Source organism: Hakea prostrata, chromosome 5 (assembly GCF_041222555.1).
Source record: "Hakea prostrata isolate BN-2017 chromosome 5, UWA_Hpros_2, whole genome shotgun sequence".
NCBI lineage: Eukaryota > Viridiplantae > Streptophyta > Magnoliopsida > Proteales > Proteaceae > Hakea > Hakea prostrata.
In genome coordinates, this window is record NC_142604.1 from 23,145,770 (window position 1) to 23,289,948 (window position 144,179).

The 144,179-nt window shown below is 38.2% G+C and overlaps 1 protein-coding gene and 1 pseudogene across 1 annotated transcript; both read left to right on the top strand.

The window, feature by feature from the left end:
- Positions 1 to 22,102: 22,102 nt before the first annotated feature.
- GALAK (galacturonic acid kinase) lies at positions 22,103 to 100,955 on the top strand. Its single transcript, XM_089155066.1, has 14 exons — positions 22,103 to 22,507; positions 22,816 to 22,929; positions 24,889 to 24,960; positions 27,140 to 27,183; positions 48,190 to 48,343; positions 60,887 to 60,952; positions 75,529 to 75,608; positions 86,761 to 86,860; positions 87,973 to 88,148; positions 88,736 to 88,776; positions 88,863 to 88,891; positions 97,133 to 97,202; positions 97,328 to 97,417; positions 99,902 to 100,955. The coding sequence occupies exons 1-14, from the start codon at positions 22,475 to 22,477 to the stop codon at positions 100,144 to 100,146; spliced, it is 1,314 nt and encodes a 437-aa protein (XP_089011192.1). The 5' UTR covers positions 22,103 to 22,474; the 3' UTR covers positions 100,147 to 100,955.
- Positions 100,956 to 138,580: 37,625 nt separating this feature from the next.
- LOC149015724 (non-specific lipid-transfer protein pseudogene) lies at positions 138,581 to 139,077 on the top strand (annotated as a pseudogene).
- The last annotated feature ends 5,102 nt before the right edge of the window (positions 139,078 to 144,179 follow it).

Genomic DNA, 144,179 nt, shown 5'->3' on the forward strand with positions numbered 1-144,179 from the left:
TTGGACATCGGAGGGAATAGTATGGGATGTTCTCCGAAGATGCCCATCGACGCTCTCCTGGATCATTGGATGACATACATAGGACTTGTCTAGATGTATGGCTAGGATATCCCTGTCGTATCAGACCCGAATTGGAAGGGCATTGAGACCGAACGACCCGTGGTAGTGTATGGTTTGATGGGCGCTCTAGGCCGGTAACCAATCCGGTAGGGGACATAAACCATGCTACGGATACCTGAAAGGGGCCATTTATTGGTAGGGTTGCAAATGGCTAGACTTGGGCTCACGGGCGCTCAAGACCGGTAACCAATCCGTGAGAGAACGTGAGAGCTTCCCGTTTACTATTTGTGGATGACCAATAGGGTTGATGAGTCCGTAATCCGGGATTACGCTGACTCTAGTGTGAAGGATACCAGAAAGGATCGCCGGGGGCGAGGAATGGACGTATCTGGAACTGAGTTGATACGACTGAGTAGATGACTTGCATTGGGCTAGGCTTTTCTGTGACATGCGCCAGTACTTATACCAAACGGTGATGTGAGAGAGCGGTGACCGATTCCCCTACCATGGTTCTTTTTTGAGATGACTTTACCGAACTTCCCCGGGCAGACCCAAGATATCTTGTATGATTGAGGGGGAGTGACTGACAACCCAAAGAAGTATGGTGCTATGACTTAAAGCATGTCTACCCTAGATGACCAGCATACTTAGATTCAGATTCATATTTGCATCATCTGTCTCATATCATATTGCATCATGCTATGTTGCGCATCATATGATTTATGTTATTATGGAATAACTTTCCTTGTTGAGTTCTTTCGAACTCACTCCTTTTTGCAACATACTTTGTTAGACTTTCCTGCAGGTACTACCACTGTTGACTGTGGCAGTCAACCCTCTGGAGGCCGAGTTGAAGACTTGTATCATACTGGTGGCGATGAGCCAGTTGATAAAGACGAGTAGACCGAGATCGGGACTTTTTGTAGTAGTTCAATTTTATATTGTGTGTTAGGGATGGGATGTCGCCTCATTCCCTTTTCAACCTTTTATTTGAATTGTCGGGACTATAGTTTAGTTGTTTCACTTGTTATTTGGTGAACCGGTTGTAATCTTTAAATTTTAGTCGAACCATTTTCCGCTATTTTTATAGGATGGGTTTCCTCCCTCCTTTTCACACTTGATTGTTTATACTAATGAAATCCTTTCCGCACTCTGATGTTATTTGTGAATCCTTCTGAGGTACTTTCTCGACTTTTATTATTGAATTATTTGGAAATAAGGAATTGTTCTTGCTTTTGATTATATTATTGTGCTAAGTGATTATGATCGTTCCTAAACTTGATCGGCGGGACAGTAATTCACTCCCCGGGTAATCCAGATAGGGTATCCCCTTGGTGGATTTAGGGCGGGATGTGACAGTTGTAACCTTGGAGTTGATGCTGCAACCTTGCAACCATCACTCCAAGTGTTCATTCCTCACTAATCCATGATCTCTTTCCATTCCAACTTATGATATACTCTTATTTTGATTCTCGCATATGCATTTCTATAAACTTCTTATTAACATCTTGCATTCTTGACCTAAACTGAGATATGTAATGTGTTAAACCTATGTTCTATGCTAGCATATGATTCAAATTTATTCCCCATCAGTTTCCCTAGCTAATCCCTCCATTTTCATTGCTTTCCATTTGATTTCACTTCATGCTATGTTCTTGTATTTAGAACATACGGTTTCAATTTAAGGGTTTTCAGTTGGGCCATTAGATTGTGTTGATTCTTGTTGTATAGTGTCCTTATACTATTACAATGAATCCCTCCAAGTTTCGGGTCAATCCGAGCCCCGGAAGATCGATTTTAGACAAAAAATCCCAAAATCCACTATTCTGCCCGCACTGAATTTTGTTTGGTCGATCCTGCTTGGTCGATCCCATCAATCAAGGAGCATCAACCAAGCATGTTGCTGAACTTTGTTTTTCACTATTTTGACCCGTTCGACCTCCAATTTTCCCGATTTCTTCTCTAATCTTTCATTTATGTTTGTCTAGGGTCTTAATACCATCATTAAATCATTCTTTTGTGACCTTTGGATCATCATCATCACGGCTTAAGGTAAGGATGGTTATCGCCATATAACATAGACTGTATGACTTTTACACTGTTGTTGGCAATTTAGTAGACTTAGCTTATTAGTTGATTCTAGACATCATATGACTACTGTAGTTACCTTATGACAGTAGAACCATGCTTAATTACTTTGTTTATCATGTCTATTTATTCTTGTCATGTACTTATACACTTGATCATGAAATGTTATAACATATCTTTTCTTATGATGATGTATCGTTGATATGTGATATGATGAAAATAAACATGTGATTGCTTAGCTATAATTTGAGATTGGGAGTGTCCTACTGACACTTTTGTCCTTGGACATCGGAGGGAATAGTATGGGATGTTCTCTGAAGATGCCCATCGATGCTTTCCCAGATTATTGGATGACATACATAGGACTTGTCTAATGGTGTTTGGCTAGGATGTCCCTGTCGTGTTAGACCCGAATCAGAAGGGCATTGAGACCGAACGATCCGTGGTAGCAATGGGGATTTGTGGGCGCTTAAAACCGGTAACAAACCCGTAAGAGGACATAAATCACATTGTGGGGGCCATTTATTGGTAGGATTGCAAATGGATAAACTTGGGCTCATGGGTGCTCAAGACCGGTAACAAACCCGTAAGAGGACATAAATCACATTGTGGGGGCCATTTATTGGTAGGGTTGCAAATGGATAAACTTGGGCTCATGGGTGCTCAAGACCGGTAACCAACCCGTGAGAGGACGTGAGAGCTTCCCATCTACTATTTGTGGTTGACCAATAGGGTTGATGAGTCCATGGTCCGAGTTGGTTGGAGCCATAGGATACGTGACTCTAGTGTGAAGGATACCGGAAAGGATCCCAAGATATCTTAAATGGTTGAGGAGGAATGGAAGTATCCGGATCTGAGTTGACATGACTGGGTAGATGACTTGCATTGGGCTAGGCTTTACCGTGACATGCGCCAATACTTATACCAATGGTGATGTGAGAGAGTGGTGATCAAATCCCCAGCCATGGTTTTTGACGAGGACTTTACCCAACTACCCCGGCAGACCCAAGATACCTTAAATGGTTGAGGGGGAGTGACAGACGACCCAAAGAAGTATGGTGCTATGACCTAAAGCATGTTTACCATAGAGACCAGTATTCATAGAGTTAGAATCATACTTGCATCATGTGTTTCATATCATATTGCATCATGTTATGACTTGTATCATATGGCTTATGTATTATGGAATAACTACCTTGCTGAGTTCTTTTGAACTCACTCCTTTTTGCAACATCTTTTGTTAGACTTTCCTGCAGGTACTACTACTGTTGACTATAATGGTCAACACTTTGAAGACCAAGTTGGTGACTCATACAATACTAGTTACGGCGACTACGTCGGTGAAGACTATCAGTTCGAGACTGATATTTGTCAAGAGCAGATTCTGCCTTGTCTAGTTTCTTATGATTATCTTATTGAGGAAACATTGTATAAGTTAGAAGAAACTGTAACTTAGTTGCTTACCTTTTTCTTTCCCTTCTTTTGAGAACTGGTTGTAACCTTTACTTTTATTCGATCTACCTTCCACTGTTATTGTAGAATGGGTTTCCCCTTTTATTTCGTACTTTGACTATTTATTCTATTGGTATCATTTTCCGCACTCTAATGTTCTTTGTGATCCTTCTGAGATCCTTTCTTAACTTTTATTATTAAATTACTTGAATACAAAGATTTGTTCTTGCTTTTTTATTATATTATTGTGCTAAGTGGTTATGATCGTTCCTAAACTAGATCGTCGGGACTGTGGATCACTCCCTTGAGTAATCCAGATAGGGTATACCCTAGGTGGATTTTAGGGTAGATGTGACACCATTGCTATAGAGAACAATAGCACTCAATGCTCCCCTATCCTCCCAAGCAGAGCAATCCGTGTTTGTGAAACCCGGCCCTAACCTTAACCCGGAAACTCTATTGTTTGTAGGTTTGAAGACCCGAAGTAGAAGTGAAAGCCAACTATGGGCCATATCAGTGGAAGACATGGTGTTCGACTTCGAGCCTATGGAGATTGACGATGATGCCCATATTTGGAGACCTTGACGGAATTGGAAAAGAGACTACACCTTGATGAAGAGAAGCTTGGTTGATGACCCTAGAGCTTCGTTGGACATGATTTGAAGGCATTCCTCCATGCTAGGTGAGTTGTAGGTTGTGTTGTTAGAAGCCCATTTGGTTTTCATAAAAGTTAGGCCCTCAATTTCCTGTTTCAGGCTTTGCTGACAGCATGGGTCAACTGGGCCAATCGACCCACAGAGACAGAATCTGTGCAAGATCCTTTGTTTATGTTTATGATGCTCTATATAATAGAACTTTGTATTTCTTAGCCTCCTTTGTTTCTAAAACCCCTAGAGAACGTGGATAACTCCTCTCAAAGCCTCTCTTTGGTGTTGGTGAAGAACTCTTGCAAATTCTCAAGTTTCCTCTCTTGTTCTTCAACAAAGGTTAGTAATCTCTCTTGTATGATATTGATCTACTCTTACTGTGATCTATTCTCTGTACTGAGATTATGAAGAAGATGCTCCATCCTTGCAATCATCTCTTCTACAATCTCCATTCATTCTTTCATGCTATGATCTTCATACTTAATCTTGACCATGATTCTTATGATTTCTTCATGAAACTATGATCATAATCTTGATATGATTTCTCTAGCATTATAGATGCATCTTCTTGATTATTCATATCCATGATTTACTGTGTTAATCTATTAGAATGAGATCTCATCATCTCTAGTTCTTCTCTTGGATTCATAGCTTGTTTTTCATTGAAAACTATGATTTTATCAAATTAGAGAGTATGATTCTAAATTAGTAAGTATTGGTTTTGATCGTTGTTTAATGTCTAATCAATGCTAGTTAGTCTTAGATTACTGTGTTAGAGATTCCCTCCAAGTTTCGTAGCGTTCCGAATCTTGAAGAATAGGTTTCGGACCAAAAATCAGTTTTTGGATGTGTACTGTTCATTGGGTCGACTGAGTGGGTCGACTGGACCAATCAACCCAGCCAGTCTTCCCAGCATGATAGCAAGGAATTTCTTTTTCCATTTCAATCCGTTTGATGTCTATTCTTTTAGGATTGCTTCCTAATGATTCTTTAATGCTTGTTTAGGGTTTGTTTACTAACTTTGGATTCATTCTCTTGTCCGTCCGGAATATCTTCGAATCTATTTAAGGTAAGGACAGTTGTTTCCATATTAACATAGATTGCGAGAATCATGGTTTCTAAATTGGGAAACACCTAGATTTTCTACTAAGATTGTAGTTTCTAATTATAATATGACTGTTGTAAGTACAATAGGATCTTACTTGTATATTTCCTTCATGTACTTGATCATGTATGGATTCTTACTCATATATGTTGCATATTCAATTGATCTTGTCTTCATGTATTCTTTCATATGATGAGATATTAGTTGTGTATGTTATGACTGAATTGGGAATGTGATTGATTAGGTATGATTTGGGATTGGGGAATGTCCTTTTGACATTTCTGTCCTTGGACATCAGTGGGAATAGTATGGGATATTTTCGATGGTGCCCTTTGACGCTTTCCCGAATTATTGGTTGTCATACCTAGGGCTTTTCTAGAGGTGTTTGGCTAGGATATCTGTCACACCCCACCCGCCAATCTCGATTACCCGCCTGACAACCCGTGGGAGCAATCCGTCACAAGATCCACGGTTCTAGTCTATCAGTAATAATAAATGCAAGTAAAGACAATCATGAGCAAGAATAGTTCAATAATGAACAAAAGGATTACAGGAGTCCAAATACCCCAATAAAATGATCAAGGAAAGAATAAATAATCAAAATGTCAATGAGTTCAGCGGAAGCAATTCAAAAAAAGTTATATGATTTTCTTTCCAGTTTCCTTTTCTAAAGCTAAAAACTTAGACTCAAGTTTATCAAGATGAGGGGTTCTCCAATTCTCCTCCATACGGTGAGCAAACTGTCTGGCAACTTGTCTCCCCCATCAATGGGTGCTATAAGTGCATTCCATGCACTCGCAGGAGCTCCCGCACAGGCTATCTCCATTTCCCATTGTCGGTGCCACATCTTCTTCATATGGGAAGGTTCCTTCATAGGAAACCAATCCATCTTCTTGCGCATTTCCTCCATCTGTACAAGCTAATCAAACATAGACAAATAAAGGAATGAGTTCTGGAGAACTCAGTAAGAACAACAATAATTCCCATCCATATGTCAAACCAATCAGAAATGCATAAATGATATGTATGAATGCAAAATATGAATACCGCTAAGATCTAACCATGCAAGTCTCTAACAGTTGACATGCTTTAAGATATACACCAGCCCTCCTTTGGGTAGGTCTAGTCACTCTGATCCGGCAAGGACTGGTTACCTCTGTAGGGATCCTGGGTAAAATGGAAAGTCCACACCTGGCTCTCAAACCATGGCTGGGGTTAAGTCGACACTCTCTCACCACGACCATTGGCAATGAGTACTGGCGCATGTCGGGGTTTCTAATCCAATGCAGGTCATAATGGTAACATACTACATGAAGTCCAGATACATCCCCTATGGCACCAACCAACTCGGTTCAGTATCCTTCGCAACCTAAGAATGAGAACCCTCACGGACTGGCTACCGCTATTGGACTCCATTCCATAACCCTATGGTCATCCACATATTGTTGCGGCGGAATGCTCTCATGATTCCTCACGACACCCTGTCAGTTCCTTAGACGTCCATGAGCCCAACCCTAACATATGCAACTTTACCATTTATATAACCAACAGTGGACCATCATCACATCACTGTCATCACGGGTCATCCGGCTTCAATTCCCCTACCGAAAGGGTAGTAGCATGTGGGGTACCTAGCCATGCAATTCTAGACTCTACCTAGGTATGTCATCCAGTAGTTATGATAGAGCTAGAGACATCAGCGAGCATGTGTCCCATACCACAGCCCTTTGATATCCCAAGCTAGGATATCCAAATGGAATACCCCTTCCATCAGAACCACAAACCAATCAACATCAACATATCACATTCATGATCAACAAAGTATAAGTAAAGACAATACAAACAGCAAGCATATCACAAGATCAGCATGCTAAACAAGGTTACAGCAGTCTATGAAAAGAAAGAACAGTAATAACAGACACTGGACTAGCATGTTCAAGTCATTACATAAGAATAGGATTGTATGTCCTTACATGTAATTATGCAGAAGTCCTCTAACTTGCAATCCAAAAACTATTATAAGACTTTTATTCAAAACAGAGAACACCTATATACAGGTTTACAATAAGGTATAAGTCGAATGAATCAAATCGGATCAAAACCAAAAGTCATTTGGTCACTGGAAACCAGCCGGTCGCTCGGGCCTGTCGCTTAGGTTGAGCGACCGCCACTAGTGACCGCCCCAAAAATAGAGAGTTTCAATCCAAAATTCAAGCTTCTGATCATCCGTTTTCAATCCGAATTTTGAATGATCATAGTCTGAATCTCAAATGTATTACTCCCATAACCACAGGTGATACTAAACCTAAACAAAGACATCAAATTGGTTATTCAGAAACCTCCCTCTTGATTAGATCAGCCCTTTTCACGAACGCAGGGTTTCGTTTTCGGATCTGATCTCACCAAGATTAACAAAAAGGTAGGCAGTGCAATAGAAGGATTAAGAACAACCAAAGAGAAACACTAATCTACTTTTATTATAGCAAGTGGTGAAGCATGAGTGAACAGGGAATCACTTACCTCAACCAGGTCAACTATGAAAGACAGTAAAACCTTCTGGGACTCTAAAAGCACTTCAGATCTGATTCCAGCATGTCTCCACAGCCGTCTAACCTCCAAAAACGGTAATCCCGAATAAAATATTCATAAAATAGGCGAGAGTTACTATTTATAGGAGTTAGGGGGGAAAATAGGGCAAAATCCCGCAACCAGGACCAGGCGGTCGCTCAAGGCGGTCGCTTGGTTTAATCAACCGCCACTAGCAATCGCCCCCAAGTATAATGCTATACAAGGGTGCTTTGCTCAGGGGGTTGATGCCCAAGGACAACCTAAACCTAATGAAGACATGGGCGAGGTCTTACCTTCAATCCGGACATCTCCAGACATCACTTGCCTTCCAGAAGTCCAACTACCAAGCAATGTAGGTTCTTCATCAAAAGGATCCAGATCCATGGGTTCAGGGTATGGATCATGGACTTCTATGCGAACACTCCACAAATTTACCCGGCTAGACCTTCAGGTTCTCGGACCTGCAATATGGATCCCGGGTTAAAAATACGGAGGGTTGTTACAATATCCCTGTTATATCAAACCCGATTCGGAAGGGTATTGAAACAGAGTAACCCGTGGTAGGAATGGGGATTTATGGGCGCTCAAGACTAGTAACCAACCCGTAAGAGGACATGAATTACATTGTGGGGGCCATTCATTGTGAATGTGGGAGGTTGATTTCCTCGATACTGATCTTTGGGGCTGTGGATCACACACTCGGGTATGCCAGATAGTGTACCGGCTGGGTGGATGTGGCAGTGTTGATTAGACACCAACTATCAAGGGGGGGGGGGTAAGAGGACATGATATCCCATCTCTCGAAAAAGGAATGTTTGGTAGCCAAGTCATCCACCTATATGTTGTTTGAAATCAGTATTGTACTAAACGAGTCACCCACAAACAACCTGATCTAGAGTTTGAGTGTGATCTATGGAGTTTCTAGCCTCTCATGCCAAGTACAGTAGATCATAACATTGAAGCCTAGGCATTGAACCTAAGTAATCACCAACTCCTCTTGAAATGTTGGACAGCCCAATTTGTTTTCTTTTCTCATGAATTAAGGAGAGATCTATTATAACCATTCCTAAAAAGAATGGTTTTCCAAATTTCACAAGCAAAAGAACACTTATATAAAAAAAGAGGTGATCATGATCATCAATCTCATCTCCACAAAGAAGACAAAGTGGATCAACTTGAATTCCCCACTCGATCAACGATTATGCATAGGTAACTGATCTAGGAATGCCAACCAAGAGATGACTGAGTATCTAGGATATATGAGATTTTTTCACCCAGACAACTAGACTCCAAGGGACAACTGGGCGGGATTGACTTACCAAATGTAAGGCAGAGCTAATGGAGAAAGTTTCGTTTTTGGTTCCAATCCAAATCACCTTGTCTTTTTAAGAAGCCTTTGATAAATCCAAGTTTCCAAAATTTTACCAAATCTATTTATAATAGCAGAATTTGAATTAGGCACCTTCCACCCATCAAGATCAATAATAAAATCGTTCACTTTAAGGAAGGATCTCTACCAACACCTTGCACTACAAGATCACCTTCCCTTTCGAGCACCCCCTTATCTAGCCAAGGATCATGCCACGCGAAAATGTCCTCTCCGTTGTGGGTAAGATACCAAATACCTTTAATAATCAAATCGCTGAGATTGAAAATTGCCTTGAGAGAAGTTGAGCAATTAGTTGGGATCAGGATGGACAAAATTGAGTGTTGACTCTTCCAACGGTACTCAATAAACCTGTACCAATAAGAATTGTGATTAGATGCAAGGGATCGGATCTGACGCATCAGACTGGCCTTATTCCAATTTGAGAGACGCCGAAGCGCCACTCCACCTTGTTCTTTCAGAGTGCAAACCATCTTCCAAGCAACTTTGTATGATCCATGATCTGCGCTCCCCCCCCCCCCCCCCCCACCAAAAAATCTAGCCATTCAGTTCTCAAGAGTTTTAATTACCTTCTTTGAAGCTGGAAAAAATTAATCCGATATCCAAAAATTCCTTCCAAAAGAAAGTGAATGAGAGTCAATCTTCCACCATAGGAAAGAGTACGAGCACTCGAAGCATTCACATAGGTTTACACTTAACAACTACATCTACATAGTCCGCACAAGAAGGTCTCGTAGAGGTTAGGGGAATCCTCAAGTACTTGATGGGGAGAGAGCCAATAGAAAACCCCGAAGTGTTATGAAAATGATCTTGAACATCAAAGAGAAATTTTTGCAAACATCAAGGTTGACTTTCGATGATTCATCACAAGCCTTGATTGATTACAGAAATCCTGAAACATTTCCTTAAGAGCAATGGCATTAGCTTGAGAAGCAATTCCAAAAATGAAGATATTTGTTGCAACACAAACAGAAGTAATTTGCAGTTCCTTACTGTGATGATTAGGACCTACCAGACGTGAGGACCTTGCTGGTCAAGGTGCAAAGAGAGAAGAGAATAGAGGTGACTCAATGAGAGTCCATACCTCTTCTTATTACACTTGTCCTTATATAGTTACATACGCTAATAGAGTTTCCCAAATAGGTAAGATCCCCTACTTTCTAATCAAATTACATCCCAACTATTAATCAAAAATAATAAACGAAATTCACCTAAAGAAAAAAAACAAAAAAAAAAAAAAACGAAAAAAAAAAAAAAAAAAAAAGAAACAAACGAACAAATCTGAACGACTGCAGGTTATGCTTAACTCATTAACTTGGGCACCACTCTACACCAAAAAGACCATCCTAGACTTTCCTTTCCTGTAGAAATCACAATTTGTTAACACCCCTCCCCCCTTATGCTAAAGACTATTAAGCGTCAATCCCTAGCTTGAGACAACCTCATAGAAACATAGGATTAGGAAAGGACTTAGTAAATATATCTCCAACTTGTTCTGTAGAACTCACATGTGGTGTAGATATTACTCCGTTCATGACTACATCATACACAAAGTGCAAGTCTAGCTCAATGTGTTTTGGTGCACTCATGAGACAAAAATACTTTCAATATAGATTGTTGCTTGCTTGTCACAAAAATCTTCACTAGTTCTTCTATATTAACTCATACTTCTTTCAAAAATGACTTGACCTAGAAGATCTCAAAGACCATGTGTGCCATGACTCGTTACTCTGCTTCAACACCTGACCGTGCCATAGTCACTTGTTTTTTTTACTTTTTCATCTTATTAGATTTCCTCCCAGGAAGGTGCAATAACCTAAAGTAGACTTCTAGTCATCCTAATATACTCCCCAATCAACGTCAGAATAGGCACACAATGTCATATGTGAATTCTTCTCATACACCATGCCTTTTCTAGGGGCCTTCTTGAGATACTGAAGTATTCTAGTGACTACATCCTTGTCAGCCTTTGTAGGAGTACACATGAATTGATTCACCACCACCAACTGCATAGGACAAGTCAGAACGAGTTACTATGAGATAAATAAGCTTTCACACTAACCTTATGTATCTCTGTGGATTTGGAAAATCTTCTCCTTCATCTTTAGATATCTTGATGTGAGGATCCATGGATGTATCAGATTTACACCCTAACTTACCACTTTCTGTTAGTACGTCTATCACATATTTACCTTGAGAGAGGCTAATTCCTTGATTCCTCCTCAAAATTTCAATGCCAAGAAAATAGTGTAAAGGATCCAAGTCCATCACTTGAAAATGGCTGCTCAGGAGTGATTTTACTTCATCAATTCTTGCATTATCAATTCCAAAAACAATTATATCATCAACATAAACAATGAGTATGACAATTTCAGACTCCTTTCTGCTTAAAAAAATAGTTGATCTGAATAACACAGAGTAAACCCAACTTTTGAGAGTACTGAACTAAATTCTTCAAACCATGCCCTAAGGGATTGTTTTAGGCCATAATTAACTTGTGAAGCCTACAAACCTTGCGTGAATCCCCCCCCCCACCTGAGCAACAAACCCAAGGGGTTGCTCCATATATACCTCTTCAAGTAAATCACTATAAAGAAAAGGCATTTTTAATAGGCCTATAAATTAGTAGCTATGGATAATAAAATATGCATAAAATTATAGTGGGCAACAGGGGAAAGTTTAAAAAAAAAATCCACACTATAAGTTTGGGTGTAGCCCTTTGCCACAAGTCTAGCTTTCAACCTCTCTGCATATCCATCTAATTTATATTTAATAATAATAACCCAATTACATTAACCAATTCCCTAACTGGAAGCAAGTCTACGAGCTTCCACGTATGCCTAGAATGCAGAGCCTCAACCTCAAACTCCATAGCTGTTTTCCAACCCAGATCAGAAAGAGCCTTAGATGGAATAGTGACAGAAGACGTGGTAGTGACAACACAACAATAATTAGTGGGAAGATGCACAATAGTAACATATGCAAAAATAGGTTACAATGACTACTTAGAGTTTAGGCATATGCCTTTTTGAAAAGCTATTGGTAAGTCATCAGGATTATCAAACACACCACAAGGATCACCCGAAGGGTTGGAGTGAAGTTCCGTACCATCTGACTATTTTTGTCTCTTCCTTTTGTGACAAACCAATATAGGAGGAAATTGAACTGGGACTTCATCTGGTCCTGGAAAAATTTCAATGTTTTCTTCTTTAGTATGTTGAACTTGTTTAGATGTAGTATCTTGGACATTTTCATCATGACTTTGATCAAACTCAAATGGTTGTAACACAAGAAGAGGAGGATCAAACTTGTTGTGAAATCCCTCACAACCCAAGCGGGATAGGTTGGCAGCCTGCCTTGGTCACCCCAAGTGACCAAGCCTAGCAACCAACCAGTATCGGGGCAATTTTGTCAATTTTTGGGAATTACGTTTCCAAAGCCCTATTTAATTAATTTTCGTTCTAATTCATGTCATTGTGTCATAAGGTTGTCAGAGAACACCTAAGGCACTCTAGAGCTCTCTCTCCAAGGCCAAGGAAGAATTCCAAGAATTCGTGAAGTTTTTCGCTCGACGAATCTTCTTCTTCAAGGTTAGCGATCACTCTCTTTCGTCTAGACCTATATTCTCTTATTGATTCTACCTAATGTAGAGACTTTGAGGAAGGTCTTATACTGCTGTAATGACCTAATCTTCCTTCCTCTCAGTTTTAAAGTGAATCACCATTCACTCTAGTTCTTCCATGAACTTCACAGTGTGATTTCAGTAAAAGTCTAGCATGAATCTATATGATTATATTCTCTTTGATTAGTTTGATTTCCAATCCAAACTATATCTAAGTTGTTTTTAGATCTTATTCTACTTTTATCGTGGTCCTAAATTGAATCCACATTCACTCTAGTCTTTCTGTGAATCTGCGATTTGATTTCGGATGAAACCTAAGTTGGGACTCGTTAGGTTTTCACACCTTTGACCATGATTGATGCCTAAATTATATTAGATAGTGTCCTAATATTATTTTAGAGTTTTCCTATGAATTTGAAAGTATTTGGAACCCAAACGATGAGTTTCCGACCGATTTTGGATTTTACTGTCCGTACACAACAACCTTGGTTGATTGGCTTGGCAGCCCTAGGCAACCATGCCGGGCGACCAAAGGGTATCGAGACAACATAATATAATATTTTGACCTCTTTTCATCTTCGAACCATTAGGGTTTATTCCTAACATTAAATCATCATATTATTAGGGTTTCTTTGGCAAGTTTGAACCTACATTTTGGTCTACTTTTCAAAGGGTACAAGTCGACAACAGGGTGATGATGTTCTTTTACAAATAACATAAGTGACTTTCTATTTTTGAATGCATGATCTACATTGCTATTTTAGGACTTGTTTATGATAGATATGCCTCATTAATTTAAGAATGTTATATTGATGATGATATGCATATTTGTTAATAATATGAATGATTGGAATGTGAATGGATTATGATGATGTTATGTTTGAAATCATATTGTAATGTGATTGCGGAATGGGGATGCCAATTGGGTGTTTCTATCTCGGGACATCAGTGGAGGTGGTATGGGACGCTTTCCTATGATGCCCCTTGGCACTTCCTATGATTACCGGATGTCATACCTAGGACTTGCCTAGAAGTGTTTGGTTAGATACCCCGTCATATCTCACCCTATTGGCGTGGGTATCGAAGCCTAGTGACCTGCGGCAACAATGGGGATTGTGGGTGCTCAAGACCGGTATCCAACCCATTAGAGGACACAATCACATTGTGAGGGCCATTCATTGGTAGGGTCGTGTTATAATAAGCTTGGGCTCATGGGCGCTCAAGACCGGTAGACAACCCATAAGAGGACATGAGAGCTTCCCATCTATTATATGTAGATGACCAATAGGGTTAAGAGTCCGTAGTCCGAATTGGTTGGAGCCATAGGATATGATAACTCTAGGGGGAAAAGTATTGGAACGGATTACCAGGGGCAAGGAAGGGAAGTATCCGACTCTGAGATTGATATGATTCAATAGATGACATGCATTGGGCTAGGTATAACCCTGACACGTGCCAGTACTCATACCAATGGTGGAGTGAGAAAGTGGTGACCTAAATCTTAGCCATGGTGATTGTTTGAGATGGATGCCTTGACCCAACTACCGCAGAGAACTCAAAAGACATGCTTAAGAGCCATAAGGGAGAGTGACTGAGATTGCCCAGAGGAGTATGATGTTATATCTTAATGCGTTTCTACCACTAGAGACTAGCATATGTTAGAGTTAGATGCATACTTGCACATTGTCTCATATCATATTGCATCATGCTTTATTCTTGAATATTGATTGTAATGGTTGTTTGTACTTGAATTACTTGCTGAGTTCTTTTGAGCTCACCCTTCAGGGATAATGTTTGCTTTAGACTTTGTTGCAAGTGTCGATGACGTTGAGATCCAGGAGTAGGAGACCATGTCGAGTGATCCATATAGTATACAGAGTTTTGGTGATCACGAACATCACTGTGAAGAATATGCGTGTGATGACTGTGCGTACCAGGATTAGTCCTATTCTGGAGCTGGAGTACCCTGTATTGGGTACAGAAGTCTTTGAGTTTAAACATTACTTTTTTGATAAGAAAATCTACTGTGAGTAGTACTTAGGATAGCTTTGAAACTTCTTTAATTCTTCCAGTTGTAATACATTAGTTGACTATTCTTCCGTATTTGACTATAAAGTTTATTTCCACATACTATTTTACTCCTATTATATTGGTATCATTTTTCCGCACTCCAATTATGCTTTTAGATCTTTCTGAGATCCATTCATTGGTTAATCTTTTAATTACATTAATGCAATGATTATTTCTTGCTCTGGATTATACTATTATGCAATGTGGGAGGATGATTGTTGAGACTTGATCTTCGGGGTTATGGATCACACATTTAGGTATTGTAGTTAGGGTACTGACTGAGAGGATGTGACACTTGTCATCATTAGAAATTTTTTCTAGAGAATAATAGGGGTGTTGAGGAAATGCAATGTCAGCATTGCCACATCAATGCCGCATCAATGCCACATCAACCTCTATTTGTTTTAATGATAACAAACACAAGGTACTAATGTAGACTTTGAGTTGTGTGTGTTTTAGAGCAAGTCAAAGTGCAATGAACCCAACTCAAAAAGATATTTTCAAGTCCAGATGAAGAATGGAGTCAAGATGGACATGAAGACCAAGTCAAACTAAGCATGGAGTACAAGAGGACTCAAGAGTCAGAATGAAGATCAAATCAAGTTCAAGATGAAGACTTAGTACATTTAGCCCCTAGGACACACTCATGCACATTCATACTTGAATTACATCTAAATTGTCACATCCACTCAGCTAGTATCCATCCACCTGAATACCCAAGGGAGTGATTCACAATCACAAGATTAGGTCTCAGACAATCATAAACCATTCCACATAATAGACCAATCATGAGCAAGAATAAATCAAGTCATATATAATAATAAAGAGGTATATCAAATAACAAGGATGTCAGAAGGATCTCAAAACCAAATCAAAGTGTGATGCCAAAACTAAAATAGTCAAACTGGAAAGAGAATCAAATCAAAACTCCTAAGGTTTACATCAAGTAAGTTTCCTTAATTAGATGGTAACTACGAATCTCAAAAAGTTTCTGTATCACAAAGAGTATTGATCAACTCATGAGTCGCGCTAATTCTAGTACATACAATCGTGACTCGTATATTTGTCACTATGTATGTCGTAATCCCCGTAATCTGGTACAACATACAGATCAGTCGCCGACACTTTGTAATCTTAATAACGCAGCATCAGAATCTACAATAAAATCTAAATCAACAAATCCCCAAGGGGTAAGCTCAAAAGAACTCAGCAAGTAGTCCATAAGCATATAACTATAAATCATAGCATAAATCAAGATATCATTTAATGTGACATGATATGAAATGCAATGCATTAATGCTACTATACTCTAACTGATGCAAGTCTCTATATGGTAAACACACATTAAGATATGATACCAACCTCCTCTAGGTAGGTCTCGTCACTTTTTGATCTCTCACGGGTTGGTTATCGGTTTTGAGATCCCGGGTAAGGGGTAAAGTCATCCTTCTTGGATCAACATTATGGCTGGGGTTTAGGTCACGATTCTCTCGCCACACCATTGGCATGAGTATTGGCGCATGTCAGGGATATACCTAGCCCAATGCAGGTCAACTACTTAGTCATGTCATCTTAGGTTTAGATACCTCCCCTCATGCCTTTCATACTCTTGGTTCAGTATCCTCCCTTATCTAGAGTCAAAGTATTCTATGTCTCCAACCAACTCGGACTACACTTCCTCTTAACCCTATTGGTCATCCACATATAATGGGTGGGAAACTCTCATGTCCTCTCATAGGTTGGTTACCAATCATAAGTGCCCATGAACCCAAGCCTATTATATGCAACCCTACCAATGAATGGCCCGTCACACTGTAGTTACGTCATCTCACGGGTTGGTTACCGGTCTTAAGCGCACACCACCCCATACTATTGCCATGGGTCACTTAGCATCAATACCCCCGTCGATAGGGTGTGACATGATGGGGTGCATAACCATGTTCTTTTAGACCTCCTAGTCATAAAAGACAACAGCCGTGAAATTTTTTTGGGGCATCAGAGGACAGTGTCCCATACCACAACCCCTCATATCCCAAGCCAAGAGTACCAAGCTAAGTATTCCCCAATTCACAGTCACACCAAACAACAACCTCCCACAAAAGAACTAAAAGGCACTAAACATTATTCACAAGTCACAATCCTAGTTCAAGTCCAAATTCACATAAGACTATCCAACTCACAAGTATCATATTCAAACAATTACATTATGTAATTTTAGAGCATTAATATCGTACCAAAGTCTTAGAACAACAACATGTATATCAATATGCAATATTCATATCATTTAAGAATACAACAATGATTATATACAAGTGAACGTCCTCACCTTGCAATCGATTTGCAACTCCACAAGGATAATCAAACAGTATGTTCATGCTTCCCAAAAAGTCCTAATTACATGCTGGTTCAAGGTTGGAAACAATACCAGAAGTCTTACGTTGACAAGAGAATCAAAAACCAAAACTATTGAAAGTGGTTGATCGAATGGGTTGCTTGGGGAGACTAGGGCAGCTGACCAAGGGGTATGGGTTGCTTGAGCTGGTCTCCTAGGCAACCAGGCCAATCAGCCCATGTCCGAGTACGGACAAAATTGACTCAAGTCACCAACTTGCTTTCGAATTAGGTTCCAAACTACGTCTAAAGTACATAGAAAATTCTGAAATACTACTAGAACATGAACTAACATTATTTAGGCATCTAACAACACAAAAGAATTGAAATCCTAGCGAATTAGAAGTTAGGTCTTTTCTGAAATCATTCAAGAATAACACGGATGAACCAGAGTGAATGTGGATTCGCTCTAAGGTAAAGATAATAGAAGAACTATGCTATTATAGTATTTAGAAGCTTTCTACAAGGTCTTGGCATTAGAGAAAACAATCGTGGAAAACGATTTGAATGAATAGAGATGAGTACTAACCTTTGAAAAAGTCAATTGCTGCACAGAAAGCCTTTCAGAAGATCTCCACACTGTCCTCCACCTTCGTGAAGCACTCTCTGACATGTCCTAACGTCACTGATGACTATGGATCATAATGACACGCTTTACAATGAAAACACATTAAATAGGGCATCGAAAACCAAATTGCCAAATTTGCCATTTTTCTCCTGAAACCAGGTGGGTCGCCTGGGGTGACAAGGCCAATTGACCCACCTTTGGAACTTAGTTCCAGGAGTAGATTTCAAGGCTCTACCTTAGCTCCTATTCCACACTCAAGAAGGGTCTTACATGATTTTTAGGACCTTCCACATGTGTTATCAAGGAACACTTGATCCATCTACCAAACACTTTAATGTCCGAGTTATATCTCCTTCCAAACTCTGACAGAACTCCCAACTCAGCATCATCACCATCCACTTCCATGGGTTCAGACTCCAATTCAATGGTCTTTACCAGGTTAGCCTACAATTGTCTCATGTTTGCATTCCGGGTTCTCGGACCTACAATACGGGTTTCTAGGATAGAATTATGGGGGATTTCACACTTCCAGATATATAGAAAGAAAATTTGGCTCTTAAGTTGGATATACGGAAGGTGTACGACAGGTTGGATTGGACATTTGTGGAAGCTATGATATTAAAGTTGGGTTTTCTACGAAATGGGTATCTTGGGTCATGCAAATTATCTCTACTATGTCTTACAAGCTTTTGGTGAATGGATCTATTACCCATGCGATTCATCCCACTCAGGGTATTTGACAGGGGGACCCATTGTTGTTGGCTATTTTCATCCTACGTTCTCAGGATCTTGTCAAAGGCATCAGAGTGAAAGGTAGAGCCTAATGTACAGATGATAGCTTGTTGTTCTCTGAGTTACAATTGGAGAGGTGTGTAATCTCAAGTGATGCTTGGATTCATATGGTAAGGCTACTGGTCAGGCGGTCAATTTGAAGAAGTATAGACTCACATTTAGCACTAAAACTCCCACCAAATTGCAGAGGTGGTTTTCTAGGGTCTTAAAAATCTCTTATGCAAAAGCTCATATCAAGTAATTGAGTCTTCCTCAAGAGATTGGTGTCTCAAAAAAGGATACCTTTCAATTCTTATCAGATAAGTCGACTCAAAGGTTTAAGGGATGGAAGCTTCACCTACTCTCTCATGTAGGCAAAGGGATAATGTTGAAATTTGTGGCCTTTGTGTTACCTCAATATGCTTATAGTCACTTTAAACTTCCTAAAACTCCATAACCATTCTGAAAAACAAGCTGCAATTTTTTATTGGAAAGTGGAGGGAAGGGCTAAAACACATTGGATAGCATGGGAAAGGTTATGCCTACCCAATTCTACAGGTGGGTTGGGTTTCAAGAACTCCTATACCCAGAATTTGGCTCTCTTGGCTAACATGGCAGCTAGGCTTTAGTAGCAACCTAACTCTCTTTGGGCTCGCTTTACAAAGGCCATTTGCTTTTCTCATTCATCTTTTTGGATGTTGTCGTAGGTCATCAAGCTTTCTGGGCATGACATAGTTTGGTGGCTGGAAAGGAAGCTCTAAGACCTATGTTAATGATATGGCATGTATTATTAGAGTATGGGATGATCAAGGGGTGCAAGGCTTGGCATTAACTTGGATTGAGGAACAATCTCCCCTAGGTATGGAGAACTTGTTGGTATCGGATTTGATGGACTGTCAATCTAGAGTGCAGAAAGTGGAGAGGATAGAGGATAGAGCATATCTTCTCACAAAGGGTAGCTTTGGCTATTTGTAAAATGTCATTATCGATTTTCCCCAACACTGATCAATTAGTGTCAACAGGATCCAGAAATGGCATGATAATAGTAGTGTACAATGCTCTAAGATTCTCTCTTGCAAGATAATGGTGGTGCTTCGCCTTCCAATTGCTAGTTGGGCTACTATATCACCAGATGTTTGGAAGTTCATATGGAAAGTTGCTGTGCTACCAAAGACATGCAGGCACTTAATATGTGTGGTTGTGCAACTGTGCTAGCTATGGGGGAAGTATGCTCAGACAACATTTTTAGGTTGATCCATCTTGTATTCATTGTGGAGAAGAAATAGAAAGTTCTGACCATATCATTTTGGTTGTGCTTATGCACAGGCAGTGTGGTTTGCAAGTTTGTTGTCTTATGTCCCTCCGACAGCTAATTCCCATGTGCATGAATGGATTCAAGAACTGAGGTCCCTCCTATCAATAGTGAAGTTGATAGAGAAGCATTAGTGACTCATTGTCTATTTATATGTTGGTAGCAATGGACTTCGAGGAACAACGTTGTATTTAAATGGAGGTCCTAGACTCCTAGATAGGTTGCATGACGTGCTTCGAAGTGCCTACTTGGTATTGCTATTCATCAAAGGAGCAGTCGGTAAGATCGAGAAGGTGATAGCAAAAAACGAGAGGCACCTCTGACGGGGTGGATGAAGATCAATTTAGATGCATCTTGTGCTGATGACAGGGCTTGATTTGGTTTGGGGTTAGTAGCTTGATATCATTTAGGTGAGATCCTTTGGGTTGTTGAATCTATCTCGTTTGGATCGGTGTTGGTGAGTGAAGCTTTGGGACTGGGGACAGGGCGGACCTGTAGAGGGGCCGGGGGCCGTACTGGATTTTTTAAAATTCGTACTCATTTTTTTATTTATTATTATTTATAGTTTTTTCTCTTCTCACATGTGAAATGTCACTATTTGGCTCCCCCAATAGTGAGAACAATTTTTGAAGGTAAAATAATGGGTATAAATGTCATTCCTAATTAAAAACTAACTCTTCAATCCTTATTTATTCTCTCATCTTTTCTCTCTCCTTTTTTTCTTTTTATTTATTCTCTTCTCTTTCTATAAAATGGGTTAAAGGAAATTTTTTGAAAAAAAAACATATTAGATATTCAAAATATTATTCCTATTAGAAACTAACTCCTCAATCCCTATTTATTCTCTCATATCTTCTATTTCCTCTATCCTCTATCTTCTTTTCTTCCTATTTATTCTCTTTCTTTTTTATAAAGGTGGGTTAAGAAGATTTGAAAAAAAATTCTACTCCATAATTAGGTACTCTTTCTATTTCTCAATTTATTTATCGTTTCTTTTTTATCCTTTTTTATTCTTTTTTTTCTTCTTTTTATTTGATTTTATATTCTATGTTTCTTTATTTATTTTTTTGCAATTTTTTGTTGATTTTGTATTGTGAATAAAATATCCATAGTTAGTAAGGTAATTAACTACCATTGGTTTGCATCTCTTACCTAAAAGAAAAATAACTCGATTTACATCTCTTACCAATGAAAATTTTGGTTTGCATCTAACTTTTTAAGGTTGAAGTCATGTGTATTTTTTTTTTTTTGTATTGTTGTTTTAATTTACCTATATTTTGTTGACAAAAAAAAATATCATTATCAATAATTTACCTTTTTTTTTAAAATATGTGTGGGCCCCACAAAATATGTGGGGCCTATTCCTTAATATAATAAAATAATTCAGAGGTGAGACACCCAATGGGTCTTATAAATGTCCACAACAGGAAGGTTATTTGGCTTTCATTCTTTGCCCCCCGCCAATATTGAATCCTAGGTTCACCCTCGACTGGAAACTACTATGTTGTATACCATCTAAGATGATTGGTGTCATGTTGCCTTTGAATCTGATAATCTTGAACGGGAGTATTGCTACCTTGGGAAGACTAGCACCCTACGAGAGTACATGGCTTCCATCATTCGAGATACTTGTCAGTTTGTTTTTTATTTTGTGGAATGTCGTTTTTCCTTTATTACTATAACCTGCAATTCATTAGCGGATGTTTTAGCTAGGAAGGCCCAGTTGGTTGATAAGACAATGGTTTGATCGCTTTTCACTCCCTAGTCTTGATTTGTTTTTAATAAATAATTTCTTTATTAAAAAAGAAAAATATTACCTCCTACTTTCACTTTCGGATAAGGTCTCAAATTGACAGCTGGATAAGGGTCCCACCTGATGTATGGTGAAGGTTCAGAACCTCAGTGGTGATTCCAACTTGAGATTGCCACCGACATGATATTGTTAAGGACATATCTGCATCATCTAGAGGGTATGGACCCCACTCTTGGCCAGGAGAAGACATGTGGACCCACATCAGAAGGGAAAGGTGCCACATTCTAAAAATGGATTTCATATAGACATATACCGTGAATGGTGGAGACGCCTGACAACTGTAAGAATTCCCGTGAAAATCCTTCCAAAATCGGGCGTAATCATCCGCAACACGAGTTGTATGGCAGTGGGTGTAATCCTCGCTACACTTAGGCGATTATTGATAATGCTAAGTAACTGAAGCAAATTAGCCCAAAAATTTGACATTTCAACTTATTTTCCTGGTGCACCATTAATCCAAGGTCCTATAATTCTTCAGCTCCACTCCTCACCTCTCAATCTTTCTATAATATTGTACAGAACGACAAACATTTAATCTCTCGGCTAATCCCAGAGAGAAGTATACCAGATTTTGGAAGATCTGTCTAATTCTTTTCTAGCTTCAAAGAGTGACAAAGAAGATGGGAGCTGCATCCTGGCCTTCTGAAACAGAGGTTCTCTACATTCCATTATGTTCTCTTTGCTTCTCTTTCTCCCTGAAATGGTGCATTTTCATGATTTCATGATACCCTTGTGGTAGATTTGGTTCTGTGGTTGCTTCTGCATTGACGGTTTTTGCAATATTTTTTAGGGATTGAGGCCATGTTATCTGTTTTCTTCCCGTTCTTTTTAATTTCATTGAATGTGGAAGGTAGATTGGTTTCTGTGTGTTCTAGTTTGAATGGCTTCTGCTCTATGCTTACTTGATGTTTTTGTGATGATTACTTCGTTTACATTGATGGGTTTATGTTTCTGATTGAAGTTGGATGAAGTGAGAAACAAGGTAGCGAAATTGAGCGGAAGAACTGCTGGAGAAGTCAGGGTTGTTGTTTCTCCATATAGAATTTGTCCTTTGGGAGCCCACATTGATCATCAGGTTGGTCCATTTATCTTTTAATCATTTATTCTCAAATGGAATATGGAAAATCTAGGAAATAATTAATTGTTGTTTTGTACTTGATTGATGAACTAAGGCATTGTTATTAGTTGGATGTGTTTTCTTACGAGTTTAGCTTTTCTTTTCTTCTTCTTCTTCTTCTTTTTTTATTTTTATTTTTATTATTTTTTATTATTATTTCTTTTTTGTTTTATTTATTATTATTATTTTTTGTTTTGTTTTGTTTTTTCTTTGGGAGTTTAGATCTTTGCATCCCATGCCCCTTTTTTCTGAAGAGAGCAAGAAAGAAGCACATCATTTGTAGGGTTACCTTTTGGAAAGAGCAAATTACATATACACCCCCTTGAATTTATTTTCTATTACGTTTATACCCTCATGTTTCAACTTATATATGAGCCGTATCTCTACAATAGGACAATGGGGTTAAGAATGACCTAACATGTATTGTATTTTCAAAAATTTCCTATTACTCTTCTTCACTTCATAAGAAGTATGGAATATCTATTATTTTCAATTGAATGGAGAAATTAGGGAATTTTGTATGTGGCATTGTGCATTCTTGTTATTTTTGGGAGCAATTTCAATTTTTTTCTTCAATTCTAAGAAGATTCAGTAAGGGCAAATACGCCCTTTTAATTTAAATTAATAGCGTTAGGCACATGGTACATTCATATTAACAAAAATTTTAGAGGCTGTAAATGTAATTGTTTGCTGATTCACGGGGTTCATATGTAATTTTCTCATTTGAAGAGAACTGGCCTCTTAACTAGTTATTTAGCACAAAGTTGCATGACCACTACCAAGAAAACATCCAACTTTCTCTGCCTCTATTGATTTAGAACTTTAGTAATTTTCCTTTTCGTAAAACCTTTATCTTTCACCAAGGTAGCTTTTCCTTCAGGATCTCTGTTTGTTCTGATGTAAAATGTTGGGAAAAATGCGAAGTATTGAAACAAGAGTTGGTTTCATGAGTAGTAGAGGAAAGTCAGAGCATAAAAATTTTCAGCATGACTGCTATTTTACATAAAATTTCTGCAAAACAATTTAAAAGTAAAATATAACCTTTATTTCAATTTAGTGCAATTTATGTGAAAACAAACAGCGCCTAAAAGAAAATTTATTAGCAAATATCATGCTGCAGATTACCTTTCCAAAGTCTGGTTACTAAAGGGTTTTCATTACATTTACAACTATGTGGTGGATTACAAGTTCACTTATGCAAGTGATTTTTTGTCGGAGGGCACTGTCACAATGCATTTAAAACTTTAGATGAGACCATGCATAAAAATAGAGCAATACTGAGAAGGGCTAAAACTAACAAAAAGATGATATTGAAATGTTACTGCCAATATTTAACCAGTCATGCTATTGTTAAGATAGAGCAGAGATACATTTGTTTGATGATACAATAGTTGTCATGGCGACTAGGCCATCCAAGTATTGGTGGGTCCCTAGCTGCTAGAGCTTCCTAGGCATTACCTAGGAATTCTAGGTGTACAGTATATGATATTGTGACTAAATGTAATGTAACAATGATAACTTCATATTATTATGTTTAGATGCAACATAGAAGCCACTCGCCAATGCCATTGATATAATTATGATAACAGCAACCTAGAATGAAAACCCGGCAAATAATAAAGGATAGAATATAATATAAGCATATCCAAGAAATAAATAAAAATGAAATTTAAAATGAAATAAAAAATCAAGTATCAACAAGGTGCAGTGTAGATGGCATATGAATTGTAGATTATAGCTTTCACTTTCTTTTCATTCATGGCTACGTTTTCTGAATCACATGCATGGATTTATTTAGTCTACATTTTCAATGTTTTTAGCTTTGGATGTTGATACCAATATTGTCGTATATCTACTTTCAGAATTTGGAAACAAAAACTGAAAGTTTCTATGATTCATCATTGAAATGCCATACAGGGTGGAACTGTTTCAGCCATGACCATTAATAAGGGTATTCTACTGGGTTTCATTCCTTCTGGTAACTCTGAGGTAAGAATAGTTGTCTTCTTTTAAATAATTGGTAATGGTTTTTTCACGGACAATTGTGATGATATCTGTGATTTTCATCTAACCTCAAGGAAGGCGGGTTGCATTCTACATGTATACCTGTTGTATATATTTCTTTACTTCTTCTGAAGATCATACCTAAGAGAAAAGCAAAACTTCTTGGAGGAGTAATCTCAACTATTAAATTATTAATCTTGATTAAGGGTCTTAGATACCCCAAAACACTTACTTGGTTAAGCATGAAAAATTAAGGTGATCAAATTAATATGGACAAATAGGATGACCTTTTTCTACTTATGTATTGTACCACATGCAAGGCATGGGTTCAACTTCCAACAAACGTGTCCACATAAGCCTGTCAACCATTTACAAGATGTATATGAGATATATTCCATTAAGCAATGGGAGAGCATCCAACCATCTAGATTAGGTACATTGTCAGAACACATTGTGGACCTGATTTATATAATGTTTCAACCATGCAGGAGGTCGATTATTCATGCATTGGAAACATCCCTTTGTTAACACCCCCCAACCCCCCCCCCCCCCCAAAAAAAAAAAAAAAAAAATCTGCCCTCTAGGATCCTCAACTAATAACAAGAGGAAATAGTTTCAGTGACAACTCCTTGTGAGGTCAAGGTAATTGGGAAAAGAAGGGGTGGGGGGAAGACAACAGTATTGCTGTTTTGCAGATATTTCTGCCAATTTTCTCTCATGGCTTTTTCTCCTACAAAGAGAGCATGAGCAAGCTTTTCACCTACATCCACTGAAGAAATAGCGTTGGAATTCTACTATCAAGACTGGTCTTTCTGTGGTATTAATCAAACAGTTAAAGAGTCATTTCCAAGGGCTTAAACCAAGCCTAGTACTTTTCCCTGGCCACACAATTCACATCCAATCCCTTTATTAGTCGATCAAGCGTCTACGACTCTCACAAGTCATAATGATGGTTGAGTTTCAAGAACAACCAGAACCCCTCAAAACAGGGGCATATATATGATTTAGCAAGATAATGGCGTAAATTTGATGGTGCAAAGTATAATGAGCAACCCCAATATGTTTCTCAACTCTTAACATAAAAGAACTAGGCTTTATTGGAGCGCTCAGGCTGACCTGGAGCTTATTCTAGACAACCCTGGAAGGCCATGTTAACACAGTCGGATCTTTCTTTTTTTTGCATCTGTTGGCTTCGAGTAGAAGTGGTCAGTCTTGGTAGTTGACCTCGAGATTTGGATGTTAATTCAGGACCTTTGAAGCCCTAAATCCTAACCATTCAGTCCATTTTCGGCAGGCTAGAAGTCAGCCTCTGGCCAACCTCAGATGCTTCCTTTATGCCTGTATAATGCCCTAACTAAGTTTTCAGCATTCGTTCATGCAAGTGACTTGCTACTTTGCCTTATGTTGTTCTCAGGACTTTTGGCATAGTGGTTTATCCAAATTTTATAATTGACCATTCAACGTCCTAGGGGCAGGTCAGGTCAAGTACCATCTTTGGAGGCTTTTACTTGTCCTTTGACATTCTCAAATTTGAGTACCTTGGATCTGCCAACCTTTGGGTGCCTAACATTCTTGGATTATGAGAATTATGTCATAAATAAAAGACTACAAAATTCCAAGATCTAGAAGCATAAGGTACTTACCATTCAAAGCCTTGATTTCTATTTGATGCTTGGCAGAGTGCTTGCAACTTTTGCTTCTATGCTACTTCAGCTTGTTAGATGATTTCCAAATTTTTCACCTATGATAGTGGTGATGTGCCAATTGAGCCCTAGCTTGGGACATGTTTGGCCTGCTTCAGATGTAGATGCTTAATGCCTTGACATTTGGGAAGAATCAACCGGGATGATGCTTACTCCTAACCTAGATCGGGAAAATTGTATATGGTTAAGCATATGTTTTTTCATCCATATGTTGGAAGTCACCAAAGCATTTTAGAACACATTTTGTCGATGCTCTCTTGTGATTTTATTTGTGCATTCATTCATTTTCCATATAGAGCAATTTGTAATTTTTAGAATTGCATAAAATAACAATAAACATATAGTGTTGATCTGTGGTGCTGTGAAAGTTCTTGTGCTATCAGATCTGTAACTTTTTCTATTTTTAAAATAATTTTGGTTTCTTTCTTCTGTTTGATAACGAAGTGAAATTCTGAGTGTAGGTTTTGCTAGAGTCAGGTCAATTCAGCGGAGAAGTGAAATTTAGGTATGAATATACTCCTCTAGCTTTTTTGTTTATTCTAATTATCTGAGCACTCGAGGTCTAAAAAGTGGGATCAGAATTGGCTTGGAATTGGCCAATCAAATCATAATCAACCAATCCAGAATCTCAAATACTGATTCATTGATCCTTTTGGAATCGGTCATAAACATATACACACCTTAAATTGGCCATTTCCTATCTTGTTAATCCCAGACTATGAGAACCTTCTTTGAAATAGCCATGAAAACAAACAGCTTTGCTTTTGTCACCATTTTCTCTCTCTTAGTCCTAAAAGTTGTAGAAAGTCTATGAAGGCTCTCTTTGATATGGTTTTCATTTCTATTTTACCTATTTTTCAAAAATAAGTACTAAAACTCATTCCTGGTCAAAATGCAAAAATTGTTTCTTAACCAATAGGTAATATAGAATTTTAGATATTGTACTAAAAATATGTTTGGCAAAACTTTCTGCAAAATAAATTTATAATAGTTTTTCATAAACTTAATACCAAATAACACATAAAACACTGAACTTACAAGTCCACCAATCATATGCCATACCGAGTAATAATAAGAAAGCAATTAATACATTACCCAAAACATCTCAACCGTATCATTAATCTTCATAGACTTCCTTGATCTGGTTTGTAGTTTGTCTTCAATATGCTTTCCCATTGTCGTTGCCTGCATACATCCTACCACATTTGCAATGTTCACGATCTTGTCATCATTAATATTAGTATCATTATCTTCATCATCAAACTCTCTCCTCTTCACTTTTTTCAAGAAGTTGATCCAATGCTGCCTGCTTCCTGAGAAAGTTGTGTGTTATTACGCGTGCAATCACAATCAACATTGGGACGGACAATGGGAGAGGCTGAGGCTGAAGGTAGAGACACCAGAAACAGGAGGGATGCTTAACATAATGGATTTTATATTTCATTTATTCATATGCCATTTCAAGCAAAATGCTTGCCATCTAACAGAAAGTATCTAAGTGTAGATTAGTTTAATCGAAATTTGAAGGAAAGCAGAATACCAATCAGCTGAATGACTTGTTGGAGAATTTCCAGGGTTATCACATGGTTAATTAGGAAAATTTCTGCCTTCTTCAGTTCAGTTAATTGTTCATTTTTTATTGCAGTCCCAAAGTTATGTTTCTTTGCAGTATTAATAACCCTTCTCCAGTGAACAAAAAGTAAAAAATCTAGCAACAAGAGAGCCTCAAATATCTCATGGAAAAACATAGAAAATATATTAAGTATTTCAAAGTGGTCCTTTGTGTTTCAACATACTATAACCAGCAATAAAGAACCACCGATTAAATAAAAAGCTGCACTTACAGCAAAAATAACATCTAATTGTCCAAGGCTGGCAATAAAACAGAGCAGTAAAATTTAGTGTTGCAGATAGCAAGAGCCAGGCATTGCGATCTGAACCTATATAGGCTTGAAAAAGGACCCCGGGCAACTCCAATGGACCAGATTCCAGCTGCAACAAGTTTCAGCTGAAGTAGAAACAAATAAAGGTTTCCAAACCTGGTAATAGTACTGTACAGCCTGAGATCTCCATTGATTTGTGTTAATTGCAAAAGTTTGCCAGCAGCAACTTCTATTGAATGCCTCAAGGGTCATCCTGTGATTTTCGCTTAGTATTCCTTGCTTTGGGATCCTTTATTGTTGCTCAGTTTGCCCTCAAATAAACGTGCTGTAATACCAAGTTCAGTAATTGAGATAATAGACGTAAAGAAGAGAAGAGACAAAGTGGGAGAAAGGAAGGAAGAAGCTGAGGTAGTAATACATCACACTCCTATTTCACTTGTCATAAGTTAGAAAAAAGAGAGAAATTAGATGACTGCTCTTCTACTAACATAACATATTCGTTTGCACATGTGGTTATTTCCATAGTAACTACTATTCTGAGGTAAGAGTATGGACTTTTAAGTTTTAACAGTCAGTCCACCCTTAAACCAAGGAAATGTTCCTGGAGAGAAGGGAGTTAGCCATATAAACTTAAAATGACCAAAACCTAGAATATAGTGACTCTAGGAAAGAGGAGAAAGGGTATGTACTTTGCAGTTTTGGAGGGGCAATAATTGCTTCTTATTTTTGAGTACAATCATAATGATTATGTTATTCAGTCAAGATATGGTATCCTTAACCGAACATTCTTCAAGATTTGTCGCTGAACCCAAACTTTCACCTCTATTCTAAGATAAATGTTAATTTCTTGGAATACTTATTATTTTTTACTCATGTTCTTTACTAATCATTTCCTAGGTGATGACTACAAGTATCAAATCTAGTTTCATGAGACATAGTGAGAGCTTTATTCCAGAAACTAATGAATTCTGTCCTTGGTTTAGTCAGCTGTATTGAATATATGGATCTTTGGGCAATTTTCTTTATTAACCTAGCCCCTGACACACATCTGATATATTAGAAGCACTGTAAATCTTCTCTATAAAACCATGTTCAAACGCAGTTGTCTGCATACCCTTCAAGCATGTTATTCCAGGTTACATATCTAATTCAATGCTCAAGTCAAACAGCATGTGGGCATCGCTAACTGAAACAGATATAGCATAGAGATGGATGAGCTTGTTACAGATGAGGGTACCATACTCAACCCCTAGCTTGACAATCTGAGTGAAACTTTCCCAACTGTAGGATTGGGCCATTGGATACAAGCTTTGAGGAGAAAAGTAAAGGTGAAGCCATCAGGTTCAACATATTTGCTTAGCATCCAGTCATAAGGGGGATAGTTCTAAGGGGTTTATGCTTGATGAGGTCCATCTGATGCCAGTGTTCCTTATGAAGGTATCTGCATCATAATCAAGAACCTTCTCGGCATTTTGAGGTTCCCATAGTCGGAAAAGTAGATGAGAATTGGCAAGTCTGCTGGCAGAGTAGGTGTCAGTGATTTGAGAGGAAATGTTAATAAGGACATGAAACCGGGTGGCTTCTTGGTGGTGGTTTCAGGGGAGCAAGATAGAGAGGTTAGTGCTTGGTTTTGTTTTCTTTGTGAATTTTGTGAACAGAACAGTGTGAGTAGCCAGGATTTTTAAAGACATGGGAATTTGTTGGAACTTGGAATCAAGAGATAGAGGGAAAGTTGTGGTGACCATTCATGCAAGCAGGTCTTGCTCGGAGACGAAGAAGATGAAGCAGCAATTCACTCGTGGAGCTCATGAATGAGGCCAGACAGGTTTACCATGATAGTATTTCCTTCCCAACTTTGAAAAGGACGGCCACCGCCACTTCAGTTAGTCTTGGAGAGTTACCAGTTTAAACCTCACTTATACATGTTTAGAAGCACACGCGTTTTCAAAATCACCGCAAAACAACTGAAAAGATTTTCATAGAAAAATTAAGAACAGCTCTCAACTTGTTTTTGGTTTTAATATTTTTTTTCAACCATTTATAAATAGAAATAGGCTGTATAAACTGTAACAAACACTACCAGAAGTATTTATTTGGGTACAAATATAAGATGAAAACTATACCAAAGACTGCTGAAATCTACAGGACATTTGGATAAAGAACACAAAAACGAAGACCTTAGGAAATCTATGCTACTTCTAAATTCCATATTCAAGGGTTTCAGTTGCTTCCAACCTAATTTGTCTAATTTGTGAGGGATTTGGTCAGCACGAGAATCAGCCCTGTACTTGATTCCGACTTTCTTAGTGTTGAAAGAAACGATTGTGGTGAATGGATTATTGATCCATGATCTCAAGCCCTCTATTTATAATTAAGTGGAAAGTAGACTATTACAAGGAATATAAGTTTACATGAATGCAAACTCTAATTTAACTCCTATTCAAACTCTTATTAGACTCCTAATAGAATCCAACATTCCCCCTCAAGTTGAGGCATATATATTAGTCATGCCCAACTTGCCTACAATAGGAAGGAAATCTCTTTCTTTCAAACCCTTAGTGAAAACATCTGCTACTTGGTCTCCAGATCTTACAAAAGGCATGCAGATAAACCCTTGTTCCAACTTTCCTTTGACAAAAAACCTGTCAATTTCAATGTGCTTAGTTCGATCATGTTGCACTGGATTATTAGTAATACTAATAGCAGACTTGTTGTCACAATATAACATCATATGGTTTGGAACTTGGACTCCAATATCTTGCAGCAAGCCTTTCAACCATAGTAGCTCACAAACTCCACGAACCATAGCTCTATATTCAGCTTCGGTACTAGATAAAGCTACCACATTCTGTTTCTTACTTCTCCAAGTAACTAGATTACCTCCAACAAAGGTACAGTAACCTGAAATTGACTTCCCGTCTGGAGATCTAGCCCAGTCTGCATCAGTGTATGCTTCTACTTTTAGATTATCGGTGGGTGATAGAAGTATTCCTTTTCCAGGAGTTCCCTTCAAATACTGTAGTATTCTGGTAACAGCCTTCATATGAGCTAAATATGGATCATGCATGAATTGGCTCAGTATCCCTACAACATAAGCGATGTCTGGCCTGGTGTGGGACAAGTAAATAAGCTTCCCTACCAGCCTTTGGTATCTTCCTTTGTCCACTGGTTCTCCCTCTTTTTCTTTAAGTTTAGCTCCAGCTTCAATAGGGGTATCAACTGGTTTACACCCCAACATTCCCACTTCTGATAATAGATCTAGGACATACTTTCTTTGGGATAGGAATATGCCTTTATTTGATCGAGCCACCTCAATCCCTAAGAAATACTGTAACTTCCCTAGATCTTTAATTTCAAACTCTTTGCCAAGAAAATCTTTCAACTTTTGAATTTCTTCACCATCATTCCCTGTGATGACAATATCGTCTACATAAACAATGAGAAGTGTGATGTTAGTACCTGACTTTTTGACAAATAGTGTATGATCAGCATTGCTTTGCTTGTACCCAATATAAGTCATTGCCTTCGAAGGCGTCCAAACCCAGCATCTAGGAGACTGTTTTAACCCATATATTGACCTCTTCAATCGACGGACTTTCCCCTGCGCAGTATTGTCATCGGAAAAACCATGTGGGATTTCCATATAGACCTCTTCTGCTAACTCCCCATGTAAGAAGGCATTCTTTACGTCTAGTTGGTGCAAGTTCCAGTGTTTGTTCATAGCTATAGACAACAGAACTCTGACAGTATTTAGTTTCGCAACAGGGGTAAAGGTCTCCTGATAATCAATCCCATAGGTTTGGGTAAACCCCTTTGCAACTAGTCTAGCTTTCAACTTGTTGACTGATCCATCCATATTTTGTTTAACCACAAATACCCATTTGCAGCCCACTGGTTTTTTTTCCTGGAGGAAGTGTAATCAGCTCCCAAGTGTCATTTTTCTTCATTGCCTGCATTTCCTTTACCATAGCTTCCTTCCATTTCTTATCAGCATAGGCTTCCTGCCAACTTTTAGGAACAGATACAGATGACAGAGAGGATATAAAAGCATGGTAGGAGTCAGACAAAGATTTATAAGAAACATATTTAGCTATGGGATGTTGAGTACAAGATTTGACCCCTTTTCTAACAGCAATAGGAATATTGGAAGAAGATACCTCAGTAGAATCTGATTCTGGAGCAGGAGACTGAAGTGGTAACGTATCACCTTTCTCCCACCGCTTTAGCCGGTTGTATTTCTTCCTCTGATAAGTCTTCACCTCCTTATTCTGGTCAATCTGGTTTTGAAAGACCCCAATAGTGTGTCTCACAGGAGTGGTCTCCCCCTGGCTAGGTTCTTCACATGGTTCATAAAATGAAGGGGGTGGATTAGAGTCCTCAGTTATATTGGCCGAAGTCTCCCCCTGGTCAGGAAACTCTTCTGGGACTCTAAAGTTGTGTTGGTCTATGATAGGAAGATCTAGAGTCGGAAAGAACACCTCTCCTCTAGGACTCTCCCCCTGGAGAGGTGTATAGTAAGGGCAAAACTCATGAAAAATTACATCCATGGATACAATGGTTTTCCTGGAGGGAGGATGACAACATTTGTACCCTTTTTGAGTAGCAGAATACCCCAAAAATATGCAATGTAGGCCGCGGGGTGCCATCTTACTCTGGTGGGCTGTGATTCTGGCATAGCACACGCATCCAAAAACCTTTGGGGGAACAACAAAAGAAGAGGCTCCCTGAAGAATCTCATTAGGACATTTAAAACCAAGTATCTTACTGGGCATCCTATTCAGAAGGTAAGAAGTAGTGAGTATAGCATCACTCCAGTACTGGTCAGGTACATTCATAGCAATCATAATGGAACGGTCTATCTCTAAGAGATGTCGATTCTTCCTTTCAGCCACCCCATTTTAGGCAGCCGTATCAACGCAACTGGTCTGATGTATTATGCCGAGTCCAGAGAGATATCTTTGAAATTCACCATCAATATACTTGGTGCCATTGTCACTGCGAAGGATCTTTACAGTGGCATTGAACTGAGTTTTAATCATATTATGAAAATTACGAAAACATCGGAAAACCTCATTTTTTTTGTTTTAAAAGATAAATCCATGTAGAACGAGAGTGACAATCAATAAAAGTAACAAAGTACCTATGGCCAGTAATAGATACACGTCGGCAGGGACCCCACACATCAGTATGAATTTGCATAAAAGGAATAGGTCTTCTATTATGAAGAGAAGGTAAATAAGTAGAACGAGTCTGCTTTGCAAAAATGCAGGCTTCGCAAAAAAAATTATCCTCATTATAAGAAGAAACCAAATCAGGAAATATTTTCTTAAGAGTTCCTAGAGGGGGGTGACCTAGCCTACGGTGCCACTGATGAAGGTCTGATTTTACCGAATGGACCGGATTAGAAGATGTAGTCAAAGCAGACGCAGATTCTCCAATCGGCTCAAGCAAATAAAGTCCATTGTCTAGTTTACCACGTCCAATCTCCTTCCCCGTGACCAGATCCTGGAGGACACAGTAAGATGGGAAAAAAGTCACTTTACAATTCAAGTCATGTGTAAGATTACTGATAGAGAGCAAGTTACTAGAGAAAGAGGGAACATGTAAAACTTTAGACAAAGAAAGTGATGGAGAATGCTGAATGGTTCCTTTTCCAGCAATATAAGAATATGAGCCATCAGCAATTCGAACTTTATCCTTTCCAGAAGTTGGAGAATATTGTAAGAAAGAAGAGGATAAACCTGTCATATGATTTGTGGCTCCTGTATCAATGATCCAAGGAGTAGAAACTAAGAAGCTTGAAAGCTTGTAAAAGTTTTACCTGATATAGTAAGGTAGGAGTTGGTATGGGGAGTAGAAGAAGCAGTGGTCGAGGCTGTACTGTCAATAGTTGTCATGTTGACAAAATTATCTGCAGTTCTTCAGTCTTCAACCTTTCGAAGTAACTGAAATGTCGCGGAATACAATAGCCAAACCACCCAAACAAGTGATAGAATTCAAAAAATACTTATAAAGAATACCATTTTTTTCTTTTCTGATTCTGATTCTGATATGGAAAATCACAAACAGGTCCCTGAAAGTTTGTAAATTTACAAACCTAACCCTCAAACTTAGTATTTACGTTTTCTGTTTTTCTTTTTATTTTGGCTGGGCTGATCGAAACAGAAAACATAAATACAGCAGTAGTCTTCACTCTTCAGGAGTCTCTTTCAGCGGAAGTTGCAGAAGCTCCGGCAGTAGAAGCAGCAATAGCAAGAGCAGCGGCAGCGGCAACGGCAGCGGAAGTTGCAGAAGAAGCAGCGGTAACCGATTCTAATTTATGATTCTTATCGCAAAAAGCAGCAGCAGCAGGAATTCAAGAATCGCAGCAACAGGAATTCTTGTCACGAGAAGCAGCAGGAAGCGTGGTTCTTCTTCTCTTCTTCTTTCCTTTTTTTTTTCCTCTGATCTTCAAGGTGGAACTGAAACGATAGTGCAGCGGTGCAATGAGTTTGAAAAGGGAAAAAAATTCTGCCAAACGATGGTTGCAGAATTATGGGTTGAAGAATTGATTTCTGCGATGGTTGCAGAATTAGGTTGTAGAAGAACAGAAAAAACTGCAAAGGGTTTTGGTGAAAAAAGATAATTTGCTATGGGTTTATGGGTTTGAAGAAAGAAAAAAAATAGAAGAAGATCCTAATCGAACTTAGGCTTTGATACCATGTTGAAAGAAACGATTGTGGTGAATGGCTTATTGATCCATGATCTCAAGCCCTCTATTTATAATTAAGTGGAAAGTAGACTATTACAAGGAATAAAAGTTTACATGAATGCAAACTCTAATTTAACTCCTATTCAAACTCTTATTAGACTCCTAATAGAATCCAACACTTAGCCCTGTGTTAGTTATCATTTTGTCCTTATGGCCGTTAACACAGTTTCTATTGCGGGTCTCACTTGCTGAAATGAAGATGAACAAAGTGAAATCTGCTTGCCTTGCTTTCTCACTCACTAAAGCTAGAAGGCCAGCTATGCTATGCTCATTCAGTCCTGTGCTTGGTATCATGGAACGCTACTACACTTTCACCGAAAGATTTATGCTACAATACAAACTCTACCTTCATTCCTAATATACCTCAGGGAAATCATAATAGGAGCTAAAATAATCCATAAAAGGATGAACCCCCTAAGATCTGGGACAGATTATAATTGGCCAAGGGATGAACCAGCATTGGAGGCCAGCTTGAACCAGCCAGCTAATCCTAATAGAAGGCCCATTGCCCCCACAAATTTGACCAGTCAGCATGGACCACTGCAATAAGACAAAACATGAAGATAAAAGGCCAAACAATGTTCATGATATGTTCGCACGGACAGTGTCACAGCCCCATGTTTGGCTTAGTGGGATATTCCTAAAAGATTTGTGGTACCCAAAATCAGTGAGAAGAATTTATTTTTGGGAGGTTTAGAAGACGAGGTTGGTTTCTATTTTTGTAGTTTCAATTTTAGTTATTCATGCATTTGGCTGAATAATTAACTTGGTAGTTTCTATTTCCGTAAAATTCTACTGTTACTAGTTACATGGTAGGAGCAAGATCTCACCACCTCAAAATACCTAGATCTCGGTTGAGATATACCATTTTTCTGGCGTAAACTCAATGGCTTATATCGGTGGGTTTTAGGGCCTTGGACCTCGGTTGGGCTGAAACTTGGTATTTTGCCTATTTAAGGCCGTTTGAACACATTGGTGGCTCTGGATTTGTTAGAAAATAACCCTAAGTATGTCTTCTAAGTCGCCCTATGTGCAAAATTGAAATGCTATGAAATGCAAGGTTAGACAACATGCAATATAGAGATATCAAGTGATTCAAGCTGTTAACTATCAAGTATCAAATACATTATACATCAAATTATCAAAGAACTTAAATGTCTTCGAAATTTTACAACCATAAGAAGTTTTAGTTAGTCATAAATCATAATCCATAAGGTCACAAGACTGCAAGAGTATCACTCAGCATTCTGCATCAACTGATTTTGAATAGTGGCCACATATGACTCCAAAGTCAACTCATCACTGCAGTATGTCACATATGGGTTTATTTGGGACTGATATGTCTCCATTTTAGAATACTAGAGGAATAACACTCTGGGGTAACCGTCAATCGTGGGTGGGTGAAAGAGCCATTGCTGCTCTTGTTGTTTGTGCTGCTATTGAATATATGGGTAGGGGTTTCTAAACTAGTCAGTCAATAGCCCATATTCACTCCCATATGTGTACTCTCTAGGTGCAGGGTCTTGAGGAATAGCATGATCTCCATAAGAAGAATACCCAGTGTAATCTGACCTGGTGCTGTGATCCCCGTATAAGTACTCCAATGATTGCCAACTGGCCAAACTCTGCTATTGTGAACCACTGTGACCATGATCTAGGCTCATGCTTCCCATGTTCAATTCAAGATCTTGCAATGCTCGCATCATCATTCGTTTGTCCCTGGTTTGATCTGCTCTTCCTACTCCTAGTATAAGTCCAAGCAACAGGGGAACCGTGGCTCACATGTGTCGGATGACTCGGACTTGGTGGAGGTGACTCCCTTTGTTGACCTTACTTCCACGAGCAACACCACCAGCCTGACTGCCTCTATGACTTGATGGCTGACTTGGAGGGATGGTATCATTGGCATTATCTGCACTCCCACTACTATACGTCACCTCAGTAGTTTCAAGTCGACTAGGTGCTCCACAAATGGTTCACTTGGTCTTGCTGATGCTGCTACAGCAGCCTAACCTTCATCAGAAGACATGTGGTCAGCCACAACATTTGGGCCCATGCCAATAGCAATAGTATGATTTGGCTTCCTTCCTGGCCCATCCAACACTGGGCCACCTCGATCCCTAACCCATTGATATATAACATCATCTTCCTCATCCTCTGCAGGGGGCTCGTGGAATATATCAGTTAACTCAATTGGTTCCTAATTTTCATCATCCATATCATATTGTATGTGCTTTACTCTTAACCTCATGTTGTATTGCACATACACTAAGTCCTCGAGCCTTTTACTCCCCAATCTGTTCTGTACCTTACCATGGATGAGCAAGCAAGTGCTCTAGTTCCTCTCGCAACCAGAGGATGAGTAAGTTTGTGAGAGTACTTAAATTGCTATGTCCTAGAGATTTGGCGGACTAGTTCCATATAACACCCACTAGTCAGCTGGATACCCAAATATAACAATGCATTAGGCAAGTAAATTTGAATACTTATATAATTTATAGGTTATAATCTTATGGACTTATCAGTTATCACTTATAAAGCTATAGTAATGGACTATTTACCAAGATCATTTTTTACCTAATTGCAACCGCAAAAAGCTTTCCAAAACTCCTAGAGGCATCCCTAAACTCCCTGATCTGTACACCAATTGTTCAATTATTGTACTTTTACTACTGTATATGCACTAATACAAGAAGTTGAAGAAACAATTGAATAAGTTCTAACCTCTCCATTAATTGACCCTTGCATGACGGGATTTGGCACAAGCTTCTCCACCATGTCTTGCACCACATTCATCAATCTTACACTACGCCTCAGATCATTCTTGTAATGGTACTTTGGGTTGAGGTAGTAAGCTTGTATTATGGAAATAAAAAATTTTGGTTAGTAATTTGGTTCTTACTTGTTTATAAATTATAAGTTATAACAAATTAACAATGTAAGTTATAACAAATTAACAATGTAAATTAAAGTATATAACAAAAACTTAAAGACTTAATAGTGACTCACAAGCCAAATGTGAAGGATGCGTCAAGTGTGTCTTCCATCTATCATCGATGATCCTCTCGTAGGATTTGTAGGAGCCAGGGGCAATAGCTCTAACCAACTCTTTCATTTGTTAGAGGGCAACATATATGTGGGGCACATGCTTCTTCTCCGAATCCACCATCCTTAAAACAAACACAATAGGCTCTAAAATAACCATTGTCCTATTTAGCTACCTCCAAAAGCAATCATCAACACTGATTTGTTGGATTACTACTGCATAAGGATGGCTAGATCCACGCCAATTAAACCACTCCTCACTTGCAAACATATGCCGTAGACCCACCACTTTCTTCTGGAAGCTTTTCAGAGCTATATGGTGGTGAATCTAGTCAATCCAGGTTTGACTAGATCACCCTTACAGTGGTTCTTCATCATTTTCAGCACATAACCATGGTTATAAATAAAATTACTGACCCTTCTAGCCCTCTTAACTACAACATTAATTAATTTTCTCTTCCCTAAGTCCTTTAACATAAGATCAATCGAGTGTGCTGCACATGGTGTCCAAAAGAGGTGGATCCTGTTGCTCTTCTTCTTCATCAACATTTCATCAACTTTCTTGAAGTCAGCACCATTATCTGTGACAATTTGGACAACATTGCTTGGCCCTACCTTGAGGACCACTTGCCTAAGAAGTTTGTAAAGGTAGTCAACATCTTTGATTTTGTGTGAGGCATCCACTAACTTAAGGAAGGATGTCTTTCCATTGCAGCTCAACATGAAATTAATGGATTGTACAGTAGGACTAGTCCATCCATTAGCCATCACAATAACACCATATGTTGTCCATCTTTCCTTCAATGAACCAATGTATTCCTCCACCTCCTGCTTCACCTTTGGTAAATATTTATTCATTACTTCCCAAGCTGTTGGGCCTTTAATCCCTACACCTGCCTTAGCAACTGCATTGATCATCCCCTGATAATATGGTGTTTTGGCTATATTGGTTGTAATGTTGTTGTAGAGCATGAATTTGCTAATCACCAACCTAGCTTCCTCCTCCTTACTACCTTCTTTACCTCGAGCAAACATATGGAATGCTTCTTTGATAGGTGTCTTGATGCCTAAAGAGGGAGGGGTCTTGGTCAAATGTGGCATCATAATGTTGTAGTCTTCCTCCTCCTTTCAGTCCTTTCACTTCCCCCACTTCCATGAAAACTATGTCTAGGTGGCATAGATGCCCCTGACCCCAAACCACCTGCTCCTCTTTTTTGTTTATATTACTTCACATTCTCAAAATGTAAGGACTATCTGCTAGCTTCCATTGTAGCCCATCTGTCTCCACTCGGCCTGTGACTCAAAATACCCATACACCTCCTCCGCTCCTTATTGTCGTCTGACTCCTCATCAACATCAACAAAAGTTCTCTGTAGCACTGTATCCTCAAATTCCCTTTGCTTTTGTGCCATTTCATCTTTCTTTGTCTCCCTCCCTTTAAAGTTGCTGGAATTGCTTTTTTCCCTTCATAAAGAACCTTGTGACACTTGGCAACATCTTTGTAGCCACTATCCAAGTGTTGCTTTAATCTGGTTGAACCACCATAATTCAAGGTCTTAGGCAATACTTGTAGCGGGATTTTTTCTTGTCAATAGTTAGTGGATCCTTATGTTGCCAAGCAATGTCCTGAGTCCCACTGCCAGTGCTACCACCACTCCCATTAGTTGCCATTTAAGCTACAAGTCTACAACACTCAAATACATACATGAATGTTTCCAAATAATCATTAGAATAATTTTTAGATAATTAAAAACATGTAAAAACAATTTATAAAACAACAAAACACACACTTTGTTCTAAGATAACATATATACAATGCTCAAATAAACATGTTTGTATTTTAAAATAAACTAAATAATATGAGCATCTTTTAAAAAGAAAAAAGAGATAACTTTTTAATAAAATATTATTTTTCATAATTATTTTATTTAATTATTTAAATTAAAAAAATACAGCAAGCATGATAATCAAAATATGACTACATGGGGTTGTAGCCCTCTCAATGTAGTTTAACATAAGTATTTTATATTTTTTAATTTTAATTTTTTTAGACATTATATTTTTTAAATATGAAAATTCAAAAAATAAATTAATAACAGAAAATTAAATTTGTTTCCATGAAAATGTAGATCGAAGCTACCAGATCAACATATATTTATACTAGACCGCACACCCATTGTAGAACATTCTATTTGAAAAAAATTCAAATTTGGAGAAAAATCTTACCTTTGTTGAAGATCTAGTTGAAATATGCTTGGATGATGATAATCTAATGTTATAGAAAGCATGTTTGGAAGTTGAAATATAGTTGAATCCCCAAAAATTCTGGCCAAAAATTGATTTTTCAGCAAGATTGGAGAGTTGTAGCAAGAGAGAGCCGAGATCTGCCTCTCTCGCACGAGATAGGGGGTTTTAAAACCCCCTAAAGCATGTGATTGGGCCCATACTGACGAGATCTCACCATCTCGAGGCGAGATCTCCCATCTCTCCCATCTCGCCCCCTCTCTTGTCTCGCTAAACCAAATTAGTGAGATCTCGTAAGATCTCCCACCATGCTAGTTACTACTTACTAGGTCAGTAGTTTTTATTTTTAGTTCGAAAGTTTCTATTCCTTGTAAGTAGGGGTGTAAATGGACCGGATTCGGATCGGATAGTGGTATATCCATATCCGCATTCTATTATATTCGGACGGATTCGGATAATATCCTATCGGTTTTCGGACGGATTTTGTCAGATTCGGATGATAATCGGATAGTTATTTTCTTAAGTAGATTATTCTAAATGGGCATGAATATAGATTGAATACAAGTTTTTGACTACCTATTTACATCTTTACCTTTTTATTTGTGAGGGCTAGGTTTGAAATTTAAGAATTTAACAACTTTGGTAGTTATTTTAGTAGAAAATCTAGAAAAATAGTCACATATCATAGGTAAAATTTATAAAAATAAGAATAATAAATCTAAATAAGTAACTTAATCAGATAATTTTATCGGACGGATAATAATCAGTAAGAAAGGGGTACACCATATCTGCATCCTATTAATAATCGGACGGATTCGGATACCCCTAAACGAATGCGGATGCGAATTCGGAAGTGGATTTCGGTTATCCATTTACACCCCTACTTGTAAGTATTAGTGAAGCTATAAATAGGTACTTTCTTTGCAACTGAAGATTAGTCCTTTAGAGAAGTTGAAATTGCAGGCCATGCTGCCATTGCTTATTGAGTAACCTGCTGAAACAGCTGTGGGTAAGAGACCCATGGCTGAGATAATCCATTTTTCTAGTCCTCTTCTTTTCTATTTTCTCTTCCCATTTCTTTTCCCTAGCCTGCTTGATATTCCTTACTATTGCTACTATTTGTGTCTGCAAGAATTCATTTGGAATTCAAACTGAAGATTAGAGTCCCTCATCAGTTGATTCTGAAGGCTGATATTACTGCTACCCATGAATTGAAGGCTGTTTCTGTTCCTGCGAGTTATTCTGCTGCAACTTGTGATGATCATAATCAGAATCAATTGAAATTTGGAGGTTTTTCTATTGTTTGAACCTTCATTAGATCCCAGTTTCAGCCTTACTATTGACTGGGTTGCTCTAGTAGTACTTCCTAATTTGAATCTTATATTCTATTACATATGTTTCGCTGTCTGGAGTCTGGACCAGAATTTAGGATTTTATTTTAGTGGAGTTATCTAGAGCTTCACATCATACTTGGGACTGTTACCCTTGGGTTTACAGTGTTGCGTTAATCCCTCTTTCTTACCCTCTTTTTATTTGCTCCTCTTGATGATGGTTAAAGGTTTGCCGAAATTTTCTCTGTTGGATTTTTATTTTTTTAATTGGTGCTTAACAACACTATATCAATTTTAGGGCTCTGGTTCTCTCTTATACTTCTCGCCTAAATGCAGTCGCCTGAGATGCATTCATCTAGCTAACACCGAGAATGGCCTTTTCTATCTGTTTTGGCTTTCGTCTTTGATGGGGTGGATCAGTTTTATGCTTTGTGAGTCTAGGGTGGTATAGAGAATAAGTGGGGTAATACTTGTATTGAATCATTGTCTCTGCTTGGAATCCCGATGGCTGCATTTAAGGTGAACAGTGAGACTTTGAAGGTTAGTGGGCTGTGGGTGTATGGTTGGGTTTTGTGCAAGGTAATGACTGTAAATCCTGCCCCTTAGTTAAGGGATTGGGATCTGGTTGATGCTTTCAAGGTGGAGTGTGGTCATTGACTGTGCTTGTTTTGATGTTTTATGTTGTGGGAGAGAGAAAAGGTGCTGGAAGTAGGGATGATTAGCAGGGTGTGAAGGGTGTGTTCTTTAGTTGGGTGGCTGGGATTCTTGGTGTACTTCAGCAGGGGAGGAGAACCACCCAAAGGCAGTGCAGAAGAAAAACCAAAGATGTCAAACGGGATGGGCGAGATATGTAAAATGTTGTGGTTGATGGCTTAATTGTAGTTCTCTACAGGGAAAAGTAAAGGTTGTGTGGAAATAACTGAATCCTTAGGTTATCAATGTGACCCCTAAGTTTCTTATTTATAATAATGTAAAATATACAAAGTTACATAATTACCCTCACTAAAAAACTGAATAATAAAAGCTTGAACCACAACTTATAATTGGACTAACCCACAAATAAACCAAACCAACCAACATTCCCCTCAAGTTGAGGCATACATGTTAATCATGCCCAACTTGCTCAAAATAGGGTAGAAATCTCCTTCCTTCAGTCCTTTAGTAAAGATGTCAGCTACTTGATCTCCAGATCTCACAAAAGGCATGCATATCAGCCCTTGTTCCAATTTTCCTTTGACAAAAATCTATCTATCTCAATATGTTTTGTACGATCATGTTGCACTAAATTATTGGCTATACTGATGGCAGCCTTGTTGTCACAATATAACATCATGGGACTTGTAACAGGAAACCAATATCTTCTAATAGACCCTTCAGCCGTAAAGTTCACGTATTCCTTGAACCATGGATCTATACTTGGCCTCTATACTAGACAATGACACCACATTTTGCTTCTTACTTCTCCAGGTTACTAGATTGCCCCTAACAAATGTACAGTATCTTGATATTGATTTTATGTCAAGTGAACTAGCCCAATCAGCATTTGTATAAGCTTCCACTTTCAAATTATCTGAGGGTGACAAAAGTATTCCCTTTCTTGGTGTGGATTTCAAATACTGAAGTATTCTAGTAACAACATTCATGATTCATATGAGTAGAGTATGGGTCATGCATAAACTAGCTCACTAGGCTTACTGAAAAAGCAATGTCAGGTGTAGTGTGAGACAATAAATCAGTTTTCAACCAACCTTTGATATCTCCCTTTATCTACTGGAACTCCTTCTTTCTCTTTAAGCTTAATACTTGCTTCAATTGGGGTATCCATGGCTTTACATCTTAACATTCCCACTTCCAAAAGTAAGTCTAGGATATACTTGCGTTGGGACAAATAGATGCCTTTTTCTGACCTAGCAACCTCAATTCCCAGGAAATACTTGAGTTTCCCTAGGTCTTTAACCTCAAATTCCTTGCCGAGGAAGCTCTTCAGCTTTTGTATTTTTGCCCCATCATTCCCAGTGATAACAATATCATCTACATAGACTATAAGAAGCGTGATGTGAGTTCCTGATCTTTTCACAAAGAGAGTATGGTCAGCATTACTTTGCTTGAAAGCTATCGATGTCAAGGCTTTTTGGAGACGTTCAAACCAACATTGGGGAGATTGCTTCAACCCATAAATTGACCGCTTCAACCGACAAACCTTCCCTTTTGTTTTGCTATTAGAGAATCCATGTGGGGTTTCCATGTAGACCTCGTTTTTAATTCTTCATGCAAAAATGCATTCTTTACATCTAATTGATGTAATTCCTAATCTTGGTTCACAGCTACTGATAACAAGACCCTGACTGTATTCAATTTTGCAACAGGAGCGAAGGTCTCTTGATAATCAATTTCATAAGTCTGAGTGAACCCTTTTGCAACCAATCTAGCCTTCAATTTGCCTGAACCATTTATGTTTTGTTTTACCACGAACACCCAATTACAACCTACCGGTTGTTTCCCTAGAGGAAGAGTAACAAACTCCCAAGTACCGTTCTTCTTTATAGCTTGCGTTTCATCTACCATTGTTGCCTTTCAATTTTTATTAGCATAGGCTTCTTGCCAAGTCTTTAGAACAGATGCAATAAATGAAGAAGATATGAAGGCTTGGTAGGAGTTAGACAGAGAATCATAGGAAACATATTTAGTAATAGGATGCTGAGTACATGATCTGATTCCTTTTCAGACATCAATAGGGAGGTCAGAAGAAGATACCTCAGGGATACTTACACGACCTGAATCTGGATTAGATGATTGGAGTGGTAACATGTCAACCTTCTCTACTTGCTATTGCTGATTGGTTTTCTTCCTCTTATAGGTTTGCACATTTTTGCTTTGGTCCATTTGCCTTTGAAAGACCTCAATAGTGTGCCTTGCAGGAGTTGTCTCCCCCTGGATAGGTTTTGTGGCAGTGCTCACACTTAAACACATCTTTAACTGAGTCAGGTTTGGACACCAAACTGTTATTCTCAAGAGCAGATTTTTCCACTAGCGGGCTATGTAACATAGCTAGACGACGACTCTCCTCACATTGAACAAGTGCATAAGATTGTTCCACTGTAGGAAAAAGGTCGAAATTTCGACTGATCCTTGGACACTTTTTATCGACTCTTGAAAACTCAATTTTGAGCGTCAAATGCACTCAAATTGATTTGGATTTTTGCATACTACCTATTTCAAGCATAATAAACACTATAGAGCTACTAGTCTACTAAAAGAATTACTGAAAATGTAACATCCAACATTCCAAGTATATAGTACATGAATCAGAGAAGAAGCGGGAATGTTATTACTTACAAGTCTATTCTATTCAAGCCTCAAGGTCTCCTCTTCCGTCTGCACCCCATACAAATGACAATACAACTCCCATGATGTTCGCCCCATATAGTTTTGGACATAGTCACCAATTGCATCTCTGTACGTGGCCTCATCCACATGCATAAGATTTCCTGATGGTGGGAAGTTGTGAATCTCCAAAGAAACTGGTGGTGGTGGGCCTTGTGGCTATGGAATAGTGTGGAAGATCTGCTCAACAAATGAAAGAGCACCCTGGCTCTCAGGAGAAGGATAAGGTCCATACTGATAAGGTCTCAGTGGCCGACTCCGATAAGTGACAGTAGGAGGGACACCATAAGCTCCATAGGTTGCTCCATAACCATAAGGCTCCACTAGTGGCTGACTGGCCTGACCTTGAATCTGATAGCCAGGAGGGTCAGTGACATCATATGGTCCATAACCATAAGTCGACTCGGTAGAACCAATACTCTCCATAGCAGTATCATATGAGGACTCTGCAGGCCTATGCCATCCGGATCCTCTGGAGGTGGAGGAGTCTCTAGCATCATCAATGCTCATCAATCTCATAGATGCTTCCACTAATACTCTGCTATTTTTAAATTTTAAACAGAAATTAATTAGTTTTTTTTAATATTTAATTTTTTAATTATTTAAATATATATTAAATACAGTAAAATTACATAATTAACAGAAAAGAAAATTAATTCAACACCATCACAGCAATATGGTGTCTCAACTCTCACATACATTCATTTGAAGCTTATACAAGTACTATACAAATACATTTTTAGCAATATACATAATTTAGTAAATAATTTTTAATAGCAGAAAAATAAAAAAATAGTAGGAAGAATAAAAAAATAATTTTGACACTACAAATTCATAGATCAACATTCTAAAGTAAACATACATAAATTTGGAAGCAATCTAAGATGATTTAAAGCACAAATGAAACAAAAACAAAAAAATGAGAAAGTTGGTTACTCACCTTGCAAGATTTGAGAAAATGTACAAACGGAGGAGCAAATCTAGTGTTTGAAGGAAATGGAGTTGTAGAAATAAGGTGTAAAAAGGGATGAAAGCAGAGAAATAAAAAAAAAATTCAAAAAGAGGTCGAAATCTCTAGGGCGATATCGCTCGAAATAGGTAAAAAGGTTCAGTAGGTCAAAAAATGGGTCGATTTGGACATTTTAAAGCCTACGCAGGTATCGTTTTAGCCCGATATTTCGACTCGTATATCGGTCGATACGAAATGATATCTGACACTTTTTGTATCTGTACATGCATTTCGTTTCGGTTTCAAATTTTGCAGACATTTCGAGCGATATTTCGACCATATCGCTCGAATTTTGTTCCATGGTTACAGTTGTCGATTACCTTGACAACCATAGGCATAAAATGTCATGGGATGTCTATGTTCGTTGGTTGGAGGAGTGGATGTTACATGCATAGTACTACTCAACTCACAGGATGAATCCACTCTTGGCACTCCTTTTAGCACTAAGTTGTATTTTCCTTTTATTTTCAACTATTTTGAAGTTAGAAATTAAATATTGAATGTTATGTGCTTAAGTAGTTAAGTTAATAATGTACTTTTTGAAAAACTCTACATTGATGTTATATACATTGAATGACATATCTACATTGATTTTTTTAGCAAAATACAACCAATGTGTTCTTTATACTCTAATTAGCTTAAATACAGAATCCTACCCCAAAATACTCTCTAAAACTTGTCGAAACTTGATATTGAAACTTGTACGGAAAAGTCCTCAGTATCCTCGAAATTTTCCAAGTTTCCACCTAAGTTTCCCATTTTCAGCCGGTCAAAACTTGAGTTTCCCTCGAATTTTTTTACCATGCTTATACCTAGAATAACAACACATAGTTGTTATAACTTAAACTGCATAAGAACTTCAAGAAGTTACTCTTACATATTCCAGAAAATTGAGGTAGGATTAGAATGCAACATGTTGCAAATGGGTTTTAAGTTAAATTCTTCTTTGGAATTGAATATTATTAATTTTTAAATAGGAAATAGATCAATGGTCACAGATGGAAGATTCCAATGTAATGACCAATGGCAGGTCAGTATCGAATGTGCACCCCATAAAAGCCTAAGCAGCCTTCTTTTGCCCTTCATTAATCTAGTTTCTATCTTCAGTTTTAGAAAGTGTATTCTACTGCAACAGAAACTTAGGTAGCTTCTAATTTCAGATGTTAGTATCAAATACTGACCCCTGAAAGACTAAGCTACCTTCTTACCTATAGAGGGACTTCCTATTTTGGTCTCAACCCTCGAGTCTATATAATGTAATGCTCTTAGAGCCTCCACAGGAATTAACAAATGAAATTTTGTTGCTCTTTTTCAATGCCTTGTCCTTAGAGAGTCTGAGGAGGTGAGGTGCCTAAGCTGAGGAATAGCCAAGATCATTTTTTCAACAGCTGAGATGGATATTTGGTCAAGGCTGAGATAACCTACTATTCCTAGCCTCATTTTTTCAATAGTCTATCTTCCTCTACTGTTTATCTTTTATTTTCCTACCAATTTGTTGTTTGGTGTTCTACTCGAACCTATCATCGATCCTACTGTAGCATGAACTTCTTCATTAGATCCTTGTCTCATGGTACCTCACAGAATGCTGCACAATATTTTCACCAGAAAGAAATCACTACGAGATTTTCCACTTTCTGTAAGGTTCTCAGGACTTGGATCTACTATCATAGTTTAAATGACTCCACACAAATGCAAACTAGCAAATAATTTCATATCTTTTTCCATGGCTTTATGACTTTAAAATCTTTAGGTATGCCACTATCCCAAACTGCAACTGTTTACATTTTGAACTCCTCAATTTAAAAATGTGAACTCAACCAAGACCTGAAATGAAATTGACTTTACTGTTTGTAATGTGTTGTAGAGTTGATGAAGTTCAGTATCCAAGACATGCCATTTCGAAGAATGACAACGGCCATCCAATTGATCTGTACCAGGTCCACGAAGAGTGCAGTTGGGGGAGCTATGCTAGGGGAGCGTTGTATGCACTGCAGACAAGACGTAACCATGTCACACAGGTGGTGTAGTTTCTTTTTCTTTTTCCCCACTCCATGTGCAGATATATTTCTTTTCCCTGTTGCTCATATCCTATGTTATGAGTATGGTCTCCTTTGCAGATTCTTCTATGAAGTATCTAAGTAACCCAAAAGCGCTCTACTTAGGCTGGCCTGATATCTTAGTGTCTGCGAGGGGATTCTCAGTGTTGAGAATTTTAAATCTTTGAAAGGATAGATGTGTATTATTTTATTTATTCCTGGTACGAAAAGTGACGAGTTATTAAAAAAGATGACGAATGGAATTTGTCCTGCATAAATACAAAAAGTTGAATAGGATATGGAAGATGCCAAAGAGTAAACATGAAACATCCATATAAGTAGGGAGGTATCTTATGCTCTTGGTCTGGTTAGATTGATTCCCCTTCCCCTTTTAATCTGGGTAAAAACTTTATACTGCCTCTTAGTTATATTTGTTGATGTGGGCAACCCACAGCTTAAGGTATTAGCTGGAGAGACCCAAGCCCAATTTATATGAAGGCATCCCAGTCCAAGAGTTTTCCAATGTGGGATTGTTCCAGAAACTTCCTCTCATGTATTGGTCCTGTCTTTAACAACATTCATGACTAAAACTATTGTTGAGACTTGAGCATGATTAACATCAGTGAAAAAACTACTACATATTTTTAGGGCCCTCCCAGGAACAAACCCCTTATTATTAGCTACCTTCAGAATTCATTGTCACATTTATGCCGACTCTCTATCACCTCGATGCTCTTTGCTTACCGATGTGAATGAAAATAAAATCTTTGGCATTGGCCATCAACCAAGGATCGAAATCTCGGTATCGAAGCTGGTTTCGACCAGCCTCAAAACCAAGTTGAGGTCAAAGTTTTGACCATCTCGATCGAAATTTGAGAATTTTCCCAAGATAACTCGATCATTGGGTTTGTCCCTGTTTTCATGGTATGGAGTTTTGCATACAACCTATTGAAAGCATAAAGAACACAATAACACACGTATTTTGGTAAAAAAATCAATGAAGAGTTATCATTCGAGTGTTAGTATACTTGAGAGGTTCAGAGTTCAGACAAATACAAAGACTTATAAAATTAAACAAATTGTATTGCATACTTTAAATGTTTCATACGAAATTACAAGTACTATAGCCATAAAGGGAATAACCAAAAAGAAAAGTACTGTAGCCATAAAGTGAATAACCAAAAAGAAAAGTACTGTAGCCATAAAGTGAATAACCAAAAAGAAACTCTGAGCTGACATCTTCACTCAATTCCAAGTTGAGTTCCGTGGGATCCATCTCACGACATGTAGTATTGGTAAGATTTGATCCACTACTTTGAATTCTGGACAAGAGTGTCCCATGTCATGTTCTTAGAATATATGTTCAGGTAGTCCAACATTGTCCTTCTATAGGTGGCATCATTAGCATAAGCTAGAAATCCCAACCTAGGGAATGTGTCATCAGGGAATGGACTGTAAGAGGATGATGGCTGATTTGGCCCAACTGGGTGTGATGGATATCCAGAGATGGAGTCTACAAAATAGTTTGGAAAGTATTTTTTTTAAATCAGTAATAAATAGTAGGATTCATCAAAGACTAAATCTAACAACACATAATCATAGATAAACCTCCTTGACTAAACATATATTAATCTCAAAGTAATCCAACGTCATTTAAGCCATCATCGAAGAAAAAATCTAAAATTTGGGAGTTTTGAACAAGCCTTGTTTTGAATCTCAATAAATCCCCAAACAAGCAGCAAGCAAGGTGAAAGAGACAAAGGAGTTGTGATTTTTGAATGAAAAAGAGCTTGAAAGAGGTAAATTTTCCCAAAAAATAGAATGGAGGTCGAAATTTTGATCGGCGGTAGGGCTCAAGTTCTAGGGAATTTCACAGAATTTGGGCGAGATTTGGGAATTTAAACCTGGTTGGGCTCATCTGGTGAAAACCTTGGTTTCGACCTATCCTAGAAATTTCAACTGAGATGGGTTTTTTTGAACCACATGTTTTGTCTTGGTCCAGCCCAACACTGAACTGTCGGTCGAAATTTTGCATGTTTCAACCAGAATTTGGACTATGCCACCAACAACCAGTCCAACACAATCTGGGTCAACAGAGTCAGATGATGGGTTGGCAGATTAGCCTTTACTGCATGCTGTACTTTGTGAGAGTTGGAGGGGGGGGGGGAGGGTAGACTGAGTTTCTTTCTTACTCAAGTATTTGTATATTATGACTTTATTGGTTTATCTATCTGCTTTTTTATCTGAAAAGTTATTGTATTTGAATTAAAGCTACCTGATCATTGTGGCCAACCTCAACTAGTTGAGATGATGCCTTGGGTTAGCTGCTTGTTGGGGTTTTTATATTTTCAAGGCCGGTGTAGGTAAAGCCCTGTGGGGGTTGCTTTAGAGGTTTAGAGGTTACCTGGAGTTTCTACTAGGGATTTAGAGTAATAGATCTTTTTCCCTCCTATGTGGGTTCTTTTATTTCCTTTTATTGTCTGTGTCTTCTTCCAACAATAACAACAATAAAGACTTCTCCCAACTAAATGGGGTTGGCTTCCGAGCTCCTTTCAAAACAAAGTTAGGAAAATTGTATTACATATGATCCACACAGAGAAAAAGGGGGAAAAAAAATGAGACAAGAAAAGTAGGAAACTGAAAATTGAAATTATGGAATGAAAAGTAGTCTGTCTTCTTCTCTTATTTCTTTAGTCTCTTCTTCTTTCTGTTGTTTCCAATTGGGAAACTCTGAAAAGAAGGCAGATTGGTCTGAATTTTGTCAAGCATTCTACATCTGAGTTTCCTAAATTAGAAGAGTTGCATGTGATTTGTAAGATTAAGGATCTTAATGTAAGTGTGTTTCGTCAAAAAAAAAAAAAAAAGAGTTGAGTAAGACAACTGTAAGAATCAACCTAATTTCTGGGCATGTCAGTATTTACATGCTACAAAGTGGGATCTTTGTTTTACAATTCAATATGAGGACAGAATTAAAGTGCTTGAGCAGGGTCTTTGGTATATTCGGCAGAGCCCATTCATTGTTAGACCCTGGAGTCCAGAGGCTGTGTTGGAAAAGATAGAGTTGTCTTCAGTGCCTAAGTAGATTTCCTTGATTCCTTCCCAAATCTGCCTTTTCATTATTATTGGTTGGCTCCTAGAGTTAGTGCAGTTGATAGTGTTGTTGGAAAACCATTAGTCATTGATAAAATGACCAATATCTGCAGATCAGCTATCTTATGCTAGAATTTGTGTGGAGGTGGAACCATCCGAGGCTCTTCCAGATTCATTTCCTGTTTGTGATGATAGCAGGGCAGTGCTTTTTCACCAAAGCATGTTGTATGATTGGCGACCTCCAAGATGCTTGGACTGTAATGTTTTCTGTCATTTAGCAAGGAAGTGTTCTGCTAGAGCTGCAGTACTGACCGGAGGCATTGCTGGACACAAAGGGGCTGCTCTGAGAGTACAGAAGCAAGATGGAGGCTGAAGGAAGGATGAAGGAAGGAAGAAGGAATCCTCCATTGATAGAGGACTCCAGCCAGGAGGTGGTTGAGGGAGATGATGTGGATGATTCCAGACGCGTGGCAAATCTCATTGGAGGTACATGGTAGAAGAAAAAGGGAAGGCTCCTCTCACATGTAATTCTTTTGCGGTGCTCACTGGTGATTTTAGTAGAGAGGGAGGATAACTTAAGGGGGAAACAATTCGGGTTGCAACTTCAAATTTGAATTTTGAAGTTCCCATCAGAATAGGGAGTCCTAGGAGAGGAGAGAAGTCGCTAGATGGGGAAAATATTGGAGCCATGAGAAGGAGGACTCTAGGGGGATAGCAATTGGAGGAGATATTAATTCAAATAATTTTGAAGTTCCCATCAGAATAGGGAGTCCTAGAAGGGGAGATAAGTCGCTAGATGGGGATATATTGGTGTAGTTGGGAGGGTGAAGGACTTTAGGCAGATTATGATTAGATTTATTAATCAAAATTCAGATTTTGAAGTTCACATCAGCATAATAGGTCCTACAAGGGGAGAGAAGTCGCAAATATAGTATCTTTAAGTGTTTTGGAGCCTATATGTGAAGCATAATGGACCAGCAAATATCTAGTAGGAGTTTATTTTTCTTTTTGTCATCTCCATTTTGTTGTAGAGCATAAGAACAAGTTTGACAAATCATGCCTTTGAACAAACAAAACTTAGTGTCGTCCCTTAGAATAGATTCAGGATCGTTATTGTAGATTAGAGAGAAACAAAAGGGAAAACCGGAATCGCGAGAAGAAGAAGATGAAAACCAGAGAAGAAGCTAGGAGGCCTTACGCATCATGTGTAAGCCTCCTAGAGCCAATACCTTTATTTATAGGAAAGTCTAATGATTACATCTTGTATAGGAAATCAACCAAAAAGGAAATCAAACAAAAGAGGAAACTTGGATCCTTGAATCAGTTTAGCAACAACTTGCGATCTGCCTTGCTGCATTCTTCCAATAATACCCTCTGAACGCTCCCCCTCAAGCTGGAGCATAGAGATTAAACATGCCCAGCAACATGCCCAGCTTGCTAGTCAACCTGGCAGCCCCTAAGGACTTTGTGAGTAAGTCTGCCAACTGTTCTCCTGTATGAACATACTTTAGAGAAATCAATCCTTGTTGCAGCTTTTCATGTACGAAGTGGAAGTCAACTTCGATATGTTTTGTATGTTCAAGAAACTCCAGATTAGTAGCAATGTGAATAGCAGCCTAATTATCACACCGCTGTCATAAAGGAATCATCAACAAAAGCCTAGCTCTTTCAACATGTGTTTGGTCCATATCAACTCACAAGTGACCTATGCCATAGCTCTATACTCAGGACGTTGCGCTTGACCCAGCCACAACAGTCTGTTTCTTACTCTTCCGAGATACAAGATTGTCACCAATCAATGCACAATAGCCTGTGGTTGACCTCCTATCAACCGGTGATCCAGCCCATTCTGCATAAAAAAACCCTTCGTCTCTTCTATCACTATTGTCTCTGTATAGTAGTCCACGACCAAGAGCCATATGAAGGTACTTTATTATTTGGAGAACTGCATCCTAATGAGATGTCCTAGAGGCATAAATTGACTCACACTGATTGGAAAAGCAATATTAGGTAGAGTCACAACAAGATAATTCGACTTTCCAACCAGCCTTTAAGTATCTTTTTGGATCACTGAGAACATCTCCATCTTCTGGCATAAGCTTCACATTAGGATCCCTAGGATTATCTAGAGGCTTGAGCCAAGCAGCCCTTCTTTGCCAACAAATCAAGCACATACTTTCATTGTGACAAGAAAATCCCTTTTATCCCAAAAAATATTTCAATCATCCCAGGTCCTTAGGACAAACATACATTTTGGCCCAAGGCTATAGTCAATAGCTAATCTGTCAATTATGGCTAAAACCACATTTGGATACTAGTAAAAACACTATTTCTAAATCATAACAAAGCACAAATAAATGCATCCATACATCAAAATGTCCATAAGAAAAATAATTCCTATATCATATATAGAATTTATCATCAACACCAATTTATTATTAGCTTCCATTGAGCACTCCCACTAAACAAGCATTACCACAAATATATCAACTATAAGAAGTGAATAAGTCATTTTAATCACTAAAAGCATACGCTTTCCTTGAAATATTTTGTTTGTTATTATATACTTCATCAATAGATTTTTGAATTCTTATAAAATTAAGTACACCACTTTTGTAAGTCCCAGTTGATGTTCTCATGAAATCTATGTAAAATACGTAACAAGTCATGTGTAAAAGCTCTTATTGAATAAAACAATCAATTATGTTTAACAACAATGTCCCCATCAAACATAAAGTATAAAAGACATACCATATTAAGCATGCTAATGACATCAAGCATTAGCTAGCATGAGCTGGCCAAATAACATTCCAACGTTTGGGTCAAAATGCACTAAGTCTCACATGTAATCTTGTAAATACTGCAAGATAGCAACAATTTTCGAAAATTCCTTCCTCCTTTAGGTGATAAGAAACCTCTAAATTATGCTTCAAAAAATGTCTTGATGTGTTACCCGTCTTTTAAAATGAATGCTACAATAATTTTTCAAAATCTCATTACCTTTGTGTAAATGAAATTTCTTAAAATGTTGTCACTTCCACTTGTATGCATATACAATCATAACTTGTATGGCGTCACCTTTGGGAAAATGTCACCAAACTTTGACTATTATGGCAACAACAAGAGAATGAGATAATGCCACTTTGGCAGATTACACCCCTCTTATTATCCCCATTCAAAATTTAGTATAATATACAACCAATAAGATGGTATTACACAATTATAAAAATTATAAAATAATTGTTTAAATTATCAAGTCATTGCATTTGTTTTATTTTCTCGTACTCCCACCCCCCTGAAGCATGTTTCATTATTATATTTAGAGTCATATGAAACCTTAAGTATAAAAGGACCTCTTTATTCTTTAAGTGAGATGGAAGACAAAATGCATTTCTTTAGAATCAAGAATTCCATAACCATCAATATATAAATCTTAATAAATCTTTGATATGATCATAAGTCAAAGATTTGGGCCAGTAGATTGAATCAATGGTCATCAACTTGGGTCAATAGATTAGATGTGTGGTCTAACTCAATTTTGCTTAACCCAAAACAATTTATTTCAATCTCAATTGGTAGTTCAATCTTAACCAATCTCTAATTTGAATATAAGAAACATTTTTACCAAAAGAAAATAAAAAAACATGACTTATGACTGACCCAATCTAAATAGATTTGGTTTGGCCTAGCCTATTTCCTTGAGATTGGTTTTTTACCCAATCGAACCAAATCAGTTCCAATAAAGGACAAATTCTAATTAGGGTTAACCACTTTTCTCAATAAAATCTCAAAAACAAACCATGTAATACACAAATAACAGTATTTCTAAACCAAAAACCCAAAGAGGAAATGACCTAGAAACCATGGTCTACGTCTCAAAAATGTCAATCTTGATAATATGAATAGATCTTTTACTGAAAAAAGATAATCCACATAGACAAAGTTTATATAATTTTATATGGATTCAGCTTCTAAATGTTTGGAATTATTATTATTATTTTTTCTTAGATATATAGGGAAAATCCCTTCCAGTACAATCATACCAATAAAACCAAAGCCAAAACCATGTAGAGAATGAACAACCTTGCAATGGATGTCAACGACACGAAAAATAGTGCTTTGTTCAAGATAGATGATCAATCTATCAAAGGAGTTGTCAAGGTGTTGGTATACATCGGGGATAGGGTCAACAAAATTCACATATTTGAAATAATGTTTTAATAGTGGTTCAAAAAGTTTAGTAAAAGTCGGTTATGGAGCTATTATACAATTAATTAGCATAGGATAGAAGTATCTTTAAGGTGATCGTTACACACTAGCACAGCCTCTCCTTTACAACCATCCACAAATGAACAAACAAAGTCCATCATATCTTCCTTTGTTTTCTTTTTTCTTTTTCCTTTTTTCCTTTTTAATGGAGATTGAAGGAAAAAAAATAAAGAAACCAATTAATTACCCTAAAAACGTACAGCCTTATGATCCAAAGAAAGAACTTTGCAAATTCTAAGATAAAGGAGAAAGGAAATAAGACAGAGGTAGTTCTCCTTTTCTCTCATTTTCTAGCCTACTGATTTTCTATTTTTTTCATTCTTAAAGGTCAAACTGTAGCTAGATCTGAGTCATCCTATACATTGATTAGGAGAAGGGAATCCTTAAGTTAATTGTTGTTGTTCCAGGTGTTTGCATGTAGCACTATGTGATAACCAAATAAATAAACTCCCAAGTAATTGAGAATTACTAATCCGAAAGATATGAGATTCGAAAATTGAAATAAAGGTCATCTTTTTAATTTTTGCAAATTAATTGTAACCAAACAAAACATTGATCTAAGTTTGTGTGGTCAGGCTCTAATACCAATTGTTCAAAAATTTATGGGAATTTTTTAAAATCCTTATCAGAACCCATACAAAAACAAATATAAAATATAATATTATAGAAAGAATTAGACAACCTTATGCCAACGTATGGTGGAGAAGATCAATTTAAAACCTCGAAACAGAGTGATAGAGCCTTCTCCAATCTCCTTTATCTTCCCTACCATAACTCTTTCTTGCGGAGAGAAAATATAACAAAAGACTTGAATGATTGGAGGGATCCCATCACAACTATTTATAGCAGCAATCCAATACTCTAATCCACTCCCACTATAGACCGGTTTGGCCCATTTCAAACTGAATGACAATGCATTGGCCTAATGTGTTGAGACTTGAGATCCCCATCAATTGTTAACCCCAGTAATTAATCCAAGCCCACATATTGTCTTGGATAATCCTAATAATGGATACCATTTGTAGGATCAAGCTCTTGCCTTTTCTCCAAAAGTCTAGACCTGTGGAGAGGGTTCCACTATATTTCCTTAAACCTTAGCCAACGCGCATCACGATTCAAGCTAGGATATGGGGTGGATCTAGGGCCACCTCAGTACCTTCGATGAGGTCCCTAACACCCCCTAGATTTGGGGCAAGATCTTTGGCCACATCAGTACCCTCGACGAAGTCCAAAAATCCCCCTTCCCCAAATAGCGGCACTGGGGAGACTCAAACCTGCGACCTCTTGGCTCTGATACCATTCGTAAAATCAAGTGCTTGTCATTACCCCAAAAGTTTAGACCTTTGGAGAAGGTGCCACTATATTTTAGAGATTTAGGCTAGATCTAGGGCTACCTTAGCACCCTTGACGAGGTCCCAACACCTTCATCTCAAACAACAAAGGAGAACGTGCCACTTTTATAAGATGATGATTCTTCCTCCTCTTTGCAGCATCATTTTGTTATGGGGTATAGGCAATAAAGAACTGATGAAAGATGCCATTAGAAGTCATAAATGAGGTGAAAGGGTTCAAAAAGTACTCCTTCACATTATCATTACAAAGAATCTTAACCATAATGCGAAACTACGTATAAACTTCTATAAAATGTATGAAATAATTGGGAATGCTTTTTCATTAAATGAAGCCAGATAACTCTTGAAAAGTCATCCATAAAAGCAACAAAATATTTAAAACTCAAAGTAGAAATTGTAGGACATGGGCCCTAGACATCAGAATGAACTAAAGCAAAAGGGTGGGAAGATCGATTAATAGCCCGAGGTGGATAGTTCACACAATGAAGCTTCATAACTGACACCACTCACGCTAAAACTCAGAAATATGCTGAAAATGACTATCTAGTAATTTTAAGCTTTGCAAAGAGGGATGCCTTGGTTAGTAATGAATCTGATGTTGTAGTGAGATGCTTGAATAGGCAACAAACGTGTCAGACAGATACGGCTATACCAAGCGTCTTCTTTGTTGTAAGATCCTGAACGAGACAAAAGCCAGGATAGAAGGTAAAGAAAAATTATATTCAGTGGTAAGCTCATGAATAGACAATAAATTAAATAAAAATTCTGGTAAATAAAGGACATAAGATAAGCAGGGGGGGGGAAGTTGAATAGTTCTAGTGCCTTTAACTGTGGCATGGGAACCATTCGCAAGGATGATCATAGAAGTGGTTGAACAGAAAGAAGTAAAAATACCTGGGGTGCTAGTCTTGTGATTAGTGGCACCAGAATTGATGATTCAAGGCCTAGAAGTAGATGAGAGGCAGGTTGTTGCATTACCTTTGTATACAAATGTAGTTGTAGATAGTTAATATTGGACTACGTGAAACTGAGTAAAGTGAATAAAGTCTTCTACAGACATCTTCACAACTTTTATCTTCAGACTGTGGGGGTATAGATGTGTTCTCTTTAGCAGTAGTAGTGTTGGCAACCTAAGGAGGTTTGTTGTGCAATTTCCAACAAAATCTCTAAATGTGACTTGGCTGACCACAATGGTGACAAGTCTTAATTAGTGTATTTGTAGACTCCTCAGAGGTGGTAGGGGTTTTCTCCAATAACAGCCCCACTACCACGAGTATTTCCAGAACTGGATCCACAATTATTAATTATTGTGGTAATTGTAGATGCATCACTACATATAGTGTCATGTGAGTCCCCTTTGGAGACTCGGAGAACCTTAAAGAAGGTGTTAGATATTGTGGGCACTTTGTCACCACCAAAGACTTGATATCTTATTGAGTCAAACTCCTTCTCAAGTCCCCCTAGAAAACTCTCTTGCTGACACTGGTTCTACATTTCAATGACATGAGAAGTGATGGGAAGTATAGAATTCAACTCTTCGTACATCCTTTTAAAATCTTCAAAATATTGTGTCAAAGGCCTACCCTTCCTATCAACTTGGTAGAACTCTTAAGATAGCTTGTATATACAGAAAAGGTTGTTCTTACTAGAGTAGAACACATTCAGATATTCCCGTAGTTCCTTGACAGTATCAATATAGGTAACAATGTCCACAATAGGTTTCTCGATTGAATTCAACATTTGTTCTAAAATATGGGCATCCACCATCACCCAAGTAGGGTCTGTAGTATCAAGTTTTCTGGGCAAGTCATTTTTTTGGCCTCTCCCAAGAATCACTACTCTAACAATTGTCCTCCACTGATGGAATTTACCAGCTCCTTCAAGTTTATGTTCAGTAAGCCGATAGGAGGAAGAGGATAACACCTCGGCCATGGTAATTTTATTTTCAGTGTTAGCCTGAGCCATCACTGAATTTTAAACTAACAAATAGGTCAAAACCAACACAATATAATCTGTCCTTGCAAGTTGGAACCAGAAATTGAACCTAAATTTGAACCAGAAATTAAACCACTAAAATAGTAGAACCAAACCAGAAATTAGAACCAGGAATGCAATTAGACTAGAACCAGAAGTTCAAACCAGCATGCAGCTTTAAACTAACAGATCAACCAAGACTAAACCGGAATAGGGCAAGCAAAAATCGAACTACTCAAAACATGAGTTGATACTACAACAAAAGTCACACAGCAGAAATAGAAGAGCTGAAATCTTCTTCTGAAATCTTCATTCTTAAGTTCTCAACATTCGTTGTGCACAGCTTCCAGGTCAAGGGTTTAGCAGATTAATCTAACCACTCAGGGCATTCAGTCGTTACTTCGACAAAATTCAATGGGTCAGTTGATGCTTCCAACAAAAATCATTCAAATCCTCCAAGAGGGCTTTCTTAACCAGCACAAATAATCTCAAAAACAAGACCCGATGTTGTGCAGCTATTCCTCCATAAAAAAACAAAGCTTTGGGTGCTTCTTATTGCATTGAATCTTCAAAGAGTAGGAAGTTGCAGCTTCAAGTGCTGCGGCCCCTGTAAACGAGACCTAAGAGCCCCTCAACTTGCAGTGATGATTCTTCTAAGGATTGCGAATATGTTTGAACTTTAATGACTCCAAAACAAATGTAATCTAGAGCACCGGGTGCTCTGATACCATGTAGATTAGAGAGAAACAAAGGGGAAAACAGAATGGTGAGAGGAAGAAGATGTAAGCCTCCTATTGCCAATACCTTTATTTATAGGAAAGTTGAATGATTACATCTAGCATTGAAAATCAATGAAAATCAAAAGAAAGAGGGAACTCCAATTCTCGAATCAGTTTAGAACCTACTCGAGATCCTCCTTGCCTCATTCAAACAATTATTAATACGTAAAACTTTCATAGAAGCATCAGACTCGGTCTTATTTCATTATAAAGATTTTGAAACAAAGAAAGAAATTGTAACAGATACTTTAACACATAGACCCTAGTCAACCGAGAATTATAATCAACAAAACCAACAAAATAAGAACATACTAACCTATTTCCAACATGACAAGGAAGACTAGTGTCAGAATGGACATAATGAATCGAAAAACCATATTCACGCAGGTATTCATGGTTTTGTCTCTAGAAAATGATGCAGGAAATTCTACTTCCAACTTGGTATTGTTTTATTACTTTTCAAAAGAATAACGGAACATACCTATGTGTCATAGTGGCCACATATCAATGTACCACAGTGTCTAAATTATTCCTAACATCTTAGAAATGTACAAATTTTAGACTTTGATAATTTTTTGGTAACGTGAAGCCCAATAGTTAAAGCTGAATGACTTTGTAATTGAGATCTTCTGTTTAACTTGATCTTGATAATAATCTGGAATCCGATTATGAGACTTTAGACCTTCAAATCATTACAACCTTGTCACAATGGTAAGCTTGATCTATTTCAAATTGGTGGTTATGGGTTTGAGTTGGGAAACATCCTTCCTGGGCTGCAGTAGGGTTGTGTACGTTACGACCCTCACCAGACCCCGCAGTAGGTTGAGGTACACTGGTTACATGATCTTAATGCATGTGAAGTTTATGATATTGTACATGAAAAATGGCATTGTATCTTTCAGTTTTTTGTACTTTATCCTTCAGGAAACCTCTGGAATATATATATATATATATATATATATATATGGGATGTTATATGTCCAATATCTGTATGAAGTCTTTGAAAGTTACTTTTCTCAAGGTAATATAAATATTTGTTCTCATTGTTTGAATTGATGCAGGGCATCATTGGATTCATCTGTGGTTCCAATGGACTTGATAGTTCAGGGCTTAGCTCTTCAGCTGCTGTAAGTTTTTCTTCTCTGTGTTTCTACTATTATATTTTCATATAAAAATTTTTATATGCACCCCCTCGGAAAACAACCATGTTACATGCATTCCCCTCCAAAGATCGCGGTTTACTTGCACCCCTTGGTAAAGGCTTCTAATAAGTACTAACCCTTCAATTTTGTTTTCAGTTATTCTTGCCTAACTTTCCATTTATCTGAAAACAACTGAGAAGGTGATTATGTCCTGAAAATCTGAAAACATGACCATTTCTCTTATAAATTTACTGTAAATCCAAGCTAACATGCATAGGGACCACAAATTAGAAATCATGATGAATAGAAATCAAGATCAATTCCACGGCATTTGGTAATCGCCGCCTTTGACCCTCTGAAGGCTTCATTTGGTATGTAGTGGGTGATTGGGTCTCACCCTGGCCTTGACCCATGTAGGGTGAGGAGAAGATGAAAGGAGGAGAGTAGTAAAATGTTCTGTGCAGTTCAAGAAATTAAAATTGTCTAGCCATTGCAAGGGAAGAAACTTTGAGAGAGAGGCCATAATGGGTTTGGTTTCTTGGCTTCGGTGACTTAGATTTCAAGTTGTTGGATTCTACTAGGAGTTCAATTAGAGTTTGTATAGGAGTTAAATTAGAGTTTGTGTTCATGTAAAATTCTATTCCTTGTAGTAGTGTACTTTCCACTTAATTATAAATAGAGCGCTTGAGATCATTGATCCATAAGCCATTCTACCACTATTAGTTTTTTCAACATGATATCAAAGCCTAAGCTCGATTAGGATCTTCCTTTTTTTTTCTCTTGCAAAACCCATTGCAGATTTTCTCCAATCGTTGCAGAATTTTCTGCAACCATCACAGAAATTCTTAATTTTCTGTAACCTATTGTTCGATTAGGGAAGCGACCTACCTTCTTCTTCTTCTGATTTTTTTTCAAACCCATCACCAATCTTCAGTTTTAGCTGCCGACAGTTTTTCAGTACCGTCTTGGTCGTCAACTAAAATAGAAAAAAGAAGAAAGAAGAAGAGAAGAAGACCAACGATTCAGTTCCGTCTCGATTTGACGAATAAGAACAGAATACAGAGGAAACAAGAAGAGAAGAAGAAATCAGCAACTTCCGATGCTTCTGCAACTGTAAAAGCTTCAGTTTCAGCTCCTACAACTGCAACAGCTTCAGCTTCAGCTCCTGTAACTATTGCTGCTTCTACAACATCAATTAGTTTGAATGTAGAGTACGATCAGATCAGAGTGCAAGTCTTAAGTCGTTCTCCCTTTCCTACACTAGAACAATCTTATGCTCTTGTTCAGTGTGAGGAAAGTTGTCGACTAGCCATGCTTCATACTCCTATTATGGAGAAATCAGCCTTACAGTCTATTCGCACTAAATCTGACCGGCTAAGGAGATTGTCAAGTGTGAGCACTGTCACAAACCATATCATACCAAGGCAAATTGTTGGAAATTGCATGGTAAGCTTGCTGATTTTGAGCAAAAATGAGCACAAAGAAAGGAAAAACCAAAGGCTAATCTTTCTGAGACAGTATCCACCACACCCTCTGCAGACATTGGTTTTTCACAGGAGGAGTTTGCTACTCTACGATGTATTCTGCAGTCTTCTACTGTCGGTACAGCCTCGACCACTGCTTCCTCTATTACCCATACCAACTCCTACCTTGTTACTTCAGGTAAAACTTTTACAGGCTTTCAAGTTTCTTCAGTTTTTACTCCTTGGATCATTGATACAGGAGCCACTAATCATATGACAGATTTATCCTTTTTCTTACAATATTTCGAACTTCTGGAAAAGATAAAGTTTGAATTGCTGATGGCTCCTATTCTTCCATTGCTGGAAAAGGGACCACTCAACATTCTCCATCACTCTCTTTGTCTAAAGTTTTACATGTTCCCTCTTTCTCTACTAACTTATTCTCTATCAGTAGTCTTACACATGACTTGAATTGTATAGTGACATTTTCCCCATCTTATTGTGTCTTTCAAGATCTGGTCACGGGGAAGGAGATTGGACGTGGTAACTAGACAATAGACTTTATTTGCTCGAGCTGATTGAAGGATCTACTTCAGCTCTGACTACATCTTCTAATCAGATCCATTCGATAATATCAGACCTTCATCAGTGGCACCGTAGACTAGGTCACCCCCCTCTAGGAACTCTTAAGAAAATATTTTCTGATTTAGTTTCTTATTGTAATAAGGATGATTTTTTTGTGAAGCTTGCATTTTGCGAAAGAGACTCGTTCTACTTATTTGCCTTCTCTTCATAATAGAAAACTATTCCTTTTATGCTAATTCATACTGATGTGTGGGGTCCCTGCCGACGTGTGTCTTTTACTGGTCATAGGTATTTTGTTACTTTTATCGATTGTCACTCTCGTTCTACATGGATTTATCTTTTAAAACAAAAAAAAAAAATGAGGTTTTCTGATGTTTTTGTGATTTTCATAATATGATTAAAACTTAGTTCAATGCCACTGTGAAGATCTTTCGCATTGACAATGGCATAGAGTATATTGATGGTGAATTTCAGAGATATCTCTCTGACTCTGGCATAATACACCAGACTAGTTGCGTTGATAAGGCTGCCCAAAATGGGGTTGCCGAAAGGAAGAATCGGCATCTCTTAGAGATAGCCCGTTCCATTATGATTGCTATGAATGTACCTGACCAATACTGGAGTGATGCTATACTCGCTGCTTCTTACCTTATGAATAGTATGCCCAGTAGGATACTTGGTTTTAAATGTCCTAATGAGATTCTTCAGGGAGCCTCTTCTTTTGTTATTCCCCCAAAGGTTTTTGGATGCGTGTGTTATGCCCGAATCACAGCCCACCAAAGTAAGGTGGCTTCTCGCGGCCTACGCTGCATATTTTTGGGGTATTCGCTACTCCAAAAAGGGTACAAATGTTATCATCTTCTTTCCAGGAAAACCATTGTATCCATGGATGTAATTTTTCATGAGTCTTGCCCTTACTATACACCTCTCCAGGGGGAGAGTCCTAGAGGAGAGGTGTTCTTTCCGACTCCAGATCTTCCTATCGCACACCAACATAACTTAAGAGTCCTAGAAGAGTTTCTTGACCAGGGGGAGACTTCAGTCAGTATATCTGAGGACTCTAATCCTCCCCCTTCATTTTTTGAACCATGTGAAGAACCTAGCTAGGGGGAGACCACTGCTGTGAGACACACTGTTGGGGTTTTCAAAACCAGATTGACCAGAATAAGGAGGCGCATACTTATCAGAGGAAGAATTACAACCGGCTAAAACAGGTGGAGAAAGGTGATACGTTACCAATTCAGTCTCCCGCTCCAGAATCAGATTCTACTATTCCCCTTAAGGTATATTCTTCTGATCTTCCTATTGCTGTTAGAAAAGGGGTCAGATCTTGTACTCAACATCCCATAGCTAAATATGTTTCTTATAACCCTTTATCTAACTTTTACCGTGCTTTTTATATCCTCTCTATCATCTGTATCTGTTCCTAAAAGTTGGCAGGAAGCCTATGTTGATAAGAGATAGAAGGCAGCTATGGTAGAGGAAATGCAGACAATGAAGAAAAATGACACTTGGGAGTTGGTTACATTTCCTCTAGGAAAAAAACTAGTGGGTTACAAATAGGTATTTGTGGTTAAACAAAATATGGATGGATCAGTCAATAAGTTGAAAGCCAGACTAGTTGCAAAGGGGTTTTCCCAGACCTATGGGATTGATTATCAGGAGACCTTTGCCCTTGTTGCGAAACTAAACATTGTTAGAGTTCTGTTGTCTGTAGCTGTGAACAAAGACTAGAACTTGCACCAACTAGACGTAAAGAATGCTTTCTTACATGGGGAGTTAGCAGAAAAAGTCTATATGGAAATCCCACATGGTTTCTCCGATGACAATATTGTAGGGAAAGTTTGTTGGTTGAAGAGGTTAATTTATGGGTTAAAACAGTCTCCTAGATGCTGATTTGGATGCCTCCTGAAGGCAATGACTTCTATTGGATACAAGCAAAGCAATGCTGATCATACACTATTTGTCAGGAAGTCAGGTACTAACATCACACTTCTCATTGACTATGTAGACGATATTGTCATCTTAGGGAATGATGGTGAACAAATTCAAAAGTTGAAGGACTTTCTTGGCAAAGAGTTTGAAATTAGAAATCTAGAGAAGTTACAATATTTCTTAGGGATTGAGGTGGCTCGATCAAAGAAAGGTATATTCCTATCCCAAAGAAAGTATGTCCTAGATCTATTATCAGAAGTGGGAATGTTGGGGTGTAAAGCAGTTGATACCCTTATTGAAGATGGGGCTAAACTTAAAGAAAAAGAGGGAGAACCAGTGGACAAAGGAAGATACCAAAGGCTGGTAGTTAAGCTTATTCACTTGTCCCACATCAGGCCAGACATCCCTTATGCTATAGGGATAGTGAGCCAATCCATGCATGATCCATATTTAGCTCATATGAAGGTTGTTACTAGAATACTACAATATTTGAAGGGAACTCCTGGAAAAGGAATACTTCTTTCATCCACTGATAATCTAAAAGTAGAAGCATACACTGATGCAGACTGGGCTGGATCTCCAGACGGGAAGTCAATTTCAGGTTACTGTACCTTTGTTGGAGGTAATCTAGTTACTTGGAGAAGTAAGAAACAGAATGTGGTAGCTTTATCTAGTACCGAAGCTGAATATAGAGCTATGATTCGTGGAGTTTGTGAGCTACTATGGTTGAAAGGTTTGCTACAAGATATTGGAGTCCATGTTCCAAACCCTATGATGTTGTTATTTTGTGACAACAAGGCTGCTATTAGTATTGCTACTAATCCGGTGCAACATGATCGAACTAAGCGCATTGAAATTGATAGGTTTTTTGTCAAAGGAAAGTTGGAACAAGGGCTTATTTGCATGCCTTTTGTAAGATCTGGAGACCAAGTAGCAAATGTTTTCACTAAGGGTTTGAAAGAAAGAGACTTCCTTCCTATTGTAGGGAAGTTGGACATGACTAATATCTATGCATCAACTTGAGGGGGAGTGTTGGATTCTACTAGGAGTTCAATTAGAGTTTGTATAAGAGTTAAATTAGAGTTTGTGTTCATGTAAAATTTTATTGAGTTAAAATTTGAAGATCCTCAACATCCTTAGTATGAAGAGTTATACAATAAATTGGGCACAAAGGAAGGGGAAAAATCTATTTATAAGATAGCTAAGATGAGGGATAGAAAGAGTAGATATCTTGAACATGTTAGATGTATTAAAATGGAGATGGTAAAGTATTAGTTTGTGAGGAGGATATTAAGAAAAGATGGGAAACCTATTTCTCTAGTTTACTAAACGAGCATTCGACAAGCACTTATGTTTCGGACGATTACACTTTTCACCAAGGCACCAATGTCCGAACTTATATACGTAGAATTTCGATGTCCGAAGTAAAAGAAGCTTTAAGGAGGATGAAACTTGGCAAGACACAAGGTCTTGATGAAATCCCAATTTAAGTATGGAAGAGCTTAGGAACCCATGGACTAGTTTGGTTGACTAAGTTGTTTAATAAGATTTTGAGCACAGGGAAAATGCCAGATGATTGGAGGAGAAGTGTTGTGGTTCCAATTTACAAAAATGAAGGAGATATTCAAAGTTGTAATAACTATAGGGGCATTAAATTGATGAGCCATACGATAAAATTATGGGAGAGAATAATTGAAACCCGTTTGAGACACTTAACTACAGTTACGGAGAACCAATTTGGGTTTATGCCGGGAAGATCTACAACGGAGGCTATTTACTTAATTAGGAGACTTATGGAAAGATATAGAGAATGTAGGAAAGATCTTCATATGGTATTTATTGACCTAGAAAAAGCTTATGATAGAGTCCCGAGAGCGTTAATTTGGCAAGTACTAGAGAAAAGAAGTGTTGCAAGTAAATATATAGATATAGTTAAGGATATGTATGATGGTTCGGTGACTAGTGTTAGAATAGTGGGGGGACAAAGTAATGAATTCCCAGTAACAGTTGGGCTACATCAAGGGTCAACTTTAAGCCCATATCTATTTGCACTGGTAATGGATGAATTAACCAAAGACATTCAAGGTGAGGTCCCCTAGTGTATGCTTTTTGCGGATGATATTGTGTTGATTGATGAGACCCAAGTGGGGATTAATACCAAATTAGAATCATGGAGATTAGCTTTGGAATCAAAAGGCTTTAAACTTAGTAGATCGAAGACAGAATATTTAGTTTGTAACTTTAGTTATGATCGGGCAGATGATAAGGTGGTGATACTTGACGATAAAGAGATTCCTCAGAGTGATTGTTTTAGGTACCTAGGTTCAATCATAAGTAAAAGAGGTGATTTAGAAGATGAGGTTTCCCAAAGAATTAAAATAGGGTGGATGAAGTGGAGAGGTGCGTCCGGAGTCTTATGTGATCGGCGTATTCCATTAAAGCTTAAAGGAAAATTTTATAGGACCGTTGTTTGACCAGCTATGATGTACGGTGCAGAGTGTTGGGCTATTAAAAAGAATCATATAGATAAACTCAGTGTAGCAGAAATGAGGATGCTAAGATGGATGAGTGGCAAAACTAGGATGGATAAGATAACAAACGATCATATTAGAGTTGGTCTGGGAGTTGCTCCCATAAGTGATAAGCTTAGAGAAAGTCGTTTGAGTTGGCACGGCCACTTTCAACGGAGACCTATAAATGCTCCTATACGGAGATGTGATATAATCCATATTGAAGGAACTAGAAGAGCTAGGGGTAGACCTAAGATAACCTTAGAAGAAGTGGTGAGAAAGTATATGTATAGCTTAGGCCTTGTATCTAGCATGGCCTCGAACAGAACTGATTGGAGGGCAAGAATCCATGTAGCCGACCCCATTTAGTTGGGACAAGGCTTATTGTTGTTGTTGTATTCATGTAAAATTTTATTCCTTGTAATAGTGTACTTTCCACTTAATTATGAATAGAGGGCTTGAGATCATTGATCCATAAACCATTCTACCACTATTAGTTTTTTCAACAAAAGTCAAGCAATTTGAAATGGTTAGTAAATTTGGAATGTTCCCTGCTCTCCTGTTGATTTGATCTCCCTACTACTAAACTCTTCCCTACGATAGTTCCCACAAGATTTAGATTTTTGAGCAAGTTCCTGGTACTTAATTCAGTTTTTTTTTTTTTTTTTTTTTTTTTTTTGCAACAACACATCAAGCAACAGATATTTCAATTTGTATTCAGGAATAACTACTAAAGGGGAAATTTTGTAGAAATTAGTCTGAATCTTTAGGAAAATCAAATCCTTCATTTGAAGTTTGTATGTGTACAAATGGCTTTTTCTTCCTCCCGATTCTTCTGTAAACTGTGGCAATTCCAGAATTGAGCATATTCCCACAGCATTGTTATCAGATGGCATCAGGTCTCTGCCATTCCCACCATGTAGCAAATCTCTTGCCATTTGCATTCTTATGTCAAAGACTTGTTTTAGTATGTATTTAATATAATATCAATCTATTGAAACAATCAAATACCTATATCATGTTAATCCATAACCCTAGTAGTTAGATTCGTAAGTCAAAATATATTTTGTAATTTTGATTATAACTTGATATAAGCATTACATTGCATTTGAAACCATTTTCAATTTTGACATATAACACATACATTGAAAATAATTCTTCAACGAAGATAAGTATTTTCCTCACTATATATATATAGAAGTGATATTTATTTTAAAGGGGGAAAAACAATACAAAGAAGGCATCCTACTAGAAACTCTTTAGAAAGAGGGGTCAAAGGATCCAGACAAGGAGGGCATTCCCTCACAACCGGTATCGCGAATAGGAAATAAGCCCAATTACATTCTGTAATAAACATGTGTTGCTGCATTTGAATCAAATCAACTAGCTCTTTAGAGTATTGTATAGGATCCCACCTCACTTGTTACTGCCTAAGCTGAACCCCATCATGTAATCTATTGGCCGGTCCTATTTTCTCGAGATATGACTGAATTCCACCTCTGTTAGCATAGCTGCCTCTTGCAAAGTTCACCTTTTATAGGTTGACACTTCCAATTCCCTTGGATATTCCTATTAAGAATATTTGCTGAGGCCTTCAAATCAGATCTGATAGAAACCTTAAAGTACCCTTCTTGAGTGCTAATTTGAACCCAAAGATGGCTTGCAATTCCATTGCCAATACCGAGAGCTCTTTCCTCCACCAGCATATGCCACAATAGGACCACCTGAGCTTAGCACCCCACCAATTGAATTCATTAATGCTCCATGACAGTCCAATGAGATCATATTTGTAGAAGACCTAAACCCATAACAAGTTTTTTGAACCCTATGTTTTCATACAACTCGAGTATTCCACTTCTCAGCTATATAAACAGCTTGGGCAGTCTGCTCACTAATAATACATAGAGAAGCACATTCTACCTTCACATCATCCACAATGGCTGCGATTATCTGCTCTGCTGTCCTGGGTGACCCTGAATATCTTTTAATGGTTCTTGTCAGTCCAAAGGTATTGAATAGTCAAACAAAGTGCTAACTTCGCTAGTATTCTGATCATTTCCTTGCCTCCATGATTCTTCACCCAACAACAGTATCATAAAACTGCCTTGCATTCATTCAGTAATATACCTCACCCATCAAGGGGCTAAGGTGAGAACAAAAGAAGATGTGGCCTCTATTTTGAACCCCTGCCTAACAAAAACAGCAATTTGGCTACACCAAGATCTTCCTTTTCAGCAAATTATCTGTTAAAACGAACACCATGAAATAGCGAATCTATAAAGAAACAAAATGAAAACACAGGGATTTAACATGGTTCACCCATCAATGCAGTGTGCTACGTCCATGGATGAAGAGGAAGAGCTTTTCATTATGTAGAAGAAGTATAGAAGGAGATCTCACAACCAATCGTCAAGAACAGCGTCATGAGGATTCTCTCCAAAAATCCTAACCGAATGCCAAATCTCTCAATAATGTGGTAGGCAAACATAAGATACATATATATAGACTCCAATCAGGTAAAGGGGTCCCTCCACTTCCACCACAAATTTTAAAAAACATGCCATTTGGGTCGCCGACCAAAATAGTCGGTGCAGGTCCATCTTTGAAATTTGGTCACAACATAACATTATCTGTAGTCGTCAATGCATCTCCAGCATCTCCGAACTATGAATGAATGTCGAGAAACATTATTTACAAATCAAACTAACTTCCACCAACTCACCTTTTGTGCTTTTTGACTAGTAACCTCCCATGCTGATTTGGTGGTGAACAATCATATTGTAGTCCCGTCCCAAACTACCATATTTGCCTTAGTATGATTAATTCTTTCTACTGGTGGTAAGTATCCCCATAGAACCATCAGATATGTTGGATGTTCTATGCAACTTTTCCATCTTCCATGAATGAGAAGCTTGTCCACCATCTCCATGCATTGAGATCTCAACATTTATCTTTAGTGTGTTCTCATACCTTTTGCTCAACACCTGTTTAGGGTGCCAATTGTCTAGCCACATACAAGTCCCCTTCCCATCACCAATGACATGTCGTATAAGGGGTTCTGCCTTATCCTTGTACTTCAGAATTTTTCTCCAAACCCAAAACAATTAGCCATGGGTTTAACTATGCATATGAAGTCTTGTTTAAGATATCTACCATACACCAAATGGACCCATATGTTGTCTTTCTTAGAAGCAATCCACCAAGCTTGTCTTAGCCATATTAAAATATTTTATGCGACAAATCCTTTCTTCGGTTTGCAAACTGCATCCTATGGGGGACAATGCATCTTTTTTTCTAGAGAGGGCCTTGACGATAGGAAGTTGGAGATTATGGACTTCAGTTACTTTATCGCATTCTAGGCATGGTTCAAAATTTCATCTCGTTTCAGTGTCAAAACTTTCCCAAAATTTTTGTACCATGTTTCGATGCCCTATTTCAGAGGGTTTTAGCCCTCTAAGTGTTTTTTGGCCTGGTCAGTGTTCAACCAAATTTGAGTCCAATAAACAAAATGGAAGTGTTATTTTTTCCTAAAACCTAACCTAAAGTGGTGTTCTTGATCTGCAAATGCCTAGTTGTATGCTGGCAAAATTGAAAATCTGGAACATGCATTTTTGCAAATGTAAATATGGATTTTATGCAAGAGAACACTAATACTTTCATTAAATGCAATAACAAATACAACAACAAGTATAAGGACAAGTAGAGGTCAATATACAAGTAGAAGTGTAGAACTCAGTACTTGGTAAAAAATTACAATAAATGAAGAAATCAGAAGTCCAAATGACAATAGACAATGAATTAGACCTACTCTAATCTTGTAGAAGCTACCGTGTCAAGCTGGATCCATCCCCTGGATCCCGGAGTACTCTGAATACTGTACATAAACAGGCCTTGACATAGTATGCATAAAGTTATACGTGTAGTCCATCACTGCCATTCTATAGGTAGCATCATCAACATAAAGTAATCCTATAATAGGGAATGTGTCATAAGGCCATGGACTATAACTTGATTATGTAAGTGGCATAACTCGCTGTGATGGTCTTGATGGATATCCAAAGATGGAGTCTGCAAATGATGCAGTTGATCCATCCCCATTACCCATATGCAAACATACTACTAGAATCAGTAGATGAACCACCATATGTTCCTCCATATCCATATCCATATCCATAAGCTCTGTATGGTGCAAATCCTACACTATCCAAGAAATCAAGAGACTTGAGCAAAAGTTGAGCAAAATCAAGCCAAGGTCGAAATTTCGTTGGATAGGAACTCTTGGTCAAAATTTTGACGCAATTTGATCTATAAAACCAAATTTATGCCACCTGTCTTAGAAATTCAATTTATCGTGATGTTTTAATCCCCAGCAAGATCTCGTTAAAATTTTGTTCATCCCGGTTTTGTTTCGCCAAGGTCGAAATTTCACGAAATTTTATTCCATGATTCCAGGCAGCCCAAAAGTTCTAAACTAATAGATATACCACCCTTGGAACAATGAGGAGAATAGCTGCCATCTTCCTGCATATGAGAGAGAACAATGTGATATAAAACAGCGCTAGGAACTAAGGTATTCTATAACAGGTTAGGGTCACTATCTAAGTATGACACTAGGATGGGTATGGGGGATGGGAATTGCACAACACACACTCTACTAGCAAGATATCTTCAACAAAATAGCAACCAATAATATTAGAAACAAGGTGAGAGATCTTATGAGATATTTTACTTTTTTGATTAAGCGAGACGAGATGGGAGTCGAGTTCTGCGAAATTGGATATCTCGCTCGAGATCTCACCATATCTTGCCCCAGATCTCATCATATCTCGCTGGAACTCTCAATTTTAGAATTTTTTTTTTTTTTTCACTTGCAAATACTCTTAGCACATCAACAACACCAAAGGAAGATCAATCATTCTCTGCTTGTTTTATGAACTTATGAGTTAATGACTTATATAAAACTTCTGATGGTTGTATAATTTTATTATTCTATTCTTAGGAGTCGAGATTGTGATACTCATATAGTCATATGGATGGAATTTTGATGACATTTAAGTTATTTAATGTATTTGATATACTTGCTTTTCATTTATATACCTTAAAGTTTTTATATTACATGTTGTATAATCTTGCATTCCCCAATCCTACAACATTTCAGCTGTGTACTACAGGTAGACTTAGAAATCATACTTAAGGTTGCTTTTCTCACAAATCCAAGGCCACCAGTGTGTTCAAAAGACCTTAAAATAACAAAGTAGCAAAGGTAGAACACAGAAGAATAAAAAAAAAATACCAGGTAGAAAACAGTACTGCCATGAAGATAAATGTTGAGGAGAGAATAAGAACAGAAGGTGAACAAAAGTTAATTGGCATAAAAGGGTTGCTGCAGTAACGGTGTGGGGGGAACAAAGAAGAAGAGAACAAAGAAAAAGGGGGACAAAACAGAGGAGAGCGCAGAAAATATTTCTGCAGTAGGACTATTGCCAGAGAGAAAAGATGAAGAGGAATAAAAAAAAAAGAAGCTGATTGCAGAAACTGAGGGCAGAAAAATTGTCTGCTGTAGGTGAGAAGTGGAAATAAGAGAGAAGAAGGAAAAAGATTAATGACAGAAACTTGGACTGCCATGAGCTGTTGGAGAGGATAAAAATTATTAGAGAAAAAGAACATGATTTTTTTGGAGAAAAAAAGAGTAGTAGTAATAAGGATTAAAAAATTTCCAATTGAGAATAAACAGCAAAGGAGATTGAGAGGACGAAGAGTGAAACTTACCAGTGTGAGAGAGAGAGCTGCAGTTGAGTTTCTTCTTCTTTTTTTTTCTTCTGATTTTTCCAATGTCAATACTCGACTGCTGGTTAGTAAAATAAAGAAAAAACTTTCCTAAAATGTATGCTAACAAATAAAAGGAAAAAAAATATCCAACTGACTAAAATCCAATGACCTCCAAGATATTAAAAAAAAAAAAGAAGGGAAACTCCCTAGATTTCCCTCACATAAATTAATCCAAGATATATTAATATAACAAAAGACAAAAAAATGTGTGATATGGACCATAGTCCTAAGAGTCCAGATGACCCTTTCCTTGTAGATCTCTCCATGTGCCTTACCGAACCAGGCCAAAAGGTTCTGTCATCTTTGTCTCTGGTAGTTACAAGTGATGGGTGGACATGTAATGCCCCCCATCACAATGATTTTTAAAATTATTTTCATGAATTTTTTATATTTTAGTAATTCTGAAAATATAATAATATAACTGATTGGCAAGACACAAGTGGCTCGGCAAGGCTGTGGAGCATCTAAGTGTCCAATATCCATAAAATCCCAGCTCCAAAATAATCACTTCTAATCTTATTTTTTCAGTTCTATTTCGCGAGGCATTCACTTTTTCTTTTCAGAAAATTAGAAAAATGAATAAAAAATTGGACATCATCCTCTCATAGATCAGGCTAAGTTGTTGTAACATATGAAGAATTCTTGCCCAAATAAAAATATGTTTCGAATAAATATTTTGAAAAGAGTACATTTTGGGGGAAGGTTTACCCTGGCTTGTATTTATTCAAATCTAACTTTTATCTGTTGTAGATTTATACAAAGAATTAATGATCAATAATCTTCAACTGCTTTGGCAAATTGTCCTTCAATGTGATTTTGCAGCATTCAAGTAGTCCACAGCATCAAGAGGGTAGAGTTGTAGGAGTTTTGTTGAGGTCTCAAGACTCTCAACCATAGTTTGAAATTTTGTTTCTTCGTTTCAAGACGCTGAGATACCAAAATTTCAGCAAAACATGCTACACCTTTGTACTATGTTTCAACTTTCAAATCCATGTTTTGGTGGGTTTTAGGTGGTTTTCTTGGTCCGAATTTTTGTATACAACCTAATTTGAGGCTAATAAATACAATATCAATGTTTTATTATTATTATTATTTTATATATATATATATATATATATATATATATATATATATATATATATATATATATATATATATATATATATATATATAACAAAATGGTCTTCTTGATTTCTAGATGCCCGACTACATGCGAACGAAACTAGATCATGTGTTTTCACAAATCTAGACACGAATATATAAGAAAACATTGAAACTTTCATTAAAATGCATGAACAAATATTGAGAAGTCAAATTCCAATTACAAATTACAAATCACAATTACAACACCTTGAAAATTCCTGAAATTTCACCAAATTATTCGTCGAAATTCTTTCAGAACTTGATTGAGAAATGAGTTGTTTATGACTTTATGTGTGAGGCAGAGTTGACATTTTGGGGATCTCAACCGATATATGGTAATTTTGTATCTCATAGGACATCTTGCCTTAGTTTACAAAAATACTGAGAAAACTTCAAGAACTAGGCAATATCTCAGCAAATTCTGATACTACAAGCTCAGGACAAAAGTATGTGTGGATGAGAATATCTTATTAGCTTAGAATATTTGTTTCTTAAAATGGATCTTGTTTGCAATGGCAAAGAATGGTAAAAAGTGGGAGAACTCTTTGTTCTTTGTGCAAATCATGATGCTTCTGCATTTGGTATGAACCCACTGTCCACCATCATCTCTAGAAGGCCTTGCCAACTATGCTGCTGATTATTCTACACAAAGGTGTCTTGGTCAGGCATCTCTCTGTTTAAATTATCAACCAGATCTTTCAACTATGAGGGGTTAACATATATAGGATTTACCATGGCAGTGAAATTTTGATTGTTTTTGCAGCTTTTTAGATGAAACGTATGGTTTGTTTTTCTTATCAGTGTTTATGGAATCAACCAACTTTGATCCTTTGATCAATTGAAATCCTAGAGGATTTCACGAAATTTTTGTCACTTTTCAACTTTTTGGAATATATTGGTAGATGAGGTAGTGGTTATGGCCATTGTTTCTTTACTCTTTGGTATCTTCAGTGGTTCTTATATCTGTTGTACTCCTGTGATAATTTACTAGTGGTATTCAACCTCATATATTTGCGACTTCATGTAACCTTTTTTTGTCAATGTAAACTATCTTTTCTCATCTTTAGTATTTATTCTATATGATTTCCTGCTACAGGTTGGGGTGGCTTATCTTTTGGCCCTTGAAGCTGCAAATAATTTGAATGTAACACCAACTGAAAATATTGAATTGGATCGGTGAGTTTGTTCACCTTTACCCGTTGTTTTCCAGTCGTCTGTTCAATTATTATAGCAGGTGGATGGACATGAGGCTGGAAAGCAGGATTAGGATTTTTTTCTTTTTTTCTTTTTCCGTGTGTCTCTCTGTTGTCTGGCTCAATTCTTTCTGATAGTTAGTCTTGCTTTTGTTTGACGAGATTTTAAGCAAGTTGTCATGGTGTCAAGGAATGCAAGATGTTGGTGAGGGTTTTATTTTAAGTTGAAAGTCTGCCTACATTGGTGGTAATGTTGAGTTAACCCTTAAAAACTTCCGGAATTTCTTCTTTGAGAATAATAAAACATATTGAAACAATTACCTAGAAAAAAACACTGGCTTTGAACCTTGATTGCTATTGTATGTGGTAGCCTACTGTGTCTCTCCTATATGAACAATTGGTACTGGAAAATCCAACATCCAATTGAGTCAATTAAAATATCTATTAAGAATTAAGAGTATCCCTCATTCCCTTGAATACTACACCAATTTCAAAAAAGTGATACATCTTTCCCCTCTTGATCTATCACGCATGCTGTCTGAATCAATACCAATGCCAAGAATAGGTATCCTAGTAAGTATACCTTCATCTGAATCATCACTGATGAAACTGATTGGAAAGAATGGTGACTTGTGTCCCCGTGGTCTTGGGGATCACAACCATAGATCAATTTTAATAGAGGAGGAAAGAACAAAATTAGAAGTATTCCCATAGATAAGAACTTACACAGGAGAAAATCTAAATTACAACATTACCCCTCAAGTTGGTGAATATATATCATGCATGCCCAACTTGCACAAAATAGAATGGGGCACCTTATTCCTAAGGCCTTTGAATGCATCAGTCATCTGATTCCCTGATACAACAAATGAGGTAGAGATCGTTCGTCTGTGAGTTCAGCATTATTGGTCCTATCAATGGGACCCTCTCTACTTGAATGCTTGGACCAAGAGGAAAGATCACCTTACTTTTTCTCATAGTTGCATTGAGACTTATGAAAATGAACCATTGCCTCTTATTTTGATCATGATGAGATCATTTTTCCTTTCAGTAAGAAGTCGCACACCTCTACAGTGCCTGGTCTGCGAAGTCTTTCGCCGCAATCCAACTATGTGCTCTACCACTCTTAATTGGTAGAACCCCCTATCAGTGTTGTCACAGTGTTTGCCAAGGCGGTAAGCATGGTAGAAGATCTCGCTCTCGAGAGAGGTCTCGCCACCTTGAAAAAGAGAGATCTCGACCATCTCGGTGAGATCTCGGTCGAGATATACAATTTTTTGGTGTCAACTCGGTGGCCCATCTCGGTGGGTTTTAGGGTCCCAATTGGGTTGAAACTTGGTATTTAGCTTATTTAAGGCCTTTTGAACACGTTGGTGGCCTTGGATTTGTCAGAAACAGCCCTATGTATGATTTCTAAGTCTACCCATAGTGTGAAACCGAAATGTAGTAGGATTAGGGAATTTAATGTTATACAACATGTAATATAGAACCTTTAAAGCATATAAATGAAAACAAAGTATATCAAATGCATCAACTAACTTAAATGTTATCAAAATTCCATCCATATGAGTATCACAATCTCAATTTTCAAGAATAAAATAATTATACAACCATTAGAAGTTTTATATAAGTCATTAAATCATAAATTCATAAGACAAGTAGAGAATGATTGATCTTCCTTGTTGTAGATGTGCTAAGAGTAGTTGCAAGTGAAAATTCAGCCAAAATCCACAAAAAAAGGCAAAAATTAAGAGTTCCAGGGAGATCCAGGGTGAGATATGGCGAGATATAGCGAGATATAGCGAGATATGGCGAGATATGGCGAGATCTCGAGCGAGATATCCCAACTCGCAGATCTCGACCTCCATCTCATCTCGCCAATGTGAAAAAACAAGATATCTCGCAAGATCTCCCACCATGGCGGTAAGGTCAACTGCCTTGTTTTGAAACATCTTCACAGACATGTCTATTTCACCGAGCCTCTCGCTGAGACAGTGCCCAGATCGTTACGCCTTTCTTGCGGGTCGAAACTTACCCGACAAGGAATTTTGCTACCTTAGGACCATTATAGTTACGGCCGTCGTTCACCGGGGCTTTGCTATTTTTCAATATCTTTCTTTGACTTTGATATCAATTCCAGAAAAAGATAAGTTTAGATATTATCTATATAATATATGATTGATATATATCATCCCCAGCTTGGCTTCATGTACCAAACTATTTCCATATTGGTGCTTCCAATATTTTTGTTGTTTTTTCACCTAAGTGCTACCGTTTTGTTGCCTTGTGCGCCTTATTTCCGCCTAGACAGTAAAGGCAGCCGCTTTTTTGACATTTTGTGCATAATAGTTTTTTCTTAACTTTTTATTTTTAATCAAAATTTATTCTACAAAACCGTATATAAATTTAATAGCTTAGTCATTTCGGAATGGAGGCCCAAATTGCAAAGGAACTCTGATGCCCAAAGTGTCATAGAACCTCTACAAGCTCCGGGGGCGCTACCCCCACACTCACGTCAGGACCCCGTGCCTATCAGCAACAGAATGTGAAGCATGAGCCATACTCAACATCGAGAATCAATGAATCATTAAATAGACAATGACTTGGAAATCGGAATAATGAGATCTATTAATTTATCGTGTTGGCCTATTAGTACATAGTCATTGTTATGATGCTTGATGAGATGAACTTATGTCTTGTGTTTTTTTTTTGGATAATTTTTCATAATTATGATTCTTGAATGCTTTCTTTTTTGGATGAATGTGACTATTGAATGTTTGTTTAGCTTATTATCGAAAGTAGATGTATTAAACAAGTAGTTTAAAAGTAGTTGTATTGAAAATTTTTGACCCAACCGCTTTGGTCGCCTTATTGCTGCCTATACACTGCTTTGCCGCCTTATTGCGTAGCCCCAATCACTTTGGTCGCCTTGACAACCTTAAGATCATTGACAGTCAAGAAGGTGGACCGGTTTGAATTGTTGGCTTTAGGAGGTAGTTGACTGACTTAACTCTCAAAATAGCAGCAAATAGCTGCAGGAACTTGTTGGTTAGCAGGATCACCAGCAGCAGGCACTCAACAGTGGAATGGTTGGAGATGCGTAACAGCCTTGAAGTTCTCTTAACATTAGCAGAAGCAGATGCTGGTCTTCAGTTTTCGTTAAATTCAAATGGGAGAACAGCAGGAGTAGGAAATAGAAAGCAAAGGAATAAAAGTGGTTCAGCTCTTTCAGCTAGGTTCCTCAACCTTAGGTAACAAAACACATAGTCCTCATCCTTCTTATCACTCAAGCAACACACAAGAGAATCACCCAAAGCACTTCTTAATCAATCACTAAAATCTGTAGGCTGAGAACAGCCAATTACATACATATAGAGCAAAGCTGTGCTCACCCAAAAATTGAAACTTGACATTTTGGAGTTATTTAGTCAATATTCTCAGTCATTATAATAGAACCTTGCTAGAATTAAAATTAGAAACTCTGCTTTACAAACCAGCCACATGCATGAATAGTAAAATAGAAAGTAACTTTTATAAACTATGGAATCAACTAGCATAGAAATTAAATAGTCTTCACTCTACCAGCCATGGCCCACAAATCTTCTGAAAACACTTTCAAAGTAAGATAAAGATTGGTAATGACACTGTTCATGTGAACAGCAATGTGAACAGTGTTTTGGTTCTTCTAGAAGTTCAGCTAAGCAGCTTGTGGGCCCTAAGGCCCAGGGGGTTGGTTCAAAAGTGAACCAGCCCTATTCTTCTTAACTTCTCTTTTGTACTTCTTGCAAAGCAGCACAGCATCTATATCACGGGGAATAAGGGAGAGGGAGCCATAAACCCTCAAGCCTAGGAAGGCACGCCAACAGATTGTAAAAGAGAAACATCTAACCCTAGATACAAAAAAATGCATGTTACTAGGGTAATCATTTGGGGAATTACAGGGAGCATATGAAGCGTATAGCTGAAATTAGGAAGATGGCTTCCAAATCTTGTCAATGGAATAGGAGTTGGAGATTTATCTTTGGGAATTCCAATCTATCCACCTATGGTTTACTATGCTTCATGGTTTAGAGAGGAAAGGAAATGGTGATTGATATCCTCTATTCCTGACGTAAATTGGCTATCCAACAACAACGACGTGTAGGGATCCCTACACCAGCAGTAGAGTAGTTGCGGGATTCCCCTAGCCAACACTAAAACCATGTGACAAGGTCTAGCATTATTTGATTTTTATTCAGGTCTTTATATGAGTCCTATTTAATGTTGTAATCTTAATTGGGGTTCAGTTTTGAATCCTAGTCGGGAATCCTAATTTTAGTTTGTGTCCCGGTTGAGTCTGAGTTCTATTTAAGCCATTGTTGCTATGATTATAGTTGTAATTGTTCTATTATTTCTAAGATTGAATTATTACAGAGTTTGATTTAAAGCTTTGCTGAATCCTGAGATACTTGTCTCTTCCCCATCCTATTTCCACTGAATTCTATATACCTTGTTCAGCCATATAAGATCTCTTGAAGCATCTTTCTAGTTGCTGGATATTCTCTGCAGCAATTAATGACATCCTCAACCATTCAAGCTGCTGTTAAAAAAGTTCTCCAACAACAATAACTTGAATCATCCCAACCCAACTCTTTTTCCCTTGATCCTCTAAATCACAAAATTCCATACCCCATCCACCTCTCTACATGATTCCGAGGCCCTAGATTTTCCGTAGACCAAACCCATCAGAAAAGAGCCTTATCTGGATCGAATCTCCACTGCACTGACTGGGGACTTGATGGTAGCAGCTAAGAGAGAAAGGGAAAAAAGAAAGTTGTAGTAGCTAAGAGAGGAGGGAATAAAAAAAGAAAGGAGAAGCAAGGTTTAAAGTATCGGTATCGAGTATCGTATCGGTCAAGTGATTTTAAGAGATGTATCGTCCTGTATCGACTATTGTATTGCTTTGGCTAATAAATTTTAGTGCAACTCAATGGAGAGACATATCGAGATGTATCGTATTGGTTGGGTCAAATATGGATACGTATTGGTTAGTATCGTATGGTATCATGGGATACTTTAAACCTTGAGGAGAAGAAGATTAAGAGGAAGAAGATGGACTATCAAGGTGAGACCCATATGCTGGAGCTCCATTTTGAAGAGCTTTCATACTGTGTGGATTTCGGGACAGGAGAGTGGCCTGTCATTAGTTGACAGAGTCCTCACTTGTATTTGTAATATTTGGTTGCTTAGAATTGCAAGTTTGATATTAGAACAGAATATAAAGCAGCAGTACATGATGTTTTGAATATAAACTATTTCCTGCAAGGAAAAATGACATATACTTATTACCATATTTTGACTGAAGTAGAAAAGTGAAATTCAAAAGTTAAAAGATCAATGTTAAAGTGAAAACAAGAATGCAAGACGAACGAATGATGCTGGAAAAAACCTTAAGGCAGCACAAAAAAGAAACAGTCGAAATTTAGAAGACTATCGACAGGAGAGTACTAGAAAGGTAACAAAAGTGAAATCTACATTGAGCATCAATAGTAATATGTCCTTGATAGATGGAGGAAATTAATTATCACAGAGGAGATCATCGACCTCGCAGCTGACTTGTCTAAGAAGTCTGCCGACCAATTTGCCCTTCATGTTAACTGTGAGTAATGCCATTGAATTGTGTCAAGAAAAGGTTGGATGGAGACGTGTTCCTGATGCACAAACCAAGGTAAGTTTTGGATACTAGGATAGAAACCACTGTCACCTCACATTTGATCCACAAGTTGGTGACACCCAGCAACTTAGTGTATGTTGCCCCAATAACAAGGGCTGATAATTTTCCCTTGAAATTGGTCTTTATGCCCAAGACCTCGCCGAAAGAGAATATCACATTAGCATTTGCGTCATGAATTGTTGGTTACCTAAACAACAATGCTCAAAGGGGCTGATGCAGGACAACCAGCTAGGAACAATTCAAACCAGCATTGGACTCCAATAGTCAAAGTGGAAGGTCCCTTTGCTCCACTATTTTGACCAGTCAACTGGGACTGCCACAATAAGAGAAAACATGAAGAAATAAGGCCAAAACACTATTCACTTCACTCTTCACGTGAACAGCATCACAGCCCTTTATTTGGTATATTGGCTTCATAGAAGATTTTTGTGGCCCAAGATCAGTTTTATGAAGATTTTATTTTGGGAGATTTAGGACTTTAGTTTAGTTTCTATTTTAGTTATGCATCCAACTGAAATATAAAGCCTAGTAGTTGTTTCTTTTTCCAAAAGATGTGTTTTTTTTTAGGGGGGGGGGGGCTTTGGGTGTTAATCTATAAGATTCTATTGTCACTGGTTACTAGAATATTAGTTTCTATTTTCAGTCTACTAAGTTTCTATTTTCTATAAAGCTTTAACCAAGCTGTAAATAGGCCCATACATTGCAATAAAGCAAAGACTTTATGGAATAGAAAAAAGATGAATTGAAGCTTTAGCCTTTAGCTATTTGGGTTTGCAGCCCCCCCCCTTCTTCTCTTCGTCTTCTTAAAAATTTTCTTCTCTTTCTTCCCCTTCTTCAAGGCTAATTCTTCTCAGATTTCCTCTTCTTCCCCCTTTCTTCTTTACCCTTCTTTCTTTTGTATCCTGTCCCCCACTATGGTGAAAAATGGAAAAGTAATAAAACTAGTCTCTCAAAAGGTCCGGAACATGATCAATAGGCCAATGCTGAGCGATTGGATCGATCTCTGTTTTTTCCTATACTGTTGTTTTTCTTTCTTGGAGTCTTGAAATCAACAATGAAGTCTCCATCAATGTGGTAGCACCCCTTTGTAATACAATTGCTTCTTCTAGAACCATCACAATCAGGGACATATGGAGTAGAGTCAGCCTGCCTGCACTTAAGAGGAGTTACCCAAAATAGCTAGGTTACTACCATCCAGAATAAGGCCAGTTCCTTCCAATGTCCTAAGAGAGGAACCTAAGCCTCCATGGGCCCCAAGGTTTGAGGGCTCACCGCCAAGAACCTTCAAAGGAAAGTTTAAATTAGCCACCTGATGTCCAACAACAGGGACCATTGAAGGGGTCAGGGCATTGAGGGATCTAGCAATAGAGAAGGGGCTAGACAAAGTATTATGGAAGTTTGAGATCCCAATTTCGAAGATGAGATGGCAGGGAAAGGTTATAAAGGACGGGTATGCGAGACCACCCATCAGGGATGGTGGACGGAGGGGAGTTGAGTGCTGGGCCTGGCCCAAAATCAGGAGGCCAGAGGTGGCTGGCGGGGGACTAAGGTGAGACGAAGCAGGGGAAGCCTTGCCCAGCATTGGAATGAGATGAGCTGGGCCAAACTAGGAACTGACTGGGTGAATGGGATGGCCCAGAAGAGATTCAATCATATGGGTTGGTTGAGATAGAGGGATGGGCCACTGGATATGAGTCGAAGAATTCAAATGGGTAAAAGAATGGGGCTCTCAAAAGAGGAAAGTGTGGCTGGGAAGGGGTTATCCGAAATAATAAAAGATGGGGAGGTGTTGAAGTCCAGGATAGGGGACGAATCAGAATGGTGAAAGAGGGAAGCAAGGGTTGAAGAGATGGCTGACAAAGGAACAAGGGGAGGATTTTCCGGAAATTAGGAAGAGGGAAAATTGTTGGGTTCGAGCAGAGCAGAGAACACAGGAACATGAAATAAAGGAGAAGGGAGAGACGGAAGCTGTAGTTGATAAAGAGGCTAACATAGTAAAATAGGAGCAGCAGAGTTGACTAGATGTTTCACAAAATGGGCAAAAGTAGCAAGTGGCTCAGTAGCGTCAGAGTGGCAGACTCAGGCACAAGCTTGCTTGTAAAAGTTTCATCAGGGGACAATAGAATATCCTTTATGCCCAACAATTTCCGACTAGTTCTACATGGTGACTGACTCAAGGGATCTCCTGGACAGTTATGTTTCAATCAAGTTAGGCAGAGCTGCCGATCTATAGGACTCAGTGGTGCAATCGATCACAGCAGGGGTTACAGCAGTAGGTTGAACAGAGCCAGCAGATGAGGCAGTGTTCAGGGTTCCCTGAGTAGGGTCAACAACAATGATAGCAAGTGTTGCAGAAGCTAGGCAAGTGGCAGTGGGCTCAACAGTGATTGATGATAAAGGGGAAAACCAGTTCTGCATGTATAGGGTAGTACAAACTTAAAGTGCAGTTTCTGGTGATCTTGGAGCTGACTTCTGCCGCTAGTTCCTAGGATTCCTCTGGTGGTAGTGGACCAACATCCTTCTCCCAAACTCTCTGGCTCTGTCTACTAGCGCAATTACAGGAACAATGGTGGCATCAAGAGCAGGCAACTGGTTGGCATTTGGCAGAAGGGGTTTTGGTGGAGTCAGGAACATTGATACCTTTCTCCGTCATGCATGGCTGATAGCCAAATAATTTGCAGGCATTGCAGTGTGGAGGTTTCCGGTTAAACCTTACTTCTTGGGTGGAGTTGAAGTTGGATTTTCAGATACAATGATTGACAAAGACAGAGGATCGTGTGCAGCTACTTCAACACATATGCAGCCATGCGATCATAGGATAGCATATCCCTTTTCAGAGTCCTAGCATTGGAGAATAGAGGGCTTCCTATTGCCAAGCCCGTAATGCTTCGGCCTTTAGTACATGAGTAATGGAGTGGCAGTCCAGGAAGGGGGACCCATAGTGGAAGAGACACTCTGTCGTCCCGGTTTAGCTGCTGCTAACGATGAAGAGAAGTCACCTACAGACCATGGGCCACCTTCAAGGGCTCTGGCTTTGTCTTCATTGACGGAGAACTTGAAGATAAGAAGCCATGTCCAAGGCATAAATCTCCAGAATTCCAGCAGGTTTCCATTGTTTCTTCGGTGAAGCTTTTACATTGGGGAAGGGGGGTCTCTAGCCTGAAACTTCATCATCTAACATTCTGGAAGGGCAGAAGTCGGTGTTCTTGTCATCCATCAGGGGTCTGGGGATCAGGTGCAGAAGAAGTCTGGAACAGGAGGAGATGGAGGATGAGAACAGGGATGACCAAGGTGACGGTGTGGAAATGTCGGGTGGGCCAGAAATGGCAGGCGGAGAGAGGGACAGCCAGACAGGGGAGGAGGACACTGGCTATGAGGTTAAGGAGGGTGCTGCAGGGTCTGCCGGAGGGATGCAGGGTGTAGAGGGAATCGGGGTCAGACATCACTCTTCATTGTCCCTCTTAGTATGAGCCCTTAGAGTGAAATGTCTTGAATATAGAGAGAGGAGTCAAATGATTTTGCCTGGCACAACTCTATTCAAACCTGAGATCCCATGTGTCTCACTACTATTATTGCCTTATAATTGTCTCTGAGTGTCAGTCTTTATTTAGTGTTGCATTAGGAAAGCTAATTCTTATCCTGCAGCAAGAGAAGTTAGATTTAGTATGTCTTAGTGTTTTCTTTATTTACTTTTGTTTCCCTTCCCAATTGTCAAGTTCTATATCTGGTTGTAAAAACATGTAAAGGGTAAATGTAAACCCACCGCACAATTCAAATAAATTGGCTGAATGATTTTGTTCCGTATACCGAGGTTGTTGCCTCTTACATTATCCTGGCTCTCCCATCTATTCCCTCTTCAATTTTCTGATTCTTTATCATCCATGTGATTTCTCTGTTACCAGATCTGGAACTTTTCTCACATCTTGCTCATATCAACCATCAAATTAAGATAGTTTTCCATCTCTCTTTGAATAAAGCAAAGCAAATTATCTCTTAATCTGCATCAAGTAGTCGTTTTTTTCATCCATGTGATGTCTCTGTTGCCAGATCTTAAATTATTCTATCAGATCTTGCTCGCTTTGCCCATCAAATTGGAACATTTTTCCATCTCTGAATCAAGCACATTGCACGCAGATTATCTCTCTGATCAGCATCAACTAGTCGTTCTTTATTCTACTTCTATTAATAATAATTTATTAAAACCACATTCCCCGGCACTCCCTTACCCTTTGGAGATCTCTCAACCAAGCCCTCCCCACCCAATGCTTCCTTATTGGCCGCCATATCCCCGTTAACCCAAACTGCATCTTGTGTTGGAATGGTTTCGAGGACATTGATCATTTCTTTTCTTGCCATTTTTCCAATTCTATCTGGAAAAAAGCCCTTTCTTTTATTTGGCCCCGTTCGAGGCGATCTTTTGGTTTTGCCAGTGAGTGGTCTTGGATTCTGAGAAACTTTCCAAGCTCCTCCATTTGTGATCGGGTTGGTAAGCTCATGTTCAGTGATGTTGTCCACCATCTTTGGTGCGAACAGAATCTTCGGAGATGGACTTCCAAATCTCGTTCAAAAGATATGATTTGGAATGCCATCCATTTTGATGTTTCTTCTAGGCTTGTTGCTTTTCCCCTCCCCCTGATTGATGGATACCCCAAGGAACAAGCTTATTGTTGTCTCCTGGGGTCTCAATCTTTCCTCTCGGTCTTATTCTTAAAAGTCTGTCCTTTGTTTATTTGGTTCTCTTGCATTATTTAAATTATTCATTCATCCAAAAGAAGAAAAAAATTATTTAAAATAATAATAATAATAATTACTGTGTAGCAATAATATGATACAGTATAGTGTAAATAACATAAATGGGAAGATGTACTGATGCCACTAGGCTATGTTGACTGCTGCCTGAGTCAAGCAACAAAATTGCTGGATAACCAGACATGTTTACAATTTCTGAAATCAATGAACCATACAATCACATTCAATTCAGATTGTATTTTCCTGTTACATTGTTTGTAAGTGTTATTTATACATACTACTTTTTGGAATTATTTGATTTTATTGAAATGAAACTTTTTTCTATAATTTGTTTCTGCCATAGATTCAAAACATACAATATTCAGTGCATTTGTTAAATAATGTTGCGAACCAATCCTAACATACTGTTAAATTAGATTTAGAAATCATGCAATTTCCGATGCTTTTCGTACGCAAATAAGAGTTTTTGAGAAAAATTAAGTGAAATAATGGTTTTATGGTCTAGCTGAAAACATCTGGAGTAAATGGTTTCATGATCTAAAAAGTCACTTCCTTAATTTTGATCACAGTTGTTTTCTATCTGCATCCGTTTGTCTCCTTTTATGTATGTTCTTATGATATCATATATGCATATCCCTCACTAAATCATAGTCTATTATCTGGTATTGTGCAGGATAATTGAAAACGATTATTTTGGTCTAAGAAATGGCATTTTGGATCAATCAGCTGTACTACTTTCTAGTTATGGTTGCCTAACTTACATGAATTGCAAGGTAATTTTTTTATTCCTCAACATCGATTTTGTTATTATGATTCTTGACAATGGGTATTCAGGCCTTTGGGACTACTAGTCCCATGGGTCTAGACTATAACCCCACAACTGCATGGTCTATGGGGTTGAATGAGAACCATATTAGAATATTGCGAAGAATCTTGCCTAGAATAAGATTCTTCTTTTTTTCTCCTTGAAAAATCTGGTCTTAATTTTCATGATATTGATTGATAACGTCTTCACCAAATCTTGTACCTTAATTCATTGTTTGTTGCATTGACCAAGATGGGAAGGAAATCAACCTCCAAACTAAAAGATTTTAAAATAAGTAGGACAAAGACAAGATATATGGTGTCTAAAGTTTTAAAATAAGTAGGACAAAGACAAGATATATGGTGTCTAAAGGTGATGAGAACCTCCTCTTTCTTGACCACACCTGCAACTTCACTCAAACACACACATGCACTCAGCACAGCCGAATTGCATAGACAAGGTTTGGATTGCAGCTGTAATGGGGACTTCAAAATAAATCAGCCGGTTGCACTGACTGAGCAATTGCAGTGAACTGCTGCACTTTATCCGGCGATTACAAATAGGTCCGGCAAATACAACTCCCCACTCCAATACCAGGCCGTTGTTGTTGCTATAGAAATGTTAAAATAAATAATTATCCATATTCCTGCACTTAAAATGACATTAGTACCAGAACGCATAAAAATAGATTTTAAAATAAGTGTGGCTATCCACTGTTTCGCATTTTCTCAAGGTTAATTTATCCATGCCATAGTTATCTAGGTGGCAAGTCGACAATGTTGAAAAAGCACGGCAGCAGCAACATATGCACCTACGCAGCCAAGGTATAGAAAGAAATTGGGCGCCGAGTTGTCAGCATGAAACCCTTGATTAATATGGCCCATAAAATCCATGGTTGTCGAGTCAAAATTAGTTTCTCCTTTACTGCTTAATTCAGTATTTCTGTTTTACCTATTCCTCCTTAATGGGGTTCGATATCTTATTATACCCTTCAATTGTTTAAAGTAATAAAACATCAGGTTTGTGTATTGTTTATGTATTAAAATTCTTGTGGTTCATACATATTGTTGGATTGTTCAGACCAAGGAACATAAGCTCATCCATCCACTGAGGTCTCTTGATATCAAAGAATCCAACATGAAAAAGCAATACAAGATATTATTGGCATTTTCAGGCTTGAAGCATGCTTTGCCGAATAATCCTGGATATAATCGCAGGGTTGCTGAATGCATGGAAGCTGCTCAGACTCTTTTACAGTATGTATATTCTGTTTTTTGTCAAATCTAACCTGACACACATGATAGTTTTGGTCAGTCAAATCCATGTAATTGCATTGATGTGTACCTTTATTGTAGGGTAAAAATAGATAGCAGAAATATACGTTCTATCGTTTCAGTAATACATTTCTAATCTGTCATTCATGATATTTTATAGTAATTTTCCGTAAAACTTCTATAATCTAGCTTTATCCCCTGGATGGTTTAGCATTCTCTTATCCTTTATTTAGCAATCATCAGTGCTTAGGTTGTTGTGCACAATTTGCTGAACTTTTCAGCTGAGAGAAAACTAGCTCGATGCTGAGAAGTACTTCTCCTTATCTTTTATGCACAGCAGAGATGTGTTAATGGCACTCGTAGACCATTTTTCTTTTCAGATTCCTGAGTTCTGTCTTGGCGGTATTATTTAGCATCGGAAGCTTTAGGTTGTAACTAGGAAGTATGCTAAGCCAAAATCATTATCATGTTTCTACTCCCTTAATCTAAAAGGGTAAGAATTGTTGATGTTACAAGAGTTATGTTTGCTTAGTATAAAGTTTCACATTTTGCTTCTGTTCTGTTTTCAGTGCCTCTGGAAAGGGAGATCTGGAGCCTATTCTTTGTAATGGTTAGTACACACTCACTTTGGTTGATGAGATTTTGTTAAAATTTTACTCACATTGACTTAGTACTTTTGTTTTATGGTCAGAGCAGTTGAAGTAGAAGCTTACAGGGCACACAAGGTTAGCACTTAGTACTACATTTATGCTTTTTGGTAAATTATGGGTAGAATAGGACATTGTAGACTTTTAGTTCATTGTTTGATTACAACTTGTGCAATTTAAGTATCGAACTCTAACTTAGACTTGTCTTTTTCATAACTCAGAGAGTACCTCTGTTTTCAAGAGGCCCAAAATATGTGAGACAAGTTTCAACCTCATCCCCCATCATATTCCCCCCTCAAGATGGCTACACTGACCAAAAAAGGAGAAAAAAAAAAGCATAAACTCACTAGCGAGATGTTGGACCATCTCAGTTTTTTCAGGGACTGAGTCGACCCGTGAGTGGTCCAAATTCTTGAACCATGCATATGTGTTGGGTGTTAGTAGAGGAGGCCTCTGTGGTCTCACTTTTGTTTGTAGGTAAAGTAAATCGATACAAGTAAGAGGCATTAGTCAGTTCCTCTTATATTTTCTGGCACAACTTTTCATGATTCCTCTCTTCTTCATCCATTTCATTCTTTCTCCCTTTTCTTCTTGACTTCCATTTTATCACTACCATGTTATAAATGTAAAATTGTCTTCACTAGATCATGGTTGTCAAGGCAACAAGGTTAGGCGAGACGATAGAGTGCAATGAGAACCAAGGTGACACTAGGTTGCCTTGACCAAAAATGGGTCTTGGCACCTAGGCGGACACTTTGACAACCATGCACCAGATTATGAATATTGTTCTCTCTTGGGAAATTATATTTTTGTTTATTTTTTGAGTGGTTTACATGCACCCCCCAACCCCCCCCCCCCCCCAAAAAATAAATAAAGAAACACTTTGCAAACTTTACAACAGGTCCACAAAACTTAAGAACATCCTTTGTGTTGAGAAGTATGAAATTGGTAGAATGGCTTATTGATCCATGATCTCAAGCCCTTTATTTATAATTAAGTGGAAAGTAGACTATTACAAGGAATAAAATTTCACATGAATAAAAACTCTAATTTAACTCCTATACAAACTCTAATTGGACTCCTAGTAGAATCCTACACTCCTCAAGTTGAGGCATAGATATTAGTCATGCCCAACTTGCCTACAATAGGAAGGAAATCTCTTTCTTTCAAACCCTTAGTGAAAACATCTGCTACTTGGTCTCCAGATCTTACAAAAGGCATGCAGATAAGTCCTTGTTCCAACTTTCCTTTGACAAAAAACCTGTCAATTTCAATGTGCTTAGTTCGATCATGTTGCACTGGATTATTAGCAATACTAATAGCAACCTTGTTGTCACAATATAACATCATAAGGTTTGGAACTTGGACTCCAATATCTTGCAGCAAGCCTTTCATCCATAGTAGCTCACAAACTCCACGAACCATAGCTCTGTATTCAACTTCGGTACTAGATAAAGCTACCACATTCTGTTTCTTACTTCTCCAAGTAACTAGATTACCTCCAACAAAGGTACAGTAACCTGAAATTGACTTCTTGTATGGAGATCCAGCCCAATCTGCATCAGTGTATGCTTCTACTTTTAGATTATCGGTGGGTGACAGAAGTATTCCTTTTCCAGGAGTTCCCTTCAAATACTGTAGTATTCTGGTAACAGCCTTCATATGAGCTAAATATGGATCATGCATGAATTGGCTCACTATCCCTACAGCAAAAGCGATGTCTGGCCTGGTGTGGGACAAGTAAATAAGCTTCCCTACCAGCCTTTGGTATCTTCCTTTGTCCACTGGTTCTCCCTCTTTTTCTTTAAGTTTAGCTCCAGCTTCAATAGGGGTATCAACTGGTTTACACCCCAACATTCCCACTTCTGATAATAGATCTAGGACATACTTTCTTTGGGATAGGAATATACCTTTCTTTGATCGAGCCACCTCAATCCCTAAGAAATACTGTAACTTCCCTAGATCTTTAATTTCAAACTCTCTGCCAATAAAGTCTTTCAACTTTTTGAATTTCTTCACCATCATTCCCTGTGATGACAATATCGTCTACATAAACAATGAGAAGTGTGATGTTAGTACCTGACTTCTTGACAAATATTGTATGATCAACATTGCTTTGCTTGTACCCAATAGAAGTCATTGCCTTCAGAAGGCGTCCAAACCAGCATCTAGGAGACTGTTTTAACCCATATATTGACCTCTTCAACCGACAGACTTTCCCTGCAATATTGTCATCGGAAAAACCATGTGGGATTTCCATATAGACCTCTTCTGCTAATTCCCCATGTAAAAAGGCATTCTTTACGTCTAGTTGGTGCAAGTTCCTGTGTTTGTTCACAGCTACAGACAACAAAACTCTAACAATATTTAGTTTCGCAACAGGGGCAAAGGTCTCCTGATAATCAATCCCATAGGTCTGGGTAAATCCCTTTGCAACTAGTCTAGCTTTCAACTTGTTGACTGATCCATCCATATTTTGTTTAACCACAAATATCCATTTGCAACCCACTAGTTTTTTTCCTGGAGGAAGTGTAACCAACTCCCAAGTGTCATTTTTCTTCATTGCCTGCATTTCCTCTACCATAGCTTCCTTCCATCTCTTATCAGCATAGGTTTCCTGCCAACTTTTAGGAACAGATACAGAAGACAGAGAGGATATAAAAGCACGGTAGGAGTCAGACAAAGAGTTATAAGAAACATATTTAGCTATGGGATGTTGAGTACAAGATCTGACCCCTTTTCTAACAGCAATAGGAAGATTAGAAGAAGATACCTCAGTAGAATCTGATTCTGGAGCAAGAGACTGAAGTGGTAACGTATCACCTTTCTCCACCTGTTTTAGCCGGTTGTATTTCTTCCTCTGATAAGTCTGCACCTCCATATTCTGGTCAATCTGGTTTTGAAAGACCCTAACAGTGTCTCGTAGGAGTGGTCTCTCCCTGGCTAGGTTCTTCACATGGTTCAAAAATCGAAGGGGGAGGATTAGAGTCCTCAAGTGTACTAGCCGAAGTCTCCCCCTTGTCAGGAAACCCTTCTGGGACTTTTAAGTTGTGTTGTTGTGTGATAGGAAGATTAAGAGTCGGAAAGAACAAATTTCCTCTAGGACTCTCCCCCTGGAGAGGTGTATAGTAAGGGCAAAACTCATGAAAAAGTACATCCATGGATACAATGGTTTTCCTGGAGGGAGGATGATAACATTTGTACCCTTTCTGAGTAGCAGAATACCCCAAAAATATGCAGCGTAGGCCGCGGGGAGCCAGCTTACTCTGGTGGGCTGTGATTCTGGCATAACACACGCATCCAAAAACCTTTAGGGGAATAACAAAAGAAGAGGTTCCCTAGAGAATTTCATTAGGACATTTAAAACCAAGTATTCTACTGGGCATCCTATTCATAAGGTAAGAAGCAGTGAGTATAGCATCACTTCAGTATTGGTCAGGTACATTCATAGCAATCATAATGGAACGAGCTATCTCTAAGAGATGCCGATTCTTCCTTTCGGCAACTCCATTTTGGGCAGCCGTATCAACGCAATTGGTTTGATGTATTATGCCAGAGTTAGAGAGATATCTTTGAAATTCACCATCAATATACTCTGTGCCATTGTCACTGCGAAGGATCTTCACAGTGGCATTGAACTGAGTTTTAATCATATTATGAAAATCACAAAAACATCGGAAAACCTCATTTTTTTGTTTTAAAAGATAAATCCATATAGAACGAGAGTGACAATCAATAAAAGTAACAAAGTACTTATGGCCAGTAATAGACACACGTCGGCAGGGACCCCACATCAGTATAAATTAGCATAAAAGGATTAGGTTTTCTATTATGAAGAGAAGGTAAATAAGTAAAACGAGTCTGCTTCGCAAAAATGCAGGCTTCACAAAAAAAATTATCCTCATTACAAGAAGAAACCAAATCAGGAAATATTTTCTTAAGAGTTCCTAGAGGGGGGTGACCTAGCCTACGATGCCACTGATGAAGGTCTGATATTACCGAATGGACCGGATTAGAAGATGTAGTCAAAGCAGATGTAGATTCTCTAATCGGCTCGAGCAAATAAAGTCCATTGTCTAGTTTACCACGTCCAATCTCCTTCCCCGTGACCAGATCTTGGAAGACACAGTTAGATGGAAAAAAAGTCACTTTACAATTCAAGTCATGTGTGAGACTACTGATAGAGAGCAAGTTAGTAGAGAAAGAGGGAACATGTAAAACTTTAGACAAAGAAAGTGATGGAGAATGCTGAATGGTCCCTTTTCCAGCAATGGAAGAATAGGAACCGTCCGCAATTCGAACTTTATCCTTTCCAGAAGTTGGAGAATATTGTAAGAAAGAGGTGGATAAACCTGTCATATGATCTGTGGCTCCTGTATCAATGATCCAAGGAGTAGAAACTGAAGAAGCTTGAAAACCTGTAAAAGTTTTACCTGAAGTAGCAAGGTAAGAGTTGGTATTGGTAGTAGAGGAAGCAGTGGTCGAGGCTGTACCGGCAGTAGAAGACTGTAGAATACGTCGCAGAGTAGCGAACTCTTCCTGTGAAAAACTAATGTCTGCAGAGGGTGTGGTGGAAACTGTCTCAGAAAGATTAGCCTTTGGTTTTCCCTTTCTTTGTGCTCGTTTTTGCTCAAAATCAGCAGGCTTCCCATTAGTTTCCAACAATTTTCCTTGGTATGATATGGTTTGTGACAGTGCTCACACTTGACAATCTCCTTAGCCAGATCAGATTTAGTGCGAACAGACTGTAAAGCTGATTTCTTTATAATAGGAGTATGAAGCATGGCTAATCGACGACTTTCCTCACACTGAACAAGAGCATAAGACTGTTCTAGTGTAGGAAAGTGAGAACGACTTAAGACTTGTACTCTGATCTGATTGTACTACACGTTCAAACCTGCCAAGAAGTCACATACTCGAATCTTATCAATGTGCTTCTTATAAGTCGCCACATCATCTGGATTAGTGGGGTGATAATCCCCATAATGATCCAACTCTTGCCAAAGAGATCGCAACTCAGCATAATAGTGGGCCACAGTCAATTTCTTTTGGGTAGTCTCATTAAGCTTCTTTCGTAGCTCATAAACCTGTACGTCATTCCCCAACTGTCCTTATGTTTCAATAGTAGCCTCCCAGATTTGGGCAGCAAGATCAAGTAATAGATATCCACGGGCAATATTTGGAATCATGGAATTCAAGAGAAATGACATAATAAAAGAGTCATTCGAGATCCATTTATCCTGTGAAACGCCTGTGGCAGTAGGTTTGATAGTGGTACTGTAATGTATCCAACAAGTCATCTTCCAACAATAGTCAAGTAAGCAGATCAGGACCAAATCAAATAATTTGTCCAATCAAATCTTACCGAAAGAGGATAAAGAGTGGGGTAATGTTCAGGGCCGGTGGGAGCAGTAGTATCATTGATAGTGGCCATGTTGAAAAAATTGTCTGCAGTTCTTTAGTTTTCCCCTTTTGAAAAAAAAACTAAAACGTCGCAGAATGCAATAGCCAAACAATGATATGATCAAATCTCCTTCCTTTTTTTTCTTCCCCCCCCCCCCCCCCCTCTCTCTCTCTCTCTCTCTCTCTCTCTCTCTCTCTCTTTAACAGAATAGTAGATTAGAAGAAAGAAAATAATAATAATATGGTTTGGCCAAATATGCAATGGTCTGGTTTGGCCTAAATTTGGAGAGAACCAAAATATGGTTCAACCAAGATTTATTGTGTACTTGGTTCAGCCATCGTCATAGGATGTCTAATTCGTTTTCTCTTCTTCTTCCTGAAGTCCCAAAAGCCGGAGAGATGATGAGAACGAAAGCAAAGGGGAAGGCGATGGCAATGGTGGCGCAGCAGTTTCTCTTCTACTTTTTTCTGTTATTGTTCTTCTCAAATTGAAGCGGTAGCGATAAGCAGAAGCGATGGTGTTTCTTCTCTTTCATCTCTTCTTCTTTCCTTTTCTTCTTGGTCTTCCCTAATCGAACCCACTATGGTGCAGTGTGAACTGAAGAACAGAGAAAAAAGGAGACGGGTTGCGATGGGTTTGCGAGGGTTTACAATGGGTGCAGTGGAACTGAATAACCAAACAGAACTGCCAGAAAAAAAAAACGATGGGTTTTTTGAAAAAAATTCAGGGAATTACGATGGTGGCTTCTGGCTCGATAAGAGATGAAGCGGTGATGGTATAATTGCAGCGGTGATGGTACTTCTTCTCTTATTTTTTCTTTTTCAAAGAAAAAAAAAAAAAAAAAAAAAAAGGGCGATGGTTGACGGTAATGGAGGTAGGTTTTCCTCACCAAGATTTTTTTCTCTTTTTCTTCCCTAATCGAACTTAGGCTCTGATGCCATGTTGAGAAATATAAAATTGGTAGAATGGCTTATTGATCCATGATCTCAAGCCCTCTATTTATAATTAAGTGGAAAGTAGACTATTACAAGGAATAGAATTTCACAAGAATACAAATTCTAATTTAACTCCTATACAAACTCTAATTGGACTCCTAGTAGAATCCTACACTTTGACTATTAATGGCTGAGGGAGATTACCATTTTTACCCTCAATAAATAAATATATTAAGAATACTAAATGAAATTCCTGTTCTCCCCTCAGCCCTATGTCTTATTTAAACTCTTACTTTAAGGAGATGGCTGAATAGTTACCCTTTTCCATCTTCTTCAATTTCCAAAGATCTCTTCACCCATCTTCTTTAATTCCCAATGGACAACCTGCTCCCTCCATCTCTGGCAACCCCCTCCTACCCTGCAAGTGCAGCTTCATTGGCACCATCAGCCCCAGCAATGCTTCAAGTCGAGTCGCATTTGGAAAGATGGGTTCCACCACATCAAGTTGATGCAGGGCCACTAATGGTGTTACTGGATGTGATACTACATGCTAGTAACCCATACAAGTTTCCATAAACATCGAACTGCCTGAGAAAATGGTTCACATTAGCCCACATGGATTTTGAGGAAGAAATCTTAGAAGTTCTGTTCAACTGCAATACAAGACCCGCCAACGGACATGCCAGACGATTTAAGAAAGAGAAGCAAGAAACTCACTGGATGGAACCTGACCTCATTGGTGAGTGAAACACCGAGCTCAGCCATGCAAGCATGAATTCGATCATCAGAGCCTTACAACGGTGGGTATCTCGGTATACACTTATCTTGCATGCTCTCCTGAACCTTTTGCCAGTGGGTGACTAATGGCAAAACCTCTCCACCTTAAGCCACGGTGTTTGAGAAGAAAATGTTTTGCAAATGGCTCTTGGACGAGCTCCCTATGTAATAAAACTGATTGTGGTCGTATTTCAAAAAAACCGTTAGCAGGTTCTCTGTTATGAACTGTGTCATCGTCACCCATCACAAACAATAACGTGGCCCTTGGGAAATGAAGAACCTAGTATTAGGGGTGGTTGGTTGCCAGTGATGGAGGTGGAGGGAGGGGGTTGTCATGTGGAACGAAGGAAAGAGAGAGGGGAAAGGATGGGGAAGAAGATGGTGAAGGTATTCCCCCTTCACCCTCTTCTATGTGTAAGGTTCAACTTTGAATAGGGTTTAAGTTAAGGGGCATTTTGGTCATGTTGGAAATTTATTTTTGAATTCTAGAAATTAATTGTAAATGGTCCTTAATGGGCCTAATTGTAAGGTGTGTAAAGTTTTTTTGGGGGTTGGGGTTTGCATGTAAAAACTTTCTTTTTTCTTAGATTTTATCCCTGTGGCTTGCTACTCTGGATCCATTTTCATGGAAGAATTCAAAAGTGGCATCATCTCCAATTTTCCTTGAGATTCACATCTTTTCAGTTTACAATTTATGTCATTCCATTAAATGGGTTAACCTCATCTCTCAAAAAATTAAGCTTGAAATATTGCTGAAGAAAAAAAAGAGCATCGAAAGTTAGTCTGATGATCTTTGGTGCACTAAGCTGAATGTATAGGTGATACCAACAGGTTCTTGATACAAAACTTTTATGCTCGATAAGTTACATATTAAGTATAGTGATTAATCACAAACTCACAACAGGACTTCTCTCTAATTAAATTATTATTATTATTATTTTTTTTTTTTTTTTTTTTGGGGGGGGGGGGGGGGAGAGTAACCTCATTAAGGTTTGGTCTGATTGTGGAGTATGATTCCTCTCACTTGAGGATAAAGATGGGGTTGTTCTAGACTCTTGGAATAAATATCACATACTAATTTATGACACTAACATAAATTAGGAAATTGGAATTTGTACATTATATATAATGTTATATGTCCCGGCATTTCTTTGTGAATTTCACTTGCATTTTTAATCCTCTTCTCTTTCTTTCTCTTTACAGGACAAATTAGAATTGAATTTAGCTAGGAGAGCCGAACATTATTTTTCAGAGAATATGCGGGTTACAAAAGGTCTTATCCTGTGTCTGAAATTCCTTGTTACGGTCCCATGTAATATTGTTTTGGGCCAAATTTTTTGGTTTCATGCTTCACTTACCAAGAATTTGGTCTTCATTCTTCAATTGTCTAAATCTCAGGAGTTGAAGCATGGGCACGCGACGACATAGAGGAATTCGGAAAACTCATTTCAGCTTCTGGCTTAAGTTCCATTGAGAACTATGAGTGTGGTAATATTCAAGTTACTATTTTTATCATTACTTACATTACTAGGAAAGGGAGACTTTATTTTTCTCAGAAAGGTAAAACAAATGGGTATCTCAACCCAGCTCAACTAAGGTGAATTTTAGCCGCTTGGGATTGGATTTAAAGGTGTTATTCCAAAATAATGTCACTCATCCTTGTTTATGTACCTGTTGGTGTTGGCTTCATGCAACCATTTAAATAATAGGAATTTGGAATCAGAACAGAGAAAATGGTTGGACTTCTCATTGATGATGAGGGTCTGATTTATTTATTAAGTGGATAACATCTCAAGGGAAAAAAAGTAGACGGGGAATTAAACACCCCTCTCTTTGCAAGCACATGCAAAACTAAATCTCTAGGAACTCTATCATATGATTTCTCCTTTCTCCAAGTCACTTAACACAATGTGGAGGTTCTTTCTAGGTCTACTTTTCCATGAACTTCCTCGGAAGACAAAACCATAGTGGTTCTACAATGTATGCATCTCTATTCTCAGATAGGCTTCAATCGCCTTGTCCCAAAGTTTCATAGTATGACTCATTAGTTTTATGCATTAGTTATAGCAACTCTGGAAATCACTGTTATTTTTCTACAGTGAGCTGCAATCTGGCATTTTCCTTGTGTTAATAATGTTATTAGATAACTTAGTTAACCAATTAAACCTCAGAAACTCTTAAGGTCTTCCATACGTCTATTGGGATCTCATTCAGACATGGTGGCTTGCTATTCTCATCTTTCTTTAAAGGCTTCTTTAACTTCAACCACCCCACCCCAATCTTTTGTTTATATCTTTGAAAAGTGGTGTTCAGATGATTAATACAGTTACTTGATTCTGTCGCTTCTAAATTATCTCCATCATGCTCACAAATATACTCATCCCATTGCATGATAGCATCCTTAGCCCTTACCAACAGTCTTCCATCCTACTTTTGATACATATTACCTCTTCTGATTCTCTACTCCTTGTTTTTCTTAATTTAGTTACTTCGGAGATTGCCTTTTCTCCTTCATTCGTGTTTAGATTGAGGTAGAGCTCCTCTTATTTCCTCTCCCTAGCCATCCGACTATCCTTTTAGCCTCAGTTCTAGACTCATGTTCCTCTTTTATTCTTCTGTTTCTTTAGCATGTTGACATGCATTAAATGTCTCTTTCTTGGTCTGGATGGCTATTTGTACCTCCATATCCCACCATCAAGTTTCTCTAAGGGCCTGAATCTTAGCCTTAGTTAGATTCCTCCAAAACTTCTTTGGCAACCCTCTTAATATAAGTCATCTTCTCCTTCCATTCACAAGCATAAAATGATTGTCTGCAGAGAACTCAGGAAGCATGCTGTTTGTGATCTAATCATGCCTCAATGCATAGTGTTCAACGGATCAGGTTGATACTGCTGCATTGGCATCCAGGTGCTTTTCTCTAGCTGTGTTTGCTGGTTTTGACTAGGGGATGCCTTTTTACCTTGGTTTAGTAATCTGGCCCCCCTGTAATTGCCTTGGTCCACCTAGACACTTTGACAAATATACCATATAGCTTTTTGGACCACATCTCATTCACTTATATTTTGTCGTTCCTTGCCAAACGCTGGGCTCAGAAACTGTGATTTCTCTACCAATCACTTTCCTGTTTTTAGTCAATCCAAAACATAAATAAAACCTGACCTGAGTCTTTCTCTGCACAGTTCATGTAATTGCTAACGCATCATTGTAAATAGAAAGAAAAATAAAATATGGTTTCAGTTATATAATTTCAGTTTTATAACTCAATATCACTTTCACCTGTCTAGAAAAAGAAATCAACAATTTCTTACTTATTTGTATATATCTTCTACAGACACTTGAAGTCCAACCTGCCCCACACTGCATATGCAATCCTTTTTCAGTACATTCTTTTTAACCTAGAGAAAGCTCTGTAACTCTTTATCAAATATGGGGTTTATCTTGTCTGTTCTTCTTGTCCATAACCCCAGTTCTCACTCCCCCCACCCTCTTCCCAACACCCATTAGAAAAAATGAAAAGAAAGAGAGGCCAAGTAAGAATTATGAATTGATGTATCCAACTTTCACTCATTTCTATATTTGTAGGTAGGTTCTAGCAATCTTTAATCTCCTCCTACCCATTGTTTTTGCCTTTCTTTTCCTTTTGTTAAAACTAAATTTAATAAAGTTTCTTTAGATGCTTCCCTGTTGTTGCATGGTTCTGTCTGTTCAAGCTTCTAATACATTCTGAATAATGAAGCATTCAAAAACAACAAGAACCCTTGTCCCACCTAAATGGAATCGGTTACATGGATCCTCGCCTTCCAATCAAGCTCTATTTGAGGCCAAACAATGAAGCATTTAAAAAGCGTCAGCAAATAGATCTAATAGTTCAATTTTTTATTCTCACCATGCTCTTTGTGTGTGCCATTGTACTATTTGTATACCTCTGTATGAATATCAACTCATTTTATTTTATGAAATTACGGAATTCAGGTTGTGAGCCATTGATACAGCTATATAATATTATTCTGGCTACTCCTGGTGTGCTGGGGGTACGGTTCAGTGGTGCTGGATTCAGAGGTTGCTGTCTTGCATTTGTAGAGGCTGATAAAGCAGTAGAAGCTGCTTTGACTGTGAGGAAGGAGTATAAAGAGCGACAACCCAATTTGGCAAATCAGCTCAACCAAGAAAATGCCGTAGTGATCTGCGAAGCAGGTGACGGTGCTCACATAATTTGATGTAATGTGTTCATTGCATAAGGTATTTGCATTCAACCTAAGTCAGTCAAAAGACTCAACTCAAACTAATGTGATCAGATGTTATATTGTTCTTTGGTATCTATATTCGTTTTCTATGTGGGGTTGGGATTGATATAGTAAGAATCTGAGATCCCAATTTTCACAATAGAACTACCCATTCATTATATATTTAAGAGCGAAAGAACGCTGATTCATTTAATCTTAAGATTGCATTTCCTTCTTTTGTCAATATTGCTATGAGCTTTTGTTACGTACATGTATCTCAGACTCAGAGAAGTTCAGAGGTAGAAGAACAGCAAGTAGAAGATTAACAATTGATGAGGAAAAAGAGGTACAGAGAGGGAAATTAAGAGATTATTGAGGATAACATTCTTCGTTACTCAAAACACCTTACCCTATTACATTTATAGTCTAGGGCTATCACCCCATTAGCTCGACCCTTTCTACCCCTAATAATCCCTAATGTGACCTATTCTCAACATGGTATCCAACCCCAATTAATCCCTTACAAACAAACCCTCTTATTACCCATTCCCATAGACTAGGTTCATAACAGCTTTGCTTGAAATTGCCATAAATTCTTAACCTTGAACTTAAAACATCACATCCCTAACTTGCAAGCATTCAGTAACCAGAAACATGAAATTATGAATACCTAATTCTTAAACAGTTAAGCCTAATTCTGAAGTTTTTGTGGTGAAACCTTGGTTTTACTGATGTCCCCACCATCTGAAAGAGATTGGCAGCTACAGTAATTGCATCAACTACCATTTGTTTAGCATCACATGTTCTTATAGGAGTAAAGGAACTAGGAAGAGGATAAAAGTCTTTTTTTTTTTTTTTTCCTTTTATTTCACAAATTAATTACGTGGGTAAAGGGATCTATTAAGTCAGGAAATTGAATATATTTTTAGAAAGCCCAAAAAAAAGGTCCACGGATTGAGTGCTAGCTGACCCTGACCATGAGTTGAAATGGCCTAATCGACGATCAAAGCTCCAAAGGCCTCATACGTACAGCTGGAACCTCTTAATTGGCCGCCAGACCACATTCGATACCAAAGTCAACCGTGAATCAATCCTTGAGCCAGCTAGCTTACAATGGCATGAATTCTAATAATTTTGCTTGGGTCACGTGCATTTAAGCGGAGATTTCAAACTGTCAGATCCGAAATCTCAGTCGAGATCAAAATTTCAACCGAAATTCTGATCTGACGGCTGGCTTGATGGTCAAGCAAAGTCCGAATTCCAAAGCTATTGTCACCTTCGTAATTGTGCTTCATCTCTAACAATTTTGTCACCATAAAATCCAAAATCTCTTTAGATGTTCATTCCCTTTCTCAAGAAGGCTGGTGTGTTGATCTCAAAGTAGATTGTTGGAGTTTTGAAGACCACCAGGTGCATACCCACATCTGTCAAAAGGGTTTGTGCCATACCCTGAGGTATTTATAATATATATTTTTTTTAATTCTTATTTTTTATTCGAGTGCTCTCTCCTAGAATCACGGATTTTTCTAAAGGTACTCTTACCTTGATCAAGAGATTCCCATCCACTGTACTGAAAGGGACATAATAGTTGACAAGATCCTCCTAAGATATAGAAGTGAATGTACATAGATTCAGTTGAACCACAATAAATCATGGTGTCTTATTTCTATTTGTTTATTTTAGTTTATAATTAGTAATTAATTGTGAGAACAAGTAGAATCCACTAGTCTCAATTCTCAACCTATTCCCCCCCCCCTCCATCAAGTTTACTTTCATGAAACCCATTAAAACTAAAAACTAGCTACTCTACAATATTGTATTGGATGAAACCCTGTGCGTTCCTACACATCTAACTAACTGCTAAATTATCTGCTTCAACAATCAACTGCTTACCATCTTTTAAATAGTGAACTAATAAGCTTTCCATCCTCAACCATTTTTGGTAGAAAGTCATTCTATTGACTTCTGTCCTCTGGAAAAACATTAATAGAGAAACATGGATAGATGTTTGGCCAAAGCATCCATCTGTAACTCGGTAACTGTTAATATGCCCTTAGAAGGTAGCAGTAAAGGAGAAAATGTCCAAATAACTACAGTTTTTCCATGCATGACTTCTCACATATAATGTAGGATTATTGTTAAAATAGTGATCCCTAGGGATGGTAAAATCAAAAAGTTTCTCATTGGATGGGGTCCTAGGGATGATACCTATAATCTCATTTTAATGAAAACAAAATTAGATCACAACAGTCAACTTCCCTAATAAAATAGATGGATCTCCTTTTGGCATTAGAAAGAGGTAAATCACATACCTAAACCTAATATGAATGTATGGTATGTGAGGTATGTGAATGTAGAGTGAGAGAAGGATTGAATTGAGTTAATGGTTAAAACCGAATATGGGTTCTTATCAAGTTACCTAGGGGAAATATCCCCTATTTATAGTTTGATGTAAATGTGTTTTGAAAACTAAAGAATTCTTGTAAGTAAAATACAAGGCCCAACTTGTGTAATCAACTTCTCTATTAAAAAAAGAATATTGTTATAAAATAGAAAAATATATTAAAGATAAGGAATAAAATTAAGACAAGATGAATTCAACTCCTCTATTAAATTATGTGCATTACATATTTATAGTAAAAGTAGCGTATTTTCTGATATAAAAATATCAAAGTCCACAAAGAAATACAATATATGATTCTTGTACACAATAAAATGATCTTGACATGGAAGAATGCATTGTTTTAATCTTCAGTTAGTATAAGAACGTGAATCTCCAAGATTGCACAATAAGGTAACTGAGATTTTCATTTGGAAATACTATTTCTTTAGGGCTGATGGACATGCATAATCAATATTATTTATAACACTCTCTCTTTGATATTCATCAATAGATAATGTACCTCATTAAAACATTACTAAGAAGAAACTTTGTAGGAAAAAAATCTTAGTGAAGGAAAAAGAGTATACATATTTAAATAATATGTCTTACTAACTGTCTCATTAAAAACTTTACAAAGAAAATCCAGTGAAATAAAACCTTGGTGAAGGGACAAAAAGTGCAACACGTATTTTACTCCTCCCTGATGATAACATCATTAAATATCTTTAAACACGCATCCCAATCTCATATATTAGCTTTTTAAAATTTTAAGTAAGCATGCCTAGTAAATAAATCTGTCAAATTATTACTTGAACAAATTTAATGAATATCGATTCACCAATTTCTTGAAGATCATGAGTGAAGAATTTCGATAAAATATGTTTCGTATGTTTGGTTCTATCTCCTTTGATGTATCATCCCTTCAATTGAGCTATGCATGCAGCATTATCTTCATATAATATTATTAAAACCATTTTTTCTAATGGAAGATCACATGTTTCTTGAATGTGTTGAGTCATTGATCTTAACCAAATATGTTCTCGACTTACTTCATGAATCATCATTATCTCTGCAAGATTTAAAGATGTCGCAGCTATAATTTGTTTTGTTGAATGGCATAAAATAGTTGTACTTCCACTTATAAATAAATAGTTTGTTTGAGACCTAACTTTCTGTGGATCTAATAAACATCTTTCATCTACATAATAAGTAAATGGGATAATTACTATTGCCCCCTTATACTTTGATTTTATTACTAATCAAACCCCCTTCTTTGTGAAATTACTATTGCCCCCCTCACTTCTAATGGTGTTAAGTGGCTGTTAACATCAAATTTGAAATGTCTATTTTGCCCTTAAAATTAAGAAGTAAAAATATGGCATTACCCTCATTTATAGAAACTATTGCATGTCAATTATATCCTTAAAATCTTATATTTTAGAATTAGTTTTGGATTTGGTGGAACCACATACTTATGATTGTTGAAACTTTCACATTCCACTAAAATTTTTCATAATCACCATGATGGAAGTTTGACAAACAAATTAACGTATAAGATCTAATTGATAGAAAATTTGGTAACGTATATTATATAATTTATAGAAACTATATTGCATGTCAATTATATCCTTAAAATCTTATATTTTAGAATTGGTTTTGGATTTGGTGGAACCACATACTTATGATTGTTGAAACTTTCACATTCCACTTAAATTTTTCATAATCACCATGATGGAAGTTTGACAAACAAATTAACCTATAAGATCTAATTGATAGAAATTTTGGTAACATACATAATGGTCAGCATATATTAGGTGAATTTCAAGTTTTAGCTTTGAATTAAATTTGATATTTCTTAATATTTTTGTTTCTATTTAATTACATCTTTCCTTTATTTGGTGATTTATTTTTAGAGAAAAAAAAATCACATCTTTCCTTTATTTGGTGGTTTCTTTTTAAAAAAGAAAAGTGAAATTAAAGTTGTTTTTTTCCTATTAAAGGGTAGTATTATAACTTAAAAAAAAGAGCAAATAAGTAAAAAGATAATTGCAGGGTTATTTTTGGGATTTTGAAAAATATATATAGATGCCACATCATCAGTAAGCTGATAGAGCTTAACGGTAGGAGGCATTAATAATTGTAGACAAAGTTAAAGGTTGGAATAGTAATTTTAAAAAGTACAGGAGATAAAGTAGTAATAAAATCAAAGTACAAGGGGGCAACAGTAATTATCCTTACGTAAATTGATTTCACATCCATTTGAATTAAATAATCTCATATCAATAGTACCTCAAATGTATCGAAATATATGTTTAATATCATTTTAGTTCTTCATGTAAAGAGAACCAAATCTTGCTAATAGATTTGCAGAAAATATTATATCCGGTTGTATACTATTAGTAAGATACATTAATGCCCCAATGGCATTGAGATATGATACTTTAGGACAAAAAAGTTCTTTATTGTTTTCTTGGGATCAAAATGAATATATATTTATATCGAACAATCTCACAACTATCAGGGTACTCAATGGATGTATTATATTCCTGTAAAACCGCTTCAAAACTTTTTATATAGAAGTTGATTGATGAACGAATATTCTATTTGTCAAATGATCAATTTTCAAGCTTAAACAAAACTCTATTTTTTCAATATCTTTCATTTTAATTTTCTTCAAAAAGTCTATAGCTTTTGGAAATTCTTTAGAAGTTTCAATAATATCAATATGTATACTTATTATAACAAAGTAGATCTATATCCTTTAATAAAGGCATAATAATAAATTGGATCATTTTTATACTCTTCATTTAATAAATATTCACTAAGGTGGTTAAACCATATATGCCCTAATTGTTTTAATCCATACAATGATTTTTGAAGCCTTCTTGAACAAATTTTTCGAAGAATTTTATGTGCTTTAAGTATTTTGAATAATTTAGGGATTTTCATATAAATTTTACACTCGAGTGAGCTATATAAATAGGCTATAATAATATCCATTAAACACATGTCAAATTTTTTATGTACTGCCGGACCAATAAGATATACGAAGGTGATTGCATCCACCATAAGAGAATATATTTCCATATAATCAATGCTCGACCTTAGCAAAAATTATTTTTCTATGGTTCATGTTTTATATATCACGATTTCATTCTTTTCTCATTTCATTTTCACTTCAAAATTCATTTATACTCCCATTGGCTTTATACCTTCAAATGTTTGAACTATAGGTCCAAAAACTTTACTTTTTCAAGCGAATTCAATTCTGTTTGAATTGCGTCTTTCCATTTTGGCCAATCATTTATTCACTTACATTCATCATTAGATTTAAGTTCATGATCCTCATCTTATTTCATTATTTCAATAATAATATTATAAAGAAAATGTTGTTGACAATTATATCTTTTCTATTACTTCTTTTTCCTGTAGTGACATAACTAAACAAGATTTCTTCATTATATTAGGTACCTTAACCTCTTTTGGAGTTTTATGAAAAGTTATGTGTTCAAGATTTTCATATTGTGGTGGAGTAATTGGAACATTGTTGAAAACATGGACTGAGGTTTTCTAATTATAATAGGATTATGTTTCCTAATAAGTCTAGAGTTTTATATTTCTTTTTTCTACTTTTTTTCTACTTTTTTTTTATGAGAAGAAAAAAGTTATATTACTTAAAAGCAGTTACATAAATAGGATTGTAGGTCAATATTTTCAAAGCCTACAGAGATAGTTGTTAGAGCTAAATTACTAAACCATTGCTGAAGCTCAGGGGATGGGAATACATCAAACCTGATAGCTTGTGTTATGTTAGCTAATTGTAGTCTTATCTATTACAGATAGAGGCCAAAAAGATGTACTGGGTTTAGGTAGGATATGTGCTAGTTTCCACTGATTAGTCCAAACTTCTCCTACTTGAATTCCAATATCCTACACAGCTTTGATTCCTTTGTGCAGTCTTCAAGTGTTCCTTCAAGTGTATCTTCATTGTTTATCTTGCCAAAATTGATGGATATTATATGTCAATCGACTGCAATCCCCATGCTCCATCCTACCAAATTCATCCGTTGGTTAAGAGCCCCTGCACACATTAATACAACATTAGTATTAATTGGTATACAGTCACATACACTTCCTACAACCCATATCGGTTCTATCATATTATTACTTGAATTAACAAGAGAACGATCTGGGTTTTCTTCAATTCCTTTTTGGTTAAGTGAAGTTCTAACCCAATTATTAATACTAGAAAGAAGTACCCTTGGGTCGGGAATTTTATGTGAAAACACCATTGAGTTCCCAGCATGCCAAATAAAATAACACGTGATTATGAAATTAGAGAAAAAACATGTTGCCGTTGGTCTATCTAATTGACGCTGAGTGTTTTGACACATACTCAACATCGAAGTATCGCTCCAAAACTCAGTTCTCAAACCTAATGTCCCAGCCGCATGGATTCTTTTTGACCAATCACATGAAATTAGAATATGCCAAATAGTTTCATTTTTGTGTCCACACAAAACGGACTCAGGTTGGATATGATTCCAGTGAGCTATCTTAGCTCTAACTGGTAATCCATCATTTAATGCCCGCCAAAAAAAAAACTATAAATTTAGGATGGATTGGTATTTTCCACATAAACTTCCACCATGCATTTCCCTGATTTGGGGATAATCGAGATACCCAGACATCATCCCTCTCAGACAAAACAAAATGTTGATGTATATTGGGGATGGGATTAATAAGGATAGAGGACACCTCCCTTTCAATGATTTGTGGATCATCGCATGCTTCTGCAACCTTAATTTGCCTTTCCCTCACTGTTAGGTCTTGGATATTTGTAAGCATCGCATGTTGGTGTGGTAACCAAGGATCGAACCAGAACGCAGTCTGTGTTCCGTTACCTACCTGCCGACGCACTAAGTTTTTGAGTTGTGGGAGTATGCTTGAGATACTATTCCATGTCCATGAACCCTCTTCTTTCCCACCTTTGGGTAAAAAATGGATGAGTTTTTGAAGTACCAAGCCTTCAAGATTCTAACCCATAATGCTTGTGGTTGCGTCAGCAATCGCCATCCTTGTTTAAGTAATAAAGCTAAGTTGTAATCCTCCATTCTCTTGAATCCCAAACCCCCCTTGTGTTTTGGTTGACAATACTTTTCCCCAGAAATCATGTTCAACTGCCTCTGCTTCCCGGGCTTCCCATTCCAGAACTTTCTTTAGATGGCATCTATTTTTGCACACATAGATTTTGGGTATCTTATGCATTGCATTTGATACAGAGCCATTGATTGGATTGCATACTGCATAAGAACGCCTCTCCCCGCAAATGTAAGGTTATTTGCTTTCCATCCAGCCATCTTTCTTGTCATCCTAGCCAAAACAGGTTGAAGTAACCTTGTTTTTCCTCTTCCTACTAGCAGCATTGTTCCCAAGTAAGTAGTTTCCTTTTTGATTTCTGGAACTTGCAAAATTGCCAGTAATCTGTGTCTATCTGTGCTAGAGACACTTCGACTGAAATAGATTGAAATAGGCCCCGCTTTTTTCAAAATTAATTTCTTGTCCTGTCAAGTCGGAGAAAAGTTCTAGTATTGCTTTTAAAGCAAGTACTTCTTCCGTGTCGGCTTTACAAAAAAGAAACGTATCATCCGCGAAGAAGAGATGTGAGATTTCTGGTGCCCCACGTCCCAATTTTATGCTACTCAAAAGATTCAGATTCCTGTACTCATCAAGTAAACGAGATAAAACCTCCATAACCAAAAGAAACAAGTAAGGACTCAAGGGGCAGCCTTGTCTCAATCCTCTATGCCCTTCAAATAAATGATAGGGAGACCCATTCAGTTTAATTGAAAAGGATGGTGAAGAGATAAGAGCTTTGACAAGGGAACACCATTTTTCATCAAACCCAAGGAACTGAAAGAGTTTAATAATGATATTTCTATCCGCTCTATCATAAGCTTTGGACATGTCTAGCTTTAGGGCAAGAAAGCCCTTCTTAGAGTGAGAATTTTTCATAAAATGAAAATTCTCATGAGCTATGATAACATTATCCGTGATTTGTCGATTTGCCACAAAAGCTCCTTGATTTGGTGAAATAAAGTTAGGAAGAAGAGGTTTCAATCTTTTGGCCAAAATTTTAGCTATGATTTTATAAGAAACATTACATAGATTTATAGGCCTAAAGTGGGACACTTCCTTTGGATTAGCCTTCTTGGGAATGAAGCATAACAAAGTATGATTAACACTCAGAGATAGATACTCATTTAGAAAGAAGGATTTGACAAAATTACTCACTTCACTGTTGATTATATCCCAAAATTTATGAAAGAAAAAGCCATTAAACCCATCCACTACTGGAGCCTTAAACGGGCCAAGCGAGAACACATCATCTCTTACCTCTTGATCGTCCAGAATTGTTGCAAGGCCCCCTAAATCCTCTTGAATAGAGGGAAAGAGACATTTAACAAAGTCAGGGTCCAACGAATTCGGGGATTGATATATATTTTTCATGTATTCCGCGAAAACTCCCGCAATATCCCTTTAATTAGAATAACAATTTCCATGATCCCAAAGTGTCTCAATTTTCCTTTGATGGAGATTTATTTTGCTTGATAAATGATAAAATCTCGTGTTTTGATCACCATCCGAGATATACTTACCTCTAGATTTCTGAAACCAAAACATCTCTTCGCCTTTCAAAGCCCAATCCAACTGTTGTTTTTAATGTTGGATCAGTTGCCAGTCCAGATTCCTCTCATTCTCCAACACCTCGATTTCTAGAGAGATTCTATGAAACAAATTATCCACTCTACCGAAGACAAAACTATTCCAATTTTGCAAAATCGCGATAAATTTGCTAATCTTCCCGGGAAATGAAGTTCTAGTGTTTTCTTCCCAGGCAATCCGACAATCCGAAATGAAATTAGGATGGGATAGCCAAGCATTTTGAAAGTGAAAGAGTTTCTTTTCATGACAAGGATTAGGTGATGGTTCCAAAAGCAGGGGATTGTGATCAGACCCTATCGCCGGTAACTTGGTAATTCTAGGATTGGGAAAAAAACCAACCCAAGACGAGGAAGAGAAGGCTCTATCTAATCTCTCCCTAACAAGCTTAGGTGGAGCTTGTCTATTAGTCCAAGTGAAAGGACACCCTGGTGCTACCCATTCCAGCAATTGTTCATCAATCAAAATTTTTTTAAGATTAGATTGAGCCCCCGAAGATTTAAAGGTACCCCCCCCCCATTTTCTCATTTGCATTCAAAAGCTCATTAAAGTCTCCCAAAAGGATAAAAGGGTCTTGGATAGTTTGTAAAACGGATCCTAACATTCCCCAAAACAGTTTTGGTCCTTACATTGTGGGGGGGGGGGGGGCATAGATAAACCCAACCACCACGTAGCAAGTACTCAACTGAATTCGGATAAAGATTGAAGATGAATCAGGATGGATTAACTGTGTTTGAATGCCTGAAGTGGCTAACACAACCAAACCCCCCTTCAGTCCTCTAGTCCCCCGGCTATCTTCATGTTTAACAATATCAAACCCCTGAAAGAGCTTTTTCTTCTCCAAAACAAACATATGATGATCCTTGCACTTAGTTTCACACAAAAAAATTAAAGGTTGGGTTATGTTTCTTGATCAATTTCCCTAGGCACCATTGAGTAAAACTTCCATTAATGCCCCTCACATTCCAAACTAAGATTTTCATTATGCAACCAAGATAATATAGAATAACGAGAAATTGCCTCAAATCAGTGATTTGCTTCCACCTCAACACGGATTGGAAAGAAAGAAACTTAATATATATTATTAATCTAAACATAAAAGGTGAAACCTCAAATAGATTACACTAGAGCAGGAAAGAAGCTAAAATAGACATTCGAGCATACAAGCTATTGAAACAAACCACAACTCAAGCAAAAAACCTATTTCTAGAGACAAGGTGAAGTTTACGCAGCCAACTCATGAAAATAGAAAGTATAGAGATAAGTAGAACAACGCAGAAATTGAAAAATTCAGAGTATTTGTGATATGGGAAAACCTGAGGGGTGCCAACTACCGGTTCCACCATTATATTCTGAAACACACTCTGAGGAACTTGTTGATTTGGGTCCAGCTGTCGTATTGGTACAATAGGATGAGGATTAAGAAGATAACGGGCCTTGACAGATCCCCAGATTGACCATAAAAGATTATTGGGATCCATGGATTCCAGCATCAGAGAGTCAAAGAACAGGTTGAAGCGATCCAATGGTTGTAGTTGCATGTAATCCGGAGAGGTCCTTCGACTTTTGCGAGTTTCAGGGATCGTAATAATGGGTTGGTCTTCCATCCTAATTTCCATATGAGACCCTTCATCAAACACGGTCATTTCTTCACTCGCTTTATGAACTTCATTTTCAGCAAAAGCATCCGGTGGCTCGGTTTGTGTTTGAGCATCACAGGTAGAGATCTTAGATTTCCCTTCTAGCAGCTCATTTTTTTCTCGAACATTGGACAATCACATTTAGAAACCAAGGTTACAGATTGCGTGTTTAAGGTCTGAATTGAAACTCTTTCCAATTGCTCCACCCGAGTAAGAATCAATTCCAATTTTTCTTTCAACTGAGGACCGAAAACCGTAGCTGGGTTTTCCTTTTCCCCACTCATTTCTTCCCCAGAACCTTGCTGTTCGCCCTAAGGTAGTTCCCCTGAAAGCCCATCAACCGACTGTGGACCGCGAGTAACATCTTTAGTTCCCCACCATTCAAATTAAGAAGATCATCAATGTTGAAGCTTTGAGGATCTTCAGTAAACTCTAAGAATTGTATCTGCTTATTACCTGATTCATCTTCCTCCATGGCCACCGGATTCACTATTTCATGGTTTAAGGATGTTTCTATCCCAGTAACTTTCCCTTTTTTGGTAGCTTATCAGACATCATTATCGCATCTTTCTTTTTCATTCCAGAAACATTTGAGAGTTTCCTGGCCTTCATTTTATCTAACTCAACATTCCTTGCATCACCATTTCCGCACTCCAAAAGACTTGCATCCACTTGTAGTGGAAGAGCTTTGCTAATTCTTCGAGAGTAACTCCCTTTATCATCTTCCACCCGACGACTTCCAGTGTCACTCCAACAACTTCCTGCCTTATCACAACGACATCCTCCTATCCCTTTTAACTTCACTGTTAACCAAAGGTGGGAGCTGAAAGAGACATTCCAGGCATGAAGAAGTCAGCACCCGAGCACTCCCGACGCGAATAGGATGGGTTAAAAGATCCCTGTATATGTTTTCTTGGCTTGAAAAGCTTTTATCATCGCGCACCTCCAGCAGACACCGATTTGCAGTGTGATCGATCTTCCCACATTGCACACAGATCTGATATAGCTCATACCTTAACTCAACGTGTACCCACTCTTGTGACACCCAGCCCAAATCTAGCCCGAACACTCTATCTATTTTGGGTGAAGTAGGGTTTGTTTAATGTTGACTTTGAAGTTTGACCGTGATTTCAGTTTTACTATCTTTGAAAATCTTAGGAAGATGTTTTTGTGGGCCATCTCAGTAGAAGATATGGTATTTGACCCAAAACCCATGGATATTGATGATGGTGTTTCCTTATGGAAACCTTATTTGATTTGGAGTTGAACTGCTCGTTTGTGAAGAAGAACTTGGTTGATGGACCTAAAGCTTAGTTGGACCTGTTTTGAAGACATCCCTCCATACTAGGTAAGTAGTATGATGTGTTGAAAGAAGCCCATCCAAAAATATTGAAGTTAGGCCCATTAAATCCTTTGTTTTGAATAAGCTGTCCAGGCAGTGGCATTTTGGTAATTTTCTGTTTTGAAGGTTTTTAAAAAAGTTTTATTTCTTTTAATTTCGTGGTAAGCTATCCTACTATATTTCTAAACCTCTTGACGGCGTGGGAAAGACCTTTGAACTTCCTCTTTGGCGACCAATCAACCAACAGGGTCAGTTTGGTCAGTTTGGTAAAATCCTAGTAATTCTTGAACTCTTTGTGCTATTTAAAAGGGGGAACTCCATGTTTTTCACTCCCACTATGTTTCTAAGCCTTGGAGAACGTGGGAGGAGCCCTAGAACCTCTCCTTCGAAGCCAAGGAAGATCCTCAAGCATCTGTTCAGGTTTCTTCATCGGTTTCTCTTCTAAGAGGTTAGTTTTCAATTTGTTTCTTCTTTAATTCAATCTTTCTTCTGATCTTCTGATATTCTGATTTTGAGAAGGGTATTACACTGCTGTAATGACCTCTTTTCTAATTATTTTAGCCCTAGAGTGAATCCCCCAATCCCCCAATTCACTCTATGTTCTTGAAGCCATATGACGATGATTCTTGAATTTGATTCCACCAAAGATCTTGATGATACTTTCCCTGAATTTTCTACCTATCTTTATGATTGTGGGAAAGGTCTCATACTATTACCATGACCTTCCCTTGTGTCCTCATGATTGAGGAGTTGATCCCTAATATTCCTTGGATCATTGGAAACCAAAAGGGTGAGATTTTGAGGGGAAATTCTTGGGTAACTTTCATGAGAGGGTAACCAATTGGGAACCCTTTTATTTCTGTTAATTCTTTGGACCCTCCCCAAAACCTTTCTTGATTGTAAATTCTTTGCCCTAAGGGTGAATCTTTATTCTCCTTAGCCTTTCCGTGGGATACACGGATTCTTGTTAGTAAATCCCTAATTATATGATTTGAATTTCTTTCCTTTCACTTTAATTGAGAACCTTATTTTCTCTCATTGGTTGACCCTTTCTAATTCCATTATTTATTTTGAAATACTAATGAGATGTTCCTTTATCTATCTTGGGTTGTTTTGTGAGAGTTATTTATGGGTAACTCTCATGGGAGGTAACCAACTCTCATGAGAAGTAACCATATATGAAACCCTTTTGTTCTTTTTTCTATTGGAAACTCCCCAACACCTTTTCAGATTATGCATTCTTTGTTTCTCTTTCCCTTGGGTGATATTTGTGTTAACCTAAACTTGATCATCTTTATTTTCTTGTTTTATTGGCTATCAATTTACTTCCCTTCATCCGGTGCTCTCAACCTTTTCATTGGGAGCCAAAAAAAGGGTGAAATCCTAACCTCTTGGATCAAACCAAGAACCCTTAGTTTGATCTTGTTAACAGCCAATCAATGTGTTTTCTTTACTAAAATTGTAACCTATCATTCTCTAATTCCTTATCCTTGATCACACTATATTTTCTTCATGATCCATGTTTAACCTAATTAGGATTTCTAATTATTCTTTCTTCGTTCTTGTTCTTGATTGAGATCAGGATAAAGATGATGCATCCTTGCAACCATCTATTCCATGATCTCATTCTATTCTTTGAGATCTATGATCATCATTATGATCTTAACCCTAGCCAATAGATTCTTCAAACCTTAACCCTAACCCTTGAATGATCTTTCTGGAAACCTTTTGAAACCTTCCATGTGAGGGAAACCTCATGGGTAATGTTTCTATTAACCTAAACTAGATTTCCCATGATTTCTTGTTATTTTCTTGATAACAATCATTCCCTCTCTTTCCGTGATCATAACCTTTTCATGAGAGCCATATGTTTTGATGAAATCCTAACTCCTTTGTTATAGACCTATTGAGATTGATTTTTCGCGCTAAGATCTCCCCCATGTCTTCATTTGGGTTAGGTTGTACTTGGTCATCAACCCCATGAGCAAAGCACCCTTGTATAGGAATATACATGGGGGCGGTTGCTAGTGGCGGTCGATTGAACCAAGCGACCGCTCGGTTTTGTTTTCGAGGTTTTGCCCTATTTTGCCCCCTGTTCGTTATAAATAGCATCCCTCGCCCTATTAACGCATTATTATGTTCGGGATTGCTATTTTGGGCAATTAGACGGCTGTGGAAATGTGCGGGATTCAGGTCTGAAGTGTTGTTAATGATATGAAACATTTTCTCTTCTATTCTTGGTGATTCTGATTAAGGTAATGAATCTCCATCTGCAATTCTCTTCTTTTTAACCTCTGATTGATATGAACCCATCCCCTTTTTGTTAGTGGTTACCCAATTGATTTGTTGTACTCCCTTTCCAATGTTCTTGATGAGATCTTGTCCAGAAACGAATCCCTGCATTTATTAATGGATAGATCCAGTCAAGGGGAGAGTTTCTGGGTAATCCATTTATGATGTTTGTTAGTTTTCCCTTCACCTATTGTCTTTAGGAGTGTTAGATTCGAGACTTAGGCCATGATCACTCGAAATCCGGATTGAAAACGGATGATCAGAAGCCTGAGTTTCGGATTTGAAACTCTCTGTTTTTGGGGCGGTCACTAGTGGCGGCCGCTCAACCTAAGAGACCGGCTCAAGCGACCGGCCGGTTTCCAGTGTCTGTGTAAGTTTGATTTTGGATTTGTTTTGACTCTTGACTCTTATATATTCTTGTAACCTTATGCCTAGGTGTTCTTTGTTTCAAGTAAAAGTCTTATAATAGTTTTTGGAATTCAAGTTAGAGGAATTTTACATAATTACAGGTAAGGACATGCATTCTTGTTTATATGCAATTACATATACATGATGATTCAGCTGTTCTATTTACTATTCTTTGATCATATAACTTGCTTTAATTGTATAAAGCATGTGAATCTTATTGTATACTCGCTGTTTGTGGTGTTCCTTAATGTACTTCATCTTTTATGATATTGCACAACTATTCATGATATGATAAAGAGTGATGTAGTGTAGTTGTGATGGAAGGGGTATTCCATTGGGATATCTTGGCTGGATATATCAGAGGGCTGTGGTATGGGACACATGCTCACCGATGCCTCTAGCCGTATCATGATTACTGGATGACATACTTAGGAGAGTCTAGAATTGCATGGCAAGGTATCCCACATGCTATTACCCTTTCGGCAGGGGAATTGAAGCCGGGTGACCCGTGACAATGGTGACGTGACTATGTTTCATCCTATAGCGGTAACCAGTCCGTGCGGAGACTCAGTGGTCCACTGTTGGTCATGTAATGTTAGGGTTGCATATGTTAGGGTTGGGCTCATGGACGTCCAAGGAATGGACCGGGTGTCGTGAGGAGTCATGAGAGCATCCGCCCCAATAATATGTGGATGACCATAGGGTTAAGGAGTGGAGTCCAATAGCGGTAGCCAGTCAGTGAGGGTTCTCACTCCTAGGTTGGAAGGATACTGAACCGAGTTGGTTGGTGCCATAGGGGAAGTATCTGGACTCCATATAGTATGTTACCATTATGACTTGCATTGGATTAGAAACCCCGACATGCACCAGTACTCATTGCCAATGGTCGTGGTGAGAGAGTGTTGACTTAACCCCTAGCCATGGTTTGAGAGCCAGGTGTGGACTTACCCCTTTGCCAAGGATCCCTACAGAGGTAACCAGTCCTTGCCGGATCAGAGTGATGAGACTTACCCAAAGGAGGGCTGGTGTATATCTTAAAGCATGTTAGCTGTTAGAGACTTGCATAGTTAGATCTTAGTAGCATTCATATTTCTGCATACCATCCATATCATTTCATCTGTGCATTCGTGGATTGGATTGACATATATATGAGAATTGCTTGTTCCTTACTGAGTTCGTTGGAACTCATTCCTTTCATTGTATATATTATATAAACTGTACAGGTAGTTGCACAACGTCGGACGTTGGAGATGATTCGTATGAAAGATTTCTCGTATGAAGCTGATGTTGACACAGACAGTGATACATGAACTTGCAGAGCATGAGGCCTTCTGAAGATGCTTGTGTGCACCTTTAGCAACCATTGATGGCCGACAAAGGCAGATTACCAGGATTTTGATGATCGTATGGAGAAAGATTGGAGGACATCTTTACTTGCTAATTTAGAAAACTAGTTTTTAGATTTATAAAAGAAAACCAGAGAGAAGATTATTTAGTTATTTATTTTGCTTCCACTGAACTCGATATTACTTTTGATTCTTGATTTTCCCTCTTTCGTTCGTTCTTGGATATTTATTGGAGTATTTGGACTCCTGTAACCTTTTTATTAATTATTGCACTATTCTTGCTATTGATTATCTGTATTTGTATTTATTATTGTTGATAGACTAAAACCATGGATCCTGTGACGGTTCGCACCCACGGGTTGTCAGGCGGTTAACCGGGCCCGGCGGGCATGGTGTGACAACTCTTCCCTACAACTCTTCAGCTGGCCATACAGTTGAACCGGATGATTAAGATTGTGCATAATCTTAATCCTTGCAGAGCCCTCAGGTAATTTCAGTGCTGCCATGTCCAATTGAATGTCCACTAGTTTCCCGAGTTCGTTCGTAGCCTTCAGAATAAGGCCATAGTCAAAGCAGTCTTACCTAATATTCCTCATCTGTCACATCCCCCCAGCCGGTACCCTATCTGGATTACCCGGGGAAGTGATCCACAGCCCAAAAGATCAAGTTTAGGAACGATCATATCCATTTAGCACAATAACATAATCAAAAGCAATAACAAATCATAATGTTCAAGTAATTTATAATAAAAGTCAAGAAAGGATCTCAGAAGGATCACTAAGAATATCAGAGTGCGAATTAACAAGATACCAAATCAAAAGACATCTGTAGAGTATAGCGGAAATATACTCCACAACATATGCGGAAGGTAGATCGAAATCTAAGTAAAGCTCTAAGCTAATACAAGTAAAGTAAAAGATAAGTCTAGAAGAAACAAGAGAAATCTAATCCACATCTTCAGTTGGCTCTTCTTCATCTTCTTCACCTTGCGCTTCCTTATATGGACCGTCATCGTATTCCAAACCTGCAGAGAAGTCTAACAACAGATATGGTACAAAAGGAGTGAGTTTCAAAAGAAACCCAGTAAGGCAGTTAAATCCATAATAACATAAATGGCAGGATTTCAGAACAAACATAAATGCAATATGGTATGAGACAAACAATGAATGTATGAATCTAACTCTGTGTATGCTGGTCTCTATTGGCAGACATGCTTTAAGTCATAGCACCATACTTCTTTGGGTAGGTCAATCACACAACGCCTTTTGGTAGTGGGTCCGGCATCCCTCGGGACATTCCATGGCTGGGTTTAAGTCACCGCTCTCTCACATCACCATTGGTCTAAGTATTGGCGCATGTCAGGGTTAAGCCTAGCCAAATGCAAGTCTTCTACTTAGTTATATCAAGTCAAATCAAGATACGTCCATTCCTCGCCCCTGGCGAACCTTTCCGGTATCCTTCACACTAGAGTCCTCATAGTCCCTGACTACGGACTCATCAACCCTATTGGTTATCCACATATGGTAAACGGGAAGCTCTCACGTCCCCTCACGGGTTGGTTACCGGTCTTGAGCGCCCGTGAGCCCGAGTCTATCCATATGCAACCCTACCAATAAATGGCCCCCACAATGTGATTCCTGTCCTCTCACGGGTTGGTTACCAGTCTTGAGCGCCCACAAATCCCCATTGCTACCACGGGTCGTTCGGTCTCAATACCCCTCCGATTAGGGTCTGACATAACGGGACATCCTAGCCAAACACTACTAGACATTCCTAAATATGTCATCCAACAGTTTAGGAAGGTGTCTAGAGGGCATCTCCGGAAACATCCCATAATATTCCCGTAGTTGTCCAAGGACAGAAGTGTCAAAAGGACACCTCTCCTTCCCGAACCATACTTAATCATCACAATCACAAATCAATCATATCATACACATTTACAGTATATAGAAAATATACCATAATAAGATTCATCTCATATACAGTTGACAAATAAAGACTTTCATAAACTAAAGAAAGCAAGTAAATAATGCTACTGTAATTGAAGTAAATACAACAGTAATATATTCATAAAAGAATCTAATTATGGTAACAAATCCAAAAGATTCTAATATAGAAGCTAAAATCACACAATCTATGCTATTATAGAAGTAACCATCCTTACCTTATATAACTTGAAGAGAATCTCCAAGGATCAAGGAGAATCTTCCCAAACTTGGCAAGAAGGTCCTAAACAAGTATATATATCATATTAGGAAAGAAACCTAGAAGGAAAGATATCAAAACATCCAAAACAGACCAAATCTGGAGTTGCTGTACTCATTGGTCAATTGGATTGGTCTACTGTCTTAGTCGACCAATCAGTCGACCAACAGAGACAGTGGCCTACAAAATCAGAGTTTTAAGAATAAAGAACCGAATTTGGTGGTTCAAAAGGGTACCAAACAAGGGGGAAACTACTATGACAGTATCCTAGTATATAGAGGACTTCAAAACACTAATCAAACCAAGTCTTCAAGTTACAAATTAGGAAACAAAAGTTACCATAATTAGATCAATCATGGTTCTTGAACAATTCATAGTAACAATCATGGACAAGAATGATAGGATGATGGATCATTGATTGTGATAAAGAAATCATGAAAAGCATGCATAGATCTTCAAGAAAAATAGATCTAAGACTGAAGAACATGAATCTAAATAAAGAAACAAAACTTACCATAAATGTATCAGTTATGGTTTTCGAAGAAAGCATGGTATGATCAAGAAGAAAGAACTAGAGATTGATAGGTTACAACTCTTGTAAAGAAAACACAGTGATTGACTACTAATATGATCAATAAAACAGATCTAAGAAGATCAGAATTTGAATCAAAAGATGAACAAAGACAAGATCATGATTTAGATCATGATTCCTTCAAAAGCTTGCAATGATCATGGTTAAGATCATCGCATTAGCCATTAATCCTTAGGAAGATCATGAAGGATGAGTAGAGAGATGTTTGCAATAGAGAATGCAGCATCTTCTCTACTATGTCAGCCCAAAAAGGAAAGAAAAATAGAGATGGAGAAGAAGAAGAGAGTGTAGACATACCTTTGATGCAAGAGGAAGAAGATTACTTGAGTTCTTGCGAGGGATCAACCAAGGATGCAAGGAAATTGATTAGAATGGAGTTCTAACTCGTTCCAGAGGCTTAGGAGGCAGAGGAGATGAACTAATCCCGAGATTGGACTTAAATAGAGCAACAAAGACCTAAATCTGGAAAGTAGATCTCATTGGTCGATTGGATTGGTCTACTGGCCCAGTCGACCAATCAGTCGACCAATGGAGACAGCAAGGTACATATTGCACTGTTTTGGTCATAACTTCTTCGTTTGAAGTCCGATTGATCTGAAATTCGAAAGGGAACTTTACACAAACATACTAAGACTATCTAGCATGAATTTGACATCATCCATGGTCCAAAAATTAGTACTTTATAAATTGGGAACATGAGTTTCTAAATTGGAAACAACATGGTTCTCATAGCAAACTCACCATGGATTCAAGGGAAGAATTAGAGAGAACAAGGCTTCTCTCTAATGGAATATCAAGAACATATCAGACGGAAGAATAACTAAATAGAAAATCAAAAAAATACTAATCCTAGAATGAGAGGAATCAAAAATAGAAACTTACTAGAATGCTTATATCAATGGTCAACATAGAAGGCTAAAATGGCTAGAAAGAAAGGGGAATTGATTCAAAGAGATGAAATACATTAGAACAGCAGTAAGGCTAAGATCAAACATGTTAAACATTAATTAGAAAAGAAGCTACAGTAGAATGATCATGCTGTCCAAAACTCAACCAAAATCAGTGAAGAATTGAGGAGATTCACCATGTGGTTTCAAGGAATGCATAGAGTGATTGGGAGTTCACTCTAAGACATAAGGAGATTAGAGAATAGGTAGTTATAGTAGTGTAACACCTTCTCCACAATCAAAACATCAAGATAGAACAGTAAGAAGAAGAAAAGAGAGAAGAAGGAGACAGAACACTGAAATCAAGGTCCAACTTCAAGATGTAACATTAAACTAACCTTTCTTCACCCAAAATAGATAGGGTGTCCTGGCTAGGTTTGGGCTGGATTTCACATCATCTGTACCCATAAAGCGATTGGAGGCATGAACCCATTTTGTGAGTCCTTCGGAATGGGCAAAAGAGCTAAATGGAGTAGGCAGCGATCAAACCATCACGGCGACAAGGAGAGGACTTCGTTTCTGTTAGCTTCAGAAGCAAAAATGGCTTGAAACCCGTTCCTTCCCAACAACGAAATATCCACCGCACCTAAGGGAACCCACATCTCCACAAGGCTTCTGCAAATGTCAGAGAGGTGCTCTAGTCGATCTCCTATAACCTAGCCATATAAAGTCTTCGCAGCCAAGCACCTAGCAGAGGAAGTTGAAGAACCTCCTACAAATCCGCCAACAGAACTTGAAGATCCCTTGAGATTGTCCCTTGATAAAGTGATTCGTGATTTGAATAATGATGAAACCCATCTGACGATTCTCTGTAGGCTGGACCACGAAAGTTACCCATACTCCCCTATCTTCCCACCTTCAAACATAAGGTTCCCCATTTCCTGCAACCACTACCACTACGACAAGCCCACCTGAAAAGAACAACAAAGACAAAAGAACAAACCCAATAGATCTTTTACAAGAAAACACCAAATCACATAACAGCACAAACGACTGAGAATATTCTGAAGTTAGAAAGTTGCAGAAAGCGATGTCAAAGGACCAGCAAAAGAAACTTGCAAAGGGTTAAGACAAAGAAGACAAAGACAGAAGGAAAAAAAGAGAAAAGGAGACAATGTAGAAATTGAAAACTTAGATGAGTTAAGAGAAAGGGCTGTAGTGGTTGCAATTGGTGTAGGCATAACTCACTGACAACATGGATATACTATGGTTGGTATGTCATAAATGGGTAGGTAAGGCTCACTGTAGAAGCAATCAAATTAGACATCCTATAAAAAACCAAAAAATCCAGCAGATATATTCAGCAAAGTTCATCAGTGTTTTTCATTCTATAATGATTTTATCCAAGCAGCGCCACCCCCAGTAATTACTCCATGAAGGCAGACTTCAAGCAGAAAAATGGATGAAAAAACTCATATCACAAGAATTCACGTATGGCACAGAAGAGACAGAGGGTTTTGAGAGGGAGAGGAGAGAGGGGAGAGAAGCTTTAGGCTAGCGTTTGGAAATAACTTTCTTTTTCCTACTTAGTATAGGACTTAACTAGGTTGTAAATATAAATACCCTATTGGGGTCATGTGAATAATATACTTTAGAAGAACAATTCCTCACATTACAACATGGTATCAGAACAATGTTTTATATTTATCCTACGGAAATGCTATAGAAATTTTTTTTTGAAGTCGCTGTTCACATGTTTGTTTTCTTTTCGGGTATCTTGAAAATGTATATTGGGTGATTAAGTGGATGTCTAGAAAAAATATATCTAAGGAGTCTAGTATTTAAGCGGACCGGTTGTGTCCCTCCAGTCTTTCCTAGAAACTTTCCTGGTGTACTTTGGTTCAACAATATACCAATTGGAGGTAACTTGAGGAGATACTTTTCACGTGAATTAGTGAGAGTTATTCTGTAGTTAACAATAGTTCGTGATAGAAGCAAGGGCAACTTTTGCAAATTTGAATAGTTCCAGGGATTTTTCCGTAATTTCAAAAAAGTTCATGAGGCTATTTGTAAATTTGATTAATTTATCCTTGCGATGATGGTTGATTTCATATCTCCTTTATCTGGTACATCTGAAGAGTCTCCCATGTCTTCATTCACGTGAATTAGTGGGAGTTATTCTGTAGTTAACAATAGTTCGTGATAGAAGCAAGGGTAGCTTTTGCAAATTTGAATAACATGTTTATTGATCTTCTTTGCCTCTAAGCACTTTCACTTTACCTCACCCTGAAAACGTAACCAAATCTGAATGTTAGTCATAAAAGAATCACTTAAACCATTATGAAACTCTAATATCTAAGAGTTTTAGATTCATGGTAGGAAAAGAAAGGATTTGAAAATTCACGGGGTTTTCTAGATGATGAAAATATACTTGGAGCAATCAATGAAAGGGCTAATCTTGTAGGGAAGGTGGACACCACATTTGCCGGGAAGTGATGCAGCATTGCCTCCTTTGCATTTTTCTTCCCGGCTTCAATGTTATCAATTGCAAGCATTTCCGGGACATAATCTTTCAGCTTCCCCGTGTCCGAAGCGGCTATCTCATATACAGCTTAGGAAAATATTGGTCCAACCATGCATAGAAGTAGTGGACCGGGGGACAACTCCCCTGTATCTGTTAAAATGATACGGTCAACCCGATTTAGCGTGGCTTGGATGCCTGTGTTACGATCCGTAAACTGCACTTCGTTAAGAGTTTCATTACGCTTACGGGGTGCGGGGTACCGGCCTTATTCAACTGCGCCGAAGGAATTTTCGACATAATGGAAAAGAAATTTGATATTTTCTAAAGTCAACTTTTCTTTTCCTCGGCCAGCTTCCAAGTCTCAGCGGGAGACGGGGACGACTGATGGATCTACAAGATAGGACCCAACGAACAGACCGGGAGTGGCTCTATAGGCATTCTTAAGACAACGACAAGCCACCCGACGGTCAGGAGTGGTTCTTGCAGCGGAGTTGAGTGCCCTTACGGAATCACAACAAGCCCAAGACACCTTTCTTCCGTTGCGCATAAAGGTGAGGCAAGAAGGCAGTCGAGAGACCACTTGCCCACATGTCAGGGCATCTGGAACTGGGGGGGGGGGCAAAAAAAAGAAAAAAAAAAAAAGGGAAAAAAACAAAAAAAAAAAAGGAGTGGGGGAAAGTAACACATACTCCCTAGTTGCTGGTTGTTTTTTTTTTTCTTTTTTTTTTTTTTTTTTTTTTTTTTTTTTTTTTTTTTTTTTTTTTTTTTTTTATGTGTTTATTTATAAGAGAAGGGCGTAACAAACTTCTTAGGTGGTTCTGGTCTCCTTGTTTGGCTTGGAAGATTGATGGTGGTTGAGATTTGAATGCTTTTCGATGTGTTTGTCGTTTTGCTTGGTTGGTTTCACATTAGAATTCTAATTTGAATGAACAAACTAGCAGGCTAATGGGACCATTTTGGGTTTTGGTTTTGAGTTTGGTTTTGTTTTAGTTTTTAGAACCAACCCGTATTTACATATCTTAAAACTTCAATCATCTAGTGGTGATCATCCATGTGGTTCTTGCACCCACTACATGATGCATTGATATACGAGTGTGTGGAAAGAGCAATCCCATCAGCCCCTAGTGCAACCCAAAACCCATGCGACTCAACATCTTTAGTGCACTCCCATCAATCTCCATCTTCATGCAAGATCCATTTGGGCGGTTGGTATTCTTTTTAATTTAATATGTATAATTTATTTTGGTTCAAATCCTTTCTATAAATTATATATATATGACAATGTTGAAGAAGGACAGAAAAGAGTAATATGCATAGGGTATAGGTGTACACCATTGAACATTACATAAAATGTGTGTAAATACAAGAATAGCCTTTTTATTTAATTAAGACTCTAAAATTTCAGGAGTGACCAATCTAGGCCGTGTACTCTAGCAAATTTTCAGAACACATATATCATTCATTTCCCCTTTCTCAATATTACCGCTTCCTCTTTGAGTAACCATATCAAGTTAGCCGTTGAAAATCCCATAAGAAATTAGAACGGGGCTTTCAAGATTTTTGTTTTCAATTATCTTAATCAATTATAGTTCAGAATGTGATCTTTCTCAAAACACCTAGGAGTTGTTCATTTCAATGCTCAAGAACCATTCATGCCACAACAGTGAAACCATTCAATATATATATATTTTTTTAATAATTAACAATTCTTAGGAGAGTGCTTTCTATAAATTATTTATTAAACTTATTCTTATTTCGTAATTGTTCAAGAAATGCATAGGGAACGTGTTTATCATACACTAAAAAAAAAATCCAAACCTTTTTAAATGCATACAAACGTAAAAAAATAAAAAATGTTTCCGCAAAGAAATATTGTCGTAGAATTCTTATCAAACACACTCTAGTAATCCCAAAAAAAAAAAAAAAAAAAAAACAAATAAAGGACCTGTCCATAATTTATAACACCAAATTTAGTAGTGTCACAGAAAAAGGGATTGTCAAGACAATGGCTAGGATAGGCTCAATGAAGCTGCCAAGTGAAGCCCTTGAACTGAGACTTGCTAATACATTCTAATTTTGTTTGCCTTCTTGTTTGTCCCAAAACTTTCATCTTGGATCCACCTCCTCACAATGTCAGGGAAATTTGACAAAACATTGGGTATGAGACGGAAATTTTGTTTTTTTTTCCTGTCGGCTTGGCTTGTTTTTGCGCGTTATAGCCCACACTTTAAAAATGCTAAAAAGGATGTATAAAATTTACAACAATGATGGTTTACAAATAAACAACGGCAATGGGAGATTTGAAATCAAGTCACTTGGTGTGTCAAGGGGAAGCGTTCTTAGTATTGTACAATAATGTTCTATGGCCAAATCGGCAACATGGCACAAATTTGCCCTTTGATATCCTAGAAAACTATTTGCTTCTCTATTCATTTATCCACCGTCATACGTTAAGAATCAAGGAAATGCAACTTAGGTCTTGGGCGCCCACGTTTACCAACACCAAGACAATTTACCACCATGCCCATCTATTACCCGAATATGGAAAATCAGTGCTTTCGAGTTTAGTCTCTATAATAATATAAAGAAAGGCAAATTTTATGCGGAAGGAGGAATGAGTTTGCAATATGGGGCAATGTTAATATTTATTTCGTAGAGTCACCCAAACTAAGAGATAGACAACCAGCTCAAGTGCCTTACAATTATATGTTAGAACATTGATAACGAGAGACTATCAAACTTCTCTAGCACAAATGTGAAATTGTAGGATCTAGACATGTTTATTGATCTTCTTCCCCTCTAAGCACTTTCAATTCACCTCACCCTGAAAATGTAACCAAATCTGAATGTTAGTGAAAAAAGAATCACTTAACCATTATGAAATTTTCATATCTAAGAGTTTGAGATTCACAGTAGGAATAGAAAGGATTTGAAAAATCACGAGATTTTCTAGATAATGAAAATATACTTGGAGCAATCAATGGAAGGGCTAATCTTGTAGGGAAGGTGGACACCACATTTGCCGGGAAGTGCAGCAGCATTGCCTCCCTTGATTCCGGGAGTGGCTCTATAGGCATTCTTGAGACAACGACAAGCCACCCGACGGTCAGGAGTGGTTCTTGCGGCGGAGTTGAGTGCCCTTACAGAATCACAACAAGTCCAAAACACCTTTCCTCCATTGCGCAGAAAGGTTAGACAAGAAGCCAATCGAGAGACCACTTGCCCACATGTCAGGGCATCTGCAGCATGTGGTGCTGCCACAACCATGCAAACCAAAACAAGGCACACAACCTTCAGGACACTAGAATTAGCCATAGTAACAAGTACTTCCAAGCTCCTTGATGTTCACTTGTCTCTTTCTTTTCTCCTAGTGTTTTGCTAGATCAATGCAATGACACGCCTTTCAATGTGTTTATTTATAAGAGAAGGGCGTAACAAACTTCTTAGGTGGTTCTGGTCTCCTTGTTTGGCTTGGAAGATTGATGGTGGTTGAGATTTGAATGCTTTTCGATGTGTTTGTCGTTTTGCTTGTGTGGATTCTCTCTAAAATGGAAAGCGTAGATGAATTTTCTAATTAACTTTTTTTTGTTGGTTTCACATTAGAATTCTAATTTGAATGAACAAACTGGCAGGTAACGGGACCATTTTGGGAAGCCTGGGTCACCTACTCATTCGATTTGAGTTTGGTTCTGTTTTAGTTTTTACAACCAACCCGTATTTACATATCTTAAAACTTCAATCATCTAGTGGTGATCATCCATGTGGTTCTTGCACCCACTACAAGAAGCATTGATAGGCGAGTGTGTGGAAAGACCAATTAGCCCCTAGTGCAACCCTAAACCCTTGCGACTCGATATCTTTAGTGCACTCCCATCAATCTCCATCTTCGTGCAAGATCCAAATGGGCGGTTGTTATTCTTTTTTTAATTTAATATGTATAATTTCTTTGGTACAATTCCTTATTATAAATTATATGTCTATGATAATGTTGAAGAAGGACAGAAAAGAGTAATATGCATAGGATATAGGAGTACACCATTGAACATTACATTCCTTAACTACATAGATTGCTTGTTCTATGGTTTCTACTTTATGAAACTATGAGATTACCTACTGTTGTTGTACTTTAATTCTGGTCTCCTACTGTGGGAACAGTAGCACTTGTTTATATTGTCTTTTTATTATTCATGATATATGAATTACTTATTATTGCCTAATCTGATTTTTGCTTTTACATTCTCTTGTATATGATGAACTACTGGTTGTGTATGTCATGACTGTTCTGAGAATGTGCTTGGTTTGGGATTGGGAAGTATCCTTTTGATGCTTCTGTCCTTGGACATCGGAGGGAATAGTATGGGATGTTCTCCGAAGATGCCCATCGACGCTTTCCCGAATCATTGGCTGTCATACCTAGGGATGTCTAGCAGTGTTTGGCTAGGATATACCCCTGTTATATCAGACCCGATTCGGAAGGGTATTGAGACCGAACGACGTGTGGTAGCAATGGGGATTCACGGGCACTCAAGACCGGTGAGTTATATCCGTGAGAGGACGGGAATCACATTGTGGGGGCCATTTATTGGAGGGTTGCATATGGCTGGACTTGGGCTCATGGGCGCTCGAGACCGGTGAGTTATATCCGTGAGAGGACATGAGAGCTTCCCGTTTACCATATGTGGATAACCAATAGGGTTGATGAGTCCGGTGAGTAATATCCGTGACTCTAGTGGAAAGGATACGGGAAAGGATCCCGAGAGGGGAGGAATGGAAGTATCTGGACCTGACTTGATGTAACTGACTAGATGACTTGCATTGGGCTAGGCTTTTCCCTGACATGCGCCGGTACTTATGCCAAATGGTTGTGAGAGAGTGTGTTGACTTAACCCCCTACCATGGTTTGTCCGAGAGGGATGCAGGACCCATTACCAACCGGCTGCCCAAGATATCTTAAATGGTTGAGGGAACCCAAGATATCTTATATGGTTGAGGGTGTGAGCGGACTTTCCCTAAGAAGTACGGTGCTATGACTTGAAGCATGTCTGCCATAGAGACCAGCATACATAGAGTTTAGATGCATACATACATTACTTGTTTCATATTGCATTGCATCTTGTTATGGTTTGCTTCCATGTTATTTATGTTGTTATGGATTAACTTGCCTTATTGAGTTTCTTTCGAAACTCATTCCTTTTTTTGTACAATCTGTTGTTAGACTTCTCTACAGGTTCGGATTTCTTTGACGGTATGTATGAGGAAGCACAAGGTGAAGAAGATGAAGACTGAAGAGCAAGAAGAGCTGACTGAAGATGTGGATTAGATTTCTTTTGTTTCTTCTAGACTTATCTTTTACTTTACTTGTATTAGCTTAGAGCTTTATTTAGATTTCGATCTACCTTCCGCATGTGTTTGTAGGGTATATTTCCGCTATACTCTACAGTCGTCTTTTGATTTGGTATATTGTTATTCCGCACTCTGATATTCTATAGTGATCCTTCTGAGATCCTTTCTTGACTTTTATTATAAATTACTTGAACATTATGATTTGTTCTTGCTTTTGATTATGTTATTGTGCGAAATGGATATGATCGTTCCTAAACTTGATCTTTAGGACTGTGGATCACACTCTCGGGTATGCCAATTAGGGTACCGGCTGGGAGGATGTGACACCCCCAAAGCAATGGACAGAACTTCCTAATGTACTATGGGCTTATAGAACTACGGTTCGAACACCCACAGGAGAAACTCCATTCAGGTTAGCATATGGGTCCAAAGCATTGGCACCTGTGGAGATAATGGCGGGGACGTTACGGGATCGAGAGTTCGAGGAAAAAGCAAACGAACAAGGACTGCTTGACAGTCTTGATTTGTTGGACGAAGTTCGGGCAAAGGCAATAGCACGAACTCAACATTATCAAAGAAGGATAGCGTCGCATTATAATACCCGAGTAAAGAATCGTCGGTACTTAGCCGGAGATTTGGTGTTGAGAAACACCTTAGCTTCAGACCCACGCCACCAAAGAAAATTGGACCCTTCCTGGGAAGGACCTTATATGGTTGTAAAACCAGTCGGTTCAGGAGCTTACAGGTTGAAGAACATCAACACCCAGAAAGAGTTGGACTGTTCGTGGAATGCCAGGCATCTCAAAAAATTTATCCTTGATGATGATTTCAATTTTGTTCGTGATGTAATCATTTTCAACTCAATCAATGCAATTATTGGCTTTCAACAAATTATCTTTTGATTTGGGGGCATCATACACCACATTCAAGAACAAGATCCAACTATAAGGCATCGGTTTAAAACCCGAGTGAGTTCCTTCAAGACTTATTGTATTTCTCAGGAAATCCTTAAGTAAAGGCATCGGTTTAAAACCCGAGTGAGTTCCTTCAAGACTTATTGAATTTCTCCGGAAATCTTTAAGTAAAGGCATTGTTCTAAACAACTAAGACCTAGTGCAACAGCGATTCAAGTGACTAGCAAAGTTCAAGATGAAGTTAATTTCTTATTTCTTCAAAAGACCGAAAGAGGCCAATCTTTACATCAAACATAAGATTACAAGAGTCGAATCCAATCTTCAGTCAGAAAAGAAAGTCATCATTGGCGATAATTAAGAAGTCATACAAGATCAGCACAACTTTGCTAGAACAAACACATGAGTCAAGCATCGGTATGGGTTCAAGAAAAAGAAGAGGAGAAATGAGGATTACAAAAAGCATTTCATTATGTATAAAATCCTCTGCAATTTCATACTCTTTGTCCAGCTTGTCCAGAAGAAGTATGGTCCTCGACCAAACTTGCATTCAAGGCGAGCTCTTCATAATTGAATCCTTCCAGAGGAGAATAAATAGAAGAATCTTCCAGGAAATGCATAATATCCGGATCATAAGGCGGAGGATCAATCTTATTTTTGGTCCAGTCAGGAGAAGGAAGACCCAGGTTGGTAAACACTTCAGGATGGCAAACAACACTGTAGGGAGTCGTATCAAAATGAGGATCTTTCCTTAGTATCGATTCCCATACTTCGTTCTCACCATCCCGGTACGCCTTCAAGTTATAAGCATTCAACATATCAACAAAGGGCTTACTGTGTAAATACTTGAAGACGCAGGCTCTGCGAACGTCAGTTGGAAGGGATTCGGGCAAAGGAATGACAGCTTGCCTTTGAGGTAACACTTCAGATCCTTTGGCTCCTGACTTTCCAACTCCTCGCTCCAGTTGCCGGATCTTCTCCCTGGCATCATCCCAGTCGAACCAGAGACGATCGATCACCGAATTCTTTTCTCCTGCAACCTCCCAAGCTAATTTCCTAAGGCGAGCAATCTCATCGTCTTTAGCTTCAGAGATTTCCCGAAGCCTGGAAACTTCATTGCTCAACCTATTGAGCCTAGAGGCTGCTTCCACTTGGTTGTGGAAGTTACCAGTAAGACTCCTGCAAACAACTTCCGAGTTAAAAAGGAGCATAAGAGTAACATTCAGAATCAAAAGATAATGGAGAAAGACTTACATCACCATTGACTTCATAAAGACCTTGTCTGGAAGTTTGGAAAGAACTGCGCTCTCAGAAGTCATTTGAGCAGCATAGTGCACCATTCCAATGCTTTGTCAAACTCGTTTGACACTAATTCAGGCGAAGGATGAGAAGGATGAGCTACATCAAGAGAAGGATGAGCTTCATCACTTGCCAACCGACGACGCTTCCTAGTGGCAAAATCCTCCGGCTCCAAACGAGAGGCAGAGGATGCCAAACAAGCTCTAGAGTTGGAAATAGAAGCAGCACCTGCTGGGACCGCACCTTCATCAGATGCCAACATAGTTGCCTCAGATCCCCGAAGGGTCTCCTTCGGGGATGCATGAATGGTCTCTGAAGCAGGGGCATCAGCAGCACCATCAACAACGGGGTGATCAAGATCTTCCTGGGAAGAACGAGCGATCACTTTAGGCAGAAGAGACGTAGGGGTGACATTAGTAGAAGCTGTGGGAATCCGACTTGAAGATTCACCAACAGCAGTCGCCTTACGTTTAGAGGATTCACCAGATGAAACCACCCCACTGGCCCCAACCGTCGATGGAACGATTTTCTTACAAGATTTCGCTCTGATAAAGTTCGGATCGATTCTGGGAGCCACTGTGTACACAAAAAGAGCCGTATCAGTACAAAATACAACAACACAAAAAAACGAAGGAAAACCCTAGTTCTCTGTCAGATATGCATTACTCGGAATACCCATTAAATAAACCCCAAGTATTACTACTGTGCAGTTTACTGAGGGGGAAAGGGGAAGAGATTGGTGATAGCAAAAAGCTCACTTGTTCAGAAGCTGATAGAGTTATTGTTGGAGTACGAGGAATACGGAAGCAAGCAAGGAGGACGGAATGTCGCTTTTGCAATCTAACTTGCAGATAGCAGGATAGAAGGAGAGTACCCACAAAGGCTTTAAATAGCCTTAGGTATTAAGACGACGGTTGAGAGCCAAAGGCAACCAATGGCCCAGATCGAAAAAATGCTTCGAAATCTTCAACAAGCAAGATCAACGGTCAAAAGAAGGACACATGGACATAAGCACCTAATACAAGAATATCTCCAACCGTCGCACCGCCATTGGGATAATGGATGTATTACCAATACAGTGGAAAAAGTGAATGGTATACCAAAGCAAGAAAACGTTTGGACTTCGCAGGTAGCAGAAGGGAAACGTGTAGACTTTGCAATAAATGAAGAAGTGAGGAAGAATAAAGGCTAACGCATCTTTCCAAAACATCTCTTCATGATATCTTTACAAGATTATATGATATCTTTACAAGATTATCATTCGTCGAGGAATGTGAAGTTAAGTGATAAGTTTTATCATTTATATTTTGATATTCAAGACAAGCTTTCGATATGAGACGAGGAAGTATTAAGGCAAACATGGAAGTATCTATTCATTAACAAGGAGGTCAATCTTTACAAAAGAAAAAAAAAAGGAAAAAAAAAAAAGATAACTCCCTAAGCCTCTCCCTCATTATTGCCCGAGGAGCCCTCTACAGGAGAGCTTTTCTCAGGATCCTGAGAAGAGCCTTCCTCAGGATTGTCGTTGTCAGAGTCCTCTTCAGCAGCAGCCTGTGACTCGGCTTGTGACTTTTCCTCTTGGAGTGGCGGTTCATCAACAAGATATTCCTGATATTTTGGGTCAGCTGGAAAAGGATCATCCTCTTCCCGAGCCCAGTCAGGGAGATCCATGTCTAACTTCCCAAAGACCTCTTTGTGACACACCTCACGAAAGGGAGCTGTATCGAAGGAAGGGTTGGATTCAAGAATTCTTTCCCAGACGTCATTTTGCCCCAAACGGTAAGCTTGGATGTTGAAAGCACCCAGCAGTTTGGAGAAAGGTACGCTGTTCAGGTACTTCCGAACACAATCCTTTTGAAGCTCTGGCTTGATATGCTCGAGCTTGCTGGGAATCGCCAACTTCAAGTATTCTTCGTTCTCTGCACACTTAAATTCAAGTCTGTCACCGAACAACGTGGCAGCTGCTTTCTGCTTCTTAGCCTCGCGCTCGGCAGCAACAACGCGAGCCGTTGAAGAGTCGAGGGCCTCCTTTAAGGAGTTCATTTCCTAGTCATGCTTTCTCTGCAGCTCCTTGGCAGCTGCCGTCAGCCGGTCTATCTCAGAATTGGCCTTGGCCAAATTCTCTTCACAAGTCTGCAGCAAGGAGCCGTTGCGGCCAACCCGGCTCAATGCTTCCATGTGCTGATAAAAGCTCAACACAACATTCCTGGAGAAGAGGAGATTATCAGAAGAAGTCATAAGAGATTATGAAAAAATGAACAAGAAGGAAGACCGGTACCTTGTGGACTGACTAACAAGGGCATCATCGTCCAGAGTTTCAAACTCCCGACAATCAGAAGGTATAAGACTGAGGGAGCTCCATTCTGCAGCTTTCTCAGGGTCTTGTGTCACCCTATCGGTTGGCTTTAGGGTCCACTGAGGGGTAAAGACCTCCTCACAATCCTCAGAATTTTTGGATTTTTTATGGGAGGAAGCATCAACTATATCGTGCTTCATTTTGGTTCGAGCGGAGGAGGAGACATTTGACCTCTCCACCATCGGTTTCTTCCCTTTACCCGAAGCATCAGCCACGGGCCTGATGTTCCTGATACCCCTGTAAGAAGGGTTGGGAGTGGGAACAGAAGCTTCTTGATCAATGGTTAAGGCTCTGGGCGACCGTTGCTCAGCTGTCACAACGGCCCTAGCGGCCTTCACCCGCAGGTTCTCAGGATTCATTCTTGGAGGCACTGCAAAGAAGAACAAGAGTCAAAATTATGAAAAGACATATCACTTCAGTAAAATTAAAGGATGATGGTTAGAAGCTCACAATGAGCCAAGCCCCAGTATTGAAGGATGGAGTTATACTCCACCTCAAGTCCATGTATCTCTTCATACCATGGAATTGATTTGATCTTCCTGATGGCCGCCTCGTCGTCTTTGGATAAGGGAAGGCCCCGGTTACTTTTAGAAGAGGAAGTACACTATTTCCAGACGGTCGGGAAGTTGAGATCTGATTGAGGCGCTCGACAGAAAAAGTATCGTTCGCGCCATCTTTTGTGGTTGGAAGGGCAAGTTCCTTTGGCAAGAATGCTGCCCCTCCAATCAAGTTCAGCCTTATTGCGTTTGGACAGAAAAACCCAGCCGGGAGGATGGGAGATAGAAAGAATATGAAAGTGCACAAAAAGAGAAAGAGATGGCGTAACGCCAAGTTCAAAACACAAACCCAAGAAGCCGACGATGAGACGCCAGCTATTGGGAAGGAGCATTCCAGGGCAAATGTCCCAGTGATTCAGAACGGCTGAGAACAAAGGATTGAAAAAAGGAAAGCGAACCCATGTTAATCTTTCCAAAGTTTTTCCACGTGGCAAAACTTTACTGGATCAACATCCTATAACTTTTCCCAAGAAATTATGATTTTCAAAACTGCAGCCTCAGGTTCCCAAGTCATCATTAACTCGAACATTGATACATGGTTCATCTCTTATATAAAATCGTAATTTCCTCGAAAATCAAACCATCCCTCATAATCATAAGGTTACTGTGCTCAGCCCCCAAATCATCCTGGAGATCAGCCGAAATCTTTATCTTGTCAGACCTTTTATTCTTTCTTAAATATGACTTTTTGTCTTCCTTGACGTTATCCTTCTTTGCGCCCTTTGATCATAAATTATATCTCTTCCTAGTGTACGGTTATCACATCCTTCCCAAATCCCTTTATATTGTCTTCGTGTTCAACCGTAATGCTTTTGAATCTACCGATTGACTCCACGCGTTGATTACGAGTAGCTACGTCCGTCGATCTTGAAACATCATATATTTCCCTCCACTTTTCAAGAAAACACCTTCGCCTCACTTCATCCCTTATATTTATTCATCTTCTACCATCTGCTCTCACCCATACTCTGTCTGCATTCTTCGAAAATATCAAACATATTCATCCGCCATCTCCGTTGTTCTTCCTGCTTCCACTTTCATTCTGCAAATCTTCACTTCCTACCTTTCCTTCTTTGCCATGGACCCTTCAACTAATCCTTCAATATCCCACACTTCTGAGCGACCCACTATTCTTTCAAGTGCCAATCAACCAGAAAAAACCCTAGGTATTTTCTCCCCGGTCAGGGTTTCCTTAGACTGGAAACCCACTCCTTATGCTCATGATGAAGTTATTGTTCCTTACACACCTGTAGACATGTCTAAGGAAAAGAAAGACCCACGATATGCCGGTCTAGAGTGGTATCCAACGAAGGTGAAGAAGTCTCACCTGCCGTCTTACTTGGTAGATTACCATTTTCCCTCCGATGCCAAGGTATGGGTCCCTGAACCTTCTGATCGTCCATACAGTGTTGAACTTGGGGTCATTACCATTTATCTTGACCACCTTGAGTCTGGTTTTAGAGTTCCCCTGGTCCCGATAGTCCAGTCCCTATTTGACTACTACCATGTCTTTCCTGTCAACTTACTCCAAACAGTTGGAGATTAGTGTATTGCTTTTTTGCTTTCATTCACAAAATGAAGCGTCTCCCCTCCGTAGAACTTTTCAGAAATTACTACACTTTGAAAGTATCCCGCGAATGCGGTTACATTTACTTTGCCAGAAGAACATGTATTGCAAGTGAACTGGGTCAAGAAACCCGAATTTTCACTGATTCCTCCATTCCTGATGACAACAAACAATGGCATGAGAAATATTTTTTATGTGCCATTCCCTGTCCAAACTACCGTTCCCGATGGTGTCTGCATTCTATGAATTCTCTTCTTCCTTTGAACAAGCGTCTTGAACTCAATGAATATGATCAAGAGACTTGGGACTTGATTCCCACCGGAAAACCAATTGATGCGGCTGATCTGAAAACCGATGCAGGTCTTGCCAACCATGGTCTTTTTCCAAGTAAACAATGATGATTATGATGATTTTTTTTACTTTGACCTTCTTTTGTCTCCAGAACTTTGAGATGTAGACTTCGGTCCACTGGTCCTTCTTCTGGTCAGGAATTGTCTGGCACCAAGAAAAGAAAAGAGAAAAAAGAATCCGCTCCTACTCCTGCTGAAATCCCCTCTAAAAGAAACAATCTTCAAGAAGAAATTCCTACTGCCACTGTCAATATTGCTGAACCTGTTGGCTCTACCAGAAATGAAGTTTGCACTCCCCCTATATCACCTGTGTTATCCCATGATGCTTCTGTTCTCCTAGAAAAGATGGTTGAGAATGAACATCAAGGTAAGGAAATTCATGATTACTCCTTTGACTAGCTGAAGAAAATTGCTGAAGAAATTCTTGTTCATGTTGCAGGTAACATTATTGAACAAATAATTGATCAGCTATTTGATGAGAATACTTATGTTCATGTTCCTCCTCCTGAAATTGCTTTTGGAGAGAATATTCCTCAAAATGAGAATGTTGTTGCTGATAACACTCCTATTTTTGCTTTCATCATACAAGATCCTGTTTTGAATAATGTCATCCCATACATTAGTATTGCTCGTGTCATTGATGAAGAAAATATCCAGATTGTCCCACCAAATGAAGAATTTGTTAATGGTGCTCCCCTTGAGTTTGATATGCCAGCTGATCCTCCAATTGGTCTTGAAGGCCAAGAGAACATTGTGGCTGAATTTGCTGATATGCAAATTTACTCTAATGATGCTGCCATAGATGCTAACCACAATGAGATTGTTGAGGCCACCAACCCACAACCAATTGGCCCTGATCAGTTAGATGACGTCCTGAGTGTTGCTAATTTTGGGAATCTATTTAACCTTGCCTGGAATTTGAAAGAGAACCACATAGCCAGCCGAAACTAGGAAGTTGCCCGCGAATGGGAAACAAAAGGAAGAATCCTTTGTGACAGAAGGGAGATTGCCCGTATGTCTTACCCTGATCTTTACTCACATGCATGGAGGTAAGGAATAAATTTCTATTTCTCTTATTGAGATTGATTTATTAGTGATTTTATTTATTTATTTTGTTTAGTTTTTATTATTTTGCCTGTAGATGTTTTGGTGCTGCTTTTAATGCCTTCTCTGAAGTGTTGGAAAGAAAAAAATTCTTTCCCTGGAAAATGATAGTCTGATCAAACGGAACTTTGAATTGATTGATGAGGTACAAGAACTCATAAAAAGTTTGGAATCCTCAAAAAGAAAACTAGAAGCTGCACAATTCAGGGAAATAGAATTGTGTACTGAGATAGATGATTTACAGAATGACTTTCAAATATGTTCTGACTTATGCACTGATTTGCAGGAAGAGGTATCACTGTTAAGGGCTTCTGTTTTAAATCACAAGGATGGGCTTCTACAAATTGAAATGTAAAAAAATGATGCTCTGGAAAGGGCCAGACTTGCAACATTTGAGAGAGATGAACTTAGAGAAAAGTTAGCTAAAGCCTTTGCTTGGTTAAAGGCTTTGAGAAAGAAAAAGGTGAGTTTTTGGAGAAACTTGAAAAGATTGAAAAATTGAAAGCTGATTTGGAACTAGGACATGAGTATCTTCATAAAGCTTTTAACTCTGTCCTAAAGGAAAATCTTATTTGGAATGTAAAAACAACAATTTGGAATTGAGCCTACGTGAGGCTTCTGCAGAAAAAACAATCTTAAGATCTCTTTAGATTTGGTTTCAAAAGAGAAATAAAATCTGAATGTTATTCCGGATGAAACTCTTAAGGATAAAGCATCTATGCTTGAAGACATCAAGTTAGAAAGAAAAAGAATTCACGATGAGCATCAAGTCGTTCTCAATCAGGTTACCTCTGCAATGGAGGAGGCTGGAGATAATCCAGCTTTTCTTGGATTCTGCAAGAATGTGGTGAAGGTCTCCTCTGATCAGATCTTCTCCGAAGATCTAAAAACTTGTCCTAATGTTGATTTCAAGCTACTTCCCCCAGAGTTTCTTCCATCCATAAAATTTTTTGATCTCAGAAATTTAAAGCATCCGGACTCTGAGAGTTCTTCAAGAGATGCCAATGATGAAGATGATGTGGACTCTAAGAAAGAAGAAACTGCCAGCTCTGGTTATAGTTACTCCTCCAATGATGATGATGATGATGATGATGGGTCTCCTCCAGAAGGTGACAAGAATGTTGCCATTGACAACAATCCTCCAGTTGACCCTCCTGTTTCGGAATATATTCTTCTTTGCTTTTGACATACCTTTTTTATAAAACCTTTTGATGTAATGGTTCCGCCTCTGTTGATCTTCCTGATCTTCTTTTTTTTTCTTCTTTTTGATCAATAGAGTTTCCCTTTCTTTTCTTTTTGCTCCTTGTGACTTTGATTAGACAATATTTTGAAGAGAATCTTAGCAATTTTGATCATAGACATAGAGGGGGCAGCTGGATCATATACTGTACTTCTGACCACTTGTTGTATCTTTGATTAGTTGCTGATAAAATATTCTTAGGAAAGAGTGGCTGATGAAGCTTTTTGAGAAAACAGCTGATGAAAACCTTAATAATTGATCAGAAACTTTTTGTCCTTAGATAATAGTTGAAGAGAGTCTTAACAGCTTTGATTATAATCCTCAATATAACCTGTAGTTTCAAGAGATCCTTTTGACCAGCTCCTGTGACTATGATCAGTAGGCTGCCTCGGAAGGCTGGCTACTTGAGCCTGACTTAACGAAAAGTCGGGACCACCCTCAGAAGGAATGTTCCTTGATTAAGCTAGCATGACCGTGTGCCTCTAAAGGCTGACTACTTGAGAAAGGGGAAATGAATGATATATGTGTTCATAAAATTTGCTAGAGAGTACACGGCCTGACTCCTGAAATCTTACAGTCTTAATTCAATACAAAAGCTATTCTTGTATTTACACACATTGTACATAATGTTCAATGGTGTACACCTATATCCTATGCATATTACCCTTTTCTGTCCTTCTTCAACATTATCGTAGACATATAATTTATAATAAGGATTTTTACCAAATAAATTATACATATTAAATTACAAAAGAATAACAGCCACCCAAATGGATCTTGCACGAAGATGGAGATTGATGGGAGTGCACTAAAGATATTGAGTCGCAAGGGTTTTGGGTTGCACTAGGGGCTGATTAGTCTTTCCACACACTCGTCTATCAATGCTTCATGTAGTGGGTGCAACAACCACATGGATGGTCACCACTAGATGATTGAAGTTTTAAGATATGTAAATACGGGTTGGTTCTAAAAACTAAAACATAACCAAACTCAAATTGAATGAGTAGGTGATCCAGGCTTCCCAAAATGGTCCCGTTAGCCTGCCAGTTTGTTCATTCAAATTAGAATTCTAATGTGAAACCAACCAATAAAAGTTAAATGGAAAATTCATTTACGCTTTCCATTTTAGAGAGAATCCACGCAAGCAAAATGACAAACACATCGAAAAGCATTCAAATCTCAACCACCATCAATCTTCCAAGCCAAACAAGGAGACCAAAACCACCTAAGAAGTCTGTTACACCCTTCTCTTATAAATAAACACATAGAAAGGCATATGTCATTGCATTGATCTAGCAAAACATTAGGAGAAAAGAAAGAGACAAGTGAGCATCAAGGAGCTTGGAAGTACTTGTAACTATGGCCAATTCTAGTGTTCTGAAGGTTGTGTGCCTTGTTTTGGTTTGCATGGTTTTGGCAGCACCACATGCTACAGATGCCCTGACATGTGGGCAAGTGGTCTCTCGATTGGCTTCTTGCCTCACCTTTCTGCGCAACGGAGGAAAGGTGTCTTGGGCTTGTTGCGATTCCGTGAGGGCACTCAACTCCGCCGCAAGAACCACTCCTGACCGTCGGGTGGCTTGTCGTTGTCTCAAAAATGCCTATAGAGCCACTCCCGGAATCAAGGGAGGCAATGCTGCTGCACTTCCCGGCAAATGTGGTGTCCACCTTCCCTACAAGATTAGCCCTTCCATTGATTGCTCCAAGTATATTTTCATCATCTAGAAAACCCCGTGAATTTTCAAATCCTTTCTATTCCTACCGTGAATCTCAAACTCTTAGATATGAGAATTTTCATAATGGTTAAGTGATTCTTTTATGACTAACATTCAGATTTGGTTACGTTTTCAGGGTGAGGTGACGTGAAAGTGCTTAGAGGCGAAGAAGATCAATAAACATGTCTAGATCCTGCAATTTCACATTAGTGCTAGAGAAGTTTGATAGTCTCTCGTTGTCAATGTTCTAATATATAATTGTAAGGCAGTTGAGCTGGTTGTCTATCTCCTAGTTTGGGTGAGTCTACAAAATAAATATTAACATTGCCCCTATTGCAAACTCATTCCTCCTTCCGCAAAAAATTTGCCTTTCTTTATATTATTATAGAGACTAAAAATCGAAAGCACTCATTTTCCATATTCGGGTAATAGATGGGCATGGTGGTACATTCGTGTTTGGAAATGTCTTGGTGTTGGTAAACGTGGGCACCCAACACCTAAGTTGCATTTTCTTGATTCTTAACGTATGACAGTTGGTAAAAGAATAGAGAAGTAAATAGTTTTCTAGGGATATCGAAGGGCAAATTTGTGCCATGTTGCCGATTTGGCCATTAGAACATTACCATACAATACTAGGAACGCTTCCCCTTGTCACACCAAGTGATTTGATTTCAAATCTCCCATCCCCGTTGTTTATTTGTAAACCATCATTGTGGTAAATTTTATACATCCTTTTTAGCATTTTTGAAGTGTGGGCTTTAACGTGCATAAACAAGCCAAACCGACGGAAAAAAAAAATCTGCTCGATACACAATGTTTTGTCAAATGTCCCCGACATTGTGAGGAGGAGGATTCAAGATGAAAATTTTGGGACAAACAAGAAGGGAGACAAAATTAGATAGTATTAGCAAGTCTCGGTTCAAGGGCTTGACTGGCAGCTTCACTGAGCCCAACCTAGCGATGGCCTTGACAATCACTTTTTCTAAGACACTACTAAATTAGGTTGTATAAATTATGGACATGTCCTTTATTTCTTAAAAAATAATTGTGTTTTTTTTTTTATTTTTTTTTTTTTTTAATTTTTAACGATTGTATGCTTTAAAAAAGTTTTGGAATTTTTTTTAGTGTATGATAAACACATTCCTTAAGCTTTTCTTGAACAATTACGAAATAAGAATAAGTTTAATAAACAATTTATAGAGAGCACTCTCCTAAGTATTAATTATTAAAAAATATATATATTGAAAGATTATAACATACTCATTGAAAGGGGCTATTATTTTTAAGGAAATAAATGAAACTTTACTCTCCAAAAATAAAAACATAAAATTAAAAAAGATACACTTGAACATTACACATTCCCTAAGCATTTCTTGAAGAATTACGAAATAAGAATAAGTTTAATAAACAATTTATAGACAGCACTCACCTAAGTATTAATTATTAAAAAAAATTATATTGAAAGATTATAACATACTTGTTGTGACTAAAATATCCACTTCCGGTTTATATCGGTCTTACCAGGTTCAACCGGATTCAGCTGATGAGACGAATGAATTTAAGGGACCACCCAAAGGTTAAACAAAGGCTTAATCATAGCCATCCGATCTATACTTTCCATCCGACGGTCATCAGTGACAAGAGCCAACGTATTAAAGCCTATAAATAGAGCCAAGATTCTCAGGAGAGGTAAGCTCATTCGAATATTCACACACTTCTCGCTTATTTTCCATTAAAGCTCTTTGAGAGCTCACTTCGGATCATTTACTGACTAGATCGTCGGAGACGGGCCGATCAAGACGATCGGCTTCGTTTCTCACTGGTGTTCTATATTTCAGGAGCGAGAGGTTGATTGACGATTGAGCAAGCCAGATCGATCCAGATCTGAATGGATTGGTGCAAGGATTACGGTTCAAAGCCTTCGGCAATTTTAGCACCAACATTTGGCGCCGTCTGTGGGAACCTGAGCAAGAAGCTATGGCTCAACCACCCGGAAGAGCATGATGATTGACCGATCGTTTTTCTGCAATCTTTTTGTTCGGAGATCTTTGGCTCAGTGATCAAGTTTTTCTTCTAAGATCTATTTCATTTTTTGGATTCTTGAACAGTCTTGGAGAAGCATTAGAACTTCTATGTTCTTTTTCCGATGAAGTTTCATATACTTCAAGCGAGATCTGAGTCGGTTATGTGAATTTGGAGAAGAAAGCGAGATCTTCTTCATAGCTCTTATATCTTGGTTTTCATAAAAGTGACAATAATGGTGGAGCAAGAAGCATCCTGCTATATCTTGTTTCTTGATCTCTGGTTCTAGCTTCGATCTATCTCTAGATCTTTGATCGGCATCTCAAAAGATCCTTATTATTCTGATCGGTGTCTCGATCGGCAGTTTTTCTTTTTGTCCTGTGACTAGCGTTTCTTCTGGATTTGGTTCTTTACCTTCGATCTATTGGATCTACTGATTATGGTTCCACAAAACAACCAGCAAAGCGAAGTCTCTTCTTCAGTAGCTACTGCTTCAAGATCCCTGCAGCCAACGATGATACTCTGCCCATCATCAATCTTGCTGATAAGTTTTCCTTTCACTCGGAAATAAGTATCTCTGTTTTCAGATCTGAGATCTCAGTCACTGTTTTTCCAGATCTAAACATCTCCGTTTTCTTAGATCTCTGTTGTTGATCTAAAGTATCTCTATTTTTTAAGATCTCCATCGCTCCTTTCTGCAAATTCGTTTTTGTTGATCTCCAAATCTTTGTTTCGGTATTGCTTCCGCTCCAAGGATTAGGATGGTTTTGAGTTGTCTCGTTCACATTCAATCTGAGAATTCCATTATTTCAGCCAAGTCTGAATCTGACTTCGGTTTTCTTATCAATTGAATGAGAGATGTAAACGTTTTGAAAAGGTTCGAAAGAGTCTTGGAAGTAACGAGAACGGGAAATTGTTGATCTAGCTAAGCGATTACATCGAATTTTTGTTGAATTTGATTGTTTATGGAGTTGATTACAACTTCAGGAGGCAGATCTGGAGATTGCGGAGACGATAAGCAATTCATTGCAGAAATTCAGGAACTAATGAAGGAGATGAAGTCAGAGTATTGAGATGCTCAGACACTCACAGAGGCTTCTCTAGTTATGATTTCTTGCTTTGAGACACTGCTCAGATCTATTACTCTGAGCTATTAGATTCTCAAATTTGTTAAAGATCGAGGTAATTTGATTCCTTTCCCAGCTGAGTTTTGCTGATCAGCTGTGCTTCCTTATTTGGATTTCTCAAGGAATTAAAGAACCTAAAGAACTGCGGCTGTCACACCCCACCCAGCCGGATCCGGTCATACCCAAATACATGTGGGGGTGATACACCGCAAGATCTAGGTTCAGTGACAAATCCATACAAAACATGATATAGCAAAATTAAATGGACAAGAATAAATCAAGTTCAAGTAATAAATTATCAAAATCGAAATAATGGTTACAATCATCCATTACTTCAAAATAAAAGTATAACATCAAAGTTTTAAAAAGGAAAGAGAATAATTTTCAACGCAGCGGAAAACTAAACTAGACTAGTTCTCTAATGGAATCCCACCCAAAAGAATAGTCTTGATACTGGCATGAAGCTCCATGTGCGTCCACTTCTTCTTCGGTCACTCCTTCAAGAAGATATACTAGCAACGAATCCTCCATTTGGAATAAGTCCTCATAACCTGCAGTATAATCTAATAGAAAAAAAAACATATAAAAGGAATGAGTTCAAAAGAACTCAGTGAGGTCAACTCAACATCATATCACATATTCATTCTCAAGATTCCACACCACACATATAACATGAATATCAATAATGTAATTAATGACAATGATATGATATGTGAATGATTATGCTCCTAACTCTATCATGAAGTCTCTATGGTAGACACGCATTAAGTCATACATCAGTCTTCTTTGGGCGGTCTCATCACTCTTCCCTCACGGCTCTGATGCACGTCTGTTGGGTTCTCCGCGGTTGTTGTGTAAAGTCCTGTCAAGCCATGGTTGGGGATTAGGTCACCACTCTCTCACATCACCATTGGTATAAGATCTGGGGCGTGTCAAGGATAATCCTAGGCCAATGCAAAGTCATACGGTCTCGTACTACATGTGGTATAGATACTTCTCCTATGGCACCAACCAACTCGGTTCAGTATCCAATATCTCCCCTCATGCCTAGTGCCCTGTTGGTTCGATACTTTCCCACCTAGAGTCAACGTATCCTATGGCACCAACCAACTCGGACTACGTTGACCCCTAACCCTATGGTCATCCACATATAATGGACAGGATGCTCTCCATGTCCTCTCACGGGTCATTTCACCGGTCTTGAGTGCCCATGAGCCCTTGTCTATTATATGCAACCCTACCATCTCATGATGACAGTGGGCCTGCTTGACACACAGGACCGAGCCACTAACATCACGGGTTAACCGGCTTCAATACCCCTGCCGAAAGGGTAGTAGTACTCATGAGGTCACCTAACCAATACACTTCTAGACATGCCCTAAATATGTAAATCAGTAATCGGGAAAGAGCCAAGGACACCATAGGAATGCGTCCCATACCGCCTCCTCTGGTATCCTATGGCAGAAATGCCAAAAAAGCATTCCCCATTCCCAACCACAATATAAGCAATCATATAATATCACTAGGGCAATGGGTGAACCCACAACCCTAGTAGAAAATACAAGGTAGAAGAAATAATAATATTTCTCCTCTCATACAATCACATTCCATTTCATAACAACAATAATAGATTTCAAAGCAAGGAACAACATCATAAATAATAATAAACATAAATTATAGCAATTCATATTTAACAAAAGACATAAAATAACCAACAAGATAATACTAAAGCAATACAAGATATCAATAATGAAAAGTAACTAACATCATTACACATGTAATATAAAGTTAAGTATATTCCTCACCTTCCACTTGATTCTTTTCTCCAAAGATCAATAATTCATTCCCACAAATTAGTGAGTAAAGATATATTAACCTATTCATGCAAAAGAAATAATTATCACAAATTAGAGCCAATTTGGGTTTCAAAGGATATCCTAAAATCTTCCCACGAAAACCCAAATATGAAAACTAGGTTAAAAAGGGTAGTTCTCAACCTCACTAGTAAATGGTCTTTAATTCGTCACCAATTCGAAGTCTAAACGAAACGAAATTTTGGGGAAAGCTAATTGACAAAAAAAGGATCTTACGGGT

What these genes read in the sequence shown, in the direction of transcription:
- GALAK (XM_089155066.1), top strand. Translation starts at nt 22,475, where the DNA reads ATGGGAGCTGCATCCTGGCCTTCTGAAACAGAG. An exon ending in GGCTTAGCTCTTCAGCTGCT is followed by an intron (nt 60,953 to 75,528) that starts GTAAGTTTTTCT and finishes TTCCTGCTACAG; the next exon opens with GTTGGGGTGGCTTATCTTTT. An exon ending in GAAAATATTGAATTGGATCG is followed by an intron (nt 75,609 to 86,760) that starts GTGAGTTTGTTC and finishes GGTATTGTGCAG; the next exon opens with GATAATTGAAAACGATTATT.